General features: G+C 52.0%; 7 protein-coding genes across 17 annotated transcripts in view; all 7 read left to right on the plus strand.

The window, feature by feature from the left end:
* The window catches only part of Pacs2 (phosphofurin acidic cluster sorting protein 2), a 58437-nt gene extending 56260 nt beyond the window's left edge, over positions 1-2177 (plus strand). For both annotated transcript variants that reach the window (XM_059279979.1, XM_059279980.1), the window contains exons 22-24: positions 64-290; positions 676-789; positions 1544-2177. In XM_059279979.1, the coding sequence (XP_059135962.1) occupies positions 64-290; positions 676-789; positions 1544-1662 (460 nt within the window). In that variant the 3' untranslated portion in view covers positions 1663-2177. The remainder of the gene's footprint in view (positions 1-63; positions 291-675; positions 790-1543) is intronic.
* Positions 2178-4434: 2257 nt separating this feature from the next.
* Tex22 (testis expressed 22) lies at positions 4435-20040 on the plus strand. Its single transcript, XM_059279982.1, has 2 exons — positions 4435-5454; positions 19618-20040. Exons 1-2 carry the CDS (start codon positions 5299-5301, stop codon positions 19936-19938), a joined length of 477 nt encoding a protein of 158 aa, XP_059135965.1. The 5' UTR covers positions 4435-5298; the 3' UTR covers positions 19939-20040.
* A 9700-nt stretch (positions 20041-29740) lies between these two features.
* Mta1 (metastasis associated 1) lies at positions 29741-70275 on the plus strand. Of its 5 annotated transcripts, XM_059279082.1 has the most exons (21): positions 29741-29815; positions 43794-43861; positions 48689-48782; positions 52149-52199; positions 52768-52894; positions 52965-53028; positions 56145-56262; positions 59805-59907; positions 60661-60760; positions 61061-61249; positions 63265-63339; positions 63661-63719; positions 64034-64149; positions 64450-64601; positions 64703-64892; positions 65023-65112; positions 66322-66474; positions 66675-66710; positions 69031-69062; positions 69368-69519; positions 69598-70275. In XM_059279082.1, exons 1-21 carry the CDS (start codon positions 29788-29790, stop codon positions 69746-69748), a joined length of 2148 nt encoding a protein of 715 aa, XP_059135065.1. In that variant the 5' UTR covers positions 29741-29787; the 3' UTR covers positions 69749-70275. The 5 variants fall into 5 exon arrangements, with proteins under 5 accessions (XP_059135065.1, XP_059135066.1, XP_059135067.1 ...); XM_059279083.1 differs by lacking the exon at positions 66675-66710; XM_059279084.1 differs by lacking the exon at positions 52149-52199.
* Positions 70276-73647: 3372 nt separating this feature from the next.
* On the plus strand, positions 73648-78934 carry Crip2 (cysteine rich protein 2). Of its 3 annotated transcripts, none has more exons than XM_059279090.1 (7): positions 73648-74084; positions 77017-77169; positions 77377-77505; positions 77590-77658; positions 77744-77838; positions 78199-78256; positions 78360-78934. In XM_059279090.1, exons 1-7 carry the CDS (start codon positions 73952-73954, stop codon positions 78425-78427), a joined length of 705 nt encoding a protein of 234 aa, XP_059135073.1. In that variant the 5' UTR covers positions 73648-73951; the 3' UTR covers positions 78428-78934. The 3 variants fall into 3 exon arrangements, with proteins under 3 accessions (XP_059135073.1, XP_059135072.1, XP_059135074.1); XM_059279089.1 differs by having other exon boundaries at positions 73650-74084; positions 77377-77517; XM_059279091.1 differs by lacking the exon at positions 73648-74084 and adding an exon at positions 75270-75875 and having other exon boundaries at positions 77377-77517.
* A 1596-nt stretch (positions 78935-80530) lies between these two features.
* On the plus strand, positions 80531-87962 carry Crip1 (cysteine rich protein 1). Of its 4 annotated transcripts, XM_059279094.1 has the most exons (7): positions 80531-80863; positions 85465-85592; positions 85982-86047; positions 87340-87434; positions 87513-87570; positions 87672-87718; positions 87838-87962. In XM_059279094.1, the coding sequence occupies exons 3-6, from the start codon at positions 86008-86010 to the stop codon at positions 87710-87712; spliced, it is 234 nt and encodes a 77-aa protein (XP_059135077.1). In that variant the 5' UTR covers positions 80531-80863; positions 85465-85592; positions 85982-86007; the 3' UTR covers positions 87713-87718; positions 87838-87962. The 4 variants fall into 4 exon arrangements, with proteins under 4 accessions (XP_059135077.1, XP_059135078.1, XP_059135075.1 ...); XM_059279095.1 differs by lacking the exon at positions 85465-85592; XM_059279092.1 differs by lacking the exons at positions 80531-80863; positions 85465-85592 and adding an exon at positions 81919-81949.
* A 1556-nt stretch (positions 87963-89518) lies between these two features.
* On the plus strand, positions 89519-100078 carry Tedc1 (tubulin epsilon and delta complex 1). Its single transcript, XM_059279088.1, has 9 exons — positions 89519-89871; positions 89970-90761; positions 90864-90942; positions 91357-91559; positions 91782-91937; positions 92306-92404; positions 95757-95843; positions 96177-96356; positions 97638-100078. Exons 2-9 carry the CDS (start codon positions 90627-90629, stop codon positions 97965-97967), a joined length of 1269 nt encoding a protein of 422 aa, XP_059135071.1. The 5' UTR covers positions 89519-89871; positions 89970-90626; the 3' UTR covers positions 97968-100078.
* A 19897-nt stretch (positions 100079-119975) lies between these two features.
* On the plus strand, positions 119976-121427 carry Tmem121 (transmembrane protein 121). The gene has a single exon (XM_059279587.1). It carries the CDS (start codon positions 120155-120157, stop codon positions 121109-121111), a length of 957 nt encoding a protein of 318 aa, XP_059135570.1. The 5' UTR covers positions 119976-120154; the 3' UTR covers positions 121112-121427.
* The last annotated feature ends 16622 nt before the right edge of the window (positions 121428-138049 follow it).

A 138049-nucleotide genomic window follows, 5' to 3' on the forward strand; every position in this document is an offset into this window, starting at 1 on the left:
CTCCTTGCCTACAATGGCACAGTGACATCATGAGTGTGAGCACCTTCCCTCTGCCTTTCACAGCCAGGGCATCGGCGCCGAGCTCATGGGACTGCAGGTGGACTACTGGACGGCAGCACAGCCTGCGGACAGGAAGAGAGATGCCGAGAAGAAGGACTTGCCCACCACCAAAAACACGCTCAAGTGCACTTTCCGGTCCCTCCAGGTCAGCAGGCTGCCCAGCAGTGGCGAGGCTGCAGCCACACCCACCATGTCCATGACTGTGGTCACCAAGGAGAAGAACAAGAAGGGTGAGGTGGGAATGTACTGAGCAGGGCTGGACAATAGGAGAGGGGCCTCTGTGGTGATTATTGGTGATGGGGATATCATTCTCACCCCTTAGCAAGTTCCCAGTAAGTTCATAATCATGAGCCCACAACTCACTTCAGAAGGGGTTGGCAGTCAGATATGTTTTGACAGCTGTGAGGACACTGAGGTTCTAGGCAGCTTCTGACTTCAGGTAGACTATCAGGCAGGAGGGTGCTCTGTATGTGGCCACAACAAGAAGCTGAATCCCAGGTGAGCAGGGGCCAGCCAAGTCCCCATCGCTCTTTCTCTCCCTGCCTGCTGCTGGGGCTCTGGCCAGTTTGGCCCTGAAGGAGCAGTGAATCAACAGCAGGGCTCTTTTCTTCCCAGTGATGTTTTTGCCCAAGAAAACCAAGGACAAGGATGTGGAATCTAAAAGCCAGTGCATCGAAGGCATCAGCCGGCTGATCTGCACAGCTAAGCACCAACAGAACATGCTTCGGGGTGAGCATGGGCCAAGGGGCTGCATTATAGGGTGCTGGGGGAATCAGTCCATGACCCAGGTCCTTTTTGGTTCTGTCTATAAAATGTGAATGCAGAACAAAACAGATGGCTGGCTTTTCAGATCCAGCACAGGAACCGTTGTTTTGCTATGAAAGGCATTCTTAGAGAGATTCACACTTGGAACACATTTTGATAAGGTACTTACATGCATCTAACAGCCTTTCAAGTTCAAATAATTTTTCAGCCTTTTCTGTGTTTATTGATAGAGATATGGTGGGGGTTGCTAGAGATTGAACCTAGGGTTTCATGCATGCTAGGCAAATGCTCTACCATTGGGCTATATTCCCACCTTCCTTTCTTCATTTTAAAGATTGGTTTTATACCGAAGTATCTTACAGAGGCTATTCTGTAAGCAGTGCATTCAGAGTGTAGGACTCTTGGTCCTCTGTGGATTTAGGGTCCTGAGTCTTCCTAAGGCTCCCTCTGGAAATGCAGCTATTTTAAGTAGGACCTTGTGAAGTGGAGGTGGCATAATGAGTCATGCCTGGCTGAAGTGTGCTTAGACTGCCTTTGCCACTGGTCCCCGGGAGATAGACCCACCATAGCACTGAGTCTTGGGAGGGCAGGTGGTAGAAAGGGCCTGGTAAGCATGGCTTCCTCCAGTTCAGGATCACCCTGCCCCCTGGCAGCAGCCCACCATTTCAGGTGGTTGCCTTGCCAGGCAGGCAGATGGTTAGGTGGCCCTCTCCCACAGTCCTCATCGATGGCGTGGAATGCAGCGATGTCAAGTTCTTCCAGCTGGCTGCCCAGTGGTCTTCCCATGTGAAGCACTTCCCTATCTGCATCTTTGGACACTCCAAGGCCACCTTCTAGCCCTATCCATGGAAGGGCTGACACAGGACAGTGGAGGGGCCCATGTCCTGCTCTGTGTCAGCTATCAATGGAGGGACACTGTGTTTCTGTTAACATGTGGTTACTTCAGAGACAGACTCTTCAAAACACAAAGAAACAGTCTTAAGTATGAATGTGCTCACAGCCCAGAAACTAAGGGGAAGCTAGCTCCCTGTGGGCCACCGAGTAACTTTGCTCTGCTTATTAACCAGAATATGTGGGCAGTGGAAAGGCTGGTAAGAAGGGAGGTGAGCTCTGGTCTCATGAAACCCCAGGACCATAAGCAAGAAGTGTTCTTGTCTTTGTGTCCTGTCCTTCCCTGAAGTCAGGATTCTGCTTTCTTGGGGAGTAGGGAGCAGGGTACAGGCTTTGGAGTTTAGTGGCCAAAAGCTGAGGGTAAAGGGCATGTTTGGTCTCCTAGCATGGGATGTCAGCCCCTAGCACCCCCATGTGTGGTTCCCAATAAACTCCAGCCTCATGGCGGAGGTTTTACAGTAGCAGATCTTTCTAATGCTCTCAGATGTTGCTCTTGTGAAGTCCCCTTGGGTGGGGTAAAGCCAGCAGGAGCTACATACCCACCCCTGCCCCTCTGGCTCCAGTTCCAGAGGCACTGCTAGGCTTCTGCGGATCCTGCTGCTCAGATAGGTGGTCCTTGCAAATTTCCCAGTGTCTGTCCTGGAAATGGGAGACACTGCTGGGGTCTGTCTGAGACCTGCTCTACCATGCCCTTCCACCTCTCTTCTGCCTGCTGGACAGGAACATCCAGGACTGGCCATGTGGGGTTGAGAATCAAGGTTGTAAACTGGAAACAGGCAACTAGAGGGGTGTGTGTGTGTGTGTGTGTGTGTGTGTGTGTGGTGTGGTGTGGTGTGTGGTGTGTGGTGTTTAGTGTAGCCAGTGGAGGAAACAGGCAACTAGAGAGGTGTGTGTGTGTGTGTGTGTGTGTGTGTGTGTGTGTGTAGCCAGTGAAGGCTCCAGCAGGCTGGTCTAACTACAGAAGCTATCCAAGGGTCTATCCAAGCTAAGCTCCTCAAAGCCACCTGGATCCCATTCTTGGTGGCAGCTCTGTCCTCCACCACCTTCCCACTCAGCAGGAGAGGGATGTGCTGGCCTGCAGCAAGGATCATCCTGACTGTACATGCCCCACCAGATTCACGAAGGGGTTACTGCCTCAGTCCTAATTTTCTCAAGAATCCTTTCTTCCTCTCTGGGGTGTCATTTAAAGAATGAATGCCTGCCCCCTTGAAAGCTGTGGCACTCCCAGGCACCCTGGTGGTTCAATAGGAGCCCAGAGTTTGGGGTCCTGACTTGAGAACCTCCTAAGAGCATGCTCAGAAAATTGCCAACAATAGGGCTGAGTTTGAGGACTCCTAACTTTTCCTTGGGTGAAAGATGGCCCATTTTCTTTTTACTTCCCCATCCCCACCTTGCTGAAAAGAGTCCATTTGTCCAGGGTGAGGCCCTGTACTGCTGCTGGGACCTGGGTTGGGCCCTAATCCCTGGGCACAGGGCTTAGTGGTAGTGGAACCCCTGGTGAAGAATACTCTGAAAAGATCCTGTTACAGAGCCAGGCCACTGTGATCCTTGGAGCTTAAGAGCCTGGCTTACCTACCACTTGAGTTTCTTCCCAAAGGTCAACCTTGGTAGGAAAGATTTGGCCTGGAATGCTGGCCTTGAGGCCATGGGTTGGGGGGTGGGGGGAGCAGAGGGAGGGTGTTTCAAGCTTATGCCTGAGAACAGCCCCTTTCCTGGAGAACTCTTCCTCTGTACATGCGTCCTTGATTGTCCAGAGGTCTGACTATACAAGAGAAGGGTGTGGGCAGAGAGTCTCTGTCAGCAGCTAGCCCAAGACGAAGTCAGTAAAGCCTAGCACATGAGCACCATGCACCCACCACCATAGCAGCGCCAGGTGCAGACCTAGAAGCAGTCATCCCCTGTGCCTCAGTTTCCCCATTGGTTAAAGAGAGATGGTCCATTTTCCTTGCCTACCTCATGGAGCTGTAAGAGGATTCAAGAGAAGCACTTTTGTCCCTTTGAAGGATGACTAGACACCAAAGCCCCCTGACAGGCAGTGAGTGGTGAGGACAAGGCCTGGCCACACAGCCTGTGTGGATGGGAAGGTTCGCCCTCATTCCTGTCAGTTGGGGGCCCTGCCTCCTACCTTCACGTTGGTCCCTGCCACCACCCTCTGAGTATGCAGCTCAGTATCACTGTTTGGTACCAGAGCTGGGAGGGGAGGGGTGGCCCTCGGCTCCTGTGCAATGGCTTATCCTAGCCTTATCCTGCAGGCCTCATTTCTGCCTCTAGCCTCCATCTCAAATGAATTCCTTATAAAAAAAATGTCCCGGCACTTCTTCCCTGAGCCAGGGTACTGGACCCTCACCTGCTCTCCAAACCCCCACGCCCTCCGGAGACTGCTCTGTCCTGGAGAGGGGCCAGCAGAGGCTGACCGCCTTGCGTGAGGATGACTCCGTCCACTTCTGAAGACTGTCCAGCGCGTTGTGACTGATTTCTAGGGTGTGTGTATGTATTGCTAGTTTGTTTGTTTTTAACGGAAAGCAGGATTCATGTAAATAGCTTTTTTGGGAACAGATGCTGATCTGTCCCATGCGACCATGTGGACGATTTTAAGGTGCTGAAGCGACACTAATAAACTGACGGCGCTCAGGCCGCCCACTGCTGTGATTTCTTTCAGTGTATTGGGGCCACGCGGCTGGGGCGCTGGGGTGCTGGGGCGCAAGCGTCGAGGGCGGAAGCAGCAGCGGAGGGCGGGGTCTGTAGAACGGAAGCTCCAGGTCCGCTCCGCCCCTCTTAGGATTCTGTCTCCGCTGTCTGAGGCTGGTCCCTTAGGTTCCACTGAGTCGCCCTCACTTTAGTCCGAGCTCACCGCCACTTTACTGAGTCCTCCTGGCCGCTCCATCTATCTGGACCCATTTGAGCGCTCGCAGCCTGCGACTCTCCATTCCCCCCGCTCCCCGTGCAGGCCCTTCTGAGCCTGGTCCCACCGGCTGATCCGTTGTCAATTGGATCCCATTAAGTCGGCCTCATTTGTCCGGGATCCTCCTGACCCTTCCCTTTGTAGAGTCCACCGAGCCCGCTCCGGAAGCCCCCGGGCGAGCTCTGCTCCCGCGTGGGAGCGGGTGACCCAACTCCCCTCACGTTTCACCCCTGCCCCTCAACTGTCTTCCACAGTTCAGGTCCACGGACAGGGAGGGAAATGAGAGCTCAGGCTGGCCCCGAGCCTCGTGTGTAGTAGGGTTGTTGAAATGACAGAAGGGAGGCGGGCTGAGGGCAGGATCCTAGGATTGAGAGCTTGTCAGAACAGCAGACAACGCACCCCCTATGAGGCAAGGCTGGGGAAGGCTGACCAGGCGGTCTGGTGAGAGCAGGGAAGGGAAGCATCTACTTCTGCTGGGCTACTGAAGCCCCTGGGGGCGCTGCTGGTGTGGTGGGCAGTGGCCGCAGGATCTAGGAAAGGAAGTCACGTAAGGGCCCTCGCTGTTTGTCAAGAGTAGTCACTGGCGAGAAGGTGGCCCTAGCAGAGCTTGCCATTTGCTTCGTGTCTGTCGTGGCAGCCAGAGCCCTAGATGTGCGAACTGCAGCCTGCTGTAGGTAGAGATGGACAGCAGGCGGCAGCGCCCCCCGAGGAAGACGCTACAGTGGCAGCTCGCTCAAGAACAACCCCAACAGTCCCCCTCACATGGGCCCTCAGCGGCCTCCGTCCAGCCAGACACCAAGAGCAACCCTCAGGAGGACCTGCAGACCCAAGACTGGGTAAGCTGCAGGAGGCTCTTCTGAAAACCTACGCTGATTGGGGAGGGGCATGGAGAACGGACCTCTGGGACCAGAGGCGAGACCTGAATGGGACTGACAGAAACATGGAGTTTCCAGGGCTCTCTTTCTCCAACCACTCCGGCGAGGAGGCTTGGAGGTAGATTTGCACCCCTTTTGCTTCCTCTGGAGGACACCAAGGAGGGATTGCCTGAGGTCAGGAAGAGGGTGCCACACATACCTCTCTCAGCCCTCCCCAGTGTCCCCCAACCCTGGACAAGAGGGTATCACTAAGTGGGAGGGGGAATGAGGACCCCACAGCAGGCAAGTGTCCTCTCTGTATTGGCTGTCACTGAAATGCACACGGCAGCTGTGCTTGTGACAGCCTCCAACAGTAAGCAAACCCTGATCCGCCTCACCGGACAGCAGGCGCTGTATTGTGTTCGCCCAGAGGTAGGAGAAACGGGCCGGACTGTGCAGACCCCTAGGACACTCCCTGAGCAGAGGCTAATCACACTGCGGTATAGTTTCCACCGAGAAAGAGTTCAGAGCCAAACCACATCAGTCAAGACTGTGGCAAAACTCACACCCCTGGTGCTTTGGTGGTGTAACCAGCCATGGAGCCAGGCACTGAAGTGTGTGTTTGTCTGCCTGTGTCCGTGCTGAGGTAAAAGGTCAGGCGGGTAAAGAAGGCAGGCTCCCAAGCTTGGTGTCATGGTTCACACACTGAAGGGGTGGGGTGGGAGCATTACAAGTTCAAGGCCAGGCTGAGCTGTATAACAAAACACTGTTTCAAAAAACTAGCAACAATGCAAAGAGTGGGGTCCCAGGGTCACCTGCATGACTACCCCATGACTTCCTCAGCATGTCCCCAGGACCCAGTGCCTTGAGGCCCCTACAAAGGTTACAAGTGCCAAGACCTGACCTCTAGCCAGGGTCTCACCTGGGACATTCTAGATTGTGAAGACACTAAAGTGTCACCTGTTGGGTGTGGTTTGCCCAGGACGAGGGACAGCTGCAGCGATTTTATACTGGTGAAACAATGGGGAAGAACAGGTCCCATGGCTAAAGGGACTCCAGGCTCCGGGTTGGGGACCGAGAGTCACTTCAGTGTCTGCCGCCCCTGGGCTCCTTTTGGGGTCAGCTCCAATTTGAAGTTCCTCTGCCTCTTTCCTCCCCAGTTCTCAGGCCCTGCTAGTGGCTCTGGCCTTGAAGGATGTCCAGGAAGGATGTCCTTCCCTAACCTGTCCTGTGTCAAGTTCTCGCCCCTGGTATAGGCTGTGCTTCCTCTGGGTCTTCCCTCCGCTGGCTCTGTCTCGTGTTGCCTCCCACAGAGCTCCTGGCCTGGCTAACATAGCCCTTTGTCCCTCCCTTCCCAGCCCTCAGAGTCTTCTCTCTGCAGGTTGTCTTCAGCCCACAGTGCCACACACGGTGCTTGGTGCCTCAGAGAGTGCAGGGACCTTGGGCTGAGGTAAGGGTTGGAGAAAGCCTTCCTAGCAGAGGGTCCTTAGGCGTCCAGTTCAGCCACAGTACAGTACTTCCCGACCATCTGGCCAGCATGCTGTGAACACTGGAGAGGAGCAGGCAGGAGGCTTGGGGTGGCTGTAGGCTGAGCCACATAAGGGGCACCTTCCTCACCCCACCCGCCTCTGAAACTGTGAGTGGCCAGCCAAGGAGCACCAGACATGCAAAACCAGCCTCACGTGGAGAACCTGTGATTGTCCTGGTTAGTCCAAAAGAGTCTTCTGGAATCTTAGCCAGTATGGTGTTCAGAAGTCAGTAGCCTCTAGAGCCACAACAGCAGACAGGATCAGCAAGGGAAGGTAGTCCTCCCTTTTCACGACAGCAGGTAAAACTCAGGGAATAGTCAAAACCTACCTGAGATGAACTTTACCTACCCCCCCCCCCCCCCCCGCCAAAGAATTACAAAGCCTCGAATGATAAGAGAGATACCCTGTTCTGTTCTGGAGCAATGTCAGATTCGGTGGGTTCTCTCCAAGGCGTTTCATAACTCAGGATATCACTAAAAATGCTACATGTTGCCAGGCACAGCGGTGTACAACTTCCCAGCACACGGGAAGCAAAGGCAGGCAGATCTCTCTGAGTTCAAGTCCAGCCTGGTCTACATAGAGACTTCCAGGCCAGCCAGGGCTACATAGTAATACCTTGCTTCAAAACAAAGCAAAATAATAATAATAATAATAATAATAATAATAATAATAATAATAATAAACCCTACATTTCTCTTGTCTTACAGTTAAGTGCATATAGAAAAATAAGAATAGCTGGGCTAGCTTCAACCTAGGAGATATGAATTCATATGTAAGGCTTTGCCATAGTCAAGGAAAAGGGTAGCTTATAGCCAGATAGGAAGAAAACAATTGCTATTGGCAGCAATATATTGTCTGTCTAGAAAATCCACATAAACCAGCTCAAAAATGAAAGACAAAGGTTGGTTATATGACTATTGTAACTTACTTGTTTCAATACACTAAATTAGAAAATATCATGAAAAGTTCCCATTCACTTTAGCAATAGAAATTATGAGGTCCTTTAGGTTATTTATTTTGAGGAACACCAGGAGTTTTGCCAGATAACACCAAGATCTTCTTTGGAACCAGATCCTATTACTGTGTGGACATATATAATTTTTGTTTGTTGGTTTGGTTTTTTGTTTTTCAAGACAGGACTTCTCTGTGTAGCTTTGGTTCCTGTCCTAGATCTCGCTCTGTAGACCAGGCTGGCCTCGAACTCACAGAGATCCGCCTGCCTCTGCCTCTCATGTGCTGGGATTAAAGGCATGTGCCACCACCGCCCGACCTGGTTTTGTTTTTTTCAAGACAAGGTTTCACTGTGTTGTGTATCCCTGGCTGTCCTGGATCTCACTCTGTAGACCAGGCTGGCGTTGAACTCACAGAGATCCACCTGCTTCTGTCTCCCAAGTGTTGGGATTAAAGGTGTGGGCACCACTGCTGGCTAATATATAATGTTTTAAACCTGCCAGTTTGCCCCAAAATAATTTAAGTGGTATTCCTATGGGGAGGGGACATTGGTTTTGGGTTTTTGAAACAAGGTCTCATGTAGCCCAGGCTGGTTTTGAACTTGCTATTTAAGCCAACTATAACCTTGAACTCCTGATCCTCCTGCCTCTACCTCATGAGTTCAGAAATTATAGATTGTAGGGCAGGTGCTTTGCTTGAGTGGCTCTGGCTTGGTCTCAGGAGGTGACGGCCGAGGGTTCAGGCAACCACAGTCCTCTGAAAGCAGGAAGAATGGAAGCTGCTTCCACAGTAGCTCCCACCCACAGGACGTCAGTGGTAGGTAGTGAAGAGTGGGGGCATTGGGAGCCTGTAGACCCTTACCACAGGATGGCTCTTGGGTGGAGATCTCCCCAGGATAGCTGAGTAGCCTTAGGAAGGCAGCCAAGCACTGGCCTCCCCCAGCAAGAGAGTGGGAAGGGGCAGGATAGAAGCTGCTAAGACTTTTGCATTCTAGCCTGGGAGTCACATCCCAATGTTTCCATGTATTTTGTTTGTTTGTTTGTTTGTTTGTTTGTTTGTTTGTTTGTTTTTGTGGAGGAGATCACACTAGTCATTCCCACTTGGTGTGTGAGAGAGAGTTGGAGGGTAACAGGAGTATGATCACCAGGGGCTGGCTGTCGATGGGTTTGACCATTCTAGAGGCTGGCTGTCATAAACAGTAATTTAGGGCCCTTGGCCAGGCAGTGGTGGTGCACACCTTTAATCCTAGCACTTGGGAGGCAGCGGCAGGCAGATCTCTGAGTTCGAGGCCAGCCTGGTCTAGCCTACCGAGTACATTTTAGGACAGCCAGAGCTGTTACACAGAGAAACCTGTCTCAAAAAACAAACAAAAAACCAAAGTCTGTAGGTAGGGCCCAAGCAGAATGAATGGAAGGATCGTCTACTGTGCATCATCACAGTGGAAGTGCGGAATGCCGAGATGAAGGTCTGAGAGGTACCGACGCGCACAGGGCACCTCACACATTGCTGCTGAAGCTCATTACAGAGCAGGGTAGCTCGTATGTGCTGATAGGAAATAGTCAACGTTTTCTTTTATTTGGTTTTTTGAGACAGGCTCTCAAGCCCAGGTTGGCCTTGAAATCATTTTAGTGCTTAGGCCTCAGCTTTCCGGATGCTAGCATCCCAGATGCCGCTACACCTAGCCTAACAGCCACCTTTTAAAAGATTATGTTTATGTGAATGTGCGTGCGCCTGTATGAGTCTGTATACCATGTGCATGCGGTAGCCCAAAGAGGCCAGAAGAGAGGGTTAGATTCCTCTGGAACTGGAGGTGAAGGGTGTTGTCAGCTGCCGTACAGGTGATGAGAACCGATGGTGTCCTCTGGAAGAGCAGCAGTAAGCACTCCTAGCTACTGAGCCATTTCTCCAGCCTAGCAGTCTACTTTTAATTTTATGCCTGGTTAAAAAAAAAATCTCTGACATAAAGAAAAATAAAGTGATAAACAGAAAGAATTTTCCCATCAGAGACTCTCATCTCAGTTCTGAGAACACACCTCAAAGAACCAGGGAGTAACTCAGAACACATGAGAAGGGGGTATCTGAGGACACATGAGAAGGAAGGGGGTATCTCAGAACACATGAGAAGGAAGGGGGTATCTGAGGACACATGAGAAGGAAGGAGGTATCTGAGGACACATGAGAAGGAAGGGGGTATCTGAGGACACATGAGAAGGAAGGGGGTATCTGAGGACACATGAGAAGGAAGGGGGTATCTGAGGACACATGAGAAGGAAGGGGGTATCTGAGGACACATGAGAAGGAAGGGGGTATCTCAGAACACATGAGAAGGAAGGGGGTATCTGAGGACACATGAGAAGGAAGGGGGTATCTGAGGACACATGAGAAGGAAGGGGGTATCTGAGGACACATGAGAAGGAAGGGAGTGGGCAGACAAACTGAAGGGAAGGCCATCAGAATCCAAGGCAAGCTCACTGCCCCACTTACACAGGTAAGCAGAAGGTGGGTTCTAGGCCACCTAGGGCTACACAATGAGACCCTGTCTCAAAAAAACAAAACAAAACAAAAAACACACGTAAGCAATCTGTTGCTGACATGTCCATTAATGTATAATCTAAAAGGCAAAGGTATTTCAAAGCTTTACTTTGAGCCGTGCGCATTTAAAAAAAAAAAATGAGCAAGGCTTTATCAGCCCTAAACTCCAGCTCAAAAAGATGGTGTGGAATCAGGAGTTGGGCAGATGTACCTACCATCCAGGACAAATGCTGAGAAGTTGACCTCTGAGTAAATCTAGGGGGTTACTTTCTGCGTACCATGGAATTTCAAAGCAGAAGTAAAAGGTTTGCAGCAAATAGTATCGGAGTGATCGACCGGCCATTTACAGCACAGTAGAATACAGCCCTGCCTTTCAACACCCATGTGCAGGCAACCGAAAATTGCTCTGGAAGAATCTGTATTTAGAATCCCAAATGAGAACCGCTTTTCTTAATCCAAACATAAAATCCTGAAGGAAAAGCCCAACAGGTTTAAAGAGTACAGGGCAAGCAAGAGGTGGAAATGTTAAATGACAGTCTGGAAGAAATGCTTATAAATGTTCATATCATTGAAATATTTACTAACAGGAATCTATGAAGAGATGGTTAAAAATGAGAAACCAACACAGCAGCCCTACCTGTAGTTCCCACATTTGGATGCTGAGGCAGGATTGTGAGTTCAGGACCAGCCTCGGCTACAAGTCAAAAAAAATTCTATCTACAAAACAAAACAGCAATGAGAAAACTTTCTTGAAAGTTGAGTGGAAGGGGGCTGGAGAGACAGCTTGGTAGTTAAGAGCACGTGAAGCTGTTGCAGTGGACCTGGGTTTAGTTCCCAGCACCCACATGTACCCTTTTATAACTCCAGTTCCAAGAGTTCTGATATCCTCTCTGGCCTCTACCAGCACACACGTACATGTGGTGCACATACATACATGCAAGCAGACACTCATAATTTTTTGTTTTTACATTGAGTGGTGGGCTGGAGATGCAGCTCATTGGTAGAGCATTTGCCTTGCACACACAAGGTCCCGCGTTTTCCCTCCAGCACCACACACCAAACATGGAGACAAAGAAAGTGGGTGAAGTCTGGCTTTCAGTTCCAAAACAAACAAACCCCACCTCATTGAATACCGAGCGTGACTACATTGGTAGAAATGATGGCGATGGCTGTGGCTGGGACCAACGGACACGTAAGGGAAGAGTTTCTGTCAGCTGGTTTTCCAAGAACCTGTTTGTGAATGTTACCCACTATTTTTTTTTCTTTTAACTTGATTCACCTGTCTTTCCTAATGCCATTTTTTTTATTAATTTATTTTTATTTTTATTTTATGTGTATGGATGTTTTGTCTGCATGTATGTCTGTGTACCACATGCATGTCTGGTGCCCTCAAGACCAGAGGAGGGCATTGAATCCCCTGGAACTGTAGTTACAGACCATGAACTAACTGAGGTGCTGGGAATGGAACCCGCGTCCTCTGCAAGGACAGTGAGTGCTCTTAATTGCTGAGCCATCTCTCCAGCCCCTAGGTGAAATCCTTGGGTTGTTTTTTTTTTTTTTTTTTTTTTTTCTGAAACAGAGATTTCCCTTGTATAGATGTAACTGTCCTGGTACTCAGGGATCCACGTGCCTCTGCCTCCTGAGTGCTGGGTTAAAGGCCTGCGCCACCAAACCTGACTCAGGTTAAATTCTTAAGTATGTAATTGTTTGACCAGAGTATATGAGTTTAGAACATTTTTCTTTAATTTTTTTTTCCTGGCCTGGTGGTGGGTAGCACATGCCATTAATCTCAGCACTTAGGAGGCAGAAGCAGGTGGATCTCTGTGAGTTTGAGACCAGCCTGGTCTACAGAGCTAGTTCCAGGATAGCCAGGGATATACGAAGGAGCCCTGTCTCAAAAAAAAAAAAAAAAAAAAAAAAAAAAAAATGTTTTTTGACCTGGTGATAGTGGCATACATCTTTAATCCCAGCACTGGGGAAGCAGAGGCAGGTGGATCTCTGTGAGTTTGAGGCCAGCCTGATGTACATAGAGAGTTCAAGGACAGCCAGGGCTACACAGAGAAACCCTGCCTCAAAAACCAACAACAACAAAAATTTTTTATTAATTCTTGCTCTCTGTGATTTTGAGGTCTGCTTGGTCTATCTAGTGAGTTCGAGGACAGCCAGGGCTACATAGAAAGACCTTGCCTCAAAACACAAAATCAAAACACGAATTTTATTAATCCCTTGAGGATTTTATACAGTGTATTTTGGTTGGGCCTGGTATGGTGGTGCACACCATTAATCCCCGCACTGGGGAGGCAGGCAGCTCTCTGAGAGATTGAGGCCAGCCTGGTCTACGTTGCCAGCCAAGACAGCCAGGACTACCCAGAGAAACCCTTTCTCAGAAAACAACTATGTGTTTTATCATAGTCACACACACTCCAGCTCCTCCCCGACCCACCCCGCCTCTCTGCCCGGCCACCTTTATGTTCTCTTCTAATTTTTAACTCATCAAGCCTCATTTGTGTTACCCAGCTGTTTTTGGGTCTGGGACTTGCCGTGTAGTGTGGTTAGCCTACCAGCGGTCACTCAGAGAGAAGGAATTTTACCTCACCTAGTGGCTCTGAAATGCTAATAGCTCCTCTGCTGAGGGTGGGACGTGTGTCTTCTTCCCCTCCACACTGGGCTTTTGTCTGGCTGGAGCTTGTGCATTTTGTCACATTCACTGTGGGTTCTTCTGTGTACCTGCTTTGTTGTGTAAAAAAAAAAAAAAAAACAACCCCAAAAACAAACAAACAAACAAACAACAACAACAAAAAACCCCACTGTGTCCTTGAAGTCATCCACCACCTCTGGTTCTTAAAATCTTTCTGTTCTCTCTCCCTCAAAGATTTCTGAGCCTTTGAGGGGATAGATGTGATATAGATGTCCATTTAGGGCTGAGCACTCTCGGCCTCTTATTCTCTTCATGCTGACCACTCGTGGATCTCTGTTAATTGCTATAGACTCCAAGAAGACATTTCTCTGATGAGGGTCGAAGATTCACTGATGATCTGTAGGTACAGGATCAGTCATTAGGAGTTTTTAAATTTATTTTATGTGTATAGGTATTTGGTCTGCATGTAAGTTCATGCATGATTGGTGCCCACAGAGGCCAGAAGAAAGTGTTCAGTCCCTGGAGCTGGAGTTACAGACGGTTGTGAGCCATCGTGTGGGTGCTGGGAATCAAACCTGGGTCCTCTGGAAGAGCAGTATGTGATGAGTAACTGATGAGCCATCGCTCCAGAGTCCTTAAAATCCCTTTTCCCACTTTTTTTGTTTTATTGAGACAGGGTTTCTCTGTGTAGCCCTGGCTGTCCTGGAATTTGCTCTGTAGACCAGGCTGGCCTCGAAATCAGAGATCCACTTGCCTCTGCCTCGAACATCCCCCACCTCACCCCTGACTTGTCATTGGCATCCTCCTCCTCCTCCTTCTTTGATTTTTGAGACAGATCTTTCTATGTAGCCCTAGCTGTCTGCCTGGCCTGGAACTCACAGAGATCTGTCTTCTTCTGCCTCCCAAGTGCTGGGACTAAAGGGCTTTCTTCCAATGGTGGATTTAAGCTGTGGATTGTCCTCAGGGGGCCAGTTCTGGGCACACTCTGGCGCTCTGGTGTGCCCTCATGTTCTATCTGAATAAATATGCATTTCAGTCTCAACTTTTGTCCTCATGTGTTGGATTAGAAAAGGGTGCCCATTTCAATAGGAGTGTGTTATCTCCAGTTGGTAGTTCCAATTGTGGTGTTCTGTGGACTCAAAATTGTGAGCTCCGGGGACCTGGTGTGGGTCCATTTTGCTGGTGGCGTAGATCACATCCAACTTGTGTGAATGTTCCATCTGGACATAGGTAAGAGTTCTGGGCATATTCTCCTATGTCAGTTACTTATATCTTTATCTTTACATTTTTGTGCTGCTGTTCTTAAAACATGCATGCGTGCTGTTGGGCGGTAATCCCAAAGACTTGCTGTCCATGCTCTTGCCGATGGTCTCACCAATGTGCACATGAAGTTAATGCTTCTCCCTCCTACTCCTGCATTTTAGAGTCTGCTGACTTTCTGCCATATAAATTGAGGATTTGGTGCCCTACCTTCCACCTGTTCTCTCTCCCCATCTTTCCAAGGAATTATATTATACTCATTTTGTTTATGTGTGTGTGTGTATGTGTGTGTGTGTGTGTGTGTGTGTGTGCGTGTTTATATATGTAGGCATGTGTCTGTGGGTGCCTGTTTATGTATGTATGTGTGTTTATGTGTATGTATATATGCATGTGTATGTGTGTGTGCATGTTTATGGGTGTTTGTGCATGTATGTGTGTTTGTGTGTATGGGTGTGTGTGTATGTGCATGTTTGTGTATGTATGCAAATGTGGGTTTTTTTGGTGTGTATGTGCGTGTACATAGGCCAGAGGCCAGATGTTTTCCTCTTTGTTCTCTACCTTATTTCTTGAAAGTTTGCAACTGAACACAGGTAGCTCACCAATTCTGCCAGACAGACGGCTAGCAAGCCCCAGATAGTCTCCTGTTTCCATCTTTCCAGCTACTGCTGAACCTGGTGTTTACCTCCATGTTGGGGCTCTGACCTCAGGCCCTCATATGCCACGGCTAGCACTTTACCCACAGTGCCCTGTCCTCAGCCTCCAATCAGGCTTCTTAGATCTGCTTCCAGCATTAGTTGGATTTTTTTTCTCCTGAGACAAGGTCTCACTAGGCAGCCCTAGCTGGCCTGGCACTCAGAGAGATCCTCTTGTCTGTGTCCCATATGCTGGGGTTGCAAGCACGCGCTAGCATGCTTGGCTCCAGTGTCCAGCTATAGGATGACAGTGTCAGTGTCGCCACAGCTAAGGCGTGGACACGGTAATGTTCCTTTTCTTCTTTAAAAAAAAAATATTTATTTATTTGGTTTTTCAAGACAAGATTTCTCTGTGTAACAGCCCTGGCTGTCCTGAAACTCATTCTGTAGACCAGGCTGGCCTCAAATGCACAGAGATGCATTAGCGTCTGCTTCCTGAGTGCTGGGATTACAGGTGTGCGCCAGCATGCCCGTCCTCCTCCCTCCTCCTCCTTCTTCAGATTTCTTTTACTGTATGTATATGACCGTTTTGCTAGCATGATGTGTGTGCACTGCATGTGTGCCTGTCGGATCCCTGGAGCTGGGGTTGCGGATGGTCGTGAGCCACCGTGTGGGTGCCAGGAATCAATCCTGGGTCCTCTGCAAGAGCAACAAGTGCTGTTAGCCACAGCTGAGCCATCTCTCCAGCCCACTGCTTTTCTTGTTCAGCCTTTTGCCTTTCCTCGGAGATAATAATTGGATTAACTATCCTTTACAGAACCTTCTATGAGCCACATCTATGGCTCTAGGTACTGAGAGGTATGTCAGATCATCTGAAAGCTCCATTCTCTCCTGGGTAGTGGTTGTCCTGGGTTTCCTGTTCCCGCTGGTCTGCTGTCCTCAGGGCCCCATGCAGGCCTTCCTTGTCTATCTCAGGATTCCTTGTTTCCTTGGCCCTGGGTTTTTCTCTTTCTCTGTTTACTCCCAGAGCATACCATCTAGCCACTTCATTCACAAGGATTCAGAGGATGTTGACATTTGGGGGGGGGGGGGGGCGGGCTTTAGAGACCCAAAGGTGTGGAAATGACTTTTCATACTTGTACAGCACTTTGGTTAGGTAAAAACTCTAAGAGAGAAATTTTCCAGGCCTTTTAAGGCCTCTCCCTATCAGCTTCCAGTGCGACTGTGTAAAGCCATAGACCATGTTGGCTTCTGCTACCCCGTGCATGCTCTGGTTTTTCTGTGCGTTGCTAGGCATCTGTATGTAGCACCACCCCTGTGCCGTTTTTGTCTTTGAGAGTTTTTTTTTTTTTTTAAGACTTACGTATTTTATACGTATGAATGTTTTTGCCTGCATATATGTCTGCGTACCAGGTGCCTGCCTGGTGCCTGTGGAGGCCGGAAGAAAACTTTGGATCTGCTGGAACTGGAGTTGACAGTGGTGAGCCACTGTGTGGGTACTGGGAACTGAACGGAAGTGCTCTTAACCACTGAGCCATCTCTCCAGCTTCATTTTCAAAAAATTTTAAGATCTTTTTCCCTCTTGTTAGTGTTCTGAAATGTCAGCATAATATATTCTGCTAAGGCTGCCTCCTCCATCTCTGGGGACAGAATGTGTGCATGTTCATGTGTATGTGTCTTTGTTTTCTCTTTCTTGTTTTATCCATTGCAAGTTGATCCAACAGGAATGATTCTCTGGCTTTCTCGTGGCTCCCTAGGTATATCTTTGCAGTGGTGCTTTGCTTTCAATCCTATGTTAGTTAGTTAGTACTTGTGGTAGTGATGCTGTGTAACGAGTATCTCCAAATGAATTCTGAACTTACATTTTTCCCATTTCTTGGTCAGAAGTGGCTAGGTTGGTTGTCCTGTGTGTGCCTCTCACTCTCAAAGGTCTTCTGTTCCTGCTTTTCTTGAGGTTGCTGCATAAACACAAGGGACATAGCATGTGGCCTCATGTCTATGTGTCACATGTAGTGTGCATATGCCTCCAGCCAATGTCATCAGCAGAGCAGAAGCTACTCCAGCAAGAAGTACTGTGACCGCTACAAGAGAGGTGTGCAGTCCCGCCACACAAAGTGGGTTAAGAGTAGGAACAGCTCTAGACTAGCCTCCCACTGAGTATCCATCTTGCCAAGTCACACTTTCCATGTCCAAGGTCATTCTTGTCCTCTGGATGGCCCCTCTCCACCTGCTTCTGCTCTGGTTTCATCCATAGCCTGTATCCTACATCCAAAGGCCACAGTGATAGTACAGACCTGGGATCTCTCTTGTTTCTCAGCTAGCTAGTGGCTCTGTCCTGCTCTTCTCCTTAGGCTTGTGACACTTGTGACTTTGCGTGTGTAGGTGTTCAGATGGCCTTTGGTAGCAGATGACTTTGCTGTGGCATGGTCAGGCAGGCATCTGGCTTTCAGTGGCTACAGGCCTCTGCTTTTCAACAGAGAAGAACTTCTCTGGACTGGGCTAGGGAAAACAGAGTAAGCTAGGCTGCAGGATGGGATGAGGGGCTGTGGACTTCCACCCCTTTCTCCCCTCCTCCCCCCGAGTTAAACAACAGGAATGTGTTGCCTTATGCTTCTGAAACCAGAGGTCTCCAACGAGAAGGAATCAGAAGCGGTGGTGTTCTCCTTTTGGGGTTGCCAGAGCAAATAGCTGAAGCTTAGGCAGTATGAAAATGATACCTCTCAATTCTAGAGGCTGGCAGGTCAAGGCCAAGCCTCTCACAGATTCAAGTCTGGAGAGAGCCCACTTCTTGGTTCACAGAAGATGCCTTCCCTGTGTTTTAATGTGTGGGGCATGAGTGGGCTCTGTGGGTCCCTTTCTGATAAGCTAAGACCCTAACCCTTCCCATTCCTGCTCCAGCACTGTGAAGGGGAGGCCTTGGCCTGTGGATTTGGTGGAACACAAATCCTGAAGCCTGGCTTCTGAGGGCTGCATGAGGACCTGCAGGGGTCCTTTTTGGCTTGTAGACTGCCATCTCCTGTGTTTCTCTGTATCTTCTCCCAGTACATGTCTTGGAGTCAAATGTTCACTTTTTTCCCCCTCATATTTTTGCCATCAAGGCCACTTTGTGTGTGTGTGTGTGTGTGTGTGTGTGTGTGTGTGTGTGTGTGTGTGTGTGTTGGTGTGGGTTCTAGTGATGGACCCAAGGTTATGCACATGCTCAGTGTGTGTTCTATCACGGAGCCTGCACGGCCTCTTGCTGAGTATATTCTCATTGTCCTGAAACAGCTCTCTGGGCTTTTCCACTCTCAGAACCTGCATTACCTCCACGAAGCAGCTCCCTTTCCGTCTCCCGTCCCCGGAGGCACCATTGCACTTTCTGTCTCAGTGAGTTTGAGTTTGACAGTTCCTAGACCAGCAGGACCATAGCAACTGCGGAACATGTGCTTTGACGGCTGCTGTTTCACCGAGCAGTGCCCTCTGGGTTCACATTCCCACACAACAGCATGTGCCTTTTTTTTTTAATTTTTAAATTTAAATTTAAAAAATTTTTAATTATTAAAAATGTATGTGTATGTATATACATGTGAATTTATGTGCACCATGTGCACGCAGGTGCCCACAGAAGCCGAGGGTGTCAGAGCTCTTTCAATTGGCGTTACAGGTAGTTGTGAGTTGCCTGATGTGAGTGCTAGGAACTGAGCCCAGGTCCTCTGCAAAAGCAGAATGCACTTACTGCTGAGCCTGATGCCCCAGTTGCCCTCACGATTGCTCCATTGTCTGGGTGAGTCCACCCCTCCACAGCACGCGATTGCTTCCGTGTTTTGGAAGTGACCGAAGCTGCTGTGGATGTGGGTGCGCACATCCAGGCTTTGCTTTCTTCTGGGTCTATACCCAGAAATGGAACCATCGCGTCATTGTGCGTTAATTCTTTCCAGATTTTTTGAGTAAGGAGGTCCTTCACTTGAAATGGCCTCATCCCTACTGTTAGCCCTCTATCCAGAAGGTAGCTAGGTGTGTCTCCTAAATGGGCAGTCTGGAGGGACTTCCACAGACCATTTGCCTACAGAGGGGCATCCTGTAGCTGTTATATGTGGGCTTTACCTACAAGCTGACACAAGCTTTCTTTTAAGTCAACACATTTTTTTTTTTTTTTTTGGTAACCAAACCCAGTCTTTAGGATCACTTAATACTCCTCTTAGGGAGGAAGGATGCCTCGGGTTGATCTTTGAGACCCAACTTTTTAGGGGCACACAACAGGTTAGCTTTGTTATACCTCTGGCCCAGCCCCACCCTCCACCTTGGAGTACTTTGCCAGTACCACTATAGTTCTTGCACAGTCCAGGGACAGATATAACGGTACACATGAACACCTCACGTGAAGTGCTCAGGTATGTTGGTGTGAGAGTGTTGTGCACAGGGCTATGTGTCAGGGCACTGCCTTCCCCACCCGGGGTGCTTTCTGAAGCAGAGTGAGGGAGTTGGACCGACCTGGGGTTCATAGTGAGACCCTGTCTCAAAAACAAACCAATAGGGGCTGGGGACATAGCTCAGTTGGTAAAGTGCTTGCCGTATAGCTATGGGGACCCGAGTCTGCAGGTGACCGTGCACTCTGTCCCCACAGGTGTCTGAGCCTCCCAAGCGCAGGAGCCCAGGTAGCCGCTGGAGTGTCAGCATCGAAGAGCGTAGGCGTCTGGCCATGCTGCGAACGCAGAACAGGACAAACACAGCCAGAGCCCTATCTAGAGACAAGCTGGGCCTGCAGACTGTACCCTCTCCACTGACCGGGCCTGCCCCAACCTCTCCCAACCAGGTCCCCGAAACCACGGTTGATCCCTCGCAGGATATTGTGCAGATGGTGGCCCAGCTGATATCCGAGGGTGTGGACAGGGATGTACTCCTACCCTACCCACTAGAACCCACCATGTACCCCAATGCCTTCTAGGACTTCTTGGCCCAGAGCACTCCTCTCTGGCAGAATGAGAATTTTGAGGCCCAGACCTCGAGGTCACCTTTCTCCTGAGAAGGATCCCTGATTAGCTCAGTGTATGTTGTCCAGTGCCTTTCTTTGTGGTGGAGCATGACTTCTGTACCCCGCGTACCCTCTGTGTCCCACTGTGGGCATGACCCACCCACAGAGGACAAACAGGTAAGGACAAAGGTCTCAGGGCTCAGGAGAGCTGCCCCTCCTTGGAACCTGGTTGGGAACTGTGGGAGAGCCATGGAAAGGAGAATCAGGGGTGACTTTCCAAAAGAGCCCCTGCTCTGTGGGGGCATAATGGTGACCAGCACTTATGGGCCTCTGAGGAGGCTAGATTGCCTCACAGACCCTGGCTTGTGACCCACTGCTTTGCTAGCCCTGTTACTGAGCAGCTGCCTGAGGAGGTGGTGAGATCCCTGCCACGTCCAGTTCCTCCAGTGGGGTTTTCATGTCATGAACCATTTGGGACCCATGGGATCTAGCTTCAAGGCCCAAATGGGATGTGTGACCTAGGATAAGACTTTGGTGGGGACAGCTCAGGGATAGGGACCTAGTGAGGTTCTAGACATAGGTAGGTTTTCAGGTAACTGATGATTCCAGACAGCGAACTTGAAGTTGGGAAGGGCTAGGAAGGCAGCGTGCACTGTACAGTAGGTTTGGGGTAACATAAGGGGTCTTCAGTTATGTCTCACTTTGTCTTGAGGTTGGGGGCCCGTAGAGGGTTCGGGATTGGGGTGGTAACATAAGACACATTTGGGGGACACCAAGCTGGAGGAGAGGTAGGGAAAGTGTGGTGACTCCAGTTTGTCAGTGGTTATAGGGGGGCACCGCAGACTTAGAGACTGGTAGTGGGCCCCTGTGTGAGTGAGGCTGGCTGCAGGGGATTTTGAGTCAAGAGGAAGTGATAGGCTAGGTTCAAGTGCAGGCATGGGTCAGAACTGTGTACTGGACCTTGAGGGAACCAGCCAGCTTGGCAGTGCAGCACCAGCTGCCCTTGCCCAGAGTCCATTGCTGAAACACAGACTTACCCATGCCCGACCCTGGGTCCCTAGCTGCTGACTTGACTTCTCTGCCCTCCCTTCCTAACTCAGTGAAATCCCTCCTTCTCCAGGAAGTCTGCCTGCATCATCCTACTGGACACCCCTTCCCAGTTGTCCCTTGATGTAATTTTTGTCCATCCTAGGAGGCCTCTCCTCTGCGTTTTTCAGGACACAGAGGGTAAAGGGAAGGCAGGGCATGGTGCCACAAGGACTAGGGCAGGGATAGTCTGGACAGGGCCGTGGGGCACATCATGACCCTTCCACCTCCTCGGGGTTTGAAGGTGACTTAGAGCACAGCACGCAGTGGGCTAAGTCCTGGGCTGGGCAAGAAGATACAGAGTCCTGTTCATGTGAGCTGAAGTCAAAGGTCACCACACACGTGCCTTGTGCTACGTGCATTCAGCTCTGAGTGGCTTTAAAGGATGCCCTATTACTTCATGTCCTCTCATGGCTGAGGGCTGACAGGGCTGCTCCTCCTGAGTCTGCAGCCAGAAGGATACTGAGATGGTCAGCTCCTCTTAGATCTTCCCCGTCACAACAACACAAGTCGAATCATTTAGAGTATCAGGGCTGAGGCCCGGAGCTGGCCCCCGCCCACCGGCCACTTGTGATAGTTAATGTGGCTGCAAAGCCGGTGGATTCATCAGGGAATGGAGCTTGGTGCTGGAGTTGTTAGCAGCACCAGTTAGAGCACTGTGGCCCAGATTCTGGGGCGGCGCGTAGTTTCCAGTGGTTACTGCAACTAATCATCACCAGTTTAGTGTTCTAAGAGAACACAGGTTCATTAAGTTCTGTAGCCGTCCACAGGGGGTCTCACTACACTAGGATGAAGATGTAGGCAGAGATGTGCTCCTCCTGAGGCTCCAGGGAGCTGCAGCTCACCTTCCCCAGCTGCCTGGGGTAAGTCAGACTGCAGTGCTGGCTCTGGGTTCCACCCCTCTTCCCTCTTCCAGCTCCTATGGTTAAGGGCCCTTAAGACGACTCTGGGCCCACCCAGATGACCTGGAAAACCTCTCCGTTTTAAGGTCAGACTTAGTGAACTTGATTTCCTTAGCTCCATCAGCATGTTCATAGGATCCCCCTTTTGGGAGGGGAGCATGGCACCTTCTCCAGGGTGTTGTTGGCCTCTAGGGGCAGAGGGCTAGGTGCTACTAAGGTGTATAGGACAGCTCCCCACAAACACATGACCTGGCCCCGTGTTCAGGATGTCTACTGGGAAAAACTTGGGACAGAGAAGGTGGGGAGCTCTGAGGAGACTGGGGTGAGTAGGGGTTCAGACAGGTTGGTTCATCTTAGAAGGAGCAGAAAGGTCTCGAAGGAAGGGTCCCTAGCACCTTAGTCAAAGGGAAGCAGGCCAGGTTGGGAGACCCCTCCCGCAACAGGGCAGGCTCAAGTTTTGTTGTGCTAGCCACAGCCCCGGGATCTTACTGGACACTCAGCACCTGTCCCAGTTTGATACTCTGGCTCTGAATGGGTTGCAGAGGATACTCAGTGTCTCGGTTTCTACTGCTGTGATGAAACACCATGACCAAAAACAAGTTGGGGAGGAAAAAGGTTTATTTGGCTTACACTTCCACATTGCCGTTCATCACTGAAGGAAGTCAAGGACAGAAACTCAGGGCAGGAACCTGGAGGCAGAGGCCATGGAGGAGTGCTGCTGACTGGCTTGCCCCCCATGGCTCATTTAGCCTGCTTTCTTGTAGAACCCAGGGCCACCAGCCCAAGGATGGCATTACCCCCAATGGAATGGGCCCTCCCTCACTGATCAATTATTGAGAAAATGCCTTACAGCTGGATCTCATGGAGGCATTTCCTTAATTGAGACTTCTTCCTCTCTGGTGACTCACAAAGTGGACAACAAAACCAGCCCGTACACTCTGGACCCCTGTAACAGAAAAAGCCTCCAGCAGCCGACTTTTGCAGTGCTGGGCTGCTGGGACACTTAGGGGATGTGGCTCGCAGCTGTCTTTGCATGCCACTACTTAAGAGATTACTTCACTGGATTTGTAAAAGACACTTGCTCAAAATTAACCGAGTATTTTTTTAAAGCAGTTTGATTGCTAAAGTGGGGGCTGTTGACATCAGGTAGAGGTTATCTCAGCTATTTCTGGAGTATCTGAGGGGATGACATGATGGGAATTCTGAAGCACAGAGCTTCTGCTTACACATTTAAAAAAAATTACACTAAAGAGAAACAAAGTAAAACTATTTAAACTGGAAAACCCAATGAAAGATGGTAAAATGCCAGATGTGGTGGTGCACGCCTATAACCTGGGCACTTAGGGCAGCAGGAAGATTGATGTAAATGTGAGGCTAGCCTGGGGTATATAGTGAGACCCTGTGTCAGGAAATTGTTATTTTTAAAAATTAGAACTGCAGTAAGGGATAAGTACTGCTTATTTTTCAATGCACTGGTTTTTTGGTTTGGTGTTGACTGCCATGGGCCTTCCCTGCTCAGTCAATTCATGCAAGCGAGACCAATTACATTTACCTCCCATTCCAGCTCCCCAGCCCTTGTTCTGCTCTCCTGTAATCAGCTTACCTCCAGAACTTGGGCCATTTGCATTATTTGTTTTATATTTTATAATTAGCTGAAATTAAGGTCAGCTTCAAAGTTTTCTTTTTTAAAGATTTATTTATTTATTGTGTACACAGTATTCTGCCTACATGTATGCCTGCAGGCCAGAAGAGGGCACCAGATCTCAATACAGGTGGTTGTGAGCCACCATGTGGTTGCTGGGAATTGAACTCAGGTCCTCTGCAAGAGCAGCCAGTGCACTTAACCACTGAGCCCAGCCCAGTTTTATTTCTTTTATACTATGTGTACAGTGCCTTCATGTATGCATTCATGAAGTGCCCAAGGAAGCCAGAAGGGAGCATCAGATCCCCGTAAACTGGAGTTACAGTTGTAGACAACCACATGGGTGCTGGGAACTGCGCCACAGTCTCCTGCAAGAGCAGCAAGTGCTGAGCCATCTGTCCAGGCCTCTAAATTTTTATTTTATTTTTTGGCTTTTTGAGACAGGGTTTCTCTTTGCAGCCCTGGCTGTCCTGGATCTTGCTCTGTAGACCAGGCTGGCCTTGAACTCACAGAGATCCACCTGCATCTTCCTTCTTGAGTGCTGGGATCAAAGATGTGTGCCACCACTGCCTGGCTAAGTTCTTATTTTTAACTGGTATCTTTTAGATAGGGTCTCATGTAACCAAGACTGCCCTTAGAAGATGTAGCTTGTCTTCTGTCCTGCCTCGACCTCTCAAGTGTGGGATTACAGCTGTGTGTCACCAAACCTTGCCAGTTTTTCTTTTTGATATTATCATTACATCATTTCCTCTTCCCCTTTCCTCCCTCCAATTCCTCCCATATCCTACCCTGCTTTCTCTCAAATTCATGGCCTCTTTTTGCACTGATTGTTATTGCATGCATATATGTGTGTGCACATACACATGCGTATTTCTAAGTATAGCCTGCTCAGTCTGAATACTGTGACTCGTACTGATGCTTTCAGGGCTGACCACTGGTACGGGATTACCGAACGGTGTGCTCCTCCCTGGGGAAGAGTCTATCTCACGCTCAGCATTGTGTAGTTGCCTTTAGTTCTTTGTGTAGGGTGGAGACCCTCCTGGTCTTTCCCCTGTCCACTTTTGGCCAATTGACTTTTTAAAAGAACTTTTTCCTGTTCTTGTATGTTTGAAATGTTTTCTTGAGGGCTTTATATATGCAAGAAAATCTGTCTGGATAAAAAAAACTGTGGGTTGTATTTTCTTCTTAAGAACTGTTTCTCTAAACTTTGAGTGCTGCTAGGAAAAAAAAAAGGTCAATCTATTTTTGTGGGGGGGGGGAGGAAGGAGGAAAGGGTTTATTTTAGCTTACAGTCCATTATCAAAGAAAGCCAGGGCAGGAACTCAAAGCAGGAACCTGGAGGCAGGAGCTGAAGGACAGACTATGGTGGAATGCTGCAGTTACTAGCTTGCTGTTTATGGCTGGCTCGGCTTGTTCTCTTGTACAACCCAGGACAACCTTCCAGGGTAGCCCTACCCACAGTGGGCTGGGCCCCCCCCCCCCATCAGTCATTAATGACATGCTCACAGGCTAATCTGATGGAGCAATTCCTCAATGGAGGTTCTTCTCAGATGACTCTAGTGTGGATCCAGTTGAAAACAACAACAAAATACCCATAATTGACCCCTTGTTAAGTTGACACATAAACACAACACAAAACATAATCTTTCTCGTTTGTCCTCAAGATCATATTAATAATACAGTATAACTTTGAAAGTCTCACAATCTTTAAAAATTTCAGCACTTTAAAGTCAAAGTTCCCTTTAAAATTCCAAAGTTTCTTAATTGTGGGCTCTTGTAATAAAATAAGTTAAATACTTTCTTATTCCAATAGGGAAGAACCAGGGCACAGGTATAATCATATTAAAGCAAAACCAAAATCAAGCAGTGTGAAGATCTGCCATCTGGGACTCACTCACTCATAGTCCTCTGGGTTCCAGAAGGCTTGGGAAGCCCTGTCACTCCAGGTCTCCATCTCCAGCAAACACAGCCTGTCCAGCAGGCTCAGGCCAGGTCACTCCACGGCTCAGCTAAGACCATGGAGGGAGGAATGCTATTTGTTCCTTTTTGGGGGAGGAGGGAGGTTTGAGACAGAGTCTCTGTACATAGCACTGGCTGTCCCAGAACTCACTCTGTAGACCAGGCTGGCCTCAACTCACAGACGTCTGCCCGCCTCTGCCCCTCAGTGCTGGGGTTAAAGGTGTGCGCCACCACGCCCAGTGCTCCTTGTTTTGTTTTTTGTCCTCATCGTTGATATTCTTTTTCTGAAAAGTGGTTTCGGTAATCTTTAAAGTTCAACAACACGTAAGACAGGCCTCAGATGACTTGTGCTGCATTCATGTGCTGGAGCATGCCATGGATCTCTCCCACACAGGCTTCAGCAGGACTTTCTTGCAGCTTAACTCTGAACACTTGATTTCTTGCCTCTAGGACTAGGTGCCATAAGCTGGGCTTCTTCTCCCATCCTTCACCACACAGTAGCTTCAGGCATTGCTCCCAACAGGTCGGCTCAGGTCACCAGGGCACCCGGAGGGAAAAGCCAAATCCCACAGCACTAGAAAGTCCTAAAATGGGATGTGGCCCATGTCCCCATCTCTGGACCTCTGCTCACCTGCACAGGACCCCTTTCCCTGCCCTCTCATGGGATAATGGTGCCTCCACTGCCTTGAGACCACTTACCACATGGCATTACCTACTGCTGCTCTCCTCACTCCTGCTATGTGATAAACTCCCCAAGGCAGGGACCATGTGACCCTCTAGTGTCTGACATTGTTTGGTAGCATGAAAGAGGTGCTCAGAAAATAAGCTGAATGGCTCCATTGACAGCTTCCGTAGTTCTGTCTCCTGGAGTGCCGTGAAACCTTACTCCTCTTACTAGTCCAACAGTTGGCCTCTGAGGTGGGCCGTGACACATAAGGCATCCCCTGGCACTAAGTCTCCCCTTGTTTTTCTCCGTCAACAAGCATCGCTGCCTCCCGTTGCCTCCACATCGCTAGGATCTAGAAGGCAAAGCACTCCTGGGATGGATTCTTCTGTCCTTTCTATTCACTTTCTTTTCTGCTGGATTTCCACCTGCCCTGTGCCTCCCTTGGGAAAGGCATTCCTAACAAATTACTTCATGTGGTCACCTTGCTGCTTCCTAAATCAGCATTCCAAGCTGCACGAGCAGCTCTCCTTTCTAGTGGCTCTGCTACCAAGTGGATTCAGTCTTCTTGGTCCCTTTTGCCACTGAGCTCTTCTGCTGGCCTCTGAGCTAGGCAGTTACCTTCTCTAGCCTGTGGATTGAACTGCCTTCTGAGGTTCATAGCACTCCACTCCGAGGGAATGTTCTTAGCTCTGGAGAGTACCAGCTTGGAATTCAGAGTCTCCTTCAGGAGTTGCTCTTCAGCCCTGGTTGCTCTTACCTTCTCTCCTCAAGGAAAAGGATTGAGACCTGCAGCTGAGGCTGGACGGTTACTGTGTTATCTACCTCTGGAGTGGAGGCAAACGGAGATGCCACAGAGTTTGCCAATTCTGTGTCCTGTCCTCACCACTGCCTGGATATTATTTGGTAGTTTTGTGGGTTTTTTTTTTTTTTTTTTTTTTTTTCAGAGAGGGTTTCTCTGTGTAGCCCTGGCTATCCTAGAACTCGCTCTGTAGCCCAGGCTGGCCTTGTACCCAGAGATCCGCCTGCCTCTGCCTCCCAGTGCTAGAATCAAAGGTGTGCGCCACCACCACCTGGCTTTTTCATTTGTAGTTTATTGTTTTTCTTTTTCTTTTTCTCTTTTTTTTTTTTTTTTGTTTTTTTTGTTTTTTGTTTTGGTTTTTCGAGACAGGGTTTCTCTGTGTAGCCCTGGACCAGACTGGCCTTGAACTCAGAGCTTTGCCTGCCTCTGCCTCCCCAGTGCTGGAATTAAAGGTATACACTGCCACTACCACTTGGCAGTTGTTGTTGGGGTTTTTTTTTGGGGGGGGGGAGTTGTTTGGTTTTTTAGGTTGTTTGCTTGTTTGGTGTCTTTTTGTTAGTTTGTTTGAAGACAGGGTTTCTCTGTGTAGCCCTACTGTCCTGGATCTCGCTATGTAGACCAGGCTGGCCTTGAACTCAAGAGATCCATCTGCCTCTGCCTCCCAAGTGCTGGGATTAAAGGTGTGCGCCACCACTGCCTGGGTGGTTTTTGTTTTTTTGGTTTTTTTTTGTTTTTTTTTTTGAGACAGGCTCTATATAGACCTGGCTGTCCTGGAATTCACTATGTAGATTAGGCTGGCTTTGAACTTACAGTGATCTGCCTACCTGTCTCTTGAGTGCTTTGATCAAAGCCACGTGCTACCACGCCAGGCCCATTTGGTAGTTCTGTTGGTCAGTCTGTCAGGTAAAAAGAGGTCTTATGCTGTGCACACTAGAGGTGGGCCGTGGGAGGCCAGCCCTCACACTTTTCCCACATGGGAAGACTGCCTGCTTACTATCTGTTGTCCTGTGTCCCCTTTCTAACCTTCTCGCCAGCGACCACCAACAGAATGCAAGCCCCTGGGTCATCTGTCCCCTGCCCCCCTTCTCCCAGGCCCTTCTCAGCAGGTTTGCTCAGCTCTAGTTCCTGACCGTGTCTGCTGCTTCTCAGTGGTGGTCGCTCAGCACACAAGGAGGTGGCATAGGCCGTGACACTCTTCCTAGCTTGGGTCCAAGTGTCATGCACATTTCTTGCCTAGTAATGTACAGTGTATCAGCCCGACCCCCTTACTGTCTAACCTCACAAAGTGGCTTACAGTGCTTTCCTGAGCTCCTTTTACTGTGCTCCCCACTTCATACGGATGCACTCAGACAGGACACCGACTTCCGGCAGCCATTGACTTTCTCTGTCAATGTAGCCCACAGTGCTCCGACTCAACCAGAATCGGCTCTTCCTCACCTCACCTCCCCACCTATGGCACAGACAGGGTTCCATCAGGGACACCACCTTTTATCTTCTGCCCTTGGTAATGTCCAAGTACCCCATTCTCCACAGACCTTGGATGAGCACAAAGGATGCTTCTGGATGCTACAAAGAGGTGGCTTCCTCCACAAAGGACTCCCTCTCAGTACTTGCAGCCCTAGTATGGGGGTGAGGTTGGGGGTGGAGGAATGTCTGTGGCTGGAGGCTTATGTGATCCCAGCTTCAGCTGGGGCCCTTGGGAGGGAATTGAAGGGAGAAGGGAGCTCCACCAAGGCATTGGCAGTTCAGGAACATGCCTGCCTCATGGGAGGGCAGTTATGATGCTCAAGGATGACCAAGGAGGCTGGAAGATAAGGGGCACACTCAGGACGTCTACAGGATTTGGAGAGTATCCCTATGAGGGGTGCAGGGAAGGGCTCACACAAGAAGGACCCAAGGGCACTTTGAAACTCCCAGGGAGTCCTGGGAGGGCCCACCTCGACAGGTCACCCAGGTATGGTGAGGGCCACCTGGGGGATGCCGAAGACTAGGTGGGCATGGGGCTCAGGAGGACCACTCAATGAGTGCTGAGGTCCGGGATTCATGGGCCTTAGAGATAACGGAGAATGCCAAGTACCACTCCGGAGGGGTCTCAGGAGACCATCGGTGATGCCTAGGTCCACTCTGGAAGGGTTGCAGGAGTGCTTCCCGGGGATGCAGGGCTTGGGCCTCCGGAGGACCACCTGGGGATGCCAAGGGCTACTCAAGCGGAGGTTTCGAAGCACCTCCCAGAAGAGTACCTGGAAGGCCTCCCCGGGATGCTGAGGGCCAGGTGGGAGAGCCACGCGGGGATGCTGAGGACCACTCAGGAGAGGATGCGGGAGGGCCACCCGGAGATGCCAGGGCCGGGCGGGCGTGGGGCTCCAGAGGGCCACCCCGGGATGCCGAGAGCCAGGCGGGAGGGGTCGTGGGAGGGCTATCCGGGGAGGCCGAGGACCAGGCGAGCTCAGAAGGACCACTCGGCCAGGGGCGCGCGGGCCGGCTCGGCGCGGGGTCGGGTAACGGCCCGCGCGGTGGGCGGCGGCGCCCGAGGCCCCTCCCCGCCGCCCGCGGCCGCTCCTCCTCTTCCTCTCCCGCCCGCGCCGCGGCCCTCCCGTCCCTGCGCGGCCTCGGCGGCCTCGGAGGCGGCGGCGGCGGCGGCGGCGGAGCAGCGCGGTCCCTTTAAACCGCCCGCCGGCGCCCCCGCGCCCGCCCCCGCCCCGGCCCGCGCCCGGCCCGCCGCCCGCGCCCTCGCCCCGCGCCCCGCGGCCCCGCCGCCGGCCCGGACATGGCCGCCAACATGTACAGGGTCGGAGGTAAGGCCCCGCCACGGCCTTTATGCGCCGCGGGCCCGCCGCCCGCGCCTCCCGGCCCCGCCGCGGCCTCCGCGCCTCCCCCACGCCGCCCTCGCGCGCGGCCCGCGCCCCTCCCCCCCGGCCCGCCCCCGTCGCGCTCGCGCCCCGCCCGCGAGGCTCGGTTCTGGTCTCCGGTGGCTCGTCCCGGCCCAAAATGGCCCCTGGGCCGCCGGGGCCGGGGCGCGCGCGCGCGGGGGGCGCCGCGGCGCCGGGAGGGGGCGATGCCCACCTGTTGGGGGCCGGGGGCGGCCCGCGCGACGCGGGCGGAGGAGCGGCGAGTGGCCCGGGCATCCCGGTGGCCCGCGGGCCCGGCGGCGCGAGGCCTGGGCCTGGGTCCCGGGCCGGAGTCCCCGAGCCGGAGCACGTGCCTCCGGAGCTCTGGCTACCGTCCCGCGAGCAGGAGTTTGGGGGGCCTGGGGGGCGAGCGGTCTCCTCAGGGGCCACGCGGGGCGGGCTAGGTGCGCGGGCATCGGGAGTCCTGTTGCAGGGACCACAAGCCGGTCTACGAGCCCCTCGCGCGTGGCGGCCGAGGGGCTTTCCTTAGCCAGGGATTCCTGGGAGGGGGAGGGTTGGCTACAGCAGGGGACCTTCATCCCAAGTGCAGGTCTGAGTCACCCCCAAACTTTTCTCAGCCTGCTGCTCACCCTAGCAAGGAGGCACTTCACTGCTAGCCTTCGGGAGGGCAGAGGTCCCCACTGAACGGGAGTCGTAGGGGCCTGGCTGCTGCGGCCGGTCCCCCTGCTGCTGGTCCCTAGGAAGCCCTTACCCCATTTGTGTGTGTGTGTGTGTGTGTGATGGGGACACTCTGGGACGGCCTTGCACACATTCAGTCCATGCCGACCCTTACAGCCATCGCTTCCCATAGCCTTCTGCTCCCTCTCTGGACTTCCAGACCCTCCGTGGGGTCACAGCCTAAATGTGGATGGGTCTCTGTTGCTAGTCTTCCCCCACTAGGAAAATTGGGCTCTGCTGTGAGAGTGTGATGGAGTGGGAGACCACCCAGAAGTACCCGTTACCACTACCCCATATGACCCTGACCCCTGAGTGCTCAGGATATTTCTTTCCATCTCACACCGGCAGGACCCAGGCGGCCCAGGTCTGTGGTCTTGGGCACAGTGGTACAGCTGTCCCCACCTGGATAGGTCATCCTGGGCTCTGTCTGCCCTCTCAGGGAGTTCCTGGCCTCACACCTTTGCTTCCTGCCAGGTCCTGCCACAGGGCATAGCCTGGAGTGTTGGGGCCCTGTGAGGAGGGGCTGGTCCTCATCGAAGCTTCGGCTGGCCAGTCCCAGAGGAAGTGGGCCAGAGCACTGGGTCCTCCAGGCATACTGGCCTGCCTTCTGGGGCAGAGGCTCCCCGGTGGCCCTCTCCCAGATGCTGCCCCTTGCTGTGCCCCATGGACCATTTTCTGCCTTCAGACCCCCTTCCTGTTCAGCATGAAGCCCATGGTTCCTGCTGATTGGGCTGCTCCTTTTTTAGACTCTACCTCTAGTTCCCTCATTCTGGAAGGTTCTCCTTCACCTGTGAAAGGCTCCCATTATCCTAGTCCCTGGCCACCGGGTCACATTTCTTCCTTGCTGTGGTTTCTGGCCCATGATGGCATGCCATGTCTGAAGAAATGAATGAGTAGCAAGAGAGTTGGAGAGCTGGGCTCCTGCATCTGACTCAGATAGGGAGAGGTGGTCAGAGTGAGGAAGGTGGGCTGCAGGCCTCTGTGGTCCTCAGCCCAGGGGCTTATGCCAACCTTCCAATTCCCATGCCTGCCTGTCAGAGTAATCCTGGCAGGGAGCTTCAGCCAAGGCCCTAGCAGGCTGATTAGGAAGACCTGGACTCTGACTCAGTTCTAACTGCCTTGGTTTCCCCGTGGTATGGATAGGCATCCATCTCTGTGTTCGTCCTGTGTCCTGTGGCCTGTCTGAGGTCCCATAAGGGTGGGTGCCCGGACCCTGAGCTTTCACGCCAGGCAGGTATGCGTGTGGCTAAGGAGCAGGGATAGGTGTGTACGTCAGCTGCCGTGCACAGGCTGGGGCGCCAGCTGCCACGAGTGATTTTGCAGTGCTCTAGTCGCCCGATCTAGCCCTGAGGGTGTCCATGGCAGGAGGAGGGAGGGTCAGCACCTAAAGAAGGGACTCCAGTGCCACCCTGTGAGTCCCAGCAGGGCCGTGTGATGGTACTCTGGGTGCTGGCTGTTGGCTTCCTGCCTCAGTCGCTGCTCGCCAGATTCTCAAGCCCCCAGATGAGAGGACACACTGTGGCTCTCTGAGCAGGCCTTGCTTCAGTCTGTTTTTGTCGTTTGGGATTTGATCCTCTGGGAAGTCTGCCTTGTCCTGAGGGAGTGCTGGTGGGGACCTAGCTTGGAAACCCCCCCCCCCCCTTCTCTCAGCACATATAGCAAAATACAGGATGCCTGGTCAGGTTTAAATTCCAGAAAAATAACCATGCCCCAATGTGTGTCCCAAATGTTGTCAAGGCATGAACACTAGAAGAATTTGATTTGCAGCACAGTGTGTTGAGTGTCCTGTGCTCCCCCTGGCCCGCTGCCTGAGGCCTCGTTGGGATGGGCCAGGCTGGGTTGAAGGTGTAGGAGAGGTTAGAGAAGCCAGCAGACCATTGGGCCAGGTGGTCGGCCAGGGAGGGATCACGGACTGCCGCCTTCTCCAGAAGTGGGCTCGCTGAGTAGTTTCCGCGTCGCCAGTGCCTGGGAGCCAGGCAGGTGGCAGAGAGGGTCTGAGGCTGTCCCCTGAGCGTGGGATCTTCCCGAGCCAGCCCGTGACGCCTGAGGGGTTTCTTACCTGTGCGTCTATTACAAAACCAGGTGGCATTTCTGAACAGAAGAGCAGAAATCACTCCGTCTCCACCTCACATCACAGCTGCCTATGTTAGGAGCCTTTTTTCCTTTAACTGAAGGGCTGTGGCCATTCCCTCTGGAGTTTTTGTTTTGTTTTTGTTTTTCCTCTCATTTCGAGAAGTTAACTCCTATACTTTTGAGTGGCTTTTGTTTTTATTTTACTGTGCTCGTGGAAGATGACAGGAAGCAACAGCCTGCAGGCCTCAGCCACATCACAGCTGGCCTTGTGTCCTGCCTTGGTCTGGTGTTTCATATGCGTAAAGCCAGCCTCTTAGTTCCTACCTTGGATTTTCATTTAAATCATTTGTATTTCATTGTGGTATTAGATGCAGTTTTGTGTTCTGCTTCAATGTTTTTGTTTGTTTTGGTTTTTTGAGACAGGGTTTCTCTGTGTAGACCTGATTGTTCTGGAACTCTGTAGTTTAGGCTGGCCTCGAACTCAGAGTACCTCTGTCTCCAGAGTGCTGTGGTCAAAGGTATGTGCCACCATCGCCTGGCCTGTTCTTTTTTATTTCGTTTGTTTGTTTTAAATTTAGTGTGTGGTACTGGAGGTTAAACCCAAGGCCTGTGCAAAATAATGAATCACTAGACCACTGAACTAGCTTCGGTTCTAGCAATTTTTATTTCTCAGTTGAAAGTTTTACTAAGCTGTTCCCATGGTTGAAAAGTCCAGGCTTCAAGGGGATACCTCCGCTGTGAGCCTGTGCGATGTCCTAGTGCCTTTGGTGTTCCCTAGCACAGGAACCACGTTGAGGAGCCACGTTGAAGCTTCTGGGTCCTGCCCAGCTCTTTGTCACAGCACATGTTTCAGGGAAGCCCCCAGAAGTTTTGACTCTCTTCCCCCAGCCTGCATCTGTAGCAGGAGAGGTAGCAGTGGCCACGCCCAGGGCTGCAGCGTGTCTGTGGAGTCTGCTCAGCTGCTTAGCCACAGAAGTCTCAGCTGAATCTGTGCTGGAGGGCTGCAGGGCATTACTCCTCCAGGCAGGGCCTGCTGCTCCCCCACAGAGGCCTGTTCCCCGTCTTGTCTCACCTGCTGAGCATGGCCCCATATGGGGTGGGAGGTGGGCTGTGTGCCTGCTTTTAGCCTTCTGAATTATTTTGATTTGAGAGGGAAGATCTTGGCATTAAACTCCTGTATTAACAGCAACAACAAAACTGAAGTAAACGGTCCAGAGAAGCAGCTCTCGTGGCTGAAGCCCCAAACACGGTGCCTCCCTTTTGTATAGGCTCCTGGGGCTGGCACCCATCCACAGTGGCCTCCAAGGTGGTCCCACTGAGCAGGGTGCTGGTGATCCTTGAAGCAGAATGTCACTTAAACATGTCGTAAGGGGTGCTAGGTGAATTCCTGAGACAGGTGTAGGCCCTCTCTGTCCCAGGCTGGATCTAATGAACTCTCAGATGCTCCTGTCCAAATATCAAGCTTGGTCCTGCTTAGGACTGTCACTCCTACTTCCTGTCCCAGCATGTACTCTGCTTCACACCTGTGTTCTCAGGAAATTAAGATTGCAGAAAGTGTCTTTCCCTGCTGCTTGGCCTAGAGCCGTCTCCCTGGGCCCAGGGCCTCCGTGGTGCTCCCCAGGCTGCATACACCAAGGGCCACCGTGCAGTTTGTGGGCTCCATGTCAGCTGATGCATGGGTGCGGGCTGCTGGGATGGCCTTCATGGGAGAGGCTCTGGCTCTGGCCACTAGCCTATGAGGTCATGTCAGATGTGGCCCCTGTACCTGCTCCTGGGCAGGATTTCCTTGCCTCGGTCTTCCTGTGTGCTTAGTTGGGACCCTTGACATCCCTAGGCCTGGAAGGCTTTATGCATCTGTAGGGTACAGCCCCCTGTAGTCCCTCCTGGCTCAGGCTGCTGACTGCTGATGTTTTTCTGGGGGGGGGATGATCCTTCTAGGTAGATTTCACCTGTCCATGTTCCTGCTTATGGCCACTTAGGGGGCCTGTTAGCCAGTTTCCTGCTGTCAGGCCCTACTGTTTCCCTTGCCCGTGGAGCCCTGGTGGCCTAAAGTACTTGGTGTTTGCTCTAGCCCCATGTTGTTCTACTTCACCCTAGAGGAGTCTTTAGGATTTCGGGGTCAAGGCATGTTCCTTGGTACCCTTGGGCTGTGGGATCTAGGGAGACTCAGGTTCTCGATTAGGGTTCCCAACTGGGTGTTGCTGGTGTTTAGGAGGTTCACAAAGCAAAGGCCATTGCTATGTGCAAGGGTAATATGTGGTATCTCAAAGAACCTGGGTCAGAGGCAGGGTGTGGGTTACCACCATAGTGGGCATGTTCTCAGTGATGGAGCTGCATGTGGCCTTCCCGGGCCATCTGGCCACCTGTGCATACTGGGTACCACTCCTGGGGATTATTGGTCACTTGCCTTTGCAGGTAGGGTCCTGGCCTCTTCCTCATCCTAGATTTTGGGGGGGCCAGTGAGGAGGCCCCCTATGCTGGCTGTCCTCCAAGGTGTTACCAAAGGCCTCTGAGGACCATGGGCCAGGATGAAGTGTAGTGCCCCTAGAGGTTGAAGCTGCAGATTACAGGAGTGCTTAGGGTAGCCAGCGAAGCACGTGTGTGAGAGCTGAGCAGCACGTGGGTTCAGAGGTGCTGAGTTCCTTCCTGAGGGATGGCTTGGTCAGTCTCTTCTTCGTACACTCTATCCCTAAACTGGAAATGGAAAACAGCTGAGCCACAGACTGCTGGGCCTGGCTGGATGAGACACAGGCTTTGGGAGTGGATGCTGCAGATGGGAGTCTGCGGGTCTAAGGGCTCACAGGGACCTTGCCTCCTGCCTGGGAGTGGAGGGTCAGTGTCTGTGGTGACAGGGGCAAGTGTGGGTTCTGGTGTGCCCCACCCCCAGCCCTGCTCCGAGGGTAAGGCGGCAGCGATGTTAGCGATGTTAGCCAGAGCAGCTGCCCTCGAACTCCTGAGCTCGTATTATCCTCTGGTCCCGGCCCTTCTAAGGGCTGGAACTGCAAGTGTACCCATACCCAGGTAGAGCTGTGCTTTTTGACAAATGTCACTACGAACCTTCAGACATTCTCATGACCTCACACATTTCCTGGTGTCCTTTGTCGGGAAGCCTCCCCTCCCTCTCAACTACTCCTGTGCTCTGCACCCCAGAGTGTCACATGATGGGACCATCCTTTGAGATGGCTTCTTCACCAAGCACTCTGCATGTGGGCATTAGTGTTATCTGAGGTTGGCTTCTCTTTTTTTTTTTTTTTTTTTTAAGATTTATTTATTTATTATGTGTACAGTGTTCTGCCTGCACGCATCCCTGAAGGCCAGAAGAGGGCACTAGATCTCATTACAGATGGTTGTGAGCCACCATGTGGTTGCTGGGAATTGAACTCAGGACCTCTGGCAGAGCAGTCAGTGCTCTTAACCTCTGAGCCATCTCTCCAGCCCTGGCTTCTTCTCTTGCTGAGTAGTGCCTGTCTCCAGGTGTGCCACCGTGTGTCCACCAACCCTTGGACATTCTGGGTATTTCCAGGTTTTCCAAGGTGAAAAACAGTGGACATGGGTTCTCATCTCTCCCGAATAAAAATTTACAATTGTGCAGTTGTAGGGTTGGATGGTCAGCCCACATGTAGCTCTTGAGAATCTGGCAGGTGGCATTCCAAAGTGCTCTAAGCAAGAGTTGAGTTCAACAACAACAAAAAGTTCGTGTCTAGCCCTCCCTTTGCACACACGTGTGTGTCGTCTCTGCTTTTCAGTGTTTTGTCAGGTGTACAGGATGCTCTTACTGTTACGTGTTTTGTTTTTCCAAGACAGGGTTCCTCTGTGCAACCCTGGCTGTCCTGAAACTCGATCTGTAGACCAGGCTGGCCTCGAACTCACAGAGATCCCCCTGCCTCTGCCTCCCAAGTGCTGGCATCAAAGGCGTCCACCCAGCAACCTTACTGTTTTCGTTTGAGCTTCCTGATGGTAGATGGTGTTCGGCTTCTCGTGAGTTCATAGTGCCATCTCTGTGTTTCTGTCCCTGTCCCTGGCAGTTTGTTTGGTTTGGTTGGTTCTTTGAGGTAGGATCTTGCTGTGTAGCCCAGGTTGCCTGTGAACTGGTGACGTCCTGCCTCTGCTGCATGGGGTTAAAGGTGTGGCCACCATATTCAGCTGCTGTGTCTGATTTTTATTGTTTGTTTGTTCATTTGTTTGGTTTTGTTTGTTTGACACAGAGTCTCTATGTAGCTGATTGTCCTAGAATTCCCTGTGTCCACTGGACTGGCCTTAGATTCAGAGATTCACACACCTGCCTCTGCCTCCCTAGTACTGGGTGGGATTAAAGATGTACACGTCCATGCCAGGCATTTCCCAGGTTTTAAAATTGGATTGTAGTCGGGCGGTGGTGGCGCATGCCTTTAATCCCAGTACTCGGGAGGCAGAGCCAGGCGGATCTCTGTGAGTTCGAGGCCGGCCTGGGCTACCAAGTGAGTTCCAGGAAAGGCGCAAAGCTACACGGAGAAACCCTGTCTCGAAAAACCAAAAAAAAAAAAAAAAAAATTGGATTGTATTCTTACTGTTGTGAGCTGTGAGGTGATTATTTATGTGTTGTTTTGTGGTGTGGACCTAACCGAGGGCCTGCTTACACTGGACAAGTGCTGTATCCCAGCCCCAGAGTTGGCTTATGTTCCGCGTTCAGCCCCTTGTCAGAAGACTGAGGTTGCGTGTTTGGAGTTTCTAGAACCCAAGACCACAAAGTCTTTAGACTTATCATTCTATAATAATTATAGAACCCTTAAAATTTGAGTTGACTTTAGTGTCCTTATTAGTTTCCCTGGGAGGGTTAGGATTCTTTGTGCTTTTGCTCGTTTGTGTCCAGTTCTCCCCACTGGAGCATCTTGAAGGCACTGTGGGAAGTGAGGCTGCTGGATGTCGGTGTTCTGTCGGTGGGTGTTAGGTTGCTCAGTGGTCATGGATCAGCTTTTGCCAATGCACGTCTAGATCATGGTAGTTTTACTGTAGTCTTGGAAGTCAGCTGGTGTGAGGCCTCCAACTTTGTTCTTTTACAAAATAGTGCAGACTGTCCTAGTTTCTGAGCTTTCCCTTAAAAAGTGTAGAATTGGCTTGTTGATTTTTGTTTTTTTTTTTTTTTTTTTTTTTTTTTTTTCAAGACAGAGTTTCTAGATGTTCTGGAATTCACTATAACTAGTGAATTAGTTAGACCAGGCTGGTTTCAGCCTCACAGAGATCGGCCTGCCCCTGCCTCATGAGCACTGGGACTAAAGGTGTGCGCCACCATGCCTGGCCCCTGTTTGTTTGTTTGGTTTTTCAAGACAGGGTTTCTCTGTATAGCCCTGGCTGTCCTGGAACTCACTCTGTAGACCAGGCTGGCCTCGAACTCACAGAGATCCACCTGCCTCTGCCTCTGGAGTGCTGGGATTAAAGGCGTGCGCCACCACCGCCCAGTATCTTCCTCATTTTTTTAAAAATTAAGTTTTTATATTTACGCATAAGTGTGTGTGTGTGTGCATGTGTGTTGTGAGGGATGTCCACATAGCACACATATGGACAATTTAGGGAGTCTCCTTTGACCATGTGGGTTCTGGGGTATTGAACTCAGGTTGTCAGGTTTGGCTCCCCATGTTCCTAGCTGCTGGCCCTGGCTTATGGATCTCTACATAGCAAACAAGTTGGTGAGATGCTCATGGCAGGGCCTCTTGGAGACTGGCAAACTGCACTGGCAAACTGCACTGCCTAGGTTTGTGTGACTCATGAGCTAAGAATGGCGTTTACATTTTTATGTGGTTGAGGAAAAAAAATCACAAGAATACTTCATGACATGAGAAGATGATATGAAATTCAAATTGCTTTGCCCATAAATAAAGTTTTATTGGAACATGGCCACTGTGAAGCTAATGTATGTATATTCCTTGGCTGATTCTGAGTTATAACCAAGCTTTTCCTCCTCAGGCACAGTACAGAGCACTGTGTCTGCCATCAGGCATAGTGGTATGGGGCTCTCACAGCAGATCTGCCTAGGTCACTGGTGGGCATGTTGTGGTTAAATAGAGCTCTGATGCCATCTGCCTGGAGAGAACACAGACCTTGTAGCTGAGGGCTCAGTCCCAGCAGACCCCCGTACTTCACAGGCCAGTTGTGCACCCCGGGTTGTAGCCTGCGCTCCTGACTGAGCAGCTTTGGGTCAAGGCTCCCACTACACTGTTCAGGTTCGGTTAAGTTGCTGAAACAGCTTGCAGGGCTGAGCAGTCGCCTTGTTTGCTGGCTCATTACAAAGGACACAAGGAAGCATACAGATGAAGAGCTGACATTCTCAACCTTCTGATCATACCTGGTTGTTGTGTGGTTAGCTCTGTGCTGGGCAGCAGAGAGCCTCTGGTATAACCATCCCACAGTGCTCTGTGTTAGCCAACTTTTTATTGTGGCCACACTTTGAGACTGCCACCTTACAAGGAAGAAAAGTTTATCTTGGCTTACAGCTTCTGAGGTTTCATTCTCTGTCCCTGGTCTTGCTGCCCTTGGGCCTGGGACACAGCAGAGTATTCAGGTAGAAATGTAAGATGGTACAAAATGGAGCATCTCATGGTGGCTGGGAGCACTAAAAGAAACGAAGCAAGAAGGAACCCAGGCCCTGCCCTTCCCTCAGGCCGTGGCTGCTGTTCGGCCTGAAGGCCGCCTGCTGAGCTCTACCCAATACTGCCGAGCCGGGCTCCAGGCCTTTCTGTGGGGGGGCCTTTGGAGACACCCCATATCTTGTAGTAGCACACGAAAAGAACAGTTTTATCTCTCTGAAGGTCCCAAGGTTTTTAGGAGCCATGTGCCAGGAAGTGGGGCTAGAGACCAAATGTGTATTTCCTTTGTCAACAGTAGCACAGTAGCTGTTGCTTTTATGTGTGCTCACCATGCTGCAGGTCCTACGGACACAGTGGCCCTGCCCTTCTGAGCCTGTGTGTGTGTGCTATGGATACACTTGTGGTGTAAATCGGGGACTTCGTTGTGGTTTTAAGGCAGTGCTAAATGTGTCATCGGTCATTGATTACCTCAAATGGTAAAGTCTTGCTCAATATCCAGGACTCCGTTACTGTATGGGAGCAGTACAGTATATGTTGGTGTTACAGTATCCTCAACTTGAGGAAGCAGAATGGTCAGAACAGTTAAAAAATTTAAAAGAAGACTCATACCGCTGCCGGAGCAAAGTGTCTGAAGGACACGGGCTTGCACCAGACAGTGAGCCTGGTGTGAGTGTGGGTGGGGTGGGGTGGGGTGGGTTTGACAGTATGTAGCCTTAGTGAGCTCCTTGGCCCTTGGCAAGCTAAGGATGCTGCTGCTGCTGCTGTTCAGTCATTGATTGGAGGCATCAGAAGGATGTGTAAGCCTCTGGAACAGTCTGTGAGCTGGGAGAAGTTGGGAAAGAAGTGATGGTGCAAACCGGGGAGGAACCCGCTAAGATGAGGGACAGGCAGGATGCATGGAGCAGAAAGGGGTAGGACTAGATAAATGAAGAAACTTGGTTTAAAAAAAGAGTCAAGAGCCAGAAAGACGGCTTTACTGAGCCAGTGCCACAGACAGCATGCTTCTGAGTCAAAGGCTTGGTGGGTCACGGTCCTGTGGACATTGTCAGAAGCAGAAGGTGGACATTGTGATCTGACCCATTGTACAGCTCACCACGGTAGCTTGCCAGTGCTTAAACTTGGACCAGAGTGAAAGATTCCCAAAACAAGACAAACCACTTATAATCACCATTATTAATGCAATGAATGACTTTCAGAATTAGTTCTTACTACATGCTTGGTAATGCTATTAATTCATTGTAAAGTACTACCACTCAAGGCTGAGCAGCACTTATTTGAGAAGCTTACTGTATTAAGTTCACTCTTACTGGGGAGGAATAAAATGGGAAGGTCTGATCAGGAATATTTCCTAGCTCATGTTGCCACTCTGGCAGAAGCCCGTGTCTGTTGGGAGTCCTCACCTCGGCAGTGATGTAGAGGTTGGTCTACACTATAATCCTTGCTGTGAGGGGTGGGCGTGTGCTCCAAGACTGCCTGCCATCTGGACCAGTACTTTGATAGAAAGACTCATGAGGCTGCAGCGCTCTTGAACACAGTTACTTGATCCTTGAAATGGAAGGGTGTGCCCCAGCAGCCAAGGCCATGGTTGAGTCTCAGAAGAGGAAGGTGTTGAGGCCAGCATGTGGTTACTAATGATTGGAGACACACATAGAGATGGGCCTTGGAAGCAGGACTGTTACTGGAGGTTGGTCATAAGTTAATGGGTGACCACTTCATCACTCAATCTCTGCCCTCAGGGGGTCTTGTTACCAAGGACTGTTTGGCACGGCCAAGGTCTGGGAAGGAGACACTCCTAGGACTGTGGACAGCCAGGCTTGTGGGGAGAGCTCTTTCTTTGGACATCTTGAGAGAACAGGCCCATAAAAAGAACATAATGAGCTCTACAGCAACTGCATCTGTTCAGATCAATATCTGCATACAGGTCCCATGCTTGCGATCCTGTTGAGAGCCTGTTTCCAGAGTCACAAGGTCTGAGCTACGGCAGCATTGCTGGTGAGCACGCGCAGCACAGTAACCCTGAGCTGTTGTCACCCCGAAAACCACTTGTTTTCTCGGGAATCCGTCTGTACTTTGTAATTTCATCAGTAAACACTTGGAAGCTTGGTTGTACTTACTACGTATTGCACTCAGCTCACACTAGACCTACATGCCTAAATTCTACTATCTGGACCTCTGCAGAAGTGTGCCACTCTCAGTTGTAGTTCATGGACACCTTACAGTACCTGCCATTTTAATTATGTTTGGGGGGTGTGGGGGGATGGGGGGTGTGCATAGGTGCAAGTACCCGAGGAGGCCAGAAGAGGGTGTCGGATCCTTGAGCTGGCATTACGGGCGTTTGTCATTGCTCCATGAGGGTGTTGAGCTGTACATATAACCACGGAGCCATCTCTAGCCCACCTACTGCTGGTATTTTTATCATACAGACCTTTTCAGGGTGTGTGTGTGTGTGTAACTGGATATCAAAACCAGGGTCTTGTACCCTGTCACCCCCCAGCTCCCACCGTTGGGAGTCTGCGTCTCTTCTGCAGGTGTGTGGTGGCTCTTGGCTCCTGGGTAGGCTGTACTGGTTTGTTTTCCAGGTGGTTGGTTCATTTCATCAGAGTTGTTGAGTGATTGGCATAAACATCTCATCACCTCCTTGTCACTTGACCTTCCCACAGCACTGGGACCTGTAGGGATGTCCCCCCTGTCGTGTGTGGCTGATGGTAGTTTTCTGTAGCTTTTCTCTTTTATTCATGATCATTTATTAATGTTTTAACCACTCTTTGGTTTGATTTTTTTTTTCCTCTTGTCTAAGTTCACATTGATTTTTGTTCATTTTTTTCTGCCTTCTTTATTTTCTTACTAATGTGTAATGCACATTTAGCATACTTCAGTCTTGTTGGGCAGGCACCTCTGAGGTTTGGGAAAGGTGTGTGGTTGAGTCGCTGCTGCCACAGACATAATGTGTGGCCCTGTCCATGAGCGAGCCCTCCCGTCAGGGTACCACTCCATCCCCATCCCCATCCCAGTGCCCATTCCCTGTTCGTGGATGTCTGTGTGCCTGCTCTTCTCTGAGATGAGCTACCTCAGTGCCTGCCTCTTGGGAAATATTAGATTTTATTCCAGTTTTTGGCAAGTATAAATAATTTGGGGTTTGGGCTTATTTTGCTATGATTTGTAATCATGAAAGTTTAGATTGTGGATGCCTTTTTTTCCCCTTTTAAAACTTTTTTTGGTTTTTTTGAGACAGGATTTTTTTCATAGAGCTCTGGCTGTCTGGAACTTGCTCTGTAGACCAGGCTAGCCTCAAACTCACAGAGATCTACCTGCCTCTGCCTCCTGAGTGCTGGGATTAAAGGTGTGCACCACCACTGTCTGGCTCAAAGTATATTCTGCCTGCACATATGTCTGCAGGCCAGAAGAGGGCACCAGATCTCATTACAGATGGTTGTGAGCCACCATGTGGTTGCTGGGAATTGAACTCAGGACCTCTAGAAGAACAGTCAGTGCTCTTAACCTCTGAGCCTTTTCTCCAGCCCCCTCAAAGTATATTTCTGTATTGGCTGGGACTCGAACCTAGGGCCTCCCGTGTGGCGGGCGAGAATTCTACCACTGAACCACCAGTGCTTTTGGGTGCCCTATTAAAAAACTAGTTTTATTAAGAAATGATCCACATTGATGAATTTCAACAAAGTGCCCCAGGAGGGCCCCAAATCTAAGCCCAGAGACTTCCTCCAATTCTGTACTCTTTCCTTCCCTTGGGCCTTGCTTTTTCCAGAAGACACCTCCACCCTGGTGTGAATGCCTCTGAGCACTAGCTGCTGGAGGTAAAAGGATGTGGCTGACCTGCTGGCAGGTGGCCCAGGCTCAGGAAGCAATATGGTGGCAGGCCTGCAAGTGTGTGCCTACATGGGAGCAAGGAACTGCAGTTGCTAACTCTGCCCATTTCAACAGGAGGAACCTTCTAGTCACCTCAGCTAAGGAGGGGGTTCATTGCCAAGGAGTTCTGCCACCTTGGCAGCGTGACAATCCAGCATGCTCTCTGTACTGGGACTCCTGGAGCATTGTGGTAGTGGGGTGATCTGAGCTGTCCAGGCTAAGTCTGCCAGCTTTCAAAGTTTTCGTGTCTATCTGTGGAGCCTGGCCTCTGGTGGTGAATGGTAGACACACGGTTCTTGCCTGCAGCAGCTACTTGGGAAGGTGTCCAGTAGTTTTGAGCAAGGGCCTCAGGGTAGCTTTAGAGTTGGGCTTTATGGGGGAAGCTGCAGTCGGCCCCCACAGCCTTCCCACTAAGGCTTATGCTCCTGAAGGCAGTTGACATTGGGGGTTTGAGGGCTGCAGACCCCTCCCAGGACAGCCCCTCAATCCTACCTCTTCCTAGCCCACTAACAGCTGTGATCTGGCCCAGCACCCGTCTCTGGGTCCTGACCATCCACTGCTCTGGTGGTGGAGGGCTTTGCCTCCTCCATTCCCCAGCCCTCCAGTCCCTAGCAGAGCGGGGCTAGGGCTTAGAGGGTCTGCTTGGGGGTCCTAAGAATGGTGGGAATGACTTAGAGACTTGGTGCTTTGTGTGATGGCCTCTCTGTTTGCAGACTATGTCTACTTTGAGAACTCCTCCAGCAACCCGTACCTGATCCGCAGGATTGAAGAGCTCAATAAGGTAAGGGCTCAACACAGTAACGCTACTGCCTGGCCCTGGTGGGGAGGGGTGGAGCCTTCCCTGTTGTGGGTGGTCAGAGTCTTCCTGCCTGGATTTTGATGTCCCTCCAGGGGAGGCTGTGAGTGAGTCCCTGTGGCTCTTTAAGGGCCATGTCTAGACTTTTTTAAATTTTATGTGTATGGGTGTTTTGTCTGCATGTATATCTGTGCCTGAGGAGGCCAGAGTGGGTATTGGATCCCCTGGAACTAGATGGAGTTATACATTGTGAGTTGCCATGTGGATACTGGGAATCAAACCCAAATCCTCTGGAAGAGCAGCCAGTGCTCTTAACCACTGAGTCATTTCTCCAGCCTTTGCCTAGGCTTCTTGAGGACAAGCCCAGGGCAGCCTTGAGGTGTTGCAGTCTTCCTACCTCATCTCCCAGCAAATATTGCTCTGTTCGAGGCATGGACTTGAGCACACCAAGGACTCAGAGGGATCTGGGTGGATGATTCTGGAGGCTAGTGACAGACCAGGGGCAGTGGCCTTCAGTGTTCTTGGTTCCAACTACACACACATGCTCTCTCCTCATCCTCCTCTTATTTCCGTTGGCCTAGGTGACTTCCTGGCCACAGGACTACCATGAACATTTCAAAATTGTCTGCTCTGTCCATTACAGCCTTGAGGGTGCATGCAGTATTTATATACTGGGGGTCCTTGTTGATGTCATACTCCGGTCGCTTCTTCTACCATGGTTTGTGTATGCTGGGATGTTGGGAATCCTTGGCAGATGCTTAATCCTTTGTCTGGGGACATGGTTGTTCCATTACTGGAACCCCAGGATATCCACATGCCACCTAGGGTGGAGGCTAGGAGTGTGGAGACATGGACAAGTTGACACATGAGTAGAGGCTTTTCTAGGGTGCTGGGGTAGTCAGGCATGTTCCTGCTCTGCTTCTTCCAATGCCAGGCAGAGGACATGACAAATTTCCCAGACCCATGTCCCTGAAAACACACTCTTTCCTGCCATACTGGGTGGCCGTGAGGCCTCCGTAGCCTTCTTGAGTATCACAAACCAGTGAGAGGGTGTGCTTTCCTAGACCTCCAGGCTTGCCGGAATGGTGGCTTGGGATTCTTGGGATCAAATGGACAGGGAAGGCAAGGTTGGACGCTACCCCTCAGGTGGACCTGTTGAGCCTGGCTAGGCCCTGCAGTGGCTCTTGATGGAAGCCTAGGTGTAGCCCAGCTTCTAGGGTTTGACCTTACTGGCTCCAGCTCCTTGGGACCCATGTTGCTCAGGCTGTGCTATCTAAGGCCTTATGCTGCTGCAACAGCATCTGCTACCAGCCCAGGGGTAAGTTGTGTGTGCATGTGTGCACCTGGGGCCTGGCATGGCATAGGTGGGTACCAGTGTTTCCTCTGATGTACTTCACTGGGACCAGAGCCCTGACGAGTACCTCAGGGTTGGCCCTGGTCACAGTTGCCAATAGGCAGGGCAGTAGGTTGGGTAGCTGGAGCTCTCGGTTTGAACAGTTGGCTGCTATAGATGTGGACCAACAGGCTCTCATTTACACATTTCAGTTGCAAAGACTTGGACATGAGCAAACAAGTTTGTAGAGGAGTACCCCATCTGTAGTGAGTGGGCCAAGTCTGGCTGGCTATGTCCCCTAGATCCTCAGTGAGCAGCAGCTAGAGGGTATCCCTTGGCCCAGCATGTGTAGCTGTGTGAGCCCTATCATTTTGAGTGATACTCTGGCGTAAGTCTCACCTACCTCAAAGCCAAGTGCAGAGGACAAGTCAGGTAGTGGGGAGTTGTGAGCTGCACTGGCAGGCTCAGATCCCAGCTGTAGACCAGTCTTGCTGTCTCTTAATGTCAGACTCTGTTAGTCTGGGCTAACAGGGGCTCCTCTCTGGGCTTCTGTTTTGGCCTCAGTCATGGACCTCTATGGCAGAGCATACCTCTGATCTCCACAGTCTGTGAGAGGTACTCTAGGTTTCACCCTGCAACACTTGAGGCTAACAAGGCAGTATGACTTGCCTGATGTCCCTGACTGCCATCCATCCACAGTTAGCATGTCCAACACACATGAAACGGTCTCAGGACCTGTTACAGAGGAAAGACAAGTACCTTCAGTGATGAGAAACTAACTCCTGGATCCCAGAGGCTGTACAAGATTAATACATACGTGAAAATGGAACTAGGAGGAAAAGGAGCTGCCGGAGCAGGAGACAGAACCCAGGGCCTTAGGGAGGGAGAGAGTACCAAGCATGGGCAGGTGCTGTGGCCAGGGGACAGAGTGAGAAGCTCCCCAAACGAGCATGGATTTAGAGAAGTGCAAACAGAAAGGGAGGATTGGTAACAGTTGAGGACACTGTCTAGAAAGTAGGACGGGAGCAGAGAGACTGGGACACAAATCAGAAAACCAGAGACAACCCCAAAACCCAGCACCCACTGAGAAGGAATTACAGGAAACAAGAATCTCCCAACAGGTAGGAGTGACCCAAGGAATAGGGACCAAACAGGAGGTCTTCTTGGGTGTGTCTTGTCATTCAGAACACAAGGGACAGAATAATTTAGCGGGGTTAGGTGGTGGTTGTACGTGCCTTTAATCTCAGCACTTTGGAGACAGGGACAGTGGAACTCCAAATTTGAAGCCGGCCTGGTCTACATAGTGAGTTCAAGTCGAACCAGGGCCAGATAGTGAGACCCTGTCTCAAATAAAAACCCCAACAAAAAACCTCCTCTCAGTTTAGAGGAGAAGTGGACTGCATGGGCACACAGCTGTGCTTGGCATTCTCCAGTCTATGCAGAAGGCAGGTCATCCCAACCCTGTGTCCAGTTGAAGACGGGCAAGTGGCTATACCTGCTGGCCTCTCAGAAGGCCGTGGAAGCTGTCCACTACTACAGTGAGACCATCATCCTGGGTATACTAAGAGGTCCCCCAGCTTAGACAGCCATAAAGATGATGTGGGAGTGTCACCAATGGTTAAAGCTTGACATTTGTTCCTGGACCCCAGTTGTAAGCTGTTTGGAGGATTCCATGATAGACAGTTGAGGGGAAAACTAGGTAAATAGAGCAATGTGAATGAACATGACCTTGGGGAATGGGGAAGAAGGAACAGTGTCACAGTACTGGCTCGGCCATTTTTCTATAGTTACATTTGATCAGAATATGTGATCATTTTTCTGTTGTTATATGTAGTCAGAGTATGTGATGGTTGATTAGTATTGTCAGCTTGACAGAATCTAGAATCACATGCAAGACTGCCCTCTGGGCACACCTGGGGTGTGTGTGTCTTACCTTGATTATGTTAATTGAGGTAGGGAGGCCTGCCCACTTCTGGCAGCACCATTCCCTGGCTGAGATCCCAGACAGTATAAGCCGAGAAAGGGAGCTGAGCAGCCGCAGGCATACATCGCTCTGCTTCCTGACTGTGGATACCATGTGACTAGCTGTTTCAAGCTCCTGATGCCGTGACTTCTCTGCCATGGTGGACTGTAACATGGACCTGTGAGCCAGGCTAAGTCCTTTTCTCCCTTAACACAGCAGCAGGAAAAGAAATGAAGACAGCATAAACGTGGAACAGCATTAAAATATTGTACTGCCGGGAGGCAGAGGCAGGTGGATTTCTGTGAGTTCAAGGCCAGCCTGGTCTACAGAGTGAGTTCCAGGACAGCTGAGACTGTTACACAGAGAAACCCTGTCTTGAAAAACCAAAATAAATAAAATAAAATACTGTATTGAGGGATGTGTGATGGTATTGGGCTGGGTGTGGAGTGAGCTGTGGACCACAGTAGCTGTCAGAACCTGTGCAAGTCTGGGCCCAAGTGGCTGTCTTGGGGTGGGGCTGTTGTTGCTGCAGGACTCACTATGAGTGTCGATGCTTCAGACTATGAACTGCTTCACCATGTGAGGTCTGTCAGCTAGAAGAGCCAACCAGGGAGATCTCAGTGGCCATAGAAGGATGGACAGAGTTCCCTTGGATGATGGCTCTGGGTATAGCAGATGTCCACAGACCATGCCAATGTGCGTGAGTGAACAGGGTGGATAAACAGGAGTGAGGAGACAGATACCTTGTGTAGAACTTAGTAATATATACATTCTCCACCCAGGGTGGGAACACTAGCCAGGGTTATAACCTTGCATCATTACAACATTATTATTGTTAGTTTTTAGGCAGGGTCTCACGTATAGTCCTGACTTACCTGGAATTCACTGTATAGACCAGGCTGGTCTTCAACACACAGAGATCTACCACCCCCTGCCTCTCATTATTTAGCATTTATGTGAACCCTGGCTAGTTACATAGTCTTCTCCGATAGTGCTAACATGCAGAGTGTTACAGGAGCCCCGGTCAAGGTCCACAGTTGACTCAAGGTCTCACCTTGATGGTTCCTGTTGGTCATGTGGGTCCGGGTGACCAGGTCTCAACTGCTGGCAGTCCTGTGGTAGACAGTGTTGGAGCCTGACCTGGAAGGGAAGAAGGGTAGCTGCAGTCTGTGTCAGGGCTGTCCTTAGGCTTCCTGGTAAAGGGCTGCTGCTACCTTAGGGCCGCTATCTTGGTGGGGCCCCTGGCTGGCAATGTAGAACTTCATGGGTCCAGGTCATTGGGTGGGGGAAATCAATCTGTGTGTCTAGCGTTCATTCCCTTTCAGTCACGTTTACCTGACTTTGATGTGTCAGAGGTTTGGCTGTCCTCAGCTCACTCCTCGGGGCCTCACACCTGGGCTCAGGTATTGGAGATCTGTCATTTTCTTCTGAGTGTTTCTGGTTGGGGGACTTGGTCCTGTCTCAAGGCCCCTTTTGGGACTTGCATTGCTCAGACACCTCTGCCTTGCTGTTACAGACAGCCAACGGGAATGTGGAGGCCAAGGTGGTGTGTTTCTACAGAAGGCGGGACATTTCCAGCAGTCTCATCGCCCTGGCCGACAAGCACGCAAGTGAGTCCCTGCCTCTCCCCTGGGGTGATGTGCCCGCCCCCTTCAGTGCCCGCCCCCTTCAGTGCCCGCCCCCTTCAGTGCCTGCTCTCGGGTTCTGGCCTCACTGAGGCCATTCTGCTGGCCTGCTTTGTCCTTTCCTGTCTCTAGCTGTATTCTGGTGACACCTTATAGCTCTGTGCAAGTGCATAGTCCCTCTTAAGTCCTGTTTACCCATGGGCTAGGGTGAAACATCCTCCTTGTGCCTCTTGCCCCATACCCATAGTTATGGTGCAGCGTGGGATGTTGGTGTGCCTGGTGCCTGGCTCAGACCCAGAGGGCAGATGATAAGGAGGGTATTGGCCCAGAGCAGATGCTGTGGTCACTGTCTGGCCGTTGAGGTAGACTGATTGCATTTCACTGGAAGATGTCTATGTTTTCAGTAGTTTTTTTCAGAAACAAAGACCTTCCTCCTTGCTCAAGGGAACTCAAACCCAAGCCTAATAAGCATGGTCCAAGGGCACTTTTCCTCCCTGTTAGACCTTGCCTGGTCCTCATGGTTAGGGTCTGACCTCTCACTGAAACAGGCCCAGTCCTGACTGGAGCAGGGCTATGTGAATGTTGCACAACTGCCAAGCCCTGGGTGCTTGACCCAGGCGTTCTGCCTGAGCCTGGGAACTGTAAGGCCCTGGCCACTGTGGGTGCTGTCTCTGAGCATGGGAGGGGCAGAGTTGCCCGGGCTGTCCACCCAGGGAGGGTGCTTTTCCATTAAGAGTTCAATAGGTATCATCCCTGACTTCGTTGCTGGGTGAAGGGCTCAAGACCCACTTGTAATGCACACGCGCAGCGCACACACATACCTATGCACACACTCCATCATCCCCACTCCTAACAGGTGAGAGTAGGGTTGCAGGAGCCAGAGGGTGCTTTTCCATTAAGAGTTCAATAGGTATCATCCCTGACTTTTCGTTGCTGGGTGAAGGGCTCAAGACCCACTTGTAATGCACACGCGCAGCGCACACACATACCTATGCACACACTCCATCATCCCCACTCCTAACAGGTGAGAGTAGGGTTGCAGGAGCCAGACTATCCTTGTGGTGGCAGCCAATCAGGTGGGAACCCTAGAAACCTACCTCAAGCAGGAGTGTGTGAGAGGCAGGGTGTCCAGAACTAGCTGTCCTCCCCAGGGACTAGGTTAGGGAGGAGCAAGAAGGAGCCAGAGCTGACTTGAGAGTACGGTTGGTTATGCAGTGAAGTTCCTGTCATCCTGCGGGTAGCCCTGGGTGACTCACTAGCACATCACTGGGACTCTTTGTTTTTGCTTCCAAAATGAAAATGCAGCCCTCCTCTTAGACCATGTGCTTAGGAACCCTTTTGGATACAAAGCTGGGCTCCCTTGACCTCTGACCTCAAAGCCTGTGGGTGCATATGCTTCATGCTCTGTGAATGTTTGACATGATTGTAACCTGCAGGTGTGGGTCTCAAGTCTGCAGTAAAGTCGGAGCCATCTTGTGTCCACCACAGTTGAGGGAATGGTCTGCTGGAAGGGCAGTGACCTGCTCTAAGGACCACTGTACAGTCCGAACCACCTCCTGACAGGTGCTACTGTCTCTGTGGAGGAGGGTGTGTGGTGTGAAGACTCAGTCCCAGGAGGATTACCTCAGTGTGGAGGGCCTCCCAGAACCAGGGCATCTACAGAGCCCCCACACTATGCTCCCAGAAAAGCTGCATGGGGCGTCTCTGGCCAGGCCTCTCGTGAGCTTCATCAAGCCAAGGAGGCAGGCATCAAGGGTCCCAGGGTCTGCTGGCTGACTTCTCTCGGCCCGTCATGTGACTGCCGAGTGCCCCATTCCCTGGGGCTGCCTCCTGATTACATAGCTCCCCATAGCCAGGGCACACACAGCTGTTTCCACAGTAGGGGGCATTACACAGGAGCTGGAGACCCAGAGAGGGCCCTGCCTCGTGGTCAGGAGCTCCTGGCTTCCCGGTCGGTGCACTGCCAGGGTGTCTCTTCCAAGCACTGGCCTCAGATGGGCGGCCAGACACTGTAGCTTATGGTGCACCCATACGGGAACCCCTTCCAGATGCCCACAGAGGGAAACGTGGCCTGGCCTCTACCCAGTACCTTCCAGAGCAAGGTTAGGCCTTAGCAGAGTGAGACTGGAGGTGGCGTGGGAGCCCAGAGCTAGTGCTTCTAGGCCTGGGAAGCGGGGAGGCGTGGAGTATGGGTTGGGGCTGTCCCACCTGCCTTCAGGATTTGTCCTTTGTAAGGTCTCTAGGGAGAGCTGGAGCCAGAGGCTGTGCATATAGTTGTGACAGGGTCTGGCTCTGCTTTAGGGCTAGAAGAGATGAGGGCATCCTAGAACCACTTGGTGTCTTTCAAGGTTAGTGGAGGATTGTACCTGGAGCCTGACACTGATGCAGCCCACAGGTCCCTCTACAGTGAGGGTGTGGCTGTGTCCCCTAGATGTACTGTATAATGCAGAGTGGGTGTGCATAAAAGCTAACCTCTTTGAGTTGTTGGTGGCTGGGCCTCATGTAACTACATCTCAGGCTCTAAATGATGGTATGCATAGCTCCTGTCCACTGGGCAGGAGCTGCTCTGAACAGACTTGCCTGCCTTGTTTAGGAGGAAAAGAGCTCCGTGGAGATGCCCAGGGCTCCTGGGGCCCAGTCGTACTGAGAACATATCTCCCAGCCCTGGCCTCCATCTAAGATGCCTAAGGCTAGGGATTCCCTTCCCAAAAGTGCCAGAATGCCCTGCAGTCACCACATGGGGGCGACAGAGAGCAGCTATGCCTGGCAGGCTTATTGGAGCTGTGGGTGTTGGCAGGGCTGTCCCCCTGCTGGACACACTAGACAAGCCTGGGCTTCATTGTGCACATTATTTCATACTCCCCAATTCCGGGATCTGGGATAGGCAAAGGAGTATTTTGTTGATGCAGGGTAGTGGACAGTAGCCAAACCACCTGGTGTTCGGTACAGCCTGGGTTTCTCCCAATAGCCAGTGTCCTCCGCCGGCCATCCTGTTGTTTTCTTGCCTTTCTCTGGGCAGTCTTGTCTGGAGGCCCCTGACTCCTGTGCTTGCTGCCATCTAGGGAGGAGTCAGGCCCCGATTGGTGCAGTGTGTGTGAACATTCTGGTTGGGGTGGTCAAGAGCTACACTCTGGAAGGTCTCCGGCAGTAGTTGGAAGAGGGATGGGTCTTGAGTGGGCGGCCTGAATGTTGGAGCAGTCAGGAGACTCAGGTAGTCTTTGGCTGGGTGGTGTTCATCCTCTACTGGGAGGCCTGTGGCCCCCATGTCTCCTCGGTCCGGGCCCTGGGCAGGGAGCAAGCGCTGGCACTGGCCCTAACCTGCCATCTGGGCGCTGTCTGTCTGTTATGTAGCCCTGTCAGTCTGCTATAGAGCCGGACCGGGGGCGGACACCGGCGAGGAAGGTAAGAGCCGACCTCTGCAAGGAGGGTGTCCTCGCGTCTGTGTCCCTGGGCTGGGGCGGGCGACGCACAGGTGGATGTCTCCTGGATGGGCTGCCTGCATGCCCATCCCTGCATCCTCTGCCAGCCGGCTGAGGGCTGGGAATCCCAATGTTTAGCCTGTAGCCCGGCCTTGGCTGTGGCCCAGGCCTCAAGGGGTTGTCCTGCTAGTGCAGGACATCTACTGTGTCTTGTGCAGGGCCGTCTGGCCTCAGGCTAGCGGGTGAAACCTCCTGTCCTGAATGTGTAGTGTGCCCATGTTTTTCCTGCCTCTCTCTGCCTGCTGCTTCTGAGGCCAGTCTGAACACTGTCCTCCTCTTCCCATCTGATGTTGAACCCTATGTTCCAGGGTTCCAGGGCATCTGTGGGGCTGCCCAGAGCTCCTGAGCCACCTTGGAGTGGGCAGGAGATGTGATAGGCAGGAAGGGGCCCTCCTGCGCTTGGTGCCCTGCACGAGGGAGAGCTAGCTTGGGGGGCAGGGTTCTCAGTTGCCATCTTCAGGGATGACTGACAGGACCTCTTTGTCCTCTAGGGGAAGTGGAGGAAGAGGTGGAGAACCCAGAGATGGTGGACCTGCCTGAGAAACTGAAGCATCAGCTGCGGCACCGGGAACTGTTCCTCTCTCGGCAGTTGGAGTCACTGCCCGCCACCCACATCAGGTAGATCTTGAGGCCCTGCCTGGTGCCCTGCTGCCTGCCCCTCCTTCTCTTACCTGTTCTTCTCTTCCAGGGGCAAATGCAGTGTTACCCTGCTCAATGAGACTGAGTCACTCAAATCCTACCTGGAGCGTGAGGTAAGACTCATTCTACTGTTTTCTGGCCTGGCATGATGCCTGCCCTTTTAACTGTACTGCAACTCCTTCCCTACCCACAGTACCCTGTCACCAGGATTCAGAGAAGTTTGTCTGGATCCTGTTGGTCATTTCAGGTGTTCACAGGCATTTCTTCAAGATGACCCCTGTGTGGAGGTTCCAACTCTGGGGGAATAAGTGGTTGGAATTGGTGAGCCTTCCTAGCCAAGGTTCCAGGGACAAGAGCCACGTTGTCTTATACCTGGGTGCTCTCAGAAAAACATTGTGGATAACACATGGAAAACAGAAGGCTACATGGGCCATCTCTGTCCACAGCCTGAAGTGACCTTAGTGCTGCTGCCTTTGGGGCAAGTGGTTCTTAAGTAGGGTCACTCTGCACACAGCTGGGTAGTAACCATTAGATACCACTCCCTAGAGAAATTAGCGTCTCTGGGGAAGCAAAGTCCCTGAGGATGTTGTAGGATACTACTACTGGGAAGGTCAGGTTTCTGAGGCTAGATGGCTAGCATGTCAGTTACTTGGAGGATTGGCAGTTGAAAGGAACACTGATAGTCAGGTACGAAGCAGGTTTCACACCACTACCACCACCACACTACTGCTGCTGCTACCTCCGCTGCCACCGCTGCCGCCGCCGCCGCCACCACCACACCACCACCATTACCTCTTGCCTCTGGGGCTCTACTACCTCAGCTTGAGGCTTGTGACCTGAGGCTCCCGTGTACAGCTGGCTCAGGCTGGCCTAGACGGGGGCCCGTTACCTGTACCCCCAGGGAGCACCACTGAAACTTGAGAGTACTGGGATGGCAGAATAGGTCCTGGGCACAGCCCACACCCCTCACACAGGGGTTACGTCTAAATACAGCGCTCACTGTGAACCTGCTCTGTTCCCAGCCGTCACCACCACTCTTGCCAGACAGAGCCCAGAGATAGCTGGACATGGTGGTTCAGCTGTTGCTACATGAGCCCCTTCAGGCCCACGAGTCTGAGCAGCCATGGACATGTTGGTCTGGTGAGGAGTGCTTGAAGTCCTGCAGGGCTAGGAGTCTGAGCACCATGAGCTGGGCACCGCAGTCCTCGAGGCAGGCAGGGCCTACGGAGGAGGAGGAGGCGGCGGCCGTGGAGGACTATTGGCCACACAAGAGGGCAGAGGCTGTGGTTGATGCTGGGAGTGTTTCCCCTGGGCAGAGAGGAACTTTGGAAGGAGCCCTGCTGACAGCTGTGGAGAAGGGTGACTGCAGGATGGGAAGAGTCACAAGCATTTGGGAGCCAAAGGCCAGTGGTAATATGGCACACACAGTGGCAACCCCAGTAGTAAGAGTGACACAGACAGCCTAGAGTGGTCCAGGTGCTGCCTGCATCCAGGTGGTGAAGCCCCTGTGCTCTTGATACTGTTTTTCCATTTAGATGTTTAGGAAACATGCCATACTTGAGTGACGAAAAAAGCAGGTTCCTGCTTCTTCTGGTAGGCGACTCACTGCCCTCCATGTGCCTAAGACTGCTGGTTTCCCTTGAATACCTGTAGCTTACCAGGCGTAACCACCAATAGTCGCTAAGAACCATTCTTTGCCTAGGCCTCAGCCCTCACAGGCAGAGTCTCAAGAAACAGGGACCCTGCCAGGCGGTGGTGGCACACGCCTTTAATCCCAGCACTCGGGAGGCAGAGTCAGGTGGATCTCTGTGAGTTCGAGGCCAGCCTGGGCTACAGAGTGAGTTCCAAGACAGCCAGGGCTGTTACACAGAGAACCCTGTCTCGTAAAACAAAACAAAACAAACAAAAAGAAAGAAAAGAAAAGAAACAAGGATCCCACCAAGAAGAGCAGCCCTACAGTAGCCAACAGAGGGATACCTAGTGTGGTCAGGCCACCCAGACCTTCCAGCTAGTGAGACTTAGCATGAAACAGGCTGCATGGTTTTTATAATTCAGAAAAATGGTTTGGGGTCTGAACACTGGTGGGTCTGGGACAGTACCACTATCCCCTGGGTGGGCTGGACCCCTTAGAAAGGCAGCATTCATTGACAGGTCTGTATGTGGTACTAACACCCCAATGTGGCAGTTGAGGGAAGTTAGTTAGTCTCAGAGTGGTAGCAGGAAGTAGATTAGGAACTGGAAAAAGAGGCAGAGGAATTGCTAGTCATGGGATGGAAAGTAAGGTGAGGACCAGCAGCCCAAGAGCTGTGGAAGAGCTGGGCAGCAGGCTGGGGAGCAGAGATCAGAGGGAGCACTGAGAGCCAGGCTATGGGGAGGAGTTGATCTCAGGCCCAGGAGATACTACTCAGAACCAACGCCTGCTGACTGTAAGGAATAGGATTGGGCTTACAGCATGAGACAGGGAAAGGCTGAGAAAGGCCGGTTGTATGACTCTCCGCCTGGGTCAGTCGTGAAGAGCTGCAGCCTGCTGTGGTGTCCAGCTGTGCTTGGTGCAGCCTCACATGCCTGCCTGCAGCCTGTTGGAGGGTTTATTCCTAGGCACTTTGTTTTTTGTTGCTCTCATAAGTTGAATTTCTTCTCCCCCTCTCCCCACAAGGTGTTTGAGACAGGTTATTGTGTAGGCCTTGGCTGTCCTGGAACTTACTATGTAGTTTCACCAAGCACAGCTAACCACCACAGCAGGCTGCAGCTTTTCACGACTGACCCAGGCGGAGAGTCATACAACCAGCCTTTCTCAGCCTTTCCCTGTCTCAGGCTGTAAGCCCAGTCCTATTCCTTATAGTCAGACTAACTTGGAACTCACAGAGCTCTGCCTGCTTCTGCCTCTCAAGTGCTGGGATTAAAGGCGTGTGCCACTATGCCCGGCCTTCATAAGTTGAGTTTCAAATTGTTGCTGAGACAGAAAGACTGTGGCTTTGTGAGGTGCCCAGGGACCTTGGCAAGCTCGTGGCTCATCAGCTCTTAGCTCCTAACCAGATGAGCACCTTCTGCAGCACTTTGATAAGGTCCCCCCAGTTCTTACTTTATTTCTGTTGCTGTGGGGGCTTCTGTTCCCGGGGTCATGGACAGGCAGGTCACCGTGCCCCCTCCCTGATCAGAACTGGACAGGCTTGTTGGAAACAGCTGAAGGTAGAGGACTCACCTGACGCCTCTGTCTTGTGTTTTTCAGGATTTCTTCTTCTATTCTCTAGTCTACGACCCACAGCAGAAGACCCTCCTGGCTGACAAAGGGGAGATCCGAGTAGGAAACCGGTACCAGGCTGACATCACTGACTTGCTGAAAGAAGGTGAGGTTCAGGTTGGGCCCTGGCTGGCAGGAAGCTCAGAGTGCCTGCAGCTGCAGCCTGGGTTACCTCGGCTTTCAAAGCCTCCTTCCTAGTGGACGTTGGGATCCAGCAGCAAGTCTCAGTCCCAGAGCCACCTGTTGACCCCCTGTGGCAGCTTGAACTCGGATTTCCCTTCAGCAGTTCCTTACGGCTTTGATTTTATATTTTTCAGCTAGGCAAGTGCTCTGCCACATGCCACACCCCTAGGCTCATTCCCTACTTCATTTGTTTACTTATATTGTGTGTGTGTGGATATTATGCTTGCATGTGTATTGGTGCACCACTTTTTAACAGTGCCATGGAGTCAGAAGAAAGCGTTGGCTCCCCTGTGGCTGGAGTTATAAAAGGTTGTGAGCCACTCTGTGGGTTCTGAGAGTTGAACCCAGGTTTTCTGGAAGGGCAGTCAGTGCTGTTAACCATTAAGCCATCTCCCTAGCCCCATCCCAGGGTCTCACTTACTTATATAGTCCAAACTGACCTTGAACTTGTCACCCTCTTGCTTCAGCCACCACACCTGGTTCATTACAGTTTTTACATTTGTGTGTGGCGCATGCATGGGGGTGGGCGTGCATGCCTGCAGTGTGTGTGTGTGTGTGTGTGTGTGTGTGTGTGTGTGTGTGTGTATAAAGGTCAGAAGACAACTTGCTGGAGTCTGTTTTCTCATCCCACCATGTGAGAGACTCAGGGATCAAACCCAGGTCTTTAGTGTGCGTGTGGAGGTCAGAGAACAGTCTGTAGGAGTCACTTCTCTCTAGCATGTGGGTTCTAGAGACTGAACTCAGGCTGCCCGGCTTGGCTGCAAGCACCTTTGCATGCTGAGCCATCTCACCGCCACCTCGTCTTTTGGGGATGCGTGTGAAATTACATTTATTCATTCGTTAATCTGTATGTAGGGGTGGTCAGGGGACACCCTGCAAGGACAGGTCCTATCCTACTATGGTGGGTCAGAGAGGTCAAACTCGGGTTGTCACCTTTGGTCGGGAGGTTTTTTTGCCGCCGCCAGAGCAGATTGACATCCATCAACTCTGACCTAGCACCTGAGGCTTGCGGGTCCGTCCCACATCTTCCTTCCGCAGCCTTCCAGAATGACCTGATGAGCTCCAGACCCTGGCCTTCGTCCCCAGTAAAGCGCTCAGATCTGCCCCAATAGCTGTCAGAGGCTCCATACCCCATGTGACTGTTAGCGCATTCTGAGGGATTACCGGGTCTCTGAGGCTGTTGCTGTTTCATTCTCTTGCAGTACTTCGGATAGAACCTTGTGTGTGCGAGGACAGTGCGCTGCCGCCTTAGAATGCTTGGCCCTAGTGTGGCACATGTTGACGTCATTTTGCATGCCCTTCCCTTTACCGTATTGGTTTCTAGTCTTTGTGTTTTCTGGTGCTTGTTGGATCTCAGAATGAGGTACTAGGCCCAGTTGGGTGGGTACTGGGCAGGGCCTGGCTCATCAGATGACTGGCTCTGGGTACAAGGCTCTGTGTTTGGGAGACTGTCCTTTGTTGACTTCTGTCCCATGGTTGAGCTTGTTACCCTGTCCCTGATACATCCTGATGCCCATACACAACCTCTTAGCCAGAGCCAGCCAGCTGCTGCCTGTGCTGGCCTCTCTTGAGCTTCTTCCCCAAATGGCCCAGCCCTGAGGTTCTATAAGCAGTCCTGAACCGTGTCCAGCCTCCTGGGCTGAAGCCACAGTATCTGCTTGCTTAGCCAGGGTCAGAGGAAAGTAACAGAGGCCTTGCCTATGAAATCCACATGAACTTGGGTTCCACAGAGACCTGAGAGGCTGGAGAGGCCTCAAAGGTCAGAGGACCTCAGTTGGAGCATCTCTTCCTCCAAATCTGGCATATCCATGTTCCTAGGCATTTGTGGGCTCATTGATGAGTGCTAGGAGAATCCCCAAGAGAGCCATGCTTTGGCTTCAGGGCCCCAGGGGAGCCGCCTGCCACAGTGGCCTCTTCTCTCTCAGCACACTCCTCTGTAGCCTTTTGACACGAAGACAGTTACTTCCCCATGATGTCTTCCTTAAAAATTATATTTACTTTTTTTTTTTTTTTTTTTTTTTGATTTTTCAAGACAGGGTTTCTCTGTGTAGTGTAGCTTTGCGCCTTTCCTGGATCTCGCTCTGTAGACCAGGCTGGCCTCGAACTCACAAAGATCTGCCTGGCTCTGCCTCCTGAGTGCTGGGATTAAAGACGTGCGCCACCACCGCCCGGCCTTATATTTACTTTTAATCATGTGGTATATATGCCACGTTGGGGGTGCCCACTGAGACCAGAGATGTTGGATCCCTTGGAGCTGGAGTTACAGGTGTTTGTGAGCTGCTAGACACGGGTACTGGGAATTCGGGTACTGGGAATTGAACTCAGGTCCTCTGGAAGAGCATACTCTTAACATGCTCTTAACTGCTGAGCCATCTCCAGCCCCATGCTGCCTCCATTAACTGTGTTGGAAATTTCAATGTGGGTTGGGATCCCCCAGCATTCTTTGCTCTCTGTTCCAGGCAGTTGTAAGTCATTTACTGTGAACAGTGTCTTGGTTTTGGGGACCCTGGAATGCCAAGGGTTACACCCTGTGACCCCAGGTGAAGGGATTGAGTACAGTCCACACCAAGACAGAAACCCACCCATAGCACTGGGGAAATGCCACTGTACCAGGCCGGCATAGGCTGGAATTCATAGTACTCCAGCTGTGGACCATGACCGCCAGAGAACTGATGATTCAAGCTCCTCAGTCCTTACCGTGGTCCCTGCCAGGTCTTCTGCAGTGGTGGGCTTCCAACCCAGGGCCCTCATCCTCTGTGACTGGCTGATCGTAAGACTTGTCCTGCCCTGGATTTAGGGCCCAGAGATAGTAACTCTTTAAGAGGGTCAGAAATATCTCCTTGGAGACATCCAGTCCTTTTGTTAGAGAACTTGCTCAGTGCCCTGACTTGGAACCCAGTACCCTGCAGGGACTCAAGTGCTGGCTGTTCATGGTCACATGGTACATTGATGCCAAGGGCCAAAGGGGAGTTGATTGGATCTGATGCAAATTTCGAAGCATGATACCTTCATTAAATTATGAATGTAGCCCTTGGCTGGAGAGTCAGACAATGGATGATTGTGGGATTTCTCCTCGGGGCATCTCCCTAGAGTCAGGCCTGACCTGGCTCATGACACAGTTCTCTTCAAGACTCTCGGTGCTGCTGTATGCTCTTTATGAGTATACAGTTATTTCATCAGTAATTGTCCCCAAACTCTCAGAGTAATAGAAATCAAAGAGCAGAGTGCCCAACACCTCCCCTTCCCCAGGTCATTCCCGCCCCAGGTATTGGGTATATAAGATGTACAAGCCAATCCTGAGCCAAGTGTGCCTTGGAGGTTATATGTAAGGATATGTGTGCTGGCCTCCCCTCTAAACTAGCACTTCCCGTCACCTGGGGAAAAGGAGAGCAAACAGACTTTTGGTTCCACTCTGGAGTCTTTTCCACAGTCTTTGCTGTTCTAAGGGACACTTGTTCCCCATAGGTGAGGAGGATGGCCGTGATCAGTCGAAACTGGAGACCAAGGTGTGGGAAGCCCATAATCCGCTTGTGGATAAGCAGATTGACCAGTTCCTTGTAGTGGCCCGGTGAGTTCAATAACCAGGGACAAGCAGGTTGTTGCCTGGAGCACCGTGATGGGTCTTGGAGACATGGAGCCTTAATTTGTACATCCAACATGAAGTCCATGGTCTTGTCCTTGTTTCCTGCTCAGACCTTTCCCTGAGTATGGATGCAGCCTTTTAGGGCTGCAAATGTCCCTGGGTCCCTTTGGATCCCGTGACAAGTGTGCCTGTGTGTCTGGGCCTATGTTCTCACTGTGTGCCCTGAGGTCTGTCTCCACCATAGGCAGGCACTTCTCCCAGGGCTAGGCTGGGACCTAGCTAAAAGCTCCCAGCTGTCCCAGTGGGTGGCTGGAGGCTGTTTGAATGGAGGTAGGACCCTAGAACCAGTGCTGAGCCTACAGAGCAGTTGAAGCCCAGATAAATCCCAGCATGGCCCAGGAGGAGGCCTGTCTACATTTGCCACAGACAGTGAGGCTTAGGTTCCTCAGGTCTGAGGCAGCTCCCCATAGAGAGATCTCCAGCAGACACACTGGAGAGGGCAGATTCTTCTAAGCGGCATTGAGGCACTTTTTGTAAGTGCTTTGTCCCCGACTCATTTGCACACGGGGACTCATATGCCACCAAGATGCTCCTGCAGCTTCTCCCTGGCCTCCTCTAAAGCTGAGCCCCAGAGGCCTTTGGTGGGTGTGCCCCCTGGGCCCTGGCCCTCACTGTCTTGCCTGGTGAGGCAATCCCTCCAAGTCAGCTCTGGTGGTTAGTGAGTCTCCCTCTTCCCAGCTCCGTGGGCACCTTTGCACGGGCCCTGGATTGCAGCAGCTCCGTGCGGCAGCCTAGCCTGCACATGAGTGCCGCAGCAGCCTCCCGAGACATCACCCTGGTGAGTGGGCCACTGCCACCTCCCCTGCTTTCTTCTGGGGTCCAACAGCCACATAGGCACAGAGGGTCCTCGCAGGGTAACTGAGGACCTGAGCGTCTTCTAGTACACCTTAGGTTTGTTTAACATATGCTAAGGGAGTTAGGGAGGGGTTCCCGGAGGGGTTCCCACCCAGGGGCCTTGGCAGCCACTAGATTGCCACCTTGAGACCTGAAGGAGAGGGCGGGTCACATCGCGGTTCAGGACGATACTCCTTAGGGCCTGGGGACAGCCTGGACCCAGGGGAGCCCTGCTGTCTTACAGTTCCATGCCATGGACACGCTGCACAAGAACATCTACGACATCTCCAAGGCTATCTCAGCCCTCGTGCCTCAGGGTGGGCCGGTGCTCTGCCGGGATGAGATGGAGGAGTGGTCAGCATCAGAAGCCAACCTTTTTGAGGAAGCTCTGGAAAAATATGGGAAAGATTTCACAGACATTCAACAAGATTTTGTAAGTGCTTAAGTGAGGTTGGGGTAGTGGCTAGCCAGGCCCCATCTCTCACCCAGGAAGATGCCTGTGCCCATGGCCAGGCCTCTGTGCTTTCAGTCCAGGCATAGTATGGCTACCAGTGAGCACTGAGTAGGCATAGGCCCTCACTGTGGAGCTAGGATACTGCTGTGGAGGAGGTTCCCCTGGAGGCATCCTCAAGTCTTATCAGCTGCTTGAACTTGTTTTTGTTTTGTTCTTAACTAAGCTGAGCCTCCCTCCTGTGTGCAGTTCCAGCAAGTCTTTAGGGTCTTTACTATGAGAGGGCCTAAGCCCTCAGAGCCCCTAAGTCCCCAAAGGACTGCATAGTATTCAACTTGACTGAAAGCCTGTATGATGTTAGGCAGCTGGGCCACCTTGCCCACAGCCTGGAGGAGGTGGGGTACTAGGTGCCAGGATGTGTAGTGAGTGGACTGTATTGTCCATTGGAGCACCGTCAGAATCATAACAAGGCTCAGCATGGTGAAACATACCTATAATCCCAGCATTCGGGAGGCTGAGGCAGGAGGATTGTGAGTTTGAGACCAGCCTGGGAAACACTTAGAAACTGCTGCAAACAACAAACAAACGTAGTTAGCAAGCCCAGCCCAGGGTGGGAGAGCCAAGGGCATGCAGAGTGCTGACAGGCATAGACAGGGTCTGAAGGTCTGAGGGAGCAGCCCTGGGGCCCAGGTGCTGGTCACTCCAATGCCCACAGAACCCACGGTCTCTGCTGGACAGCCTGGCATGTAACTGGATTAAAAAAACAAGTAAAGTGAGCACAACCTTTTTAGACAAAAAGTAGCAGTAGAAGAATGGGACAGAAAGAAACCAGCAGTTAGAGCAGGTGGCGGCGTTTGAGGGGGGCTGGACATGGTTGCTACAGTGGGTTGGACAGCGCTGTGGAATCTGAATATTTCTAGACACAGTCCAGCAGATAAACTGAGTCTGTCAGAGACTCAAAAGAAAGGGCTGCGGAGCCACCTGCTAGAGAGCAAAGCCTGCTGGTCAGTGGATCAAGTGAACCAAATACAGAAACAGGATTCTGCACAGAACAGACGTACCCAGCTTTTGTGTAGCCCAGGCCACAAGACACACTTTCGTGAGTCTGCTCTTGGGAATTGTTCATGCAGATAAAGCTGATAAATACTAAAGAAACAAAGTTCTCAGATGACATTTCTAACCATCATGCTAGACTTTTAAAGACTGAAGCCCTAGCCTTGGGGTATAGCCCAGGGATAAGATGCTTGCCTTTCATGGCCAAGACTCTGGGTTTGATCCCCACCACTGGCAAAAAACAACCTATGAGCCCTTTGAAATTAAAAGTGCCATTTTAAACAGTAGCTTGAGGTGAGAAGACTGAACTTCAGTCGCTTGGCTTGTGGCCCGGGAAGCACGGGAAGAGGGCAGGGTTAAGGGGCTCCGCTCACTGCTGTGTGCTGAAAGAATCACCCCAGCCCCTCAACACTCAGCTGCATATAAGGGAAGGACAAAGACTATGTGGAAGAAGCCGTAGAGTTAACTAACCCAGAGAAGCAGCAAAGATGCCTTTCCAACCCAGGTGAGGCGCAGCATGAGATGTGGACGGTACAGGGGGCTGCTCGTCCTGTCTTGGACCCTCTTTTGCTACTAGAGCAAAGCCCCTGAGAATGGGTAATTCAGAACAAATTCATCAGTCTGGTTCTGGAGGCTGAGAGGTTCATGGTCGTGGTGGGAGGCAGAAGGGCAGGACAAGGTCTCTGATCCTCAGTAAGGACAGCAAAGCTGTTGTCACCTCACTCGGGTTCTTGGACATAATGGTAATTGTTCTAGCTTGGGCTTTCAGGGAAGGTCAGCTACACATTCCTGTGGTTAACACAGTGGGGGAGTGAGGCTTGTTGTGCTGTTAGTGGGGACCAGAATTGCCATCCCAGCACTGCCCCTGCCTCTGCACCCTGTCCCCAGCCTGTCTGGGCAGTAGTCCTGTTCCTGCCACCCCTGATGTTGCCTTCTCACCCCAGCTCCCGTGGAAATCGCTCACCAGCATCATTGAATACTACTACATGTGGAAGACCACCGACAGATACGTCCAGCAGGTGGGCCGTCCCACCCCCCATACCACACCTGCCTCATCCTTCCCCCACAGTCCCCAGATAGTCACATTAATTTGTTTATACCTTCCCTAAGCCTAGAGCAAAGAGGAAAGAGCCGCGGTCACTAGAGGACTCAGAGACTGGGAGGAAGGGACATTCCTGAACTCTAGCCAGCCTGACACCCCCACTTCCTGGCCATGCAAAATTTTCACAAGTCTTTCCCAAGGGAGCCAGTGATGGAGAAATAATGGTGTCCCCTCCCTGTGGTCTCCCAGCTGCCCTGGCCAGCCTGGTGACCTCCCTAACCCTCTGTTTTGTTTTAAGAAACGTTTGAAAGCAGCTGAAGCAGAGAGCAAGTTAAAGCAGGTTTATATTCCCAACTAGTAAGTTCATTCTTATGTTCCTGGGGGCCAGTAGTGGATGGGCAGTGGGTATGGGACTCTTAGGATCCACTGGGGTCAGGCGGCTTCCTGAGCTAAGTCAAGGAACCTCTGTCACCCTCTTCATGAGCTTGCTTAGCTGGGGAGGAGGGTTCAGGCTTCAACTTCTTTTGGCCCAGGAGTCAAGCTGGGCTTAGTGCTCAGCATATTGGGGCATGGGGTATGGCAGCCATAACACAAGGGACCAGGGGTACAGGGATGTCTGTTGGGATACAGACACCCCAGAGCACCTGTGACTGATCCTTCTCCTCCATCAGTAACAAGCCAAATCCAAACCAGATCAGCGTCAACAGTGTCAAGGCCAGTGTAGTGAATGGCACAGGGACACCAGGCCAGAGCCCCGGGGCCGGCCGGGCCTGCGAGAGCTGTTACAGTAAGTGCTGTACCTGGCACCCACCCTGGGCAGCAGGGGCCACGGGAATGCTACTGTGTGGCTGTGGTGCTCACGGGGCCCCTAAAGGCCCCTGTGCCCAGACCTGGAGTGACTCACCATGATGGGGCTGCCGTGGTGGTGGGGTGGTTCGGAGGAGTTCTCAGGAACATGAAGTGGACCTACGTTGGCCCTGGGCCAGTGGGTGGGGTGGCTGTGGTGGCGGTGGGGACACTGTGGGATGCTCTCTGCACCGTTGGTTCTGCTTAAGAATCCGTCTATTTCCAACTTTGTTGTCCGTAGCCACACAGTCTTACCAGTGGTATTCTTGGGGTCCCCCTAACATGCAGTGTCGCCTCTGCGCATCTTGTTGGACATATTGGAAGAAATATGGTGGCTTGAAAATGCCAACCCGGTTAGATGGAGAGAGGCCGGGACCAAACCGCAATAACATGGTAAGTGGGACATGCCATACCTATCACCTGCTGCATGTAGGCCTCAGGTCCTTGGCCTCCGGTCACGGTGCTGTGTTGGGGTGGTGTGCCCCATTCCACAGAGTCCCCATGGCATCCCAGCCCGGAGCAGTGGGAGCCCCAAGTTTGCCATGAAGACAAGGCAGGCCTTCTACCTGCACACTACCAAGTTGACACGCATTGCCCGGCGCTTGTGCCGTGAGATCCTACGCCCATGGCATGCCGCACGCCACCCCTACATGCCCATCAACAGCGCAGCAATCAAGGCTGAATGTGAGTCATTCTTTGTTCCCTTTCTTGGGGCCGGCAGCAGCCACACCCAGGCAGTGTCCAGGTTGGGGTAAAGGTAAGGGCCCTGACTCTTGGGGAACACAGCCCTTCACCCAACCTCGCCCTCCTGTAGGCACAGCACGGCTGCCTGAAGCTTCCCAGAGCCCACTGGTGCTGAAGCAGGCAGTGCGGAAGCCCCTGGAGGCTGTGCTCCGGTACCTTGGTAAGCTGGAGGGGGGGCGTGGCCTTCTAACTCTAATCCTAGCAGCCGTCTAGGAAACACCGCACGATCACCACAACTACCCTTTGGCTGAGGTCGCCCTGTGCCGGGCTTAGTGCCGCTTCCTGTCCCTCCTTGGTCCTGAGCCCCAGGCTCTTTGACTCTAACCTCACTGGAATACCCAGTAAGTGGCCCTGTGTCCCGTTAGAGACAGGGTTCCTCTGTGTAGCCCTGGCTGTCCTAGAACTCACTCTGTAGACCAGGCTGGTCTCCAACTCACAGAGATCCTCCTGCCTCTGTTTCCCAAGTATTAGGATTAAAGGTGTGCACCATTGCACCTGACTTCTGACTAGGGTTTACGTCAGGTGTAACCCAACCTGCAAGTCTACCAAGGCAGGGTGGACACCTGCCACCTGCAGAGAGGCCTCTCTCCAACTATGAGACAGCATTGCAGGCCTTTGTGCGCCCTTGGTGGTCAAGGCGTTCATCTGGCTAGCAGCCTTGCGGGGATGGTTCCTTGTTTGTGTTGGTCTGGGCACTGTTGAGATCTCTAGGCAGTGCTACTGGCCATTTAGAAATGGCACATTCTGAGGTTGAACCAGATACTTGGTTCACTTGTTTGCAGTGTTTAAGTGGGCTTGAGTCAGTCCTCCAGCATGGAGGTAGCAGTCCTTCTAGAAAGGACATTCCAGAACTATGAGCTAAGTGTGTGCATTGCAGACACAAGTGTCTTTGGCTTTGTTCCCTGTCCGGGGTCCTGGGCCCCAGGGCCAGCCAGCCTTGCTCTTGTTCCACAGGAGGATGTGACAGTGCCAGGACCCACCTTCTGTGGGGCGGGTCCTTGCTCAGGCCAGCCAGGCAGCTCAGTGTCTGGCCAGTAGCCAGTCTTCTGCCATCAGACCTGGTGGCCTGGATGTGGAGGCTGTCTGATGGGACTACTGTGTTTATGGGCTGTGTCTGGATCTTGTAAGCTCTTAGCACTTACCCAGCTATCCTGTCCAAGGCAGCAGGCTGGGCTCTACTTGGCTGTCCTGAAGATATCCTAGGGAGCCCCCTGGCTATTTTTCCCCAGCTTCAGTGAGCTCTGGTAGATAGTGACTGTTTTCTTCCAGCCTAGTCAGTGGGGTTTCAGGGTGGGAAGATATTATTACTGCGTGGAGCCTCTTGTACTGCAGTTTCTGAATCACACCCTTGACTCTTACATTTCCACAGAGACCCATCCCCGCCCCCCTAAGCCTGACCCTGTGAAGAGTTCATCCAGTGTGCTCAGCAGTCTGACCCCTGCCAAGTCAGCCCCCGTTATCAACAATGGCTCCCCCACCATCTTGGGCAAGAGGAGCTATGAGCAGCACAATGGGGTGGATGGTGAGTCTGAGCTGCAGGCCTGGCCCTGTGAAGAGGTCAAGCCAGGTCTGTTGGGAGCTGCAGGGCTGGCCCTGTAAGGGGGTCAGGCCTACAGAGGGCCGTGGGGCTAGCCCTGGAGCTCCACAAGACCCTTATTCAACTGGCTATCTTAGTTGATGGTGTTTTCTCTCCCTCTCTCTCCTGTCCCTGGGCACTGCCAGGCAACATGAAGAAGCGCCTCTTGATGCCCAGTAGGGGTAAGGCCTGGGGCGGCCGCTGGTGGGGTGCCGTGGCCGAGTCCTGTCGTGATGCCTGTGTGTGCTGTCTACTAGCAGACTGGGAGGTTTGGGGCACGTACAGGGGCAGTCCACACAGACCCAGGCCACAGTCCATACTGCTATGCTCTTGTAGACTTGTAGCTTGGTAGAAGGCCCATGAGCCTGGGTCTCTGGCCTGGGCCCCCTCGGCCTGAGCCGTGAGTGGACTGTCTTTGCACGAGGGCCCTGGCGCCCCCACTGCTGTCGTGCTGTGCCTGCTCGCATGCCTTCAGCCTTGCTTGTAGGGCCGCTAGTGCTACCTGCAGTTTTTGTGTGCCCTGCTTGATGGGGACAGTAGGATGGGCTGGTGGCTGGGCTTACATATGGTCTTCGTATCTGCTAAAGATTAGCTCAGATTCTCCTGATGAGGTAAAGACTGTAGGGCACGAGCCTGCTGGACATGAGGGAGAGCACCAAGTCTGATGTCAGTGTGGGGGTTAGTGTTTAAGGCTGGACCTATGGGTAGCCGGGAAACACCAGCCAGCATGAGCCTGCTCAGGCCCCTATGCCGTCAGGACGAGCCCAGGAGGTAGCAGTGGGCAGTGACCATCCAATTGTACCTTATTCCCTCAGGACACTCCCCCTCGAGGCTGTTTTGGAAGCTTGCCAACTGTCAGGCACCCAGGCAGGCATATCCCTTTTGTCTGGCTGCTGTTACCTGCACCTCACTCCAGGGTCCAGGCATAGCCTCCCCAGACCTTGCTTCTGGCCTTATAGAGCTGTTTACTTCACTCAGTGTCTCAGTCTATCATGCAGACCGAGGTGTGCTCTGCAATGGGGACCCAACCAGGACATGGTGGGAACTCACTGGCCCTGCAGGTGGTCTAGGCAGCTCAGTCCCCGTGTCAGAGGGTCTAGCCACAAGACAAATGGCTGTCTTGAAATTGTAAAACCAGGTCTCAGTACTAGATTTAGCCTAGGAGCCATGGGCTGGCTGCCTGGAGACAGCCCCACCTTGTAGTGCTGCTGTGGTAGGCCTCAGGAGTGGGCCTTGCATAAGCAGGGTGGATGGGAACTCTGGGCAAGGCGTTGGCCCCTGGCACCCTAGGTTCTTAACTCACTAACCCCTGCCCCATGCTGCCTGCTGCTCTGCCCTGCGGCTTAGCTGCCATGTGCATGCGGCTCACTCTAACTCTAGTGTGTATCTTCTCTCTGCCACCTCATCACTCTGGCAGGCACTTACCTGGGTAAGTAGCTCTTGTGATAGGGTTTTGTGTGGGCCCCGGGTTGGGGTCCCAACAGGTGCCATGAACAGGTCACTTCTGCCTGGGTGCTGCAGACCAGGAAATTGGGGCCCCTGAGAGCTAAATGAGCTTGCAGGGGAAGGCTGGATCCAGGATGCCAGAACAGGGTCGAATTGCAAGTAGAGGAGGTGGGACAGGCTCTTCAGAGCTCTTCTTAAGAGATGGGCCACCCTGTAATCCCCACCCTTGGGAGGCCGAAGATAGGAGGGTCTCTGGTTCCAGGTAGCTGAGATACATGTTAAGACTTTGTCTCAAAATGTTAAAGAGGGAGATCTCTGATGGGAAGTGTCTGATGATTGACAGATTGCCAAGGGGTCCAGTGGCACTGGCTAGGCATGGTAGAGGAGTGCTATCTTGTCCCCCGCTTGGGGCCAGGCCATTCAGAGACCTGTTTGGCACACATGCTTACACATGCCAGCAGACCCAGGAGGCAATGATTCCTGAGGTGGGCCCAGCTGGGACTCCTGCTGGGGTGGGCCGACAGAGCCTAGATTTTGCCTCTCAGTTGCATCCTGTTGACATCTCAGTTCCTTTTTAGACCTGCAGCCTACAAACCATGCTATTGTAGTCAGGGTAACTGCTTTTAGCATGTGAGCAACCGGCAGACAGTGGCTGCCCCAAGAGTGGATAGGGATGATGATGTACATACAGCCCTGCAGGCTGTTGCTTGGCTAGACCTCACCTGTCTTGGCCTAGTTGGGGGCGTGCGGGGCGAAGGGGTAGTCATCTCACACCTTCAAAGAAGCAAATATCAGATCTGAGACCTCTGTCCTCCTACCTGGAGCCCAAACTGCCAAACTGCTATATCTTCTGCTGGTCAGGATGTAGGTGGCTCTCAGGGTTAGCAGAGCTATGGGGCCATCTGGGCTACCTGAGAACAGGCCACTTGGGTGTGGGCTTTGGCTGGAGGGGGTGGCCTCAGGAGGGATCATCCCCCACCTCCATTCTAAGGTGAGCAGTGTGGGTGCTGAACGTGCTTCCCTGCTCTGGCCTTACTTGGTGTTCTTTTTCATCAGGTCTGGCAAACCATGGACAGACCAGGCACATGGTAAGAGTGGGTGACTGTGTGTGTTCACATCCCTCGGGTGTTGGGGAAGTGGCCCAGGTAGCCCCCTACTCCCGAACCAGTGCCAGGGAGAGAGTATCTGGGAGTCCTGGCCAGACCTAACAGGTAGCCTAGGCCCAGTACATTCAGGCCTGAGCATCCCTCCAGGAGCTCCATGCCTGGGCGGGGTGTGTTGCTATGGAACCTTGAGGCCTGGCTGCCCAGGAATTTGGGCGCTTGGTCTGAGGGTTGTAAAGTGAGGCCAGGGCACTGTCTGCGTGTTCATACCTACCTCTTGTTCACTACAGGGACCGAGTCGGAACCTCCTGCTCAATGGGAAGTCCTACCCCACCAAAGTGCGGCTGATCCGTGGCGGCTCCCTGCCTCCCGTCAAGCGGCGGCGAATGAACTGGATTGACGCCCCAGACGACGTATTTTACATGGCCACTGAGGAGACCAGGTTGGAGCCTTTCCTGGGACGGGATGGGAGTCTTCAGCTACCTCCTTCTGGTTTTTACTGGCTCACCTCTTCCCACAGGAAAATCCGCAAGCTGCTCTCGTCCTCAGAAACCAAGCGTGCTGCCCGCCGGCCCTACAAGCCCATTGCCCTGCGCCAGAGCCAGGCCTTGCCGCTGCGGCCACCCCCACCTGCACCAGTCAACGATGAGCCCATTGTTATTGAGGACTAGGCGGCCACCCACAGTGTGGCCTGCCTGGGCCCCTCCATCAGCCCCAGAGTATCCAGTGAGGCCTGCAGAGGCCAAGCGGCCTCCCTCCCCCACCAGACTGCTGCCCACCCCACCCTCTGTTTCCATAGCGCCCCAAGTCCCGCCCTCACATGCAGAGACACTGCTCCTCTGGTGGACATGCGGGGGAAGAAGTGTGGTCTAACTTATTCCAAGACACCGAGGAGTCTTTTTTAGCTTTGTGTTTACTTTCTGGCTGGAGCAGAGATGAGGAACGCCGGGCCCTGCACAGGGCTTCTCACCCGGGGTGGGTTCTAAGGTTTGTTGTGTTCTGTTTGAAGGTGCCATTTTAAATTTTATTTTTATTACTTTTTTTGTAGATGAACTTGAGCTCTGTAACTTACACCTGGAATGTTAGGATTGGTGCGGCCAGCAGCGGCCAAGCTGCCTGGCGGGGTTGGTCCCTTGTCTTTTCAAGTAATTTTCATATTAAACAAAAACAAAGAAAAAAAATCTCATAAAAAGGAAAACCCCAGCAAGCCCTTCTGCGTCCTTTGTTCCCAGTCCCTCTACTGCCCCAACACCTGGAATACCTCAGGGCCTCTCTTGGCAGGTACATGGCCAAGCCCAGGAAGATGGGCAGGTGCCACAGGGCAGGGCAGAGGCTGCCCAGCTCAGTGCTGAGGTTACTCGGGCTGTGGAGTGTACCACTCCGAGACCTATTTCTGCAGGCCTTTGGCCCAGTGCCTGCTACCCTTCCCAGGGGGGCAGTGAGGGGCTGGCCATGGTGAGGACCTCCACTTTAGATGAAGCTGAGCCACAGTGAGAGCTGACCCTACCTGAGGCCCCACAGCTTTTTCCAACCAGGGTTCACCTAGATTGACTTGGCACAAAAGCTTCGGTCCAGGGCCACCGCCTGTGCGCTGACCCCTTGCCCAGCTGTCGGGCCTTCTGGCTCGGCCCTGCTGCGCTACCCTAGCAGGCGTGCTTGCCTCAAGTATTTCTCATATTCTGCCCAGAAACCTTATCTCCACCTATGCCCATCCTTGCAGGCCTAGAGACAGGTGCAGGCCTGGCCAGCTCCCGGAGGAAGGAGGGATGGCTACAGACCATCGTCCCTCAGGCTTCTGCCCCTCGGTTGACCAAGAAAAGGGTCAGCCAGCCCCTCCCTGGGAACAGTGGGAATATTTGGCCTCTGCCTCCTGCTTCTGCCCTACTCAGACAGGCGCCTGTGATACGTGGAAATCTCAGATGGGGAGTTAAAATAGAAACCACTTATGTTCCCACTCTGGGTACAGATAAGGGGGTATCTTGGCTTTCCTGGGCTTGTGATGGGGCTTATCAGGGTGACAGGCCAGGTGTCTGGGATAGGGCTGTGACATACCCCATCTTCCTAGGGTCATTAAGCTGCTTCCCCCAGCTGATGCTGGCTTCCACCTTGTCCTCTACTGCTCTAGGACTGCCCAGTCTTCAAGGGCTTCCTTGGAGTCCTCTCCCATGTGGGAGTCTGCAGGGAGCATGGCTGTTGGCTCAAGCAAGGTGCAGATGAAGCCTCTTCTGAACTAGCTCCCTGTCCTCAGGCACAGGGTCTTCTTCCAAAGGCTGTCCTTTCCAGGAGTCAGGCTGGGTAATGAGACATCCCTAGGTCCTGGCCAAGAGGGCCCTCTAAGAGTTCCCAGTGCCATCCTGGTATTCTTGACATGCCTCAGTACCTCAGCTCCAGTGGCCACTATAGAAACAAAGCCATGTGTCTTGGGCTACGTGTCTACCCTTGGCTGCTTGGGGATCAAAGCCAAGGCAAAGAATGGGAAGTGAACACAGGCTGGTGGCTGATGGGCCCAGGAAAGTACTCTGTTCTATCCAGAAGCCCTTTTTGATGAAGAAAATGGGCAGGGCACATTCTGTGAGGGCCAGGCACTCATGACCCAAGGGACTGGTACTGACTTGAAGACCTGATGTGGAAACAGCCTGCATACCTGCCCAAGTCACAGCTCAGAGCCTTTATCCCAGGCCTTGCCGTGCCTCGGGCCTCACTGTGACTCAGCGCAGCCATGGGTTTCCTACAGTAGATCTGTGACCCTGCTCTAAGTCGGACACATGAAAATATAATTCCAAGATACTTTTTATCTTGCTGAGAATGTAAAGACGTGACCATCTTCCATACTTTATGATGAGAGGGTACTACAGTAAGCGTTGATTCAGTTGGGAGCCGGGGCACCTATGAATCTAGCCTGAACAGAACCCGGCTATGAATGAAGGGGTCATATCCAGGAAGGTACTGTGGAACCCCCTACCTACCTCTTCCTTTGGCTGGCCTGTGTCCAGAGATGCCTTTCTGTCCCTGCCCATGCTGTCCTGTTACTGCCCTTTTGCCTTCCACAGCCTCAGATGCGCAGGCCAAGGCCACTGTTCTGTCACTGGCCCATGTGCCTTCCCGCCAGGCCCGGGACAGCCTCATAGCCCTCCATCACTGCGCGGGGACCACAGGAGAGTGGGTAGAGCAGCAGCAGCAATTAAGCTCTCTTACCCCACCCTGCTGATCCCCTTCTCACCCTGGGCATCAAGCCAGTATTATGTGCCATTCTGCTGCCACCTCCCCTTGGAGGGGCCCTGTCCCTGCCTACTCTTTCATCAGGGCTGGATACCCTTGAGGCCTTTTCAGAAGACTGCTTGAGCCTAGCTCACTTAGCCGTCTTTCACTACAAATGTTAGTGGTAGGTGGTCAAGCAGGCTGGAAGCTAGGGTCCCCAGGACTCCTAAGATGGGGAGCACAGTAATGGACGCCTGGGTTGGGAGTCAGGGCACCTATGAATCCAGCCTGAACAGGAACCTAGCTATGAATGAAGGGACCCTGTCCAGGAGGGCACTGGAGGCCACCTTACCTGCCTCTCGCCTTGACTGGCATGTGTCCAGAGGTGCCCAGGGGGAGCTGGTCAGGCTGGTCAGTCAGGCTTGGAGGGGGCGGCACATGTTTCTGGGCTCTTGTCACCATGGAAATGGTAGTAGCAGCAGGATATGTGTGCAAGGAAGGGGGAGGGGCCACCACATGGAGCCATGTTAGTAGGCCGGGGATTGCCAACATGCCTGGCACCTGGAACCTCTTGACTCCCAGTCCTTGGGCTGGGCAGAGAAATGAAATATGGGTGTCCAGCACAGCTGTGAAGACAGGGTGGGAGTAGTGGTTCTGGAGTCAGTTGTTCATACTGGGTCCGGTCATCAGGGTCTGGGACATGTAGGGTGTTTGTTTCCCAGACCCAAGGCCCAGATTTGGTCAAGAGGCTCAGAGAAAGGTCTGTGGGTCCCTGGGTCCTCTCTTTGGTCCATATCTTCAAGAGTTCCAGGATGGGGTCAAGAATTAGGAGGGCTAAGCAAGCCCCTAGTGGGAAGGAGAAATGGGATGGGGTCGGGGGTGGGGTGGGGTGGGGGGTTGTTCCTGAGGACTAGCAAGGTGGAAGACAGGATCTGGCTGGCAGGATTTCTGGCTCTGCTGCCTACAAAATGCACTGGGGCCAGAATTCCGGGAGTCAGCGACCCTGGCCTGAGGAAGACCGGCAGCAGTCATGGGCTTGGGGCGCTCACAGACGAGGGTGTTAGCTCTCAACACTTGATGCAGAGGAAACTCGCAGGTACCCCACTCCTCCAAGGATAGAACTGGGGAGGACTCTTTGGGCGCAAGTGCACCTGCGGCCCCCTCAGAGCCTGCACTGGCTGTCTCCACCCCGCCCCCACTCATCCCAGTGGTTTCTCAGGCTGTTTTTGGAAGTGGCGGCGCTTACTAGTGAGCCTCGCCCGCCCCTCCTTCAGCACCACAGACAGGACCGCGGCGCCCCGCCCGGAATCCGATGCTTCGTGCTTCTGTGCAGCGAGGCCGTTGCTATAGAAACGAGGCAACAAAGGGAGGCGGCGCCGGGAGGCGGGAGGCGGTGGGGGGGGGGGCGTCCCGCGAGCTTCTCGCGCCCCCTCCTGCCACGAGCCAGCCGGGGCGTCGGGGACTGGAGCTGGGGACCCCAAGTCTGCTCTCCAGCTAGAGGCCACGATGTTGCCATGGAAAACCCGGGCGATCCCTGTAGGGGCCACCACACTGTGGGGTAGGGGGCGCCAGGCCCTGCCCCTCCGACCCTGGCAGGTGCGCCCCGCCTGCCGTGCGCCCAGCTGCTGGCGTCCCGGGGGGCGGGCTCCCGAGGCCCCGCCCGGGTCTCGGAGCCAATGGACGTCCGGGGGCGGGCGGGGCAGGCGCGGGCGGCGGCGCAGAGACGAGCGCGGGTGGAGGGCGCGGACCGATCGAGCGCACCGACCATGGCTTCCAAATGTCCCAAGTGTGACAAGACCGTGTACTTCGGTGAGTATCCACCCGCCGTCCGCCTTCGTCTCCAGTCCCCTGGCTCAGAACCACACCCCGTAGTGTACACGGATCCGGGTGCTCAGCTACGGTCTTGGGATGCGCGGCCGGCCGGTAGCTAAGCTCGCCACGCTGCCCACGCGGGTGCGGCCGGAGGCTCGAAGGTGGGGCTGCGCCGGGCAAGGGAGACCACCTGGGATCCTGGAGAGGCGGTGGCGTCGGGTGGGTTCAGAAGCGGCCAGTAGACACTGGGCGAGGTACGCAAAGTCCTGGTCTGCCGGGGCCAGGAGCACCCTCCTGGCCAGCCGCATGTTCGGCTCATCGCCCTTCTTCAGTGGCACTATTTGGGGCGGGATCCAACGAAGTCGGACGCCTGGGACTGGTCCGATAAGATCCTCTGGGTCCCGGCATCTCCGCCTCACCCTGTGGCTGCCTCCTAGCCTGCACATGGGCCCAGTAGTGTGACCCGGAGTAGTGAGTGACCCCAGTCCTCACTCCGACCTCTGCCCAGACCGCTGGACCAGGTCTGGGATCCGCTGGGATTCCGGATTCAGTCCAAGCGGGGGCGACCTTGGCCTCCGCCTCTTACATGCTCCAGCTTGCTCCCTTTCTTGGCCATTTGCCTCGGCATTTTCACCCGGGGTGGGGCACTTGTGACACGTAGGTCTCCATGAGCTTGAGAGTGCACTAAATGACCAGGACCCTGGCCTCTTGGAGGTTAAGGCCGTCAGGGAAGGAGGCAATAGTATGCAGGAATGTTTGATTGGTTCCTGCTAAGGCCTCTGAAGGCAGTCACCTTTATCAGGCATCCCTGACCCCTGAACTGCTAACCTCCCGGGGCTATGCTCCTGGTTGAGCAACTTTTCCAGGGTAGCAGTGTCTGCCCACCAAAAGATAGACTCAGGGCCAGAATAGAGGAAGACTTCCGGCTTGAAAAGACAGGGTCCCCTTCTGTGGCCATCTCTGAAGAGTAGTGAGTGTCCAGTGGGCTTTTTCAGCTGACAGAAGGAGAGGAGAGGCCACTTTTGTTTGTTCCCAGAGGGGAGGGGCAGGATTTGGCTTGGAGTTGTTCTGGGTGGCCTGGAGCCAGGGGTTTCCTGTTGCCTCCTGGAGGGGACAGATTGCCTGATTTCAGTCCTTTTCCTACAGAGGGATGTCTAACAAGTCTCAGGGTGAGGACAGTCCTCAGGGACATTCTTCATGACTTTGCCCCTGGCCAGGCAAGCTCTGGACTCTTTTCGGGCCTTGGCCAAGAGGCCACCCGGAAAAAAGCACTCTGCCTGCTTGGGCGCCTCTGGCTCTCGGCAGAAAACAAAGGCTCCTCACAGTCAGCTGGCTTCTGTCCTATGGGAAGGCAATGGGGAGGTTGGGGGGGGGGCGTCCAGAATGCTGCCCTTTCCACCCAGCTAGGCTGTGCTCTGGCAGCCCACATCTGAGTAAACTCTAGGCCAAAGGTCCCCCGGTGCTGTGAGACTGATTTCCCTCCAGTACATGTGGCCAGGTAGAAGACTATCACCCACCCCCCACCCCCGCTCCAAGCTATTAGACCCAATCGATGCTGTATTCCCAATTTACATCTGTAATGGGGCCATCGACCCAACTAGTGAGTCCTGAGGGTCAGTTCCCTGCCCCCACATGGCCCACATCCCAGAGCTGGCCAGAGCAGAGTGGTTTTGGCAACCTTGAGCTGCAGCTGCCACAGCCACTGATGGCCATCCCAACAACCTCCTTATCACTGTACTGAGAGAGGATGCCAGGCCGGCATGGGAGCCAAGCCTGCCTTCTATCCAGGTAGCTCTTGCCTATTCTGGCTTGGACATAGCAGGGCTCTGGCTCACCTGTGTCTTAGTATCTATCACAAAGGGAACTAAGGGATACTGTCCAGGGCAAGGGTCTGGGGGGATCCTGGAGGACGCCCTGTCCTGACCATGCACAGCAAGTTAGAGTTGCAGAGAGCCAGACTTGGCCGCATGGAGGATCCAGGCTCGCTGCCCAGCGGCAGCACCTCCTGGGGCAGGAGGGGGGCGGAGGGGAGGGAGGGAGGGGCGAGCTCAGAGTAGGCTGTTCTCCCTAGCATTTGCCAAGGTTATCCAGAGGAGGCTTGGCCCCAAAGGGACCACTGGACCACTCTTGAGAAAGGAAGGCTAGAGAGCTGTTTCTGCTATCCTCAGAGTAGCATGCCAGAGCCAAGCAAGCATAACACCCCTCCCGCCTCCCCCGCCACTCTGGCCTGGCCCCTTCCCTTTGGAATTCCGGCTCTGCTCTCAGCTCAGGCCCTTCTTCCTGCCCACTTCTCCACCCTTTTCCTGCCTTACTCCCTTGGGGAGGCCCAAGCTTCCGTCCATTGGGATGTGGCTCAGCATTCATAGCCCTGGAAGTGGGAGGCGGCGGGGGGGGGGGGGGCGTGCAGGAGGAACAGGCTCCACAATCCTCAGCTGCTGAGCACAAACCTTTGGCGCCAAACTGGCAGCTGGAGGCAGTGGGTGGAGGGAGATCTCAGGGCTTAGGATAAGGGAGCCAAGTAGGGATCCTGCCTGGCGGCTCTGCGCAACCAGGACTGGTGGTCCCTCAGCCCGTGCTGAAGATCAAGGGCTTTTGTCTCAGTGGTGGGGCTCTGTTGGCTCGGTTAGGGAAGAGGCACAGTGAGGGTGAGGCAGGTGTTTGAGGAAGGAGCAAGTATAAACAGGTGCAGTCAGCAGACATTGAGGGGTTAAACCAAGTACATGGGCTGAGACCACTTAAGCATGAGCAAGGAGAAAAAGGGCTCCATGATGGCTGAGGGAGTCTCTGTTAACAGTAACCTAATCTTGGAGCCACCATGGGTGGGGTGGGAGTAGGGTGTGATGTCTACCAGGTGGTGTGGGCTTGGAAGCTTCTGGACTGCAGGAAGAGGAACAGGAACTCTGCCCTGACCTCCTATTACTACCCACAGCCGAGAAGGTTAGTTCCCTGGGCAAGGACTGGCACAAGTTCTGTCTCAAGTGTGAGCGCTGCAACAAGACGCTGACCCCTGGGGGCCATGCTGAGCATGATGGGAAACCTTTCTGCCACAAGCCCTGCTATGCCACACTGTTTGGACCCAAAGGTAAGCAGGGCCTCAGCCAGGCCTGAGCTCCTGTGGCTGCTGGATGGGGGTGGGGTCCATCTGCTCTTACCTCCCCTTTCTCCTCCCCCGTGCCCCTCCTACCCTGGAAAGCCATGGAGCAGCTTTAGGAGAAGTTCTGTGTGAGAGATGGGTTGGCGTCAAGGCCTCCAACCGGTAACCTCCAGCTGACGTGCTTGCCCCCTACAGGCGTGAATATAGGGGGAGCCGGTTCCTACATCTATGAGAAGCCTCTGACTGAGGGCCCTCAGGTCACTGGCCCCATCGAGGTCCCTGTGGTGCGAACTGAGGAGCGGAAGACCAGCGGACCCCCCAAAGGTCCCAGCAAAGGTGGGATAGGCCCTGGGTGGGGGTTAGGTATGGGTGGCCAAGGTCCACCCTGACCCAGCTTCACCCTTCCAGCCTCTAGTGTCACCACATTCACTGGGGAACCCAACATGTGTCCTCGCTGCAACAAGAGGGTGTACTTTGGTAAGTGACTCCCCCCTGCTCCTGACTCAGGGAAACTGTGCCCCGGGGCTGGGGTCACCACCCTCACCATCCTCCTCCCTTCCAGCTGAGAAGGTGACCTCTCTAGGCAAGGATTGGCACCGGCCTTGCCTACGCTGTGAGCGCTGCTCCAAGACGCTGACCCCCGGAGGGCACGCTGAGGTAAGGGGTGCAGTTGGGATGTGGGAGCCAAATAGGTCTTAAAGGAGGAAGAGCATCCTGGAGTGAGGATTCGGGAACTGGTAGGGTGGGGGCAGGTACCAGGAACAAGGGATTCTGCGGCTGCGATGCTCCCTGGCCTGGGGTTGCCCTAGGCCATACGGACACTAGAGGGCAGATTCCGCAGATGTTCCTTGGAGCTCTGCTACTCTGTCAAAGTGAGTGGGCCGGCACATGACCTTTGAAGCCTAAGATCTCAGGGAGGCAGACTCCTACATTGTGAAGGTCTCACGGCATCGGGGGAAGTAAAGGAAGGGGCGGGGGAGGAGTCTGTGCTCAGTGCTCTCTCTATGCTGCCCGCAGCACGATGGCCAGCCCTACTGCCACAAGCCTTGCTATGGAATTCTTTTTGGACCCAAGGGTGAGTACGGTGGTGGTGGGAGGGTAGAGGACCTGGGGATCCCTCTCCTTCCCCAGAACCCTGTTTGTTCCTGCTCGGCCACCCCAGCCACTTTTCTCCCCAGGAGTGAACACCGGTGCTGTGGGCAGCTATATCTATGACAAGGACCCTGAAGGCACAGTTCAGCCTTAGATCTGCAGATGCTGTCCTCCGGGTCCCCTACTCGACCCTGAGGGAGAGTGACCTGCTGCCTAGTCCTGCCTGCCTCAGCGCGTCTTGCCTGCAAACCCCAGGGCCTAAGTGGTGGAGGAGGAAGCCTCCTGGGTAGTCTCCAGAACAGCCCAGAATTGCAACTGTTTCTCTGTGTGTCACCTCGGCATGCCCTGTGTCACCCACTGCCCTCTGTGTCTGTGTGCCTCCATAGCCTCATGTGTCCTGTGTCCCTGTGCCCAGCACCCTCTCTGTCCCTGTGTCCCCATGTCCCTGATAGCTCTCCGAGGTGGCTGTCCTATATCATCCCTGTTGCCCACACCTGCCCACCAGTATTATTTATGCTCTGCTTGCCGGTGATGGCCATGAGCTCACAGCATTCCCAGGGTTCCCACTGCTGGTTCCCACACTACGCCCTACCTACCCCTCACGTGGTTCACAGCTACGGAGACTTTTGCTGTCAATAAATGGTTTGGTTTGAGGATTGCAGGACCCAGTGTCTTGTGTGTATGTGGGGGGGGGTGTGAACCCGAGACAGTGTCCCTTTGTCTCTTCACAGATGTTCCCTTGTACTCCTGGGCCCGGTATTGGTAGGGATGGAATCCAGACACATTTCTGAACTGGAAAGACTGACTTAGGCATCAGTGGCCACACTGAAATGTGTGTGGGGAGCCGGGAGGGGCTGCTCTGGGCAGAGGTGAGAAGGTGTCTTGGACAAAGGGGTCCAGATAACGGACAGGTAGGATCCATTGAAGCATGTAGCTCTGAAGCATGGAGATGATCCCGGAGATGAGCCTGGGACCCTGGGATACAGCTCTAGGCACCGGAGCCTTGGTGGGTGAGGTCTGACTTGAGAACAAGCAGGAGCCATGTGATAGGGCCTAGAGACAGGTGACCAGAGAGGTCTTATGCAGAGCGAGGAAAGCTGGTGTGAGCTGGGTGGGGCCCGAAGTGGAGGACAGCCTAAGACTGGGCTGAGAAGTCCATGAGAGGTTAGGGGTGCAAGTCAGACCCCAGTCTGACCAGGCAGAGCTATGGCCATTTCCTGCTGTGTCCACAGGGCAAAGCTTTTGACCACCTTGACTTGTCTCTAGTGGGTGGACCAGGAACAGAATGAGGATAGTCTGCTAGGCGAGGGTCCAGGGATTCATGTGACTGGGTTTATAGTGAGGTAGTGAATCGCGTCTTCTCACGTGGCCCAGGATGTGGGACTGGAACCCCCTTAGACAGTGGGTGCGGCCTTCCTCCGCTTGCTTTTCCCCGAATGCCCACTAGACGGCGCCCCTGTATTTCAGCTTGGCGCTTTAGGGGCCACCGTCTCTGATCAGGCGCCCCATCTAGTCCTGCTCCATATGCAGTCCAAGCCTCAGACACCTAAAGCGTTTAGGGCAAGTGGCTCCCAGATCTGGTTACTGCCGCAGAGCACGAAGCCCTATCGGGCTTGTCCCTGGCCTCTTGTCCAGCCCTCTAGGCCATTGACCCTGGTGTGTCCATGTCTGGGCCTACTGTCCTATGGGCAAAGTCGTGTCCCTGGCCGCGGAGCATGGGTCGGCTCCAGTGTCTGGAAGTGCCCCCGCTCTCCACCCGAGCTCGCCAAGGGGAGGTCCAGCAGGTACCTCCCACCAAGACTCCGCTTCTTGGCTGCACATTTTGGATCGAGCTGGGCAGCTCGGGCTCTTCCTGGTTGGCGATGCGTGGGGGTAGAGGGAACGATGACTTGTCCGCCCTCCCGAGCAGGAAGACTTCTCAACCAGCTCAGCTTGGAGGAAACAGAGGGGGCGGCGCCCGGGCGGGCCCTCCCCAGTCCTGAGCGGGACCTTTGAAGGAAAGAAGGGGACTCCCCTGGCTGGGCCACCAGGGCAGGGGTCTTCCCTGGGCAGATCCGTCCCCGCCCTGCGGCCAGCTTTGCTATGCCTCAGAGGGGCGGGGCAGGATCTGGCCTTTTCCTGCCGGGGAAGATGACGCTGCGGTGGTGTTTGTTTCCAAGGAGTTGTCGTGGAAACGCGGCGGCGCTGCGACTGTTTGTCTGGGCCTTGTTGCCAGGCGGTGTCCACTGCATCACCAGGTCGCGCGTCAGTGGCACCGGCTTCCGAAGCACCCAAGATGGAGGAGAGAATGGAAGTCTTTGTCTCCGGCGTCCGCCCTTCTCTGGGAGAGTGCTCTGAGCTTCTCTCTCCCAAACGAACACCTAGACTGGGAGATGGCTCTAGACGCCATCTGACCACCTCGCCTCGTTCCAAATTCTGCCAGCTGAGTCCAGGACATCACAAGGAGCCTCACAGCCCAGGCTACTCTGCACAGTTTAGCTGTGTTCCAGGAGTTCCCGTGACACACTCCACCAACCACGCACCACCCACCTTTCTAGCCTTGCTTCCCTCTCCAACCACGGCCCCCCAGCCCCTCTCTGGACCCCTACTGGTATGCTCAGCTGGACTTCTTTGTGGGGTGCACAGCTTATGGCTCTCTCTTCCCACTTCACTTAGCCTTAGATCCTCTGGCCAGCCTTCCAGACCCCCAGCATCCTCCCTCCTGCCTTGGCTTGTGTCTCTTGGGCCAGGGGCGACACTTCTTCATCAGCCCGGGGTGCCCTTCTGCCAGAGTCTTCCTCAAGCTCCGGGCTCCCCGCGGATCCCATTTATCTCAGGGTCTGGCTGGTCCTGCTCCCTGGCTGCTGGCTGACGCCTGTGGGCATGGTATCAAAAGAGCGCCATGTGCTTGTGCTGGTGCTCTGACTACTGAGTGGGTGCAGTGCAGGCTGGCTAAAAGCCCAAGGTGCCAGGTGTGGGCGGCCCTTTTTCCCAGGGCCAGGCTGGCTGTGCGGGTGGGCTCCGGGCCATGAACAAGGCCTCAGCTGCTGCTTTGGGAAAGCTGGAATTCCAGGCAGTTCTGCCTGAGTTTTGGTTCCAGGAAGCAGTCCCTAGGCACAGGGCCCAGCTGCAAGGAAGGCAGGGTTCAGGGTACCCCATCTGACCAGATGATGGGTCCTAGGTCGGGAGTGCATACTACCACTCTACCACCCCACCCTGGCCATGCCATGTTACTTCTGGAAAAGGAGGAAGCTAATTGCTGACCACCTAAGCCTGAGGGGCAGAGGAAGGGCAGGGTTCAACCCCCTCTCACTGGCTAACCATCCCAGCAGGCCCACCCTAGGGCCAGATCTTATGCCAGACAGGGGTCCCTTGAGACAAGCTGCTGAAAATAGGCCCTGGGAACTTGTAAATGTCCTCAACTGGTCTGAGGGAAGGCAGAGGGAGGGTGGGCCCTAGGAAGGCCTGTGCTGTGTCTGACTGTGCTCAGCATGTTCTCTGAAGTGTGTGCTGGCGGGTTATGCACCTGAGAGCAGAGGACATTGGGCAGGCTCAGCTGACCTCCAGCCCTTAAATGAACATCTCCACATGTGACTACACTCTTAGTCAGGTACCAGCAGAGCCAGTAGATAAGGGTAGTTTTTGCCACACTGCAGAGGCCCTTCACTGAGTTGTTGATCTTTCCTGATGGGAGCAGGTATTGAGACTCCTCAGTGGTCATCAGCCCGCAGGGCTCACCCCTACCTTCTCTGGCTGGCCTCAGGGTGTGGAATTCTAGCCAGTGGAGGGCGCATAGGTGTGTGCAGAGAAGGCTTGGGCAGTACCCGATTCTGCAGCCTTCCCTCCCCCATGCCCTCTACGCTGCCCTGGTACAAGCAGTGAGGAGCTCAGTATGGGCCCTGTCGGGGCTTGTGCAGAGCACCCCAGGCCTCCACTTGGCGTGATAGCCCTGGTCAGTTGTCCTCCTCCAGGACTAGCCTGGGATAGAGGAAGCAGGTGAGTGTGGAGCTGGGCTTCAGGAAGGCTGGCAGGACTGGCACCAGCTGAGCCTCAGCCCAGAGCCGGGTTGAGGGCTAAGGCTAGCGGTCTGGGTAGAAGCAGCAGCAGGGGAACATTTGCTGACATTATGGAAGCTTTGGAAGAGTTCTCGTGGTGTGTGTGTGTGTGTGTGTGTGTGTATGGTTGTTTATTTTTTGAGTCAGTGTCTCATTTAGTCCAGGCTGGCCTTAAATGTTTTATGTAACTGAGGCTGACTTTGAATTCCTGATCCTCTTGCCTCCACCTCCAAATTCTGAAAGAGTTCTCAGGCCGAGAGCAGACTCTTGCCTCAAAGTCTTTTGGTACAGCTGGGGGGTGGGGCAGGTAGAGCCTTTCTTTTCTTCTTTTTCTTCTTCTCTTCCTCCTCCTCCTCCTCCTCCTCCTCCTCCTCCTCCTCCTCCTTCTTCTTTTTCTTCAAGTCAGGTTTTCTCTGTATAGCACCCGCTGTCCTGGAACTCACACTGTAGCAGGCTGGCCTCTAACTCGGAGACCCACCTGCCTCTGCCTCCTGAGTGCTGGGATTAAAGGTGTGCGCCACCACCACCCGGCTGCGGTAGAGCAGGTAAAGGGGAAAACCACCAAAGCCGTAACTCACATCAAAGTTAGGTGAGAGTCCAAGTAACCTTGAAACATTTGTTTCTGGCAGAACACAGTAATTATTTCAGACATAACATGAACAGTTAGTTTCGACTTATACCTTTTTCAGTTATTTTAGCTTATGTTAAGCTTGTTTAAACGTTAATTATTCTGGTTAATACATCTGGACCACGGTCAAGGTCATAGAAATCTCAAATGTGTTTCCAAGGTAGACACGACTTTTGAGGGACTACAGGGCTGAGAACTAAGAAAACAAAGATGTTGTCGCCTCATTTACTGCTTCCTCAGCATCCCTGGCTTTTTCTTCTTTCCTGTTTTCCTTTTCTCCCCTTCCTTCCTTCCTTCCTTCCTTCCTTCCTTCCTTCCTTCCTTCCTTCCTCCCTCCCTTCCTTCCTCTCTTTCTCCTCCTTTCTTTCTTTCTTTCTTTCTTTCTTTCTTTCTTTCTTTCTTTCTTTCTTTCTTTCTTTCTTTCTTTCTTTCTTTCTTGACAGAATCTGGCTCTATAGACCAGGACATTGAACAGGTGATCCTCCTGCCTCAGCCTCTGGAGTGGCCCTAGCCCATCACAGGCCTGTGGAGCTGTACCAGCTGTGTATGTCTTTGTCTGTGCCTGAGTGGATATGTCCAAATCAAATGTCTGAGAAAACTGCTGTGTACCAACAGAGACGATACCCGCCCTTGGGGCTGCCTTGGCACCCTCCCATGACCATGGAAACAGGAAACAACATTAGGGAAGGCCAAGAAGACTCTGGTTTTTTGGGAGGAGGGTTCCCTGTGCAGGGTTGGGCCTGAATCCAGGAAGGAGCTATCTCTGGGGTGGGGCAGTGGATGGAAGGAACATGGCCGGGGTCATTGACCAACTTGCCTTAGCAAGTGTCTTTTGGCTGAGAGGTGGGAAGGGCCTGTCAAGGAGTCCCTGGGTGCAGCTGGATAGAAGCATGGACAGCCATTTGCTCTGAGGCCACACACATGACCCTAGAGCCATCCCACAGGACATCCCCCCACAGGTATGCCTGCAGGCCCTGGGTTATGCATGTGTATCCAAGCACTCAGGCTCCTGCACACACCCTACCAGAGGAAGGCAGTCTGCCAGGTGCCCTGTGCCTCCACCCAGTGCTCGCCCCAGGCAGGCATTAGTTGGCTTCTTCTAGGGATAGTGAGGTAGTTTGCTTTGTGTGTGGCCAGGCCCTAGAATCTGTGATGACAGAGACACCACCCTTCTAGATGGTTCTGGGCCTCCCCTGGTCTCCAGAGCCTCTGCCCATTCCTACCCCCTTTGCCGCCTCTCCTCAGTAGACTAGGTCAGGAGCTATAGAAGTTTGGACCTTTTTTCAACAAATAGGGGAGAGAATGGGAGTCTATCCTTATAGTGCCTGTGTGCACCCCTGCTCTGGAGCCCCCAGCCAGTAGTAAAGGGCTTCAAAATGTCTTTGTAGATCTGGGCATTTGTGGAGCCCCAGTTTGGGGCAAAACTGTGGCCTCAAGTTAGGGAACCCTGGGAAGAGGGTAGAGTGTTCTGGGGGAGGAGTGTTTGTACCTGTGGGTAGTCCTTGAAGTGTGGCTTTTATATTAGACACATGGTGCATCAGTAATCCCACAGCTTGAGAGCTCTGACCCCCACCCCAGCCAGTAAGATAAAGGTACCCCAGATCCTCACCACAGGGTCAGGACTGAAGACTGATAATGGTAGGCGAGTGTGAACAAAAGGCTCTGTCAGGGCTGAGCCCAAGACACAGGGTCCCTGAGCATTGTCAAGGATGGTCTTCTGAGCTGCAAGAGTAGCACCTGGCCTGGCCTGAGATGAGGCCTTGTTTTTAAAGGAGTGTGTCAAGGGCAGCCAAGGACTCTGGTGATGCGGTGTGTGAAAGCCCAGCTAACAGCAACCACACCATCAGTGTGTTAGGCAATGTTCAGAGCCCAACCCCCATGGAGGCCTGAATGTAGTGACCAGGTTGGTCTGCAAGTCGGCAGAGCGCTCTGAAACTCAGGTTCCCTGGGCCAGTGCAAGCGCCCCCGCCCCCTTATTTACTGCAGGGGTAGTCCAGTCTCTACCTGGTACCAATCACGGCTCAGCCTCTTCCTTAGCTGGGCGGTGGACTTGGACCGCTGATCTCTTTCACCCAGAGATAAGGACTGTTCTTCTTCATCAGGGAGGCGACCTGGGTGTGGCCTCACCCCGCATTCCTTGCCTTGACCTCTATTCTCCAACCTCAAGTAGATGGGTCCTCAAACTTAGATTCTGAAGTCCCTGTGGCAGGAAGGGCTTTTCCTGAATTCAGAAGTCCCCTCTTCTGAATTCCCCTGGTGAAGTTGTGGCTGCAGTCCAGTCAGCTGGCAAAGGTCAGGGTGTTCACTTGCGTCTGGCCAGGGTGGACCTGCTGGCGTCTGCGTGGGTTAGGTCTGGGAAAGGCTGGGCAGGGTTGGGCTACAAGGCTGAGACTCTGTGCTCTCAACTCTGTTTCTTGGAGAAGGCAGCGTCAAAATACGTATAGAATTTTTGAATGATATTTTGCATCTATCTACGCTTAATTTTACTTTTATTATTTTGTGTGTGTGTGTGTGTGTGTTTTGAAACAGGGTCTCACCGTAGAGACTAGATCGGCCTCACCAGTTTTAGCAGGACAGGCAATCCCCCCACGCCCGGCGGCTTTATCTGAACTTCAGAAATTTCTTGTGCCCACCCCGGCTCCTGCAAGCTCTCGCAGGTGCAAGGAGCAGGGTGACCCTGATAGGGCGCTTCTTCTTCCGAGGGGAGGACCCAACGTCCCCTATTCAGGACCGCGGGCTTGCCCTGCCTCAGGCAGGGGGCGGGGCCTAGGCCCACAGGAGCTGGGGCTCCTCAGAGGGTCCCCAGAAGACCCAGCGCCCCTGCATGGCACTTGGCCAGTTTGTCCTGACAGAGGCGAGCATGGGCCAGATGACCATTCTTGGCCAGTTGGTCAGGATCAGAGATCCCAGGGGTCCAAGTCCCGGACTCAGGGGGCGGGGCAGGGGCGGGGCCTTAAAGGGCAGGGCCGCCGGGGTCCCTGAAAAGCGCGGACCAGGCAGCCGCCACCCAGTCCAGAGCCTACAACCTATTTCCTTCTAATTGCAGCCGCTTGTGCAGGACCAAGTTCCGCCATGCCGAAGTGCCCCAAGTGCGACAAGGAGGTGTATTTCGGTGAGCATGCTTGGCTGTCCCAGCCTCTCTCCACATGCCCGCGGGCGCACCCCAGGCAGTACGCGGAAGCATGGCCCGGAGGCGGACAGTGTTGGGTTGTTCAGGTGGGCGGGAGTGCCTAGAGTCCCGGGCATCGCCTAGGATCGAACCCATGGACCTTGTCCGGGGTTTGAGGGACAACTTGGTGTTAAACGGAACCGACATCTGTGCCCACTCGCTGTCTTATGTTTTTGGGGTCGGTCTCCTAGCCTCCTTGCCTCTGGGTCTCCAGGTCTCCATGACTCCCATGATTTTGGGTCTCCCCCACTCTCGGTGACCCTCGCCCCTGGATCCGTCTGTCTCTCCTGCCTTCTCTCTGCGTGCCCTGGGCGGGGTCCCCGCGGGATTGGAAGGAACGCAGGACTGAGGCGGCCCCTCCCAATACTAAGTAGAAACAGACGCGGAAAACCACGTCCGGGGGTGCGATCTCCGGTGTGCTCATTTTCTTGCTCTTCGCGCGCCCTAGGGCTCCCATAAGAGGGTGTTTGATTAAGTAAAGTTCCTTCGTCCCCGCCTTGGAGAAGGGTGAGCTCAGGTTCTTTTAGCCAGACACCAGTGCGGAAGTCGGAGGTCAGAGGACTTAACCCGGACGACCTAGCCTTAGTCCCTCCAGACTTGCTCTCCAACACCACTATGCCTTGTCCCTCAAGTCTGAAGGCCTCCTCCTGTTCAGCCCTACAAGCCCTCGGGGGTCACATCCCTGTGGTAGCGCTTGGAAATGCCCCACCAATGAGCTGGGGTGGGGTGGGTGGCCCACTCCTTTAGTCCCAGCACTTGGGAGGCAGAGGCAGGAGGAGCTCTGTGAGTTCAAGACCAGCCTGCTCTACAAAGTGAGTTCCAGAAGAGCCAGGGCTGTTACACAGAGAAACCCTGTCTCAAAGAACCTGAGGTGGGGGGAAGAGAAGAGAGAGAGGGAGAGAGACAGAGAGAGACGGAGAGAGACGGAGAGAGAGACGGAGAGAGAGGGAGAGAGAGACAGAGAGACTGAGAGAGAGATGGAGAGAGAGGGAGAGAGAGACAGAGAGGAAGAGAGGGAGAGAGACAGAGAGAGAGGGAGAGACAGAGACAGAGAATATCCCTCCAGTAAGGCGGCCGTTCTGGTTCAAGCCGCAGGATTGCTCCTCTATGGAGCACAGGGGCAATCTGGGGACCCAGGGTGGGCTACCACGTTGGGAGGATGAAGCCTAGATGTGTGTGCAGCAGAAGAGGGCATGCAGGGACCCCAGTGTCTCAGTGGCTTTGTGCTTTTGCAGCTGAGCGAGTGACGTCCCTAGGCAAGGACTGGCATCGGCCCTGCCTGAAGTGTGAGAAATGTGGGAAGACACTGACCTCCGGGGGCCATGCCGAGGTAAGCGACTGCCAGGGGGCAGAGGGGGGAGCCGTGGGGGGCTGGGATGACAGCCCCCTCCTCTTCTTCTCCTTGTAGCATGAAGGCAAGCCCTACTGCAACCATCCCTGCTACTCAGCCATGTTTGGGCCCAAAGGTATGTGGTTGGACCTCCTCCCTAACAGGCCTCCCATCTCACCTGGCCCCCTTCCCCACCTACCGACCTCCTATTTTTTTATTTTTTTGTTTTGTTTTCAGGCTTTGGGCGAGGTGGAGCTGAGAGCCACACTTTCAAGTAGACCCAGGTACTATAGCCCCATCTCCAGTCCCATCCAGTCCACCCGTCTACAGGATAGGGTCAGGCCTAGTGGAGTAAATAACAAAACTTGGAGATGTGCTCACTTTTGTCTGTTTCTCCTTACAGGTTGTGGAAACCCTCCCTACCCGCCCAGGCACATGCCAGGCCTTAACCCTAGACAGCAGGGGCTCTCAGTAGCCCTTCATGCCCTTAATAAACCTGATCTTTTGGAAGACCTGTGTGCTTGTCTACCAGTGTGTGTTGGAGGGCAGCGGCAGTGGGAGCCTCAACTCCAGGCCTGATGCAGGGCACTTGCTCTTTCTGCTGCTGCAGACATGGCTGCCCACTATCCTTTGGGGGAGCAGGAGTTCAGGCCTACCGCTAACTTCAGGATCCATGAAGTTCCTGTAGCCCTTAGTGGTTCTGGCCTGGGGTGAGGCCCTGGCCAACAGGGTCAGCAGGAACATGGAGCCTGGGAGTGGGTGGGGCTGGCCACAGTTCAGAGGGTGAATCAGTGGGAGCTGGTATGGTTCCCTTTTTGAGATTCTTTCGGGGGAGTTGTGTGGACTTCTTGCCTATTCCATTTCCACTTCCTGCAACCCCACCCTGTCCCCAGAAGTGTACCCTGGTGGATGGTCTGCAGCTGCTCAACAGATACCACATCCATATTTGCCCTCCCCCCTGCCCAGGAATGCCCTGGGTGGCCTGGTGCTCTAATAGAAGTTGAGGGCTGGCTCCGTGGTAGTAGACAGGGCTTTCTGGAAACTCTTGTAGAGCTAGGCAACCTTCAGCTTCCCCTCCCCCATGCCACTGGCCATCCAAGGCCCTTTGGGACTTAACAAGGCCACAAAGGTCTCAGCAGTGCCCTGTGGCTTTGCCTGTCTTAGTCTTTGTCACCTATACTGCAAGAATGAGGCTGATAGGCTGTTGGTAAGTCCTGTAAGTGGCCTATGGTGAAGTGTGTGTGTGTTACTGGGCGATTCTGGGATCCCAACAGGTAGAGGGCTATACTGCTTTAGGTGACAACAGAATGTAGCAGAAGAGGTCAACCTGAGATCTTAAGAGTTTCCTCATGGGAGGCGTGTGAGTGTTGGGACAGACCTCTAGGTCTTGGGTGTCCAACAACACCCGCAGAGGACCGGGAAGAGACATGTGTGGGAGACGGGCAGAAGCTCTCTTTCCCCTGTTGTCTCTCACCCTGGAGGACCCTGTCTTCCTCATAATCGCAGCCCCCTGCACCCAGCTCCATGTCTCCCAACTGGGGCATCCTTGTTGCCTTCTCTCAGCAACTCTCAGCAACCTGAGGCCTGTGGGAACGAGCAGATCAGGCGGGGCAAGTGCATAATATTGCAAAGAGGCTTTGAGAGGCAAAGGGCTCCTTAAGGGTGTATCAGGAGTTCCTTGGCACCGTAGTCAACATTGCGCGGTCTTTGTGTTTGATTAAGGTTGCAGCGCGCTGCGAGTGTGAGGGTGTGCAGAAGCAGGGCCTAGACCCAGGGCGGCAGGAGCAGGTAGAGTCTAACTGGGCTTGGCCATTTGGCACCAGCAGCCCTAGCTGCTTGGCAAGGGCCCAGGAAGGACACACCGAGGCAGGGTAGCCGAAGGCACCCAGATAAGCGAGGAAAAGTCTGCAGCAAGATGTCATATGAGGGAGTAAAGCGGGGAGCAGGAGCACAGGGGAGGTTAAGGTAAAGGTGGGCCAACGGTCCGGCACTTCCGGAGGGCGTGGCCATCCTGCAGATGCGGTTAAGGTGGCAGGTGTCTAGAGAGTCCTTTGCTCCTCCCTTTCACCTCAGTTTCCTCTTCCGCATCGCACCCTCTCCACCTGCCTCTTTCCCGGCTTTATTGAGATGTAGAGCACACATAGTACTGTCCGCTGTCTCAGTTATTTCTGATGACATCGAGCGCACAAAGCTTAGCTTGTGCCCGCTCGAGCGTACAGGCCCCCGCCCCCACAGTCCGCCCAGCCTTTGCAGCCTGCCGGCGCGTCCCTGGATCCCCGTAGGCAGTGTCCGGCCTTTGTCCGGCCCTCCTCCACACGCACAGGAGCATTTAATGTGCCCTCTCGTCCCCGGTTTCCTACAGAGGCTGTTCTGGTAAAGGTTGTGGCCACGTAGCAGCCTCATGCCCATTGCCGAGCACAATTCCTGTCTGCTTGTGGTGCGGCGTCTTCCCCCGCTCACCGGGTTGGACTCTGGGTTCATTCTGCCATTGTCGTGGAGCTGCTGTGTATGTACTTCCATATTTTTTCCTTGCAGGGTTCTCACGGCTTACCAGGATTGACCCTGTAGTGCGCGAAACTTAAGTTCAACCTTAAAGGAGGTGGCCGCACCCTTATCTAAAGTGGAGAATTTCCCTCAAAAACTCGTCTTCTGGTGGCTGGAGGGAGGATGAAAATGGGGACAAGGAGGTCTGGGGCTGTACATGAGAGGGAGGATGGCATTCTCAGGAGACTTCTGGCGACGTGGCCCCCGGAACTCGCCACCCAGTTTGCAGGGCTCGGCGTCTCCTCCTCGCGGGTCCCTGACGCCCCCTGGCGGCGCGCTCCTGGGCGGCTCCGCGGAGACCCAGCCTCCGTGTTTGGGTGGAGCCGCACTTCTTCCTCCGCGCCTCCAGGGGACACTGGGGCGCATGCGCGCCCTCCAGCCCCGCGCTACCCGGGAGGTTGCTAGGAGGTTGGCAGCTGGAGGTGCTGATTGGTGAGTTCCAAAGTCCGCGGAGTTGGCAAATCCGAGGCCCGCCCCCCAACCAGACCCCGGAAGTGCCTGCCTACGGGATAGACTGGTAGGCACTCAAAGGCCAAGGCCACCGCTCATTGGACCTGGCGGAGAAGGCGGGTCCCAGCCCAAGCCGTGATTGGTCGCTGATCCTGGCCTGCCCGGGCGGGCGATCCGAGACTGCTTGGTGCTGGCTGCATGGGGCGGCGGAGGCGCCGGGTGGAAGGGGCGGCCAAGGCCCTGCCTGAGGCTATCGCTGCGCTGAGTCGGTCCCTGCCCGCTGGGCCCAGCCCCGAAATCTTCCGCCGCGCAAAGTTTGACCGTCCAGAGGCGGTGAGGCTACCAGGGTAGGCGGCCAGGGGCGGGGCAGGCCTTGTCCTGGGCCGACGTAGGTGATACCTTGATATCCGCTGATTACAAACTCCTTCGCTGCAGGCTCCAGTGCTCTGGCAGCTTCTCTTCCGAGTGCTCTCACCGCTTGCTGCAAACAATACCTTGACCGACCTTGCTCCTGGTAAGCCGGGGCCTCTCAGTAAGCCACGCCCCCAATTCCCCCAACTCGGTGGACCCAGTTCTGCCCTAACTGTAAGTCCCGCCCCATTAAAGCTCCTCCTTTGTCTACCCTTCTTTATTCAACTCGAATGCCCCCTTGTTGCTGGTACCTGCCTCTCCCCCTCTCGTGACAGCTCTATCCCGCCCACTTCTTTAAGCCCCGGTTTCCATTACCCTTTTTCCCTTGCTCACCTGGCTAGCCGTGGCTCTGAGACTGGCTAGACCCTGAGCCAACCCATCACAGAAATCCAGCCTCCTGGGCCTCCTTTGTTCACTCTGAGCGGGTTCTCAGCTTAGGGGTGCTCCCAGGTCCCCGGAAGGATCCAGGGGACATCTCCAAGTTGGCACCCCGTGAGCTGGTGATTTCCTATTCCAGAGGCCCAAGCCCGTGTGGTGAAGTCAGCACTGGGCTCCCAAGGCTACCCCAGGTCTGCGCTGGTACAGTTTCCTGCGGGCAATTCTCAGGGAAGCCGGGAACTGCTGCTGGCCCTGTCCTGGCTCCTGGCACGAGGACCTTTGCTTGAGCAGCTGCTTGCCCGGACCCGTGTGCAGCTGGGTGATCAGTTGCCCCAGTGTGAGGTGAGTATGTAGTGAGGGTGTCTCAGCCCAGCTTTGCCCAGAAACCCCCATCCCAAGTCACGTGGTATCTGGCCTCAGTGCAGTCCTCAAAAGGGCCCATCCAGCTTCCCGGCTGAGGGTATAGAGGCTTGACCCTGTGCTAGCAGCATACCTCCTTGTCCTGGTCCTTCCTTTAGGATGAGATGGGGTGTATAGCAGGGCTGACTCTTGCTCCCTCTACAGTGTGAGGTCCTGGCCAGCCCTGGTCATCCTGCACCCCACGTGGAAACAGAGAGTCCGGTGGATCTCCGACTAGTGGAATGGCTGATGGGAAAGCTGCGGTTTAGGTGGCGACGCCTGATCTCCAGTCAGCAGGAACAGTGTACCCTCCTCAGCAAGGTAGTCCAGACACATGGCTCTTCGCACTGTGCCCCAGGCTGCCTTTCCCTGTGGTCCATCGCTGTCGCCACTATTGGTTCACTGGGCTGCTGGGCTTCCCTCAACTCTGGCCTTTAGGTTAAGTCTCACCTTTACAAGCAGGGCAGGAACCTGCTTTGCCTGCTTGTCCTGGTGGGCAAGGTGTGGAGGCCCTCAGTGAAATTGTCTAGTGCCCCTCTCTCTCTCTGCAGCTCCCCACCCCCAGCATTACACCCTGAGCCCAGCTCTGTCCTTTGTGGCTATAAGTGGTCTCTGAAGGTGCCTGTGTCCAGCTAAGAGAAGTCTTGCTGGGGCGTGGCTCCTCAGTCTGGGTGCGTTACTTGTTGCAGATCCACCTGTACACCCGTGGATGTCACAGCCAACAGAGCCTTGGCCATCTTTCTGTGGCTGAAACAGAGATGCTCAGAGACCCAGAGAGCAGCCAGCAGGTGAGGGTTGGCAGGGTGCTGGAGTGGGTGCTGCCATGGTGGGGTGTGGTCTGTTGGGGAGCACCTGGGTTGGTGTTAGGCTTTGACTTCTATGTCTCTGGGTATTTGTGGGTGATCAGTGTGTCCCTTAGGATGGTCCCTGTCCCGTTGATCGCCCGCCTATCCAGGAAGGCAGACTAGGTGCTGTGTGTGTCTGTTATTTGTCCAGCATGGTCAGGGTCGGAGGGATACAGTGTCCAGGAGGGGAACCACTGGATTGGAGGAACAGTGATCTCAGGTCTGAAATGAGCTACCAGCTCTCCCTGTTGTAGCTGGAGGTGTTTAAAGGCTGAGTGTGCGTGGGGATAGCTGCTCTTCAGAGCCTGGGGCTAGACTCGGGTCTGTGTGGGGAAGTCTACTGAGGTAGATCGATGTACAGGCCCTGGATATTTGTAGGCCGTGGTCCTGCTCTGTTGCCTAGGGGGCATTTGGTTCTTTCCAAGCATGGCTGCCTTAGGCAATGGGCTCCTGATATTCCCAAATAGACCTAAATCTTAACACAGACCTGGAGGATTGCAGTCCTTGAGACCCAGTGATGAAGTGGCCTCAGGCAGACATTGCCTTCTGTCTGAGGCTGAGAAGAGTGCCAGTGTTGGCCCCATCCCCAGCTTCTCCCAGGATATTCAGTTCCTCCCACATAGAAACCATCTATCGGGGCTGGAGAGATGGCTCAGAGGTTAAGAGCACTGGCTCTTCTTCCTGAGGTCCTGAGTTCAATTCCCAGCAACCACATGGTGGCTCACAACCATCTGTAATGAGATCTGGTGCCCTCTTCTGGCCTGCAGGTGTACACGCAGGCAGAACATTGTATACATAATAAATAAAATAAATCTTTAAAAAAAAAAAAAAAAAAAAAAGAAACCATCTATCACTGGTTTCTTCCTTCTGGTCAGCTTATCTCTGAGGTTTACAGGACAGCACTGTATTGCAACACTGGGCATGTATTGCAAGTGAGCTGGAGCTCAGGTTGGATGACTCCTTCTTCCAGGCCCAGCTCCCTTCTTTACCTATTCCTTCTGCAGCCCAAGACTGGACTCCTCACCTTATCAAAGGCCTGTCCTATGGCTGGGCAGGTGGGACTGGAGGATCATGGGGTGAGGGACAGATAGCTAGAATGGTGGTTTCCATGGTTTCTGTTGTCTTCCCAGGCTCATATCACAAGGCTAGTTGGCAGATTCCAGTTCTGGGCTTCTGTGCTCTGGGTGATTTGTTATGCCCTGCTATGAACCAAGGGTACTCACCTGGTAAAGTGTCTGGCCATTGGTACCAGCTGGACCTGTATCCCTGGATAAATCCTGGGCTGGGCCCTTTTATTTTTTTACTTTTGTTCTTTGTGGATTTCACATCATGCATTCTGATCCCACTGATCTCCTTGTCTCTTCAAATCTGCCCTCTGCCCTTGCAACCTTCCCCCCATATCAAAACCAAATTTAAAAGAAAAACCAAAAACCAAACCAACCAATCAAACCAAACAAAACGAAAACAAAAAAGAAGAATCTCATCGTGGAAGCTGTGGTGTGGCCCGCTGAGTCACACAGCTTACCCTTTAGTCCATTCATCATCTTTTTTTTTTTTTTTTTTTCTTTTTTTTTCGAGACAGGGTTTCTCTGTGTAGCTTTGCACCTTTCCTGGAACTCACTTGGTAGCCCAGGATGGCCTTGAACTCACAGAGATCCGACTGGCTCTGCCTCCCGAGTGCTGGGATTAAAGGCGTGCACCACCACCGCCCGGCTAGTCCATTCATCTTTACTTGCAAGTGTTGGTTGCCTGGAGTCATTGGTCTGGCTCGAGGCCTCTGGTTTCTGCTAACCACTGATAGTGGGCTCTCACTAGGGCTCCTCTTGGATATCCTGTTGTTGTTATGTGTCATGGAGATCCTGCTGTTTTGGATCTGACCCCTTTGGATCGTAGCAAAGGCCTGCCATGCTCAGTCTGGCACTGCCTAGGACTGGCTGTGGGGCCACTCTAGGGGTGTCTCAGAAGCTGGCCTCTGCTGATACAGGACTGGACAGCAGTGGTTAGGTGGACCAAGGCCACAGATCAGCTTCTGTCCATGTGTTTGTTGGGGTGCCGGCTAAAACCTGGATCTGGTCCACCCACAGACAGGTCCCAGAAGTTTCCGGAATGCTGCTGCATCACTAGTCAGTTCCTTTGGTCGCTGTGGAGTCCACGGCCTTCTGTTTGCACCCTCTGTGTCCTTGTTCCTGCTGGGGAGGAGGTTCAGGGAGGGGGCTGCATCAGGAGAATGCAGAATTGAGGGTGGAGCATGGGAAGGTGAAGGGCCTTACTTGCTCCTCCATCACACCCACACCCCACAGTCTAGGGGCACTGAGCCTCCTGGGGACTGTTCTTAGAGTCTGTCTTACCTGCCCTTGTAATGGTGTGTTTCGGTGCCTTTTGCCCGTAGTTGGATCTTTGCCCTTTGATGCTTGTGCCCTCCTCACCCTGGTCTGGCTCCTTACATCTCTCACCACTCTCCCACCTCTTCCATGGCTAAGTGGCGGCTCTGATGTCCCTGTCTCTCTTGTGCTTGTCCTGTTGGCCCGGCCTTGGCCAGCATTCAGGTCTCTCCCCAGGTTCTCAGGTCATGGACCCTTCTTGCATTCTCTGTGGAGCCAGGGTGGGGTGGGGTCTTAGGTCCAGAGGGCTTGGCATGTGCTGTCTTCTGCAGGGGTCCTCTCTCTGGGTCCCCCATACAGGTGTCAAGAGGGGAGCACTTACGTTCTGTGTGGGTTGGGCCTCTGACTAGACACGGTACCTGCAGGGCATCCAGAAGCACCCTCAGTTTACAGATTACTAAGCATTTTGTCTTCTAGGAGGGTCAGGTATGTTGGGTGATCTGTGTTTAGAAGGGAGGGAGACAAGGAGCTAGTGGCTTCTGGCGCTAAGCCAGTCAGTGGATGTTCCGTAGGAAGGGGAGGTCAGAGTATGGGGATTGCTCTGTCTCTGATGCACAACCGTTAGTGCAAGACTAGCAGGCTTTGCTCTGCTGAGGGAGGGAAGGCAGAGGTTATCTTCTGGTCTGGCCCTGTCCTTCCCCTTTTATGCATGTCTCATCTCCGTCCCATGCCCCTGTCCTATGCACAAATCCCCATCACTTAAAAATTCTTCCTTACCTTTGGGGGTTCCCAAAGTTACATGGGATGGCTCAGAGGCCTCCCTAGTCTTGGGCCTTCTCATTTGTACAGCCTTTGGGACAGCCTCTAGTCAGTGGAATATTGGGCAGAGCACCCTGGTCAAAGGCCCCTGGACTAGAGCTTGGCTCAGGAGGTGGTCAGTGGGCAGTCTGGCCCAGCTGTGTCTTTTTCTCTAGCTTCTGCAGACACTGGAGATTGAGAACATGCGCCTGGGGGCAGCTCTGGAGTGGCGGCACTGTGAGCTGGTCTTCTGGCAGTGGATGGTGAGGAAGTCTTCCCTGTCCTGTCCCCCTCCCCCCTCCCCCCCCCCCCCCCCCCCACTCCTCCACCCCGGCCTTGGCCAGGAGTCCCAGGCTCATTGGTGGTAGAGTCTGGAAGATGGAGGACTCTAAGGGATGCTCTGCTCAGGACATCTGCTGGCCCTCAGTGGAGGCCTCATATTGCTGGTCCTTACTCCTAGTTCTCCCAGAGATCTGGTTTTTGTGCTTCCCGGCATGCTAAGGAGCTGCCCTGTCCACAGTAGGACCTGGGAATGCTACCACTGCCCCGTTAACCCCTGCATCTTGTCCCTGACCATCTCACCGGGGTCTCTGCAGGATACAGTTCTGGATGCCTGTTTGTCGGAGAGTCCTGCTGTGACCTCACAGCCCACAGTCCTGCCCATGATCTCTGAACGCGGGCTTAGTGAGCTGGAGCTGGTAAAGCAAGAGTTACAGGCCCTGCAGGAGGAGCTACAGGAAGTGACTGAGACCCGGCGGGCAGCTTGGGAAGCCCAGGTGAGCTCCTAGGCAGCTGCTTCGCCCACCCTTCCCAACCCATCCTCCAGCCCTGCCTCTTACTGCCCCCACCCCCCAGACTGGGTTAACCATTTGACTAAGTCTCTAGATGAATTACTCTACGTATTTGGATTAAATTGGATGGCGATACACTTGGACAGCAGGGGGTGGCAGGGAAGGGATCCTGCCATCCTTCACTGCCACCTTCAGACTTTGTCCAGGGTCTCCCACAGAGGTGGGCAACCCTGTGCAGCAGTGCCTGTCCTTGTATCCCCGTTCCGTGCACACTGCCTATTGGTCAGCCACACAGCCCCTGCCCAGCGGTCCTCCCCAGCCGTGTCTGGTAGCGCTTACACCGTTCACTGCCGTGTCTGTCGGTTCTCCTTTTGGGAAGCATTTTAATGTTAGCTGCAGGCAGGCCGCCCTTAATCTCTTCCTCGAAGGCCTCCTCGAAATCGGGGGCATCCTCTGTATTTCCACACTGTCCATCCTAGTGAGGCTGGCATGCCACAGGCTGAGGAGGCTGTGGTTGAGCCAGAGGTCTCCTCCCCTCTCCCACAGCAACTGCTACCCCAGGAGTGCGGCCTGCTTTTATCCTGGGTCGTATTTTTTTTTTAGAACAGTGAGGGCTGAGTCCATTCAGCACAGCACCCAGGACTCAAGGTAGCTTTCTGGGACCTTTGGAGTGGGTTAGTGGCTGGGAAGCCTTCATCAGTGTGGTCTTCACCCCAGGCCTGCTGCCCACAGGGTCTTTGGATGGGACTGCCTAAGGGTTAGAGGGAGTACCCTGTGTCCCCTGGGTCAGGCCAAGTCATGTGCTCCACTCCTGGACAGCAGCGGGAAGGGGAAAGGTGGAACAGGGTGGTGGGGGCCGCTGCACTGACCCCTGGAGTAGTGGGTGTCCTTGGGAGTCTTCCTTTGAGTTCCAAAGGGCCTTAAGGCACGTGGTGGGCTAGAAACCGCCCAGCGGTCCTGCAGCTAGCAGGCCTGAGACAGGAGCCCTGGAGGTTGAGGTTAGGGATCCTGATGTTCTGAGTTTTGGGTCCCTGTGTCCCAGCTGCTGCTGGCATGGGGCTTTGTGAGGGTGAAACATTTTTGGGCTAGCCAGGCCTTCTGTACTGGTTCCGGCGTGGCCTGGCTTTCTATGGTGGAAATGATGCCTGGGCTAATACCTTGTCTTAGAGCTCTCGAGTTACAAGGTTATTGGGAGCATCTGGACCCTGTCATCCTGGGAACTGAGCTGCCCTTGGCTCAGGAGCCTCTGTATCTTCTTTTATACAGATTGGAGGCCTAGGTCAGGGGCCAGAGTGGAGCACCACAAGGAAGGCCTTGCAGGAGGCTGTCGAACAGGAGTTGGTCGCTCTGCAGGGGTCCTGGGAGCCATCCAGTAATCCTGTCCAGCCACAAAGACCCCATCGACTGGTGAGATGTAAGGATGAGTCACCAAGGCCCCAAGGCCTGCAGGCAGCCGAGGTGATCAGGACACTGAGCGCCCAGGAGGCCTGTCTGACGAAGGTGCTGCATCAGCTGCAGAATCAGTGTCGGCAGGAGCTGGCCAGGATGGCTAGTGCTCTGCCTGGATTGATTTGGATTCTGGCTCCTGGACACTGAGGACCTCAAGATGTGCCCACCTGTGTAGAGGGCTTTGTAGGGTCTCAGAGGAGCAGACTGGGGCTGGCATGGGAGCAGAGGTCCGGGCCATGTATTCTTTCCAGGGCCAGAGCCCTTTCTGCCTACAGTTTTGAAGTCAGCATAGGCTGGTCCTCCTGAGACGTTTGGAGGGGACCTGTATATACATGGTAGAGCTGTCTCTGGGGACACCAGGCTGCTGCCCTCTTCCACTGTCCCTTTAACTTCCTCTTGGGACACTGGGATGTAGGTGGTGCATGGTTGGCACCGTGCTGAGATCACACATGCCCCACAGTGCAGGAGGTATTGGGCCTCCCCTGAGTGGAACGGCCCTGGTGGTTTCCCTGCACCTCCTTCTTAGACTCTGGCTGGACGCCTCCTACAGCAGAGCCTCCTGTACTGGGCCATGGCTGTGCCTGGTGTGTGTGTGTGGTGGGGAGCTGGATGGGGGCCCTGGGGGCTCTGCCTGGGGGAGAGGAGGAGGGAAGCTGCAGTGTAGACAGAAAGGCCTTTGTTCTGAAGGCTGCCGGGCAAGCTCAGGTCTCACAAAGCGGCCTGTGTCCAGGATGTGCCCACAGCCTGGTGGGATGGCTCTCCTAGCCCAGGCTTCTCCCAGCCAGCGGGCTCAGGCTGGTCCTGTGGTCTCTAGCCCTGCCTTCCTTCCTATCCCCAGCTCCAAACTCTGACCAGACACTGGACAGGTGGTAGGTCCCACTAGGCAACCTCTAGCCTCCTGGTAGCTCAGGCCTGAGGCCACTACCAGACCCTGGGCACCTTGGACGCTCAACTAGAACATTGTCTCGGGGTTTTCCTGCTTGCCTAGTGTTGTGTGGTAAGAGTGACAGCTCACGTCTGGGGTGACAGTTCTGGTGCAGGTGGCCTCTGGCCCTGGAGGCAGGATACCATGCAGGTTTGTTTCAGTGACTGTTCCTAGCACACTTCTGGAGGACCAGTGTCTAACAGGTCCTTCCTAACTTTCGTGATGGTAGCTCCTAGGGTCGCTGGACCCTCCTGCCTGCTGCCGGGCCTTGATTTGGGCTATAAACAAGTCCACTTATGCTTCCTGCCTCTGAAAACTGCCCTGCTATAGGATTTCCAGTGGCCCTTTGGAACTTGACCTTAAAAACATCTAAATGCAGCTGGGAGGTGGTGGTGAACGTCTTTAATCCCAGCACTTGGGAGGCAGAGGCAGAGGGATCTCTAAGTTTGAGGCCAGTGTGGTCTACAGAGCGAGTTCCAGACAGCCAGGGCTACACAGAGAAACCCTGTCTCAGGGAAAAAAAATCCAAATGCAGATCAGTGCTCCCAGCTGTCACTTCTCTGTCTGTTCGGCAGAGTTAATCATTTCCAGTCAGAATTCTGTACACGAATGCATTGTCTGTCTCTGTGGGACTCAAGGGTCTGAGGGCCATGTCAAGGGAAGAGCCTGTTGGGGGCTCAACCCTGGGACCCATCCTTGGTCAAGTTGTTAGACATTGTCACTTGGGAAGGACTTCAGTACCAGTTTTTCCACATATAAGGGCTTGATATAGCTCACATTGGTGGTCTCACTGTTCTGTGTCCTGAGCTCCCACACAGTCAAGTAGGAATAAAACCAAGTGTCAATTGACCACATCCTTGGTGGACCCTGAAGTCCTAGGGCAAGCTCACAAATTGATGATGTATGGTGCTCCAGGGTCCTTACCTACAGCCTAACAGATTGGGCGTTATGGGCCACCTGACTGACACTATCCTCCCTGACTTTGAGGAAGAGTGGTCACATTGTCCCTAACACCCCCAACCTGATCATAAGGTCAGGAAAATCTAATACTTGACACAAACACTAAAGATCTGGCCACCCACGGCACATTGGAGGCCAGCAGGTGGACAGTGGGCCCTGCTCTGAAACCAGCGAGGACATGCCATCTGTTTCTTGGGTTCCCACCCAAGGGAACCTAATATGCAAAAACAAGCCCCCCCATTGCTCGAGGTTGTGGGGAATACCAGAGGTGGTTTCCTGACACCAAAATATGCTGACTATGAGGGGAAGTTTGGTAATTTCAACTCTTATCAAAGCTAGAAATTTCTGTTTATTAAAAGATGATATAATAGGATGTGTCTCATTGGTAGAACACTTGTCTATCTTGTGTGAGTTTGGATTCCGTCTCCATCTTGGTTGGGGGTGTTGGTGAGGGAGACAGTTTGAGCTGGGAGTGTTAGCTACATTTGTAAATGGTTTGGTATAGAGATGAGCAACAGGGTATCAATCATGAAAGATAGCTGAGTGTAAGACAGGAACTGAGAATGCCTGATAAGTAGGCCAGAATGCCATCTTCATGGCAACCAGTTGAAAGGGAAGAAGGCTTCTGCTACGGGCTGGAAGGGTGTGCTAAGACACTGCCTTGGGTTGGTAAAGGACTGCTCTCAATGGATTGGAAGAACCACTTCTGGGTCTATCCCAGAGAATTAATGGTATGGGCACAAAAGGCCCGGCAAGGACCACCCTGTAGCAGCGTGCATAACTTCAGGACCCAGAAATGCCTATAACACTATGAGAAGCCAAGGATGATGCAATCCTGAGTGTAAAAACTGTCTTGAAGCTAGATAAGGTGTGATGCACGCCTTTAGTCCCAGTACTGGGGAGGCAGAGGCAGGCAGGTCTCTTGAGTTTGCCAGTTTGGTCTACAAAGCAAGTTCCTGGACAGCCACACCTGTTACACAGAGAAATCCTGTCTCAAAAGCCAAAAAGAAAAAAAAAAAGAAAAAAAAGAAAAAAGAACCCATGTTTCAGTATGACATTTAACAAGGCCATAAAATAAATAATAAAGCAAGACTGAAGCTGTACCTAGTACCAGAAGACAAAACCCAGACATAAATTGGCCAGAAAAAGACCCGCACGATAACCTCATTCATAGAGTGTGTGCTGGAGCAAGGGGAGGTGTGGGTGCTGGAAAGGTCTGCTGAGGGCTTCTTGAACATTGACTTTATAGATTCATAACATGTATATCACATCTGGTTTTTGGGTATATCAACCTTGTCTTATAAAGAAAAATCTTATGATTTTCTTTATAAGGCAAGGTTGATATACCCAAAAACCCAAAAATTTCCAGACAGCAGCATTCCGTGAAGATGCTATATGTAACTTTTTTTTTTTTGGTTTTTTCGAGACAGGGTTTCTCTGTGTAGCTTTGCGCCTTTCCTGGAACTCACTTGGTAGCCCAGGCTGGCCTCGAACTCACAAAGATTCACCTGGCTCTGCCTCCCCGAGTGCTGGGATTAAAGGTGTGCGCCACCACCGCCCGGCTGCTATATGTAACTTTGTCCTTGTGGTGTGGGTCATTCAACCTGGACAAGCAGGTCAGGACCATGTATACCTGGGTGGACACTGAGAGCCTCTTCTGTGTCCTGTTTACATCCAAATTTGGCCAAGGAGATGTCTAGGTTTCGTTTAGGAGAGAAGCTGGCTCCTGTTTAATCATGGGGACCTTGGCAGTTGCTGTTAACCAATTAGCTAGCTAGGGTCATTTTACTTCACGGAAATCGGAGTAGATGAGTAGTTCTAGCATTAGTAACCCTTGGCTCATGAGTGCTGAAACCTGATGGACTGATAGACTCAAGCTTGTGGCTCAAAGCCCTGGGAACTAGAGGTGCATGGGTCCAGGCCTCAGGAGCCACAGACTGACAGCTCTAGCCGCTTGCTCGGGTTAGAGGAACCTTGCCCTGGCTTTTTACTGCCTGCAATCCAGCGCTCAGCAGTGCCTCAGCTCTGAGCAGTAGCTAAGTGGTAGAGGCAGGCAGTGCAAAGTAGCATTGCAGCTCCTCACCCTTGGGTAATTCCAAGGCCTCTTCTAGTGGCGGGCCTGGGTCTATCACCCGTCACCTTCCACCTCTGTTCTGCTGTCCTCACTGATGCCACTGTGAGTGTTACCAGATCAGCCTGCACTGCTGAGAAGTAGATGAAAGACTATTCTGAGGAAGCCTTTGCTGGGTCTAGGGTAGCACCTGGGGGCATCTCAGAGTCTCCCCGTGGACTGGAGAAAGCTGAGCAGCCTGGTTATGTAGCCAGGAGGGGTGTAGGACATGTTGGACATGTTAATGGGAGGATTCTATTTACACCAATCGGCACAGCTCCCAGTTCCCCAATCACTGGCTCACACCCCACCCCCCACCCCCAAGCTGAGGGCCTTGTGCTTGCTAGGCAAGCGCTCTACCACTGAGCTAAATCCCCAACTCCACTGGCTTTTTTAAAAAATTTATTATCTCATATATTACAATCTGATCATAGTTTCCTCTCCCTCCACCCCGCTAGTCCCTGCCTCCTTCCCGTCTCCCCCATATCTACTTCTTCATTTCCCTTCAGAAAAGAGCAGGCCTTCTGGGGATATCAACCAAACATGGCATGACAAGTTACACTAGCACTAGGCACATACCTCGTGTGAGGCAACTGGGTACGAGGAAAAGGGTCCCAAGAGCGAGCAAGCGAATGAGTCAGAGACAACTCCACCCCTACTGTTGGGAGTCCCACAAGAACAAGCTACACAACCCTAATGTATATGCAGAGGACCTAGCGCAGACTTCACTGGCCTCTTGCTGAATTACTGCAGAGACATCTCTCTTCCCATCGTGACTGAGAATGGCTTCAGGATCTCGCTTGGGTGGAGTTGTGTAGAGTAGTTGGACTGGATTAGGAGTCAGATACTCTCAGAGTGATAGTGAAGTGTCCAGCACAGCCAGCTGCTTTGGGAGTAGTGCCACCAGCTCTCAGAAGCGGCTGCCAGGTAGACAACTCTGTGTTAGGCTGCCAGTCCTCCAGGAAGGGTCTTCCTGCCATTCAAAGGTCTGGGGCCCATACCTGCTTTTGCTCATTTGCAGGAAAAAAAAAAATTACTGGGTACTTACAATAGGGTCTTACAACTCAACACAGAACCAACATTCTCATCCGCTCTTAGTGAGGCTCAGCAGTGTCGACTCCTGCCTCCGTGCCCTGGCGCCCAGCTTTGGTACCTTCACCATGACAGTTGAGTGGAGTGCATGGCAGGCAGTTAAGCTACACAAATTGAATTTGGGACTAGAGGACAGGTGAGGACCCTGGTGTGGATGGGACCACACTGGGAGGGATGAAAACAAGATCCAAGAATGAGGCCTGAGCCCTGGTCGCCCACAAGCAGTAGCTAGGAAAACGAGGTCAGAGGGACCGGCGGGGGTGTCACCTGAGGTTGTACAGGCAGGAAGTGACTGTTAGGTTAGGCCAGCCTTGTGATGGTGGTACCCATACTCTTCTCCTAAGAGAAAGGACCTGCGAGCCAAGCACCACAGTGCCTGGCAGTCAAGGGAGCTCTTATTGATTTCAGAGAGGGTGTGGGCCGGACTCTTCCAGTGCGGTCTGCTTGCAACCCTACTTCCTCTTTGTGGACCAGAGATTTCCCTAAACCACTCTACCCCTGCCTCACCATTGTACTCTAGGGACCATGTGATGTGGTGATAGGGACAATGAGTGTGGTCGGGACAACTGTCAGGCCTCCGAAGCCCTGGGATGAGAGCCAGGGAGCCAGGAACTAGATGAGTCGGTGTCACCTCCCACCCACCCACACCTGAGGGACACAGCGGTGATGGTTAGCTGCCCTCCATGGCTCCTTGCTGTTTGTTGCAGGCCTGGAGGTCTCAGCTTCCCCTGGTCACAGTATGTTCCGTGTGTGCCTCAGTAGTTTCCTGGTGACATCCTTTGGTCAAGTAGAGGGTTGGGAGATGGCTCAGTGGGCAAAGTGTTTGCTATGCAGGTGTGGCGACCTGAGTTTAGGTCCCCAGAACCCATGTGAAAAGCTGGGTTTGGAGTCATGCCTCTAAAGCAGGTACTAGAAACAAGAGACAAGAGGATCCGAGGCACTCGCTAGCTGGCCAGTCTAGTCAATTGGTGAGCTGCAGGCTCAGTGGGACCCTGTTTCAGAAAACAAGGTGGGGAACCGAACTGGAATACACCTGGTCTTGTTCTCTGGCCTCTCCATGTGTACATGTGCACACAAACACACAGACCAACAAAAGACAGACATAACCATTCTATTGATGTGTTTGGGTCAAACAACACAGGAATTCCTCAGCTGTCCTAGGAAGTTAATGGTGGAGCTGGAACTCAGCTAGCTGGTAGAGTTTTTACCTAGCACGTATGTCCTGGGTTCTGTTCCCAGCACCTGGTAAGCTGGATGCGGCGGCACGTGTCTGTACTTCCAGCACTCAGAAGGTGGAGGCGAGAGAATCAGAAGTTAAAAGTTGTCCTCGGGCTACATAGCAGGTTGAAGCCAGTTTGGGATGCATGAGAACTTGTCTCAAAAGAAAAAAAAAAATTACAGTTGGAAATGAGTGAAAGACACAAACCTTTGGTTTAGTTCTTAATGCACTTGTTTATTGGAAGGATTCTGGGTCTACTTTCAAGCTTTAATTTGGTTGGGTGTATCATCTGGGCTTCCTGATTTGCTTTGGCTTTTGCCTAGAATTTGTTTTCTTATCACAGCAATGGCTGCCAACCCAGTTTGTTAAAGAGGTAACCGAGGGAGAGAGTGCCCAGTGTTGGGACCCTGAGCTCTCTCAAGTTGTTCAGGAGGTATCTGACAGACAGTATATCCCCATGTTACCTTCCCTTAAAACGAAAATAGCCAAGTGTGATGGCACAGACTTTTAATCCCAGCCTCGGGAGGCTGAGGCATGTGGATCTCTGAGTTCAAGCCAGCTTGGTCTACATAGTGAGTTCCAGGCCAGCCAGGGCTGGCTACACACTGAGACACTGTCTCAAAGCATCCCCCTGTCACCAAATGCCTTGCAGTGTTCCCTGAGAATTCACTGTGGCACCCCGGGATGCCTTAGCACACATTTCAGGAACTGCAGCTCCAGCTAAGACAAGTCTTTGTGTTTTCCCACCCTGCCTGCACTGTTAGGTCTTAAAAGACTCATGTTGTGAGTCTTGTTCTGACTGAAGTACATTATCCCATGTCCAGTGAGGTGTGTGTACCTATTTCTCTGTCTGTTTCCCAGAGACCAACACTCAAGCTATCTCTGGTTCTCTGAGGCCAGAGAAAGTCTGTGGTGATATTTGTAATCTAAGAAATAAAGCTTGCCTGAATATCAGAGGACAGAGCCAGGCACAGAGGTCAAGCAGTGGTGTCACACACCTTTAATCCTAGCACTTGGGAGGCAGAGATCCGTTTGGATCTCTGTGAGTTCAAAGCCACCCTGGATCATGTGAGATTAAGCCAGTTTAAAAGAGAAACAGCCAGGCAATGGTGGCACACACCTTTAATCCAGCACTTGGGAGTCACACGCCTTTAATCCCAGCAGTAGGAAGGTGGAGACAGGAAGTGATATGCCTGGGCAGAGAAAGGAATATAAGGTGGGAGGAGACAGGAATTAGGTCTTTTTGGCTGAGGACTCAGAGGCATTCAGTCTGAGGATTCATGGAGACAAGATCTCTTTGGCTGAGGAGTTGGCGAGGTGAAAAGCGGCTGTGGCTTGTTTCCTCTCATCTTTCAGCATTTACCCCACTATCTGCCTCCGGGTTTTTATTATAAGACCATTTAGGATTCGTGCGACAAAAGTCCTGCTCTGGAACAATGACTTGGCTGTACAGTCAGATCAGGTCAGTGGACGTGAGGTGTATAATCTCTTGTCAGGGTGACAGTGGCAGCCCGATGCCATCAAGTTCCTCTTGGGATCACTTATTCCCTTCAGTACGCTTCAGCTTCTGTAGGCCATTGACTGAATGTTAAGTGGCCATTCTCTCTCATGTGTTTCTTTGATTGCTGAAGTTGAGTATAATTTCATGCACTTGCTTAGTTTTCTGGTTTTACTTTATGGGTATGTATATCTGTGTGTGGTACATGTGTGTATGCATGTTTTGTATGTCTGTAGGCACGTGTGTAGAGGGGGTGTACACTTGTAGGTAGGTGCATGTACATAGGGTGGTGTTGAGTACCTTCCCCACTCACTCATCATCTTATATGTTGAGGAAGAGTTTGTTGCTGAACACAGAGTTTGCCTATTTTTGGCTAGTCTGGCCAAGACAGCTTGCCCAGGGTTCCTCTGTCTCTTCTTCCCCCATGCTGGGATTTCAGGCCGGCCAACATGCCCACCTGACTTTTATATGTGTTCTAGGGACCCAAACCCCGGTCTTCATGTTTATACCGCAAACACTTTACTCACTGAGCAATCTCTGCAGCCCCTGGCTCTTTCCTTCAGTAAATGACTGGTCATTTCTTCTTCTTGATGGGGTTTCTCTGTATGGCCTTAGCTGTCCTGGAACTTGCTCTGTAACCCAGGCTGGCCTTGAACTCACATCTGCCTACCTCTACCTCTCTAATGCTGGCATTAAAGGTGTATACTACAACTGCTTGGTGTCATATCTGTTTTCAGTGTGTGTCTGTGTCTGTGTGGTGTGTGTATGTGGAGGCCAGAGGTCGCTATATCTTCAATATTTCTTGATCACTTTCTACTTTTTTTTTTTTAAGATTTATTTTATGTATATGGGTGTTTTGTCTGCATGCACATCAGCACACCAGAAGAGGGCATTGTATCTCCTGGGACTACAGTTACACAGTTGTGAGCCCCATGTGGGTGTGGGAATTGAACTCAAAACCTCTGGAAGAGCAGCCAGTGCTCTTAACCGCTGAACTATCTCTCCAGCCTCGCTAATTTAGTTATTGAAACTGGAGCCAGCTATTTTGGTGAGATTGGCTGGCTGTGAGCCCTTAGGATCCACCTGTCTGCCCTCCCTAGCTCTGGGGTTGCAGACACATGGCACAGTGTCTGACTTGAAGGAGGTGCAGGGGATCTGAACGCAGGTCCTCGATGCTTTCACTTCCAATCTCACTGAGCCAGTTCCAGCCTCTGGTTCTTTGAGTTTTGACTTTTTTTTCAATATGGAAACTGTCTTAGTTTCCACTGTTCCAAAGAGCTGCTTATTAGAGATCTGGTGTCCTTTAGTTGCTGAGTTGGTTTTATTTGTTTGTTTTTTGAGACAGAGTTTCATGTAGTCCAGGCTGGCCTCAAACTTACTACGTAACAGAGATTGGTCTTGAATTCTCTTTTCTTTTCTTTCTCTCTTTTCTTCCTTCCTTCCTTTCTTCCTTTCTTTCTTTCTTTCTTTCTTTCTTTCTTTCTTTCTTTCTTTCTTTCTTTCTTTCTTTCTTTCTTTTCTTTCTTTCTGGCTGGCCTCAAACTTACTACGTAACAGAGATTGGTCTTGAATTCTCTTTTCTTTCTCTCTTTTCTTCCTTCCTTCCTTCCTTCCTTCCTTCCTTCCTTCTTTCTTTCTTTCTTTCTTTCTTTCTTTCTTTCTTTCTTTCTTTCTTTCTTTCTTTCTTTCTTCTTACATTTAATAATAATACATTTGTGGTAGTTTGAATGAAAATGGCCCCCATAGGCTCATAGAGACTGTCATTATTAGGAGGTGTAGCCTTGTTGGAATAGGTATTGCTTTGTTGGAATAAGTGTGTCACCAGGGGGTGGACTTTAAGGTCTCAGATACTCAAACCAGGCCTGGTGTTACTCTCTTTCTGCTGCCTGTGGATCCAGATGTAGAACTCTCAGCACCATGTCTGCCTGCTGCCACCATGCTCCCCGCCATGACGGTAATGGACTAAACCTCTAAACTGTAAGTCAGCCCCAATTAAATGTTTTCCTTTATAAGAGTTGCCATGGTGGGCTGGAGAAAGGGCTCAGCGGTTAAGAGTGCTGCTGCTCTGCCAGGGGACCTGAGTTCAATTCCCAGCACCCACATGGCAGCTCACAGCTGTCTGTAACTCCAGCTCCAGGGGATCCGACACACAGACACACCACGCGAAACATCAATGCACATAAAATAAAAAAATAAATGAAGCAGTCAAAAAAAAGTTGCCATGGTAAAGCTGGGTGGTGGTAGTGGTGCACATCTTTAATCCCAGCACTTGTGAGACAGAGGCAGGCAGATCTCTGAGTCTGAGGCCAGCCTGGTCTACAGAGAGAGTTCCAGGACAGCCAGGGCCACAAAAGGACCCCTGTCCCGAAAAACCAAAATAAATAAATAAATAAATAAATAAGGAGTTGCCATGGCCATGGTGACTCTTCACCACAATAAAACCCTAACTAAAATGTATAATAATAATAATGATGATAATAATAATAATAATAATAAAAAATAATTAAACAGAGGATAATTTTAGTCCTGTCCTTCTCTCAAATGGGTCCTGTGGATCAAACTTAGGTCATCAGGCTTGGCAGAAAGTGTCCTTATCCACTGAGCCATCTCAATAACCTCTCCCCCAGTCTTGAGTTTCTAAAATACATTTTATTTGTTTATTATGTGTGTATGGGTGTGTGGTAGTTTGAATAAGTATGGTTCCCATAGACTTATGTGTTTGAATGCTTGTTCATAGGGAGTGGTACTACTAGGAGGTGTGGCCTTGTTGGAGGAAGTGTGACATTGTGGAGGCGGGCTCTGAGGTCTCCTATGCTCAAGCTATGCCCAGTGTGACACACAGTTCACTTCCTGTGTCCTGCAGATCAAGATGTAGATCTCTCAGTTCCTTCTCCAGTACCCTGTCTGCCTGCATGCTGCCATATCCCTCCAGTGATGATAATGGACTAAACCTCTGAAACTGTAAGCCACCTCGATTAAACATTTCCTTTATAAGAGCTTCTGTGGTCATGGTGTCTCTTCAGCAATAGGAACCCTAACTAAGACAGGGTGTACATGTACAACAGTGTGTGTGGAGGTCAGAGGACAACTTGCAGGAGTCAGTTTGCTCCTTCTACTGTGTGGATTCTCTGGATGAAATTCAGCTAATCAAGGTTGGTGGCATGCACCTTCCCCCATAGGCATGACCATAAATTATTATTTTTTTAACCAAATTTGAAGCAAGTTTAAATTAAATATTGGCCAGGTAGATTCTTGCCAGGTCCATACCCAGGTTCCTGGGAAATGGCTGACCTTGAATTTTTTTTTCTGGATTTTTCGAGACAGGGTCCCTCACTGTAGCCCTGGCTGTCCTGGAACTCACTTTGTAGACCAGGCTGGCCTCGAACTCACAGAGATCCACCTGCCTCTGCCTTCCAAGTGCTGAGATTAAAGGCATGTGACACCAACACCTGGCAGCTGATCTTGAATTCTTGATCCATCTGCTCCATCTCCCAAGTTCTGGGGTTATGGGTGTCTGCCACTACACTGGGATTCTTCTCTGTTGGTTCAAGATGGGTTAGCATAGACTGGCCATGAACTGATATATTTCCTGTGCCAGCCTCCTGGCGCTGGGATTCCAGGCCTGTGCCCCCATGACCAGCTTGCCCCTGAGTTCCTTATTCTTCCTCTTGGTCTTCTTTTTTTTTTTTTTAAATTTATTTATTTATTATGTATGCAGAGTTCTGGCATGTATGCCTACACACCAGAACAGGGCACCAGATCTCATCCTAGATGGTTGTGAGCCACCATGTGGTTGCTGGGAATTGAACTCAGGACCTCTGGAACAGCAGCTGGTGCTCTTAACCTCTGAGCCACCTCTCCAGCCCCCTCTTGGTCTTTTTGCTGATCTGTTTGTAAGTTACTGACTCTGCCTTAGAATGAGCTGTCATGTGGAGGGCATGTTCTCTGCACTGCTTCAGGGATGGTCTCTCTTTCTCCTGACAGCATTCCTATGGAAATTTTAGAGTGGGTGTCAAATGTTAGAAAATGGTTGTCTGGGCATGGTGGCACACGCCTTTAATCGGGAGGCAGAGGCAGGTGGATCTTTGTGAGTTTAAGGCCAGGCTGGTCTACAGAGCGAGTTCTGGGACAGCTAGGGCTGTGTAGAGAGATTCTGTCTAAACAACAACTCATCCCCTCAAAAAAAAAAAAAATGAAAAAAAAAACCACAACAACCCTCAAACAAACAAACAAACAAACAAACAAAAACCATCCCCCAAAAGCCAAAAAACAGAACAAACAAACAAAAAGTTGGTATAGGCAGTTTGAAGAGATTCCATGTTTCCATAGTTTTGATTCTTCCAACGTCTGAGCACATCTCTCCATTGATGTTTTCATGGGTCCTTAGATGGAGAATTAGTCTGGTTTGGTAGGGTTTATTTACCCATATTTGATTTTAAGTTTTATTAACTCTGAAGATTAGTACTACATTTTCTAAAGATTGCAGAGGCATAACTGATTTCTGCATATTGACCAGGTATAAACAAGCTTGCTAAACTGTTACTGATTCTAAAATCCTATCTTTAGTTCTTTTAAGCTTGCCGAGAGCATGGTTCTATCACCTGCGAAGACTAATAGGTTTCATTTATAAAATTAGAAAAATGTTTGGATATTTTGTGTACATGTGTGCCTGTGTACCACTTGTGTGCCGTGTTTACGGAGGCCAGAGGAGGATGTCAGACCCCCTAGAACAGCAGTCACTAGATTCTTAGCCACCTCTTGGGTACTGGGAACGGAAGCTGTGTCTTCGGGGAGAGCAGCAGTGCTCCTAACCGCTGAGCCATTTCTCCAGTCCTGGATTGCTGCTGCTGCTGCTTCAGATTAATTTTTGTTTGTATGAGTGTTTTCTCTGTAACTATGTATGTGCACAATATGCAGGCCTGGTGCCCACGGAGGTCAGAAGAGGTCATCAGATCCCCCAGAACTGAAATTATGGATTATTGTGAACTACAACCAGTGTAGGTGCTGGGACCCAAACCCAGGTCATCTATAAGAACAGCAAATCTGGTCAGGCGATGGTGGCGCACGCCTTTAATCCTAGTACTCGGGAGGCAGAGCCAGGCAGATCTCTGAGTTCGAGGCCAGTCTGGTCTATAGAGTGAGTTCCAGGACAATCTAGGGATACACAGAGAAACCCTGTCTTGAAAAACCAAAAAACCAAACCAAACAAACAACCCCCCCCCCAAACCAAACACACCGAAACAAAAACCCAACCCCCCCAGCAAATCCTTCTAACCATGGAGTCATCTCTTCTGCCCTGCCCTGTTTCATTTTTTTAAAATGTCTACTTACTCATTACATATTGTTTCCTAGTTTCTAGTGTCCCCAGTACAACAATGAGCAAATCAGCAGCTATGGGCATCTACCTACTTCTGGTTCAAAAAATTATTTTCAATTGTTAATTACTGAGATTGCTGTTTGTGTAGGTTTTTTTTGTTGTTGTTGTCGTTTGTTTTCGAGACCAGGTTTCTCTGTGTAGTCCTGGCTGTCCTGGAATTCGCTCCTTTGGCCAGGATGACTTGAACTCACAAAGATCTGCCTGCCTCTGCCTCCTGAGTGCTGGGATTAAAGGCATGCATCACCACTGCCTGGCTTATGTAGGGTTTTGTAGGTGCATTTTATTGGATTAAAGGCTCTGGGAGCTCCTCTCTTACAAGTCATATGCGGTGATGAAATTCTATTAATTGTCTTTTCTGCTTCTATTGAAATGATCATATTTCTCATTGAATTTGTTAGTGTGAAGAATTACATTTATTGGTTTTAGAACCTCCTAATGGAAAGCATACTTTCAAATAAAAATCCTGTAGAAGTTTGAATATCTCCTACATGCACTCACCCAGTTTTGACGTTTTTCCTCAGCATTCTGTCTCCATGCTATATACATATATAAACATATGCAACATGGATAAAGCATGTGTAATGTAAACCTGACTATAGATGTTTATACATAGGATATCTGTGCATCATTCAATAATTAGTTTGCAGAGCCAGGTATGGTATTTATAACTGGGCCCAGTTCCTGGACACAGTGAGGTTGGAGGAGTTTGAAATAATCAGTAACAGCCATATCCTATGCAGCTCACACTTTAAGAAAGAATAAAGCTTAGGGATGGAGAGAAGGCCCAGTGGTCAAGAGCACTTACTGCTCTTGCAAAGGACCCAGGTTCAGTTCCAAGCATCCACATCAGTCACCTCATAACCACCTATAACTCAAGTTCCAGTGGGTCTGACACCCTCTGACTTCCATGGAAGGCACTTACACGTGGTACATGAAAGCTCATGTGCGCATGTGTGCACACACACTCACATAAATAAAGAAAAATTAAAAAATGATGCTGTAGGTATGATGCTCATTACCCTAACCACCTAAGAGAATATTCCTGAAGTCAAAGGACTTGCTGAGCAGTAAACACAGCATGACCTTCAATGTTAGGGAAATACCACAGATCCAGTGCCCCATCTAACCTGTAACTGCATCCAAACCCTCTGCTCAGCCCCAATTATTCACATCTGTTCTTGTGTTTGTCACCCGCTGCCCTGTCCCTCATTCTGTCCCAGAGCTGTTCTGTCTTTCCTGGCCTTCACATCCCTGTAGCACATCTCTTGTCTTTTGCCTGCTGTTTCCCCAGGATGGACACATACTCCAGAGAGACGCAGACCAGGAGTGGTACCTATTTTTCTCTACAGTGCTATCTACCCTGCTGTGAGTCCCCAGGTGATGCTTGACACAGTGATTGACGGAATCGCTGGTCCCACTGGCCGCAGGCAGCTGTACAACTCCGACATGTGTGCCTCCCTGAGCCCCTGCTGATACTTTACACTTCCAGATTCTGTTTGTGTGTTTCTGGCTGCAGGAGGGTGTAGGACAGACACATCTTCCTGGCCGTCATTCTCAGAAGCCCTCTTTGACATGAGGGGAACTTGCACTTTCTTTTAGCAGGAGTTTACAGGAGACCACTTTGCCTATGCCCTTATTGTCAATTTGTCTTTATACTTGTTTTTAAATGTGAACTGCAGAAGAGAATCTATTTGTCTTATGATGTCTCCCTTAGTCTGTAAATGACTGTCTGATGTAAGTCCCAGCTACCTATAGCCTCCAAAATTGTCACTTGGTCTGTGACACCCTGTTATTGAAATGAATAACTGAGATCATCAGCTTAGGGGGAGGAAGGCTGATTTTGGCCCACAGGGTTTTAGGTGGTACGTGGCCCCATGTTTATGTTAGAAACAGGTCCAGGGTTTTAAGAAAATGATCAGCCAATCCTAAGTAGTATTTCAGCAAGGCAAAAAGTTTTACTTGGGCAGAAAGATGCATCACTATATCAGATCAAGCAGGCAAGTACACCCGTGGGTTCCTGCTAGGTTCATTGTCATCAGTATTATTATTGTTATTGTTTTTTAAAACAGGGTTTCTTTGCGTAGCCCTGGCTGTCCTGGAAATCATGCTGGCCTCGAACTCACAGAGATCCGCCTGCCTCTGCCTCCCAAGTGCTGGGATTAAAGGCGTGTGCCGCCACCACACCACCGGGTGGGTTTTTTGTTCTTAATGAAAAGGGGTCAGAGCTCAGCCTTGCATCTCCAGGACTGGCTAATTCAAAGTCACTCAGCTGGTAAGTATCATGCAACTTTGAGCATATATTTTGATTTCAAGAAGTTCTGACCCCAGAGGAATTTGAATTTCTGCCAAGCAGCATTTTTGCATTTGTTTTTCTTTTTTGAGACAGGGTGTCTCTATTATGGAGCTCTGGCTGTCCTGGAACTCACTCTGTAGAGCAGGCTGGCTAGATCAACCTGCCTCTGCCTCCTGAGTGCTGGGACTAAAGGCGTGAACCACCACACCCCACTATTCTTTAAAATTTAAATTAAATATTAAATTAAATTTAAAAAATTATTCTTCTCTCATATATTGCATCTCAATGAGGTTTCCCCTCCTCTCCTCCTAATCCCTTCCCCACCCACATCTTTACTATTTTTAAAAATGAAGTTTTGTCTTACTTAACCCTCTGGTAGAAGAGACAGTACATTTCTTTGTAGACAAATTTCTAAACAGTCTTATTAAGTAAAAAATACGGAGCCAAATATAGGGGTGAAAGCCTTAGATCAAGGAAATAGGGAAAGCCACCAGCCAACCTCACCAACTCTGCAGCTTCCAAATGTGAGCCACTTCCTGTCTTATCCACACCTTTATTGCCTTGCTGTTCTGCCCTCTCATTGGCTCTCTTAGCCCAGCTACCTCACTTCCTCTTCCTACACAGCTCTGTCACTTTCTGTCTGTACAGACCTTCATGTCACTATGGTTGGAACTGGGATTAAAGACATGTGTCACCATGCTTGGCTGTTTCCAGTGTGGCCTTGAACACACAGAGATCCTGCCTGCTAAGTGATAGGATTAAGGGCCTGTGCTACCGCTGCCTGACTTTTTTGTTTACTTAAAATGACCTGTTATTTTCTCTGATCTCCAGGCAAACTTTATTAAAGCACATATAAAATATCACCACATTTCTTTTACGTTTTCCACAGTTCAGATGTTCATTTCCCTAGCAATGAACCTCTTTTCAGGGTATGCCATTCATATATCCTTCTTGGTGAAATGTCTGTTTAGATCTCTGGACTTTGGTGGCAGGGATAGAGGGTGGTGGATTAAACCCAGTGCCTCCTTGTGCTGGGCAGGTGCTCTGCTAAGCCACACCCATAGTTCCTGCCCGTTTTTTAGGTTGGGTTGTTTGTCTTCTTCCTGTCTGCTTGTTTCTGTGTTTAGATGGGGTCTCACTATGTAGCCTTGGCTGGCATGGAACTCACTGTCAACCTGGCTGGTGTCAAACTCACAGAAATTCCCTTGGCTCTGCCTTGCAAGTGCCTGTATTAAAGGTGTGCACCCCAGTGCCTGGCTCCTTACTGATGAGACTTATTAATTCCAGTACCAGGGAGACAGAGGCAGGTGGATCTCTGAATTTGAGGCCAGCCTGGTCTACAGAGTGAGTTTCAGGACAGCCAGGGCTACACAGAGAGAAACCTTGTCTTGAACAATAAAACAAAACAAACCCTCCAAATACAGACGATCCTCTGTTTTCAATGAGATCAAATCTAAATGCATGATACGTGCATCACAAGTTGAAGACTATGTGTGCTGACCTACTAGTACCACAGCCAGCAGAATGTAGACTCCACACTGACCCGGAAGCCAGTAGCTACTGCAGTTCCAAGCTGCCCAGCGTGGGGGCAGAGGTATAAGCACCTGAAGTCTGGTTCCTATGAACATGTATCACTTTCCCACATCATAAAGCTGAAAAAGAAGTTGTAAGTAAAGTGATCATGAGGATTCCTTTTTCTCAGAGAAGAAAGTGTTTACAAATATTTTCTCTCGGTGTCTCTGTTCTCTTTCCTAAGGACGGATCTCAGCCTGGCCTTGAACTGAAACTTCCTAGACCTCCCTCTCCCGAGTGTTGGGATTATAGGCATGCACCACCGATCTCCACTTCTTAACTCTACCTCTCTCTTTGTTTTATTTTTTGTTCTTCATCTGTCTGTGTAGCCCTGGCTGTCCTGGAAATCCCTCTGTAGACCAGGCTGGCCTTGAACTCACAGAGATCCGCTTGCCTCTGCCTCCCGAGTGCTGGGATTAAAGGTGTGCCTAACCCCTGCCCCGCTGACTTTTTAATTCTATTAATAGTAACTTTTGGAGAACAATGTTCCCCCCCTCTTTTGGCTTTGGTGGTTGACAGGGGACCCCAATAATGCTAAAGACACCCTCACTTAGCCACACACACTTTCAGTTCAAACGGAAGGTTGTAGATTTTTGTGACATTCATTGATCAGTTTATCTAATCTGTCTTTTTGTGTGTGTATTGGAGGATGAACCTAGGGTCTTGCCTGGGCTAGGCCATCTCTCTGCCCCAAATTCTACCCCAAATCCCAATTTGCCTTTTATGAATGGTGCTTTTTGTCATATCTAAGAATCTATTTATTATTGCCACAGGTTGTAAGGCTTTTCTTTGATTTTTTTTTCTTCTGAAAGTTTTGTAACTGCATTAGGGCCCATGTACATTTCGAGTTAATTTTTGCCATGCTATAAGATACTGGCCTTGAGCCCTGAGCTCATGCTATCCTGCTCCAGTCCCGAGTAGCTGGGATAAGGGTATGGCCACAGTGCTAACTTTCACTGCCTCTTACTTATGGACAACACCTCCAAGCTTTCTGGATTTACTTGTGTGGAGTTGCTTCGGGTCAGAAATTGCATTGGGGAGCTGGAGAGATGGCTCAGTGGTTAAGAGCACTGGCTGTTCTTCCAGAGGACCCAGGTTCAAATCCCAGCACCACGTGGCAGTTTACAACTGTCTGTAACTCCAGTTCCAGGGGAACTAACACCTTCACACCAATGAACATAAAATAAAGCTAAATAAATTATTTAAAAAAAAAAGAAATTGCATTGGTTCCTCACTGTGGCTGTAACAAACCGCTTGAAGCAACACAGTTTACTTGCGTGTGGTACAGGCCCAAGCCTCAGGAGGCTAGAATCAAGGCTGCTTCTCTCCTAGGCCATGTGCTGATGTAACCACCTTCTAGAGAAGTCCATGCCCCTGGCCTTCTGGCCTCTTCTTCTTCCTTCAGAGCTGCTGGTGCGGTCTCTTCGCAGCCCTCTGAGCTGACGCTCTAGCCTTTCTCTCTTAAGGACCTTGGTAAAGACTCTGGACCACCCATATGGTCCAGGGTGAGGTCTCTTTTTGTGGTCCCTACCATGGACACAGCTGTAGAGTTCATTTTCCCACATTCGATCATCTGGCCAAAGGTCTGAGGATGCTGACACGTGGTGCAGAGCTCTGAGGCAAGCTTGCAAGGTCTTAGGTGAGGGCTGGGTTAACCATGGCTGAGAGGAAGTAGGAGAGTGGAGGAGGAAGAAACAGACCAGACAGGACTGACATGGGCTGCCTACCCCTCTCCTCCCAGTACCTACCCTCTCTCTCAGCCTTGCTTAAGTCTGTCGGGGGGGGGGGGTGTCTTGCTCTCAGGCCCAGGACTCTGAACTGCTACCTCTCCATGCTAGGTCTGGCCTGGCCTTGATGTCCAGCCCTCTGATCCTTGAGGCTGAGGAGATATGAACCGTTCATTGCTAGATGTAGGGCCTCTTCCTGGGCAAAGGAGAGCTTTGGGGTCCTGTTGCACTCCTTAGGAGGAGAGAGTGGGTTGGTTGGCATCGATACTACTTATTACCTGCTCTTGCCTACTTTTCTCTACTGATGGGCATCTTAGAACCTCCCCCGCCCCCAGGGTGGCCCACCATGGCCTGCTAGTCTAGCTTCCCAGGGCCAAGGGAGGGCCACAGATCAGTCACCAGAACAGAATCCACCACCTATTCAGAACTGGCCGTCACTGTACCCGATGTCTTGTTTAGGGTGCTGAAGGGTGCTGAGGAGACCCAGCTGCACCCTTCTAGTCCTTCAGCTCCCTAGTCCTCAGTGCTTGCCGGAGGGACACTGCATCCGGAGCAGGGGGAGGTGGAGGTAGCCAGTAAGCCTCCCTGTTGTCCTCCTCCAGTGACAGGGGAGCCCTGCTGCCAGCATGGCATGTTAGGAATGGGGTGCTCCGTGAGAACAGGACCTGGAGGGAGCCTCGTTAGCCCCCTTTGATGTCCTCCCAGCTGGCCCTTCTACCGAGAGCCTCACAGTCGGGTTTCTCCTACAGGGTATACAACTGGAGAGCTAAGGTCTAGGCCCTGACATGTCTGTCCTTGTGGGCCACTGGGGAGGTCTGGCCAGGAGGTATAACTGCGACTAGGGGGGCCATCAGCCCCGCCCCTACGTCCGGCCACCTCCGCGGGTCGGGGTCCAGCGATCTGCCTGTGGTAGGTGAGCAGAGTCACTTTAGTGGCCGTCTGAGATTGGAGGGCTACAGAGGAATTTCAGGGTGTGAAGAGGACTAATGAGACCTGCCTGACGATTTTTTGCTGTGTGTTGAGGCCAAGTGGACAGACCACGGGGTCTGGAGTGGATGCCAGGTTGTCTGGCACCTAGTGCCCCCTGTCATGGGCGCAGGAGCTGCGCAGAACTGTCGTCATGGCAACCCGTACTACGCAACGGCCCTAGGACCCGGGTCCTCTCTTGGCTAGGGTCTGAGCGTCCCGGGGGCGCAGGGCGGGGCCTCGGCCGGAGGCGGTGCCCGCGGCGGAGGGGCGGAGCGCAGCACCGAGCGCCTGGGCCCCCGCGCTGAGGCTCGGCGGGGCCGGCCGGCGCGCTGCATCTGGCCGGCCCGGTAGGCGCGGGATGCGAACGGCGGGGCAGCAGGAGGCGGGCGGGCTGCTGGGCTGAACGGGTCGGTGGAGCTGGGCGGTAGGCGGCGGCTGCAGCGGCAGCTAGCTGGGCCTGTACTATTCCCGCCCCCAGGCTGCAGGCCGTGGGATGGGCAGGGGCAGCTGCATGGCGGCGGAACCAGGCCCAGCCACCACTGGGGAAACCTTTAGTGGGAAAAGACAAACTGAGACACAACCTGCTGGGAGCTGTTAGACCCTCCTGTCCGGGGTCGAGGAGGGAGGACCCTTGCTTGCCTCAGCCTCTCTTTTGGAGGTACCAAGCGAGTAGGGGGTCCTTGCAAAGCTGAGGGAGAGGCAGGCATTTTAGAGCTTGGAGGCCCCGAATCTGTGTGTGATGTTTGAGCAGTGGGCAGGCTTGGTAGGGATGGACATTTGGGCCTGGCATGAGAAGCCCAGGGTAGGTGGACCTGGGCTTGGTCCCTGAGAACATGGCTAGGACAGAGTGTGGGGGAGGGGACACCAGGCTGGGGTTCTGGCTCTCCGGAGGCCGGGGCACTCTTAGGGGTTGGAGTCTGTCCATTCCTAGTTTAAAGCCTTTTGCTCGTGGCGTTTGGCATTTGACAGTGACTGAGCAAAGGAGTGATGGCGTGCAGATGATGGGGAGGAAGGATTAGCCATCAGAGCCAATTCGGCCTGGACAGTTGCTAAGAGGAAGGGAATTCTCAGTGTTTGGCTGTAGCCAATGGAGTTGCAGGTGGGTCAGGACTGGGCCCAGCCTGTGCTTCCTGGGAGAGGAGTACTTACCAGTGGGCATGAAAATGGAGTGTGTACCTGAGAAGCAGGCGTGTGTGGATTTTTGGAGCCCTGGTGTGGGCAGATGCCTCCCTCAACACATTATTGAAACTGTGGTGTAGCTGTGAGAACCCAAAGAGTAAACAGAGGGGCCAAGGCTGAAAGGAGGAAGGGACTGTGGAGTTTGAGGGTGGCTGTGGTGTCACCAGGAGGCAGGTTGAATGCATCACGGTCACGGGTGACAATAAATTTTATGTCTTTGTCTAGACAGGACAGTGAACAGAGAGCCCTTGTGCCAGGTGTTAGGGGAGAGGAGAGCCCTGCTTGGAAGTGACTTTTGGCTGGGTGGGTGAAGGCTGCCCGAAGTGTGAATAGGCCCAGATATGAGTGCCCACAACCTGGGTACCACAGACATGACAGCCAGTGCTGGGGACTGAGGAAGAGACAGTTTCGCGACAGTTTTCCTGAGGTTGGCCCGGAAGGTGGAGGGAAGCAGGCGCAGAAGCCACGGTCAGAGGAACTGGAAGTGCAAGTGTGCTGGTTCAGGGGAAAGGAGCCGGCAGGAGGCGTGCTTAGGAGGAGAACACCTCTCCAGAGCGACAGCTAGCTGTGGTGGGTCAGGGAAGATAATGGTCTGCTTTGTCCTAAACAGCCTCAAGAAGGGGAGAGATTAGCTGTGGAGAGAGGAAAGGGGTGGTGGTGGTGGAAGTCGTAGGAAAGTACGAGGGCCTTGCAGGATGGATTTCTCAGGATTCGAATGACTGTCCATCTAGGATCGAAAAACTTGCTCAGTGCCTTGTCTCCAGGGTGGGACCTGGGTCTCCAATTCTCCTTGTGCGCTTAGTACAGCGCAGCACCAGGAAAGGATGCCCAGAACCTCCAAAGAAGCGGCCTAAAGCTCCTGTCAGAGCCAGGAGAGACGGAGGTGTGGGTCCAGCCGCGACAAATCACCAGGGCTTTTAGAATGCGAGTGGGGATGGGGGAGGGAGGGGGGAACCACTTCCGTTCCTTTTCCTTCCTGGCGGTGGCGGGAATGAGATCGGTCCCTCAGGTGGGGCTTCAGCGCCCTCTGGAGGCCCCGTTCCCGGGCTCCAGGTCTCGGGTGCTAGCAGCGGCGCGTGCGTGCGTCCAAGGAGGCCTCCTGCACCGGGCGTGGGGACAGCACCACGCGCAGGAAACAGCCAGGCCTGGGAAGGCTGCCGTGTGCCCTACCAACCCTAATCTCGGTGACACTCTGCAGCACAATCTCACTTGTATCTGGTCTTTCCCAGGTTCCGAGCTCGCCGCCCGGGAGCGGCAGCGCGCTCCGGGCAGCTGGACAAACCCCGCGCCCGGCTGCGCTGCGCCATGCCGGAGGGCTGAGCGTCGCGGACGCTGCTCTCTGGGACACAGCCGGACTTGGTCCCGCTTTGCGTGGGGACTGCGCGCGCCAGGGCCGAGCCCGGGCCGCTGACCATGGTGCTGCCGCCTCCGGATCGGCGCCACGTGTGCCTGACCACGCTGGTGATCATGGGCAGTATGGCCGTCATGGACGCATACCTGGTGGAGCAGAATCAGGGCCCGCGCAAGATCGGCGTGTGCATAATTGTGTTGGTAGGCGATGTGTGTTTCCTGTTGGTGCTGCGCTACGTGGCCGTGTGGGTGGGTGCCGAGGTGCGCACGGCCAAGCGTGGCTACGCTATGATCCTCTGGTTCCTCTATATCTTCGTGCTGGAGATCAAGCTCTATTTCATCTTTCAGAACTACAAGGCGGCGCGGCGTGGAGCGGCCGACCCGGTGGCTCGCAAGGCGCTGACACTGCTGCTGTCCGTGTGCGTGCCAGGCCTGTTCTTGTTGCTTGTGGCACTAGACCGCATGGAGTATGTGCGCACCTTCCGAAAGCGCGAGGACCTTCGCGGCCGCCTCTTCTGGGTGGCTTTAGATCTGCTGGATCTGCTGGACATGCAGGCCAACCTCTGGGAGCCGCCGCGCACCGGGCTGCCTCTGTGGGCCGAAGGCCTCACCTTTTTCTATTGCTACATGCTGCTGCTGGTGCTGCCCTGTGTGGCGCTCAGCGAGGTCAGCATGCAGGGGGAGCACATCGCACCACAGAAGATGATGCTGTACCCGGTGCTCAGTCTGGCCACCGTCAACGTGGTGGCTGTGCTGGCCCGTGCCGCCAACATGGTACTCTTCCGCGATAGCCGAGTCTCCGCCATCTTCGTGGGCAAGAACGTGGTGGCGCTGGCCACCAAGGCCTGCACGTTCCTCGAGTACCGTCGCCAGGTTCGCGACTTTCCACCACCCGCCCTCGCGCTTGAGCTGCAACCACCTCCTTCCCAGCGCAACTCGGTGCCGCCACCTCCGCCACTGCATGGTCCGCCAGTGCGCCCCCACGGGCCCTCGCCCACTCGCGATGCGTTGGACACGTGACAGGGCCCCCCGCGGGCCGCACAGACGCTGGACTAGCTGCGCGCGGTTTGCATGGGATGGGATGGGGCAGGCTCCCATTTGGGACAGGGGCTGTGAATACCTGTGCAGTGCCTGGGGTGCCGGGGCCGCGTCTGCTTCTTCATCTCAGGAATCTCTCGGACCACGGACCCTCAACTTCCACTCCACCGGCTCACCTTGATGCACAGGCTCAGTTTGGTGAGGCCTGGTCCCGAGTGGAGATGCCTCAACCCCTGCCTGCTGCTGGGCTGCCAGGGTGGGAAAGGGAGGGCCGTGTTCCAGGAGATCTGGACCTATGGTAGGGGCCCCTGGCTCAGAGTTTGGGGCCAAGGAGGCCTCTGTCATTTTAAAGACTTGTGTTTACAATTTTGTACCCAAAGCCTGGTTGTTCTTCCTGTTTCACAAGTCCCCTGCCTAAGAGCTGGGCAGAGTGGCGAGGACCGGTGAGTGCTGGCGGCCGCGGGGCAGCCAGGCACTTCTGGAACAAACAGGTATTTCTGGGGTCTCTTCTTCAGGTGGTTCTCAGAAGTTCCTGGGTGAGGTCCATTGTGGCCCTGTGCCAGAGACACTCTTCTCCCTCGTCAGTGCGTCTGTCCCTACAGACTCTGCTCTTACTGAGGTATCCTGACCCCCCCCCCCCCCCCCCCATTCCCCAGTCTCCACAGTTGTCCAGGCCTCACGTCCTCGCTCAGGTTCAGACGTGTCCTATACTTCCGCCCCTTCCTGTACAGACTCCCTCTGCCTGTGGTGGGTGATTCGGGCTCATGACTGCCCGTATCAATGGGATCAGGTGCCAGCTTTGTTCCCAAGTTGAAGCTGCATGCAGCCTCAGCCAGAAGAGCCATCTGGCCTCATGTCACCCCAGCCTGGCCCTGCCCCAGACACTGGCCAGTCCCGCAGTGCCCTGGCCCAGTGCACAGGCCTTGATGTCTGTCTGCAGGCGGTCTCTCCCAGACCTCCACCCCAAATCTGTGGTGCTTAAATTCCCCGGTCCTAGGAGGGTCTCTTTGTGGCATCTGGGGAGGGGCCTTTATGAGGCTGTTTGAGGGGCCTTACCTGTGAGGGGTGATGGTTACGTATCTTCCTGGCCTGGCACCTGCCATGCCATACAGACCCATGGTCTGCCAGGTCTGTGTTCACTGCATTGCCCGATGCTCACATTCACCTCCCTGAAGCAAGGATCCACATCCTTGTGATCTACAGCAGGAGCTCTGCTGTCCAGTCCGACTTGCTGTAGAGGGGTGTGGATCCAGCTGTGCACAGTAGGGTAGCTCCATCCCTGAGCCCACCTCTGGATGCACTGACTGTGCCCACCTGTGCCCACCTTCTGGATGTCCCTTCTCTACCCGGAGAACTGCTTCTCAGACTGGATTTTGAGAGTCACGTGTTTTGCAAGCAGTTGTCCTTGGAGACCATTCTCTTCAGGGTCACAGAGATGACCCCTGGCTATGCCCCTCACCTGGTGGAGTGTGGCCAGTGCCTCTCTTTTTGCCTTCCATACTGGACCTTGTCTCCACCTCTGGCTGCATCCCCTGCAGTGCCTGATGAACACCCTGAAGGCTTTGGCTCTGGGTTCCACACTCCCAAGACACTGCAACCCACCAACAAGCTTAGAGAGGCCTATGGTATAGGACAGTGACCCTGTAAAGTACACAGGGGGCTGGCTGCAGAAGTTCCTCAGTCAGTGGGCAGACCCTGGCTGTCCTTGGCTCTGTGTGGTCTTAGCTGAGGCCCAAGAGGTGAGCTATAATTCTGAGTGTCTGGGCTGTTGCCTGTGTCCTGCTCTTGATGAAGCCAGGGCCATCCTATCCGTCCAGTCTCTTGTCTGTATTTCCATTTGCTAAGGGGCCAGGTGTACCTACTTGCATCTGGTCATCCCTTCCTTAACTTCTTGAGGTGGCTTGTTTGGCCAGATGTAGTGGAGAAGGGAGCTAGGGTCCCCTTGTGCTCATTAATTCATTCTTGGTTAATGAATCCTGGTGCTAGGCTGCTGACCTTGACCCAAGAGCCTCAAGAGAACTGGGTATGATGGGCATCTGGGAGAGGCATTGAGCAGAGCTTTCCTTAGGACATGGAAAAAAGTTTGGGCTTGGGCCCTCTAACTGCAAGTATTCCAGGGCCGTAAGTGGTGGGTTATGTGATTAGTGTTAGGAAAGGTACTGTGTGAGGTGGGGGGATAGTTGTAGTTGTGGGGACCCCCACTGAATACCTCAGGTGAAGTGCTGGGTAAGGAAGTTGATAATTGAAAGGGCAGGGAGGTGGGTGTGAACAGACTTGGGGGCCCACTCCCTGTGAGGTAAATTGGAATGGAGGATTCTTCCTAGGTTCTAGCCCTCAGGTAGGTTTGGAGGAATGGAGTCTCAAGGTATGCTCACTGTGAGGATGCTGAAGTGGATTTTGTGCCTGTTTTAGAAGGGGATTCTGAGCTTGTACGAAGCATAAGAAATCATAGGTCAAAAGGTAAGCCTCCAGAGTACTTTAGACAGAACCGTCCAGAGAAGGAGGCCCAAGGAGGGGGGGTGGTGGCTTGGCACTGGAGGGCATGGTGGGGAGGGTGTTGCTGGAAGTGCCTGAGTGCTTGGGTAAGAGTCAGGATGGAAAGAGCGTGGACATCCGGCTCTTCAGACTATTTGTGGGGAGTGGAGGAAGAGAAATGGGTGTCAAGGCTATGTCCTGGGCTGGGGCTATCCTCAGCTGCTGTATTCCTCCAGGGGACCGACCCACCCATCTCAGTCATCAAGAGCATGCTCATCTTGTTTACTTCCTACCAGGAACTTAGGTGGCAAGACTCACTTAAGGGTCAGAGAAGCTCCTATCTGGATACATTAATCACCTATGCCCATGTCCCTGTGTGCTCAACGTGTACTGTCCCCAGAGACAGTGGCATTACTGTAGGGAGTTTGACCTTTCCAAGATCTGAGATGTTAACCAGAGTCTAGACAGTTCTGCAGACCTGGAGCCTAGCCTCAAGGTGCTCAAGACTTGTTCCCACAGCTCAGATGCTGGCAACTGAACTTCAGTCCTCTGCAAGAGTAACAAGTACACCCAATTCCTCTCAGCTTTCCCAAACATTAGTTCTTGAGATGAGGGTCTCATATTGTTGCACAGATTGGCCCCACACTCCTGGGCTCCAGTCACACTCCTGCCTCAGCCTGCTGAACCCCTGAGAATATAGGTGCCACCTTCCTGACTTGCACAGTTTGCTTATTTATTGAGATAGTGTCCCAGGCTAGCCTTGAGTTCACTACGAGGCTGAGGACGATGGCCTTGAACTCCCAATCCTCCTGCCCCTACCTTCCTAGAGCTGGGATTATAGGCATGAACACTGTGCCCACCACCCTTTTTTTAAAAGCAGTGCTGTATGAAACTCAGGCTTTATGCATGACAGGCAAGCATGCTACCAACTGAACTACATCTTCAGCACCATTAAAAAAAAGGTAGGGCTGGTGTTTTCTCCTTTTGGCAAAGCCATAGAATAACTCTATCTTAGCCCTTTTCTGGTGCAGGTGAGAGGGTTGTATGCATTATGGCTCTTGGCTCTACGTCTCTCTAGTCAGGCTGTGGTAAGGGGTGAAGGCAGCAGTGAGGACTGTGTTGTGGTGTGCCAAGGCCAGGGCAAACCTCCAAGACCTCAGTGTTGTCAGAGGAGGCCAGCTCTCTCTGGTGAACCTTGGGCCAGGCAAAGAGGAAGAAGTACCCTCAGGCTACGGTGTGCTGATCTTGGGCCCAGGAATCAGTGTTTTCTCTGCCATCATGACACTGTGGCAGGCCCTCAAGGTCAAATCCCAGACATGACCAAGCATGGGAGCACCACAAGAAGGTATAGAGGCTCTCCTAGGAGCTAGTTCAGGCCTAGGGTCCCAAGCTAGAGCCTCTGAGGGTGGAGGGATGCTAAGAATGCCCATTCCACCTTTGCTTATTTTAATACTATTTGGAGTGATGGTGGGAAGGGCCAGACGCTCCTTGCCAGTCTGATCCTGCCACAGAGGAAAGTCTGGACCTGTGGCCCTTCATCTCCCACTCTCAGGCACCCTCACATTTGCTGTAGAACAGTGGTCTCAAAGTAAAACCTGGGTTCATCAAAATCAAGCCCACTTACCTTAATTGGTGAAATTTTCTGTGATCAGATTCCTCTGAGCAAAGAAACTACGAGAGACACCAACCAGTGGCCCCCAGAAAGGCTCTCTACTCTTTCCTCACTTAGATGGTTTGCCCTGCCTTCTAGGAACTCCTTTACTAATAGCCCAGGATAAAGTGAGGAGGAGGACTACCCTCATGATAAGACAAGAGTAACTCACTTGTGAAAACAAGAGAAGAGAAATAAATGCAAAGGACTCCTTAACCAGAGGCGGGAAAGGAGGGCTATCACCTCTGTGGCTCGGCCTCGCCGGGGAAGGTGTGTGCCAAACCTGTGGCTCGGCCTCGCCGGGGAAGGTGTGTGTGTGCCAAACCTGTAGGTATGTGGGAATTCTCTGGTGGCAGGGCTGTACCTGTTTCTGGACCCATCGAGATGCACAGGCTTTGGATGGGTGAAGAAAGAGAATGGGATCATTGGAGAGGACACAGGGCAGAGTGCAGGAGGTAGAGGCTAGGACCCCGAGGAGGCCTGGCCAGGACCGGCCTACAGGGCTGTCTTAGTGGGTTACTATTGCCTTGATTAAACACCACGACTGGAGCAACTTGGGGAGGAAAGGGTTTATTAGGCTTCCTCATCACTGTTTATCACTGAAGGAATTCAGGACAGGAACTCAAACAGGGCAGGAACCTGGAGGCAGGCAGGAGCTGATGCAGACACCATGGAGGGGTGCTGCTTGTTCTCCATGGCTTGCTCAGCCTACCCTCTTATAGAACCCAGGACCACCAGCCCAGGGCTGGCCCCTCCCCCATCAATCACTAGTTAAGAAAATGCCCTAAAGGCTTGCCTACAGCCCAATCTTATGGAGGTGTTTTCTCAGTTGAGGTTTCCTCCTCTCAGGTGATTTTAGCTTGTGTCAAGTTGACATAAAACTAGTCAGCACAAGGGCCCAGAAGCCACCTCCTCCATGTGATAAGACTCCAGTTTTCTTGAGATCCCCCTGGTGTCAGAGTTGATTTGAGTGGACGCTGTGCTTACTTGAGCTGGGTTTGGCATGGTTAGCACAGCCAAGGAGTATGTAACTCTCCACTGGATAGAAAACTCAGGGCAGCTCTACAACCTGACAGTCTGTGTCCTTCCAGAATCTGTGTTGACCCTGCAACCCAAAGCAACCCAAAGCAACCTAGTTGAAGGTTCTGCCCTTATAAAAGGGCTTAAAGTGGGGGAATTCACCATTGTTCTCCTTGGATGACCCGGTGGGAGGGTGCTGCAGGCGCCATCTTGGCAGCGAGATCAGCTCTCACCACACACGACTTGCTGTCACCTTGGCCTTGCACCTCCAGTTTTTGGAAATGTGAGAGGTGAGCTTTGGTTGTTGATTCATTTCCCAGCCTGGAGCATGTGTGACAGCAGTACAAATGGACGTGGAGAGAGAGAGAGCTTCAGCCTGTGAAGTTCAGTTCTCCTTGCTGCAAGTCTGGGCAGGTGGTCCAGGCTGACACTTCTTCTGGGACCTAAGTCCCTCTTGTCTCATTTTCCTTGGTATGAGTTATGCTTTTAGGACTCCAGCTGCTACCTTAGGCTGTAGTCAGAGAGAGGGCCCAAGAGGCTGAAAAGGGCCCTAGTAGGATTTCTTTGGGGGAGGGGTGCTCCGAGGCTGCCTTTAGACACATGCTCACTCTCCTGTGTTAGGCAGGTTTTCTTTACAGACAAATCTCAGAAACAGCTTAACTTAGAAAAGATTGCTTTGTCTCATAGGCTCAGAGTTTTAGTCTATAGCTGGCTCCATTGTTTTTGGCCTAAGGGAAGACAATGTCAGGACCTTCAAAGACCTGCGTCCTTCAGATAGGCTCCACCTCCCAGTGTCAAACTGTAAATACTTCATCTGTGAGGTCAGAGTCCTCAGGAGTCAACCACTTCCCAAAGTCCGTCAGTGGCCAACCACGCCTTCCCACATGATCCTCTGCAGGACATTTCATATTCAAACCATAACATCTCTGTTGTCTAGAACTTAGATGTGCGCTGCACTCAGGGGGGAGGGGAGCAGGGGAAGGGTTTACTTTTTGGGTGTCCTGTGACCAGGAGTAGCAAAGAACAGGGCCATCCTGTGGTCATCAGGCAGCTTCTGTAAGCACAGGCTGCCGGGCCCTGCTGACTTGGTCTTTTCAGTCCTCACTTTGACCAGTGTTCTCAGTGGTGGGCATCTCAGTGCTCAGATTCTCACCCCTGCCTGGCCTTGGCAGAGTCATAGCAGTGGCTGCCAGCCAAGCTCTGTGTCTGGATTCATCATCCTTTCCCTGACTATTTGTGGGGCAGAATGTCTCATTTTTTTTTTTTAATATCCCTTCTCTGTGGATTCCTTTCCAATTCCGTTTTCCTATTTATTCCGTTATTATTATTTTATTATTATTATTCCTTTTTTGTTTTTGTTTTTTGAGACAGGGGTTCTCTGGGTAGCCTCGGCTATCCTGGGACTCACTCTGTAGACCAGGCTGGCCTTGAACCCATAGAGATCCGCTTGGTTCTGTCTTCTGAGTGCTGGGATTAACAGTCTGCACCGCCACTGCCTGGCTCATTCTTTTTTTAAAGGGGCTTGAAGGAACTTTGTATTTTTTCTTTTCTTTAAATGGATTTTTTTTGTCGCTATTGTTTAAGACAGGATCTTGCTATTTATCCCTGGCTGTCCTTGACTTGGATGCTCTCCTGCTTCAGCCTCCCCATGCCGGGGTTATAGGGCTTATATTTGCCACCACTCCTTGCTTAAATGGACCTTAGGTGCAAATAACTAGAGGCGCCATCATCCTTGGGACTGTGGCGGGCAGGTTGCTTTGTGCACTTAACGTGCTGCTTTTTACCATGTAACAGGCACTTGCACTCCCTCCCACCGCCCCAAACAGGAGTTGAGCCTGTGTGAACAGCCCTCCCCACTCCACTGCCTGAGCACCCTGAGCCCCACGGCCACGTTTCTTAGGTTTTATTTCTATACAATGTACTAACTTATTTTTAATTTGTAATTTTTTGAGGGAGGGAGGGCCCCACTCTATGTCCTTGACTGGACCTGACTTGTAGCAATTTTTCTGCATCTGCTGCCTGAAGTGGAATTAGAGATGTGTGCCACAATGCTTGACTGCTTTTATTGAATCTGTACATAATCATGAAATGTTTATTTTTTAGTTTTACAAAATCCCCTGTGACTTGCTTTTTAATACATATTTTATTAAGAGTTTCCATATTGTGGCATTTTGTTTATTCTAGCATCAGTTAAAAATCTATCTTGTGCTGAGTGTGGTGGCACATGCCTGTAACCCCAGTACTCAGGAGGCAGAGGCAGGAGGATCTCTGTGGATTGAGGCCAGGCCAGTCTACCTAGTGAGTTCCAGTCCAGCCAGGGCTACATAATGAGATCTTGTCTTAAACTAACCAACCAACCAAACAACCAACCAACCAACCAACCAAACAACCAGCCACCATCCAAAATCTACCATGTGGGCCAGGTATATGGCACATGCCAACAATTCCAACACCAGGGAGGCTATGGCAGAGGATCATGAATTTGATGGCAGTCTGGGCTATCCAGTAAGACCCTATTCCAAACAGAAACAAGCCAAATCAAGCCAAATATCTTTGTTAGGGTTTCTGTTGGTGTGATAAAACACCATGACCAAACTTAAGTGGGAAAGAGTTTAATTCATCTTAAAACTCCCAGGTCACAGTCCAGCACCGAGGGCAGGAACTCAAAGCTGGAACCCGCAGGCAAGAACTAAACAGAAGTCATAGTGGAATACTTACTGGCTTGCTTCTCCTGGCCTGCTCAGTTTATTTTCTTATAGTACCCAGGATCACCTACCCAGGGGTGGCATCACCCACAGTGAGCTGGGCCTTCCCACATCAATCACTAATCACGAACATTGATTCCTTGTCTACAAAGAAATTGATGGAGGTATTTTCTCAATTGTACTCTTTTCCCAGATAACTTTAGCTTGTGTCAAGTTGACAAAAACAGACACACAAACAAACAGACAACCTAACCAGGACACCAAGCCAACCCACCCAACCCACTGTATGGTCATCTCACACCTTTCAAATCTACTTTAATCATTTCTAGATTTTTTTTTCCAGAACAGTCCTGATTTGAACATTCTAGTTCTAGGTCAGCATTCCTGACCACAGAGGGCCAGCCATGACCTAGAGCTGCAATGTTTGGGGATGGGAACCCACTCTGGAGATGATGATGGAGATGGGGATATGCAGCCCTGTGGTGGGATTACTGCCCTTATAGGAAGAAAGGTGGCAAGAGTTCTTCCCTCCACTATGCGGGGACACAGGGAGCAGGCAGCTGCTCACCAGCCAGCTGGGGTAGAGCAGTCGGCCCGAGGCTTCCAGCCTCCAGAGCTGTGGAAGTGGCCCTGCGCTAGTTCACCCAAGCCAAGGACGCTGTATGTGCCTGATTTGGATGTGGGCTTGCTATTTAAATTCCCCATGGAAATCTCTGTTGAAAAGGCAAACTTAATTCACATTCACTCATTGTGGTTCTGATGTAGCCAAGCCTATTTTTAACCTCCGAGTTGCGCTTTCTCCAGCTGTCCTCCTGTCTACCTCCCTCTCTATGGTCTGTTGCCTGGCGGCATTTCCCACTGCACTTTCATTGTCAGTTTGAGAAATGCAGTTTTAGTTTGAAAAAGAAAATCTTTTGAAAGTCACCACTGAATCTTTCGAGGCTGGCAAGTTTTGTTCTTTTAAAAAGTTTTTTATTAGCATATATTAACTATTATGTAGTAATGGGATTCATTACAACATTTTTTTTTGTGTATAATGTTCTTTGATAATATTCATTCCCATTATCCTCTCTTGTCCCCTTTCCACCCCCACTAATTACCTTCCTTTTCTCAACTAGCCCCTCGTCTACTTTTCATGACTTTTTTTTGGGTGGGGTGGGGTGGGATGTGACCTAATGATTTCATTAGAGCTGCTTACAGGAGTATGGGTGAGGGATTTTCAGAGCGTGCTCACCTTACCCATAGCTACACCTCCACAAACGTCTCTTCCTTCTCCAGAAGCCATTCATGGCCTGTAGATACTCAGGAAGGAGTGGGACCTCGTGAGTCCTCAAATCTTCATGATGGGATGTGGATAGGTCCAATTTTGGCTAGGTGTTAAATTACAGAATCTGTGAGTTCAGCAACCATGCAGTGCCTGGAAGACAGCCTTTTATGGCACCCTACCCCTTCCTCTGACTCCACATTCTTCCTGTCCCTTCTGTGATGCAGTGCTAAGCAGAGCTGTGAGTCTTTGGAAGCAGGTTCAGTTAGTTGGAATTCTGACACTCCCCCACCCATCATGGAGTTCACCCTCGAGACCTATTGGATCCTTTCTGTAGGTGGTGCTGTCCTAGGCTTGCTGTTTTTGTTCTTTTTTGGGGCCCCACCACCCAGCTCCTAAATAAATTCACACATGGAGGCTTATTTTTACTTATGAACGTCCTGCCTTAGCTTGACTTATAGTTTCTAGCTGGCTTTTCTTTACTTGAATTATCCCATCTACCTTTGGCCTCTGGGCTTTTCCCGTTCTCTTACTTCTGTAAATCTTACTCTCACTCCATAGCTGGTTGTGTAGCTGGGTGGCTGGCCCCTGATGTCCTCCTCCTTCTCTGGCTCCTCCTTTTCAATTCTCCCTTCCTAGATTTCTCCTTGTATTTAGACTCTCTGTCTGCCAGCTCCACTTATCCTTTCTCCTGCCTCGCTATTGACCATTCAGCTTTTTATTAGACCATCAAGTATGTTAGACAGGCACAGTCACACAGTTTCACAGAGTTAAACAAATGCAACATAAACAAAAGTAACACACCTTAAAATAATATTCTACAACATTTCCTCTTTTTTTGTCTAAATAAAAATAAAGGTTTTAACTTTAGCATAGTAAAACTACAAACAACAAAAACAATGATCAAGTAGGAATTACAACATTCTGTTCATTTGTAGTTGGCATATTCAAAGAAAATATTGCATTATCTATCCTATCTTAGTGAATCCAAAATTTTACACCTAATTTACTTTCTATCATCATTAAGGAAAACTGCAAATATAACTATTTAGTCTTCAACTCCATCAAAGATCCAGAAGGATGTTAATATTATAAATGCCATATTCTATATGTCTTTGAAAGGTTTGAAGACCATCTATCTAAAATGTATCTCTTTAACCTAGAAACATAACTAACGTATCTACAGTTTTGATTGTTAGAAATGACTAACTACTGACCTATGTTTCTTGATAGTCCTATATAGTTTATAATAATAGCTTTCAAAAACTAGAACTTCACCTTACATTTTATTTATTTTATTTTATTTTATTTTATTTTATTTTAAATTTATTTATCTATTATGTATACAGTGTTCTGTTTGCATGTATCCCTGCAGGCCAGAAGAGGGCACCAGATCTCATTATAGATGGTTGTGAGCCACCATGTGGGTGCTGGGAATTGAACTCAGGACCTCTGGAAGAACAAGCAGCGCTCTTAACCTCTGAGCCATCTCTCCAGCGCCCTATTTATTTATTTTTAAAGATTTATTTATTTATTTAGAAGAGGGCATCAGATCTCATTACAGATGGTTGTGAGCCACTATATGGGTGCTGGGAACTGAACTCAGGACCTCTGAAAGAGCAGCCAGTGTTCTTAACCTCTGAGCCATCTCTCCAGCCCTACCTTACATTTTTAAATAATCTGCATAGGTACAATACCTTAAACAAGAGTAGAGACACATATATACAATATGTTGTAACAAAAATAACCTTACATTTTTATCAATATACAAAAATCCTTTAAACAAGAGTAGAAACATATATACAGTGTAACAAAAATAACTTAAAATCTGTATCAATAGTCTATATTCCCCTAAATGATAACAAACATCCATAACCCACCAAATAACCAAAACCACCCACAACCCCTAACTCTTGGGAATGTGGGCATAGTTTTTGCCATACTGCTTCCTGCTGTCTGTGGATGAAGTATCTTTAGGGTCCCAGAGAGAAAATTTTGAGATAATGACTAAGTCCTGGGAAGACCAACAGTAGCCTTTGCTGATAGATATCACCTGTCAAGTTTCAGGAGGTCTCGCCTGATCAAACCTGATCCATATTAACCCCAAAGGAATCCACAGCCTCTCATCTCCTGTAGGAACAAAACTCCAAAGCATCTTTGATTTCCATTTGACAAATATATATTTTTACTTCTTAAAAGTTAAGGCATTCCTAAAGTATATAAGCTGATTTATTTCAATAGTACCCTCTTTCAATTCCAGGTCTCTTTGCAGCTGTCCTTTGCTTTTCAACAATCAAAAAATTCAAAATCAACACAATACCATACAGGATCCAGACTACCTGTGTATCTCCCATCTTATATGGCTTTTTGTTTTACTTTCTCTTTAAAGACTTTATTTTATAAACTATTCATTTTTTCTATGACTATATCTCTTTCCTTTTCTTTTTTTTTTCTTTTTTTTTTTTTCTTTTTTTTCCCCGAGACAGAGTTTCTCTGTGTAGCTTTGCACCTTTCCTGGATCTCGCTCTGTAGACCAGGCTGGCCTAAAACTCACAAAGATCCTCCTGCCTCTGCCTCCCAAGTGCTGGGATTAAAGGCGTGCGCCACCACCGCCCGGCGTCCCCTTTCCTTTTCTTAAGCCTACACACATTGTTAAACAGACTGTAACCTGCTTAGAGGTTTTTCCATCCGGTCCTCTTTAATTGCACATCTTCAGCCTTTCTTGATCATACGAGCAAACCTTAGGCTGCTAACCTACACCTGGATTCTCCGTGTGTGACTCTCAGCTGGCTCTGCCCGCTCATTGGGCGATGAGAACCAAGCTTGAAACTCACAGCCAGTTGGTTGGAGATTTGTCTGACCAGGAACTGCACCCAACTTTCCTAGAGCTCTAGAATGCCAATGTCAATGCTTACACTGTGGCAGGTGTTTTTTTATTAGTTTTTCTATATCCCCCTAAATGATAACAAACATCCATAGCCCACCAAATAACCAAAACCACCCACACCCCCTAACTCTTGGGAATGGGGGCATAGTTTTCTCCTACTGCTTCCTGCTGTCTGTGGATGAAGTATCTTTAGGGTCCTACTTAATGTACTAGCTGCTTAAGGGCTCAGTGACTGCCAGAAACTGTCTGGCCAAAACTCTTAAAGGAGCCATATCCCTCTTTTGTTGTTATTGTTCAGCTTTCTCAGGCTCTAGATGGATATTCAAGCCCCACATTGGAACAAAATGTTGTTTGTTGTTGTTCTTTTTGAGGGTGGCCCACCACCTAGCTCCCAAATAAATTCACACACGGAGGCTTATTATTACTTATGAACGTCCTGCCTTAGCTTGGCTTAGTTTCTAGCTGGCTTTTCTTTACTTGAATTATCCCATTTACCTTTGCCTCTGGGCTTTTCCCGTTCTCTTACTTCTGTAAATCTTACTCTCACTCCATTGCTGGTTGTGTAGCTGGGTGGCTGGCCCCTGATGTCCTCCTTCTTCTCTATGGCTACTTCTTTTCAAATCCTCTCTTCTCGGAGTTCTCCTATATCTTCTCTCTGCCTGCCAGCCCCACCTATCCTTTCTCCTGCCTCACTATTGGCCATTCGGCTTATTATTAGACCATCAGGTGTTTTAGACAGGCACAGTAACACAGCTTCACGGAGTTAAACAAATGCAACATAAACAAAAGTAACACACCTTGAAATAATATTCTACTACATAGGTTTACTTTAGACATGGGCAATTTACTTGCCTTTCATTATCAATTGTCTACATCCGACAAAGCTGGTGTCTGGACTCTGGTGCTGCTGCAGAGCACAGACTGCTTAGTTACAAAGCACAGGACTGCCTGAGACTCACAGTCCAGGACTGAGGTACGGGTGGAAGCTGAGGCCTCACGGCTGCAGTTCCATAGGGCAGGAGGTGAGTGCAAGCCAGGTGGTATAACCCTCGTGGAGTGGTGGGCTCCTGATCTGAACATTGCCCGCAGGCCTCCTTCACAGCCTCTGCCCTGGGCCTGTTTCTAGCATTCCCGTCTTGGAGGCCATAGCACCTATACCTCCTCTTCTGTTACACAGCTCTGGGTCCCTTTGGCCCTTGTGGAGGAAAATGCTTTGTAGCCTCACTGACCCTCAGGCTGTTGTTCCTCAGGGTTGACAGCTTGTGTTAGCTTGCTTCTGTGAGGAGATTTCCCCCTCACACTTGTTCCTGCCCTTCTGCACCCAACACTCAGGAGGAGAGCTACCTGTTGAGGATGGGGAGCCTCTCCTGGTGTGTGACATGAGGGAGGCTGGACTTGGTCCTGTGCAGTCACTGTTCCTTACACCAAATTTAATCCCAGCTGAGGGCGGAGAGATTGTGGAAGGACTTGCTCGGTCTTCTTTTTCAAATGTCTTTCTTGCCTTAGTCTGTACTGACACTCTGTGGCCACTGTAAGCAGTCCCAGTGGTTCCCCCTTACCTTCCTACGCTGATGAGACTGGAATCCAGACAAGTAAATCCCAGCTCTGGTGAGCCATGTGGCATGTCCCAGACACGGGGATGAAGAATGAAGTCAGTCTGCGGATGGAAGTTCTTCTGCAAGGTCAGAGACATCTGGGAAATCACCCCCTTTCTTTTCTTTTAGAATGTTCCTTTATTTTTGAGAATTTCATACTTGTCTACAATGAAATATGATCATATAACCCTACGTTCCCCTTTTGCAACTCCCCCATAGTCCCAAACCCTCCCAGCACGCCTCTTCCCTCCTACATTTATGTCTTCTCTTTTTTTTCTTTTGATAACCCACTACATGCAGTTATTGCTGCTCATATGTGCAAGGATGTAGGGCCATCCACTGGAACTGGAGACTAACAGTAGCTACAGCTTCAGAGAACAATGATTTTTCCCTCCCCTAGCAACTACCCACTGCCAATAGCTCCTTAGTATGAGATGAGGCCTGGAAGTGATCTATCCCGCCTATGCTGGGACTTTAGTAGTCTTGACCTTGCACAGGTAACCACAGCTGCTATGAATTCACTCATGCAATGGCTGTCATGTCCAGAAGGATTTCACACACTCCTTCCCACCCTCTGGCTCTTACTTTCTTTCTGGGTTCTCTTCCTCAATGACCCCTGAACCTTGATGATGGGGAAATTACTACAGATACCTTGCTTAGGGCTGAGCAGTTAGTCTCTTAGTCTCATCACTCTGAGAGTGGAGAGAGTGTGTGTCTCTCCACTGACTGCTCCCCTCTGCAAGAGGAGGCTGCTTTGCCCAAGGCTGAGAGCATCCCAGGTCTATGGGCACAAAAATAAGGTTTGGTAGAGTAGGCAATTTTACAGCCTGAGCATTTAGCAAAATAACAATAGCAGGTTATGCCTTAGAGCCTATCATTTTTTCCCAACAGGATTATAGTACCACATATGAAACTCCTCTGTGGAACAGGCCTCAAATCCAGTCACACAACCATCAGTCATCCCATACAGTCTTTCCACTGTTGTCCCAGGGGGCACATTTTTCTGGACAGGGCAGTACTGAAGCATGTAGGGTCCGGTGCTGGATAAAATCATTAATGTCTTTCTCCCCCAGCAGCCTGCAGAGCATCTGGCATCATGAAAGCCAGTGCATGGCTCTTAAAGATTTATTTATTTATTATGTATACAGTGTTCTGTCTGCACATATCCCTGCAGGCCAGAAGAGGGCACCAGATTTCACTACAGATGGTTGTGAGCCACCATGTGGTTGCTGGGAATTGAACTCAGGACCTTTGGAAGAGCAAGCAGTGCTCTTAACCTCTGAGCCATCTCTCCAGCCCCCAGTGCATGGCTTTTATACAAAGTGGTCATAGAGCTGGGAAAATGCTTCAGTTGGCAAAGTGCATGCCATGTAAGCATGAGAACTGGAGTTCTGATCCCCAACATCCTCGTAAGAAGATAGATGTGGTGGCATGTGCTTGTAACCCTAGCACAGGGAAGACAGAGATATGAGGATCCCTGGGGCTTGTTGGCTAACTGGTAACAACCAGTGAGCTCCAGTTTCAGTGAGAGACCTTGTCTAAAAAAATAAGGGGAGTTCACTTTCCCACACCACATAGATTCCCTGAATCTTGACCCACCAGGTAGCCCTGCTCCTTCCCATCCCACAGGCCTCCCAACTTCATACTTCCCTCCCTTGAGAGTTCAATCCCACAACCACTGGTCGACTCAAGAGCATTTAGACTTGGAGAGCCGTCCCATAAGGTGCTGGGGGAGAGGGGAAGTAAGGGGTGTGCCGACTTTTGATAGAGATTGTTAGCAGAGGGTGTAGCCAACTCTCGAGAGAAAACCAGGGATCGAACCTGCAGCCCTCCACGACAGTCCCACAGAGGAAAGCATCTCAACACTCTAGTGAACACTGTACATACCGCCACCAAAACCAGAAGGATGACTTGAATAAAAAGACAGGCAGACAAATTCAACCCCAAACTGCTTTAGATGTTAAAGTCCCAGAGAAGAAACAAAAGTAACATGAAGAGCTATGACATTGTGTACCCCTCAAATTGCTAATTCCATAGTGAGAATGACCTGGAAGAACTCCCTGACAAAGAGTTCAAAATAATGATTATAACTGTGTTCAAACCATTTAAAGAAGATATGAAAATGCTCCAAGAGTAAAGTATCAAGGATCTGAATGAAACGGAGATATCAATGCAAGTTGTGAAAATAGAGTTCAATCAAGAGGTAGAACTTGGGGCTGGAGAGATGGCTCAGTGGTTAAGAGCACTGGCTGCTCTTCCTGAGGTCCTGAGTTCAATTCCCAGCAACCACATGGTGGCTCACAACCATCTGTAATGAGATCTGGTGCATTCTTCTGGCCTGCAGACAGAACATTGTATACATAATAAATAAGTCAAAAAAAAAAAAAAAAAAGAGAATTAAAAAAAAAGAGAGATAGAACTCCTGAAGAAAACCCAAGTTAAATGATTCTAGAAATGAAAAAGTCAATAAGCCAATGAAAACTTCATTTGAAAGACTCACCAACAGAATGATCATGTGGAAAGCCTGTCAACCCTGGATGACAAAGAAGAGGAATTGGTTCATAAAACACACACATACATGCTCACTTCAGCAGCACATATACTAAAAATGGATGGCCTCTGAGCAAAGATGACATGCAAATTCTTAAAGTGTGTCATAAAAACCCACACACTATAAATAAATGGATAAATAAGCATGTAAAGGTAGGACACTTGCCACAGACAGGGAATAGTGATCTCTTTGATTTCCTGCTGATTCTTCATCCTTTCTCATCTTCTGCCCCAGCCCCCTCGGCCCCCCTGCTCACAGCACCTTCGTATGGCGGCCTCTGGGCTCTGAACCTTCCTGGGGCTGCCATGTGAATCTGGTTGCCTCGCATTCCGCCCCATGCCCATTCCGCCCCATGCCCGCCCACTGCTGCCTTACCTTTGGGCCTGAACTTACCACCTCCACGAGCTGTTCCCGATCTTGTATCATCTCTTTCTCTTTTCCTCTGGACCTTGTCAGTTTAGTTATTGTTCAGAGGCACTTATCCGGGTTCACATTTTGGCTGTGGTCTCCTTACCGTGTGACCTGATCGCCCCATGCCTCCTGTCTCCTCATCTGAGAGCTGGGGCTTTACTGGGAGCGCTGGGATGTGGCAGCAGCCTCATGGGAGGGGCCAGAGAAGCATCTGGCTTTGTTACCAGATTCTGCCTTGGTGGGATTTGGGGAGAACACTGGTGAGTGCATGTGTTCAACCTTCAAGTTTGAGTGCAAGACTCAAAAATGTCTGCATTTGCCAGAGCCTGTTTGTGTCTGGACAGGGTCTCCCTGTGTAGCC

The sequence above is a fragment of the Peromyscus eremicus genome, chromosome 14 (genome assembly GCF_949786415.1).
Source record: "Peromyscus eremicus chromosome 14, PerEre_H2_v1, whole genome shotgun sequence".
Lineage (NCBI taxonomy): Eukaryota > Metazoa > Chordata > Mammalia > Rodentia > Cricetidae > Peromyscus > Peromyscus eremicus.

Excerpts from the sequence above, each read along its gene's own strand:
- Tex22 (XM_059279982.1), top strand. The coding sequence starts at position 5,299 with ATGGACAGCAGGCGGCAGCGCCCCCCGAGGAAGACGCTACAGTGGCAG. Across the intron at positions 5,455-19,617 it reads ACCTGCAGACCCAAGACTGG|GTGTCTGAGCCTCCCAAGCG; the intron begins GTAAGCTGCAGG and ends CTGTCCCCACAG.
- Mta1 (XM_059279082.1), top strand. The coding sequence starts at position 29,788 with ATGGCCGCCAACATGTACAGGGTCGGAG. Across the intron at positions 61,250-63,264 it reads CAGACATTCAACAAGATTTT|CTCCCGTGGAAATCGCTCAC; the intron begins GTAAGTGCTTAA and ends TTCTCACCCCAG. Across the intron at positions 64,893-65,022 it reads CGCAGCAATCAAGGCTGAAT|GCACAGCACGGCTGCCTGAA; the intron begins GTGAGTCATTCT and ends GCCCTCCTGTAG.
- Crip2 (XM_059279089.1), top strand. The coding sequence starts at position 73,952 with ATGGACGTCCGGGGGCGGGCGGGGCAGGCGCGGGCGGCGGCGCAGAGA. Across the intron at positions 74,085-77,016 it reads TGACAAGACCGTGTACTTCG|CCGAGAAGGTTAGTTCCCTG; the intron begins GTGAGTATCCAC and ends TACTACCCACAG. Across the intron at positions 77,518-77,589 it reads CCCCAAAGGTCCCAGCAAAG|CCTCTAGTGTCACCACATTC; the intron begins GTGGGATAGGCC and ends TCACCCTTCCAG.
- Crip1 (XM_059279092.1), top strand. Across the intron at positions 86,048-87,339 it reads CGACAAGGAGGTGTATTTCG|CTGAGCGAGTGACGTCCCTA; the intron begins GTGAGCATGCTT and ends GTGCTTTTGCAG. Across the intron at positions 87,571-87,671 it reads AGCCATGTTTGGGCCCAAAG|GCTTTGGGCGAGGTGGAGCT; the intron begins GTATGTGGTTGG and ends TTTTGTTTTCAG.
- Tedc1 (XM_059279088.1), top strand. The coding sequence starts at position 90,627 with ATGGGGCGGCGGAGGCGCCGGGTGGAAGGGGCGGCCAAGGCCCTGCCT. Across the intron at positions 95,844-96,176 it reads TGGTCTTCTGGCAGTGGATG|GATACAGTTCTGGATGCCTG; the intron begins GTGAGGAAGTCT and ends GGGTCTCTGCAG. Across the intron at positions 96,357-97,637 it reads GGGCAGCTTGGGAAGCCCAG|ATTGGAGGCCTAGGTCAGGG; the intron begins GTGAGCTCCTAG and ends TCTTTTATACAG.
- Tmem121 (XM_059279587.1), top strand. The coding sequence starts at position 120,155 with ATGGTGCTGCCGCCTCCGGATCGGCGCCACGTGTGCCTGACCACGCTG.